At 34.6% G+C, this 144,179-nt stretch overlaps 3 pseudogenes; 1 reads left to right on the top strand and 2 right to left on the bottom strand.

The window, feature by feature from the left end:
• Positions 1-45,463: 45,463 nt before the first annotated feature.
• On the bottom strand, positions 45,464-46,316 carry LOC110217983 (elongator complex protein 5 pseudogene; annotated as a pseudogene).
• A 26,361-nt stretch (positions 46,317-72,677) lies between these two features.
• LOC110217968 (LON peptidase N-terminal domain and RING finger protein 2 pseudogene) lies at positions 72,678-112,001 on the bottom strand (annotated as a pseudogene).
• Positions 112,002-113,743: 1,742 nt separating this feature from the next.
• LOC110217969 (S-formylglutathione hydrolase pseudogene) lies at positions 113,744-121,173 on the top strand (annotated as a pseudogene).
• Positions 121,174-144,179: the final 23,006 nt, after the last annotated feature.

Raw genomic sequence — 144,179 nt, 5'->3', positions numbered from 1 at the left:
ATCTATGGTTCTGTGACAACCATTTGGAAAACGTACATCAAATTTTAAAAAGCCTAATTACTTGGCAAGCATGATTTAGGCCAGGTCTGTTTTGTGTTTTTACGTTTATTTAAAAGTAGAAGAAAAAACAAATCGGGTTACAATTTCACCACTAGAGGGTAGAATATCACCTATTACATTATATTTTTTATCTTCCTTTATTTTCATTTTTCTATCAGATGAAAATCCTAGAATAAGGAAGAATAAGAATAGGTATAAACTATTTTTAAATAACATTTCTTTTTTTTTTTGGTGAAATGGAAGAAACAAATATGTGATAACATTTACATTCAGGAAAACAACACAGGTAAAGAGGGGGTTTATAGGAAAGGGAGAATTTTCTAAATAATTGTAACATTAATGACAGGATTGAAGCTGAGCCCATGATTTCCTTGGTGCAGGTAATTCCCAAACGTCCATAATTAAGAAAAAAATTGATAAACCGCAGCACGTCAGCAGGAGGGTAGCCAGAAAAGTGAAGGGTCTCTGAATAAGGGACATACCATATGCAGGTAATTCTCAAATTTACAAAAAAAACCAAAAGTATGTTACGATAGTTATTGACTTTGGAATAGTAACCAAAATTAAATTAAAAATGTGACACACTTTCAAAATCCTTCACAAAGGTGAAATAAAAAAGCCACTAATCAGGAAACATTTCTATCATGAAACATTTTTACTTGAATGAGCTATAACTCACAGTTTGAAGATATGAATTCAATGATCTTTATTACTTATATGAAATATATACAAGCTCCACTATTTTTATTTTGTATGTCTTAGTATTCTTCTACATTTTTTCCTGCCAAAAATTTCGTAGTATATTAGCAATAGTTCAGGAAAAAAGCCTAAATTCAAATGCAGCCTCAAAGATTGCTTAGTAATTCACTAGTCTCTTTTAACTTCTTTGAGATTCACTTTCTTCAATGTTAGAAATAGAGATGATAATACTTGTTCTTAATTCTATGAACTGTTTGAAGATATAAATGAGGTAATGTGTGCAAAATATTTTGCACATTTTAAATACAAGTTATTATTTTCCTTTTGATCCCCTTTTAATATCACCTAATGACACATTTTAATGCTTAATAATACTTAAGAATTAATACTTAATAATATTAATCCAATAATACATATGAAGTGTTCTTTTTAATGTTTGTGTTTACAAAATGGAGAATGAAGCACAGATTATTCCCCAACTGCTTTCATGATATCTTTAGTGTGACCATATGAGTACGAAAGCAAAAGTAACTTTTCCTATTGAGTAGAGAGCTGGCTTTGGAGCCAGGCACACCTGGATTCAAGACCGTACTCTGACACAAACTGAGTATGCAACCCTAGGAAACTCATTTAGCTTTTAAGTCCTCTAGGCAATTCTCTACTTCTTAAATTTATATATATATGTATATATATATATATATATATATATATATACACATATATATACGTATATATTTCCTGCATTGGACAGAAGAATTTCCTCATTTTGGTAAATACCTGCACCAAGGAAATCATGATTGTAGGCTCAATCCTGTCACTAAATAGATAAGCATATAATAGACTGTCTGAAGAGGGAGAAAGTACTAAGGTAGTAGGAATTGGAAGCGGTTTTTGGTAAGAGGTAACAAGTGAGCTGAGCCTTGAATGGAACTAGGGATAATAAGAAGTAAGGAGAGAGGTCATTCAGGTTTCAGAGGTAGGAGATTCCAGATTAATGTCAGTTTAGTTGAATAGGGTATATAATAGGGAGTGACCTGAAATGTCAGGAAAGGTAAGCTAAGGAGAGCTTGTAAAGGGTCTCAGATATCAAAATGTCATGTCTGCTTCTGATCCTCAAGACAGTAGGGAGCCACTGAACTTTCTTGATTAGGTCAAGTAACATGGTTGGACTTATTTTTAAAAGATTACAATACAAACTGCAGGGAAAATTGATTGTAGAGTATGAGAATGGGAAACAAAAATCCAATCAGGAGCTGATGCATCAGTCTAGGTAAGAGGTGATAAAGGTGATGAACACTAGAGTGGAGAGCTGTCAAATCAATCAGCTTATCAGCAATCATTTTTTAAACTGCCTTCCATATACCAGATACTATGTTAGGCACTGCGGCTACTGAGACCAAAAACAACAAAAAACTATTTCTGACTTCAAAAAGCTTGAATTTTATTGTGATACATATATCTGGCATATAATCAGATATATAGATATATAGAGACACAGAGAAAGACAGAGAGACAGAGAGAGACAGAGACCAGAGAGACTGAGAGACACAGAAAGACAGAGACACACAGAGACAAAGAGGCGATAGAGAAAAAGAGCCAAGTATATGTGTAAGGACATATGCATGTGCATCTATATATATACATATTTACATATCTACACACACACACACACACATATATATGTATATAGATGTAGATATAGATATAGATATAGATATAGATATAGATATAGATATAGATATAGATATAGATATAGATATAGATATAGATATAGATATAGATATAGATATAGATATAGATATAGATATAGATATAGATATAGATATAGATATAGATATACAGAGAGAGAGAGAGAGAAAACGCACACAATGTGAGAGCTGAGGAAGAAAAATATCACAAGAATGGGCAACTGATTACACATGGGGAATATATTACAGTGAAGGAAGGCTATAACTACTTACCTTCCCTTTTAAATACTACTCACTTTCTGTCCTCCATTTAGCCCTAGGCTGCTTTTCTAGGCTTATTTCAAATGGTTCCTCTTCACTCTGTATTCTTGGGAACACAGGTAACTAAAAGAATTATTGTGACCTTTAGAAAAATAATAAAGTTTGAAGAAGATTGGGGAGCAAGGGGTGAGAAGAGTTTTGTTTTGTAATACTCTGACATGCCTATTAACATGCATTTTCAACAGTTAATCCAGTAATTCTATAAAACTTTCATTGTCATGAATCTGTAAATCATGACTTACAACTGGAGCCCTGGGCTTATACAGATTGAGTTCATTACGCATGCACAAATATTTATTAAATATCTGTTTTGTGCAAGGCACTACACTGAACAATGTGAGCATAAGGGACAAATATAGCAGTTCTTGCCTTCAAGGAGTTCCATTTTACTTTTGCTACATCAGACACATGCACACATGCACAAACATACACACATAAATAAAGATAAAGTATTTTTTTTGCCTCTCCATCTTGATTCTTCACCATCTCCGTCACCCCATTCACTCTCTCCTCTCTGAACCCAGGACTTAGACCTTGTGAACATCTGAATTTGAAATTTCCAGCTCTCTGCTAGAGGCCTTCAGGCATTCTGCAAGAATCAGACCAGCATCAAACTTTCACACATAGACTACGATTATTAAAAAGCATGTAAATAATAGAAAAGGCATTCATATACAAATCTATTTAACAAGTACATATCAGGAATCCATAATCATGGATGGAGATTCTTGCCACCAACATATTGATTGGAAGCAAAGCCTCAGCCAAAGGAAAGGATCAATAAACTCCAACTACTCATTGTCAGTAAGCCAAGCTAGACACGGTTGTTGTGAAAACTGGAAAAAAAAAAAATGAACAGTTCTTGAAACCTTCATAACCATAGTAGGGCCCAGACATCAGAATGTCAGCTGCAATGATTCAGATATAGGACAAGAGCTTCAGATACCAGTACATATGCCACCAGATCATCTTCAAAGAACAGGGACTCAGTCACCAGGATCAGCCAAGAATCAAGACAGAAATGAATGCATGAGATATGACTGTGTGTCAAGTTAGGAAAATATTTTCTTGGGACTTCATGAAGGCTAATGTCCTAAACCAGTGGGATTCAAGGAAGAAAGCCAAAACTTTTCTACATAACTCAATAAAGAATTTTTTTTTGGTTATTCATAACTAATGAAATTGACTACCCCTGTTAGAATGTGTTATTAGTATTACTTAGAAGTGGAACTTTTCAAAAGTAATTTTGTTTTGTTCCTTTTGGATTTTGCTGGGTATTTAATTTTGATCTCAATAGACTAAAGCATTAAATAATCTGACATTCCTTCCCTTAAAAAATCTTTCAATCATAACTGTAAAAATGTTCTCTAGATACAGGGGGAAATCAGATGAATAAATATCAAAAGAGACAGCTGTGTTTTCAAAGAGCAAAATTGTTATTCTAAATTAAACCCTTTGAAAGACAATTAGAAGTTGAGAGTAATACTTTTTTTTTTTGGTAAAAGAAAAAAATATTACAAAACACACCAAACTATGAGTTTAAATAACTTTAATATAAAGGAATTAAAAATATTTTTTCTCTAAAGACATTTTAAATTACACTGCAAATATGATTATTACTACATTAGGCATGCTTGTAATCATTGGCATCCCTGTAGTGTCACACCTTCTCCTAGTTTGGCCCCCTCCTCGATCTCAACAGCACTGAGCTAGATTTAGACACACACAACCCAGTTTTACCCAACTAACGACATAAATCCAACTGATAAGTATACAGACTAAAAATAAAAAGTTGATTGGATCTCTGTTGCACCTATACAGTTTTAAGTCATTGTGTTGAAGATAAAGCATTCTGGGCTCTTGCAATAACCTCCATTTCTGGGCAGGTTAATAGACCAATTTCATAGGTCCAAATCTTTCCCATGGTTATGAATTACTTTCTTAGGCTGACACAGACTCAAAACACAGCTGAATTCTATATTTACCAGCAGCAAGTTTGTGTGTTTCAATACACATTAATGCAGTGGAAAGAGTCCAGTACTACAAGAGATTCTCATTTCAGTCCAGGCCCTGCCATGGACAACCTCACTAGCTGTGAAGTAGTTCAAGATCAGCCCCTATTTGCTGCGTCTTTGAGTCCCTTTCCATTTCTAGAAAAGTGTTTCAGAATAATTAAGATAAGGCTATTGATTAGACTAAATTTTTAAACAAGTATCTATCAATTCTTTCATTCTATGATGCTATATTTTGAGATCATTCCTTCAGATCATTCCTTTTTGGATAGCTATAATTGTTAGGATATTTTCTTTAACATCAAACCTATTTTCTTTCATCTTGGAAACTTAAAATATTTGGAGTGAACTATAAGGATATATGTAATAGATTAATATCTTTCCCCACCCTGGGTCCATGTCTTAATATTGTTCCTGTAATTGTTCAGGACCCTTTAACACAGCTCTCAGGTTATTGCACTATCTCAATGTGTTCAAAATGTCCCTAGTTTGTATGGTGAACTTGTCTAGCTGATTGAATAATAGAAAAAGCTTTCCTTGTTACTCTGTAACATATTCTGATCCTCCAGCCAAACCATATTTCTTCTCTGTCTCTCCTGCCTCAATGTATTTTACAGTACATTCTAGAAAAACAAAACCAAACAATTTTGTTTTCTAGCCCAAATAATTTTATCTAATTACTATCTTTTGGGGAAAAAATACCAGAGTGATGATGGGTTATGACAGATCAGTTTAAGCATTGGTAACCAACTAATCAAATTCATGTAGTAAGCTGACATAACATTATTATTGTTAACAGTAATATAACAATACATTATTTAGTGGTAATGCCATTCCTACTCCCATAGACAAGTATATAGCTATCAAAGCCAGAAATCACCCATCCCACAACATCCCAAGAGTTTTTGAGGTTATTGAGAATATAGGAACATTATCTCATATTACATAAGAATATAGAAATAATTGATCTTTATAAAGGGCTTGTTTCTGCCAAGTGGTATACTGTTGTACTCATAGGAATTTTAGGGAGAAATTAATAGGAGCTGATTTAGTATACTTTAGTATAAGGCCATAGTTAAAGTTACTAGGACAAAAGAAAGATCAAAACACAAGTTTCTGTGTTGTTATTGTTTCTGCTTACATCAAAGGGTTTTTTTGTTTGTTTGTTTGTTTTGTTATTACTTTAAATAAACCCTTAACACTTTTATCTGAATTCTTAGCATATAAGTGTTAGGGGAAACTTAGTTTCCTTTATGAAATGAGGGGAACAGGAAGGTGATAAGCATTTATCTAATACATACTATGAGCCATTTACTATGCTAAATGTTTTACAAATACTATCTCAGTTGATCCCCACAACAACCCTGAGGTAGGTGCTGTTACGCAAGATGTTAGATATGTTTTCTGAATTAAGAGAGCTTTAAGAAATTTAGGCATATAGTCAATTCTAAGTGAAAAAAATACTATTGGGAGGAGAAAAAAATCATAACGTAACTTCATGGAAAATATCCATAGAGAAAAATCAATAGTTTAAATTTATCTTAATTGGTGTAAATTTACATCAAAGCTACTGGAATCAGTAATTATAACATTCATATGTAACTTCATTTTGCACTTTTATAGTCATGTAAACTCAAATGAATGTTTGTGTTTTCAATTATTTTATTTTTAAAGTAATGCCTGCAATAATTTTTTTTTAAAAATGCTGCTAATATTGATGTACGTTACAACATACCAGCCCAAAGAGATGAATGATAAGAACAAAACATGAACTGACTATGAATATTAATGCAGGATTTTCTCAAGACATTTAATCATTGGTTTGAAATATTGATGTTTTACTTGCATAAACTAACTTTTCCATAATCACTAATAAAACTGATATGTTGTAATTAGGGAATGAGAATAAGTAATGGGTGTTTTTCTCTTCAAATAAGTAAGCCCCTCAATTTGATAGATACAAAAATTATGTTCCTTGTCTTATGGGGGACAAAAGACATAATTTATACCAATACATTTTCAGTTGCCCTTTCTCCTAAGTATGAAAAGAGGTATTTTTAATATTTCCACATATATGTAAAGTGGATAATTTTCTTTCTATTTAATGAAGTGATCAAATTTTAAAGAAACTCATTAATGTAGTGTTAAGTTTATTAATTGAAAAATGCAGAGGCTTAGAGATATAAAAAAGAAATGATTATTTTTAAAAAGTTAGCTCACCCACTCTACATATGTTATGCATGAGGACCTCCTTCACATCCTAAAATAAATGGGAGTATTTGCTCCAAAAGAGATGTTGGGCCACAGTCTAAGGAAGCCTTTTGAAGAAACCACCCTGTGAATTAATTCAGGTGGTTCCTGGTTTTTGTATTTTAATATTTTTAACATACTACAGAGCTTTATATATCCCTTCTCTCATCCAAGATACAGTTATTTGAGGGTAGTTCACCAATGGTAATTTCTACTCTTCTCTCTGTTCACTGTATGATAGTACTAATTATATTATGCCACTTCATCTTTTGTCTCTTTAGAGCTATAAATAGATTTCAAATTTGGAGTGAGTAGGTATGCTTATTGTGCTAAATAGGTACTATCTTCCTACCTCAGATAGTTTTTATCTATTGAAGTATTCAAGGATATTTCAAGTGAAATACTCAAATGACATTTCATTTTTTATAGTTCACTTTTATGTATACATATATAAAACTGTTTTAGAAAATAGCTCAGAATCTAATAAGAATTGTGCTCAACAAATGATAATTAATATTATGATTTATACCTAAATTTGTTAGTTGAACTTAATTCTCTTTATACTTTCCCCTTCCTTTCCTTGGAGAAATTAACCAATAGAATAATATTTTGCAAATATTTTCCAGCTAATAAAGTATAAGGTTGTTTTCTTATTGAAACAGCTTTCAAATTAATTCAAAAAGAATATAATCTCAATGTTATCTGTGTATGGTTTCAAAACAAACAAGGGGGCATTATCTAGCTGGAATTTGATAGTGGAGATATTTCAATTAAACATAATTATTTTCCTCTATTAAGCATATTTTCTTCACAGTCATGTAACTTGAAAACAACTAAGACATATTATTTTCATAATTTTTATTCTATCAAAAGCAAAATCACCTTTGATCTGAGACCCTTTGAACAGCATGAAAAAGTGTCAGTCAATAAAGATAAAAGATACGCTGAAAGAAAGATATGGGTAACTGAAAAGAGGTTTATTATAGAAGTCACTATGTAACCTTAATCATTGTGTGTTGTATATGCATGCCAGCACAAACACTGCAGTAATCTTTATGTGAAACTTCTGAAAGTAATTTGTGCTGCAACTTAATTTTCTTTTAGATATCTGTGGGACTTCTTTTAAGGTAGATTTGCATTTTATTTTGATTCCTTAACCTTAAAAGAGACCTTTTTAAAATGCAGAAAAATAAAAAAGAAAAAATTAAGAACTTCTAACATATGAAAATAATTAGGAATATTTCACTTTTTAAAAAGTAAATGATATGTGAGCTGATGGATTCCTAAGCCACTAAGACAGTTTGGGGACCTGAGTCTATATGAATAAGGAACTTAAATTAATTTGGGAATAATTAAAATATTTGTTACATTTTCAATGCAACAAAAGGTCTTGATTTCTCCATAGTATGAAAGAAAAATCAGATGATATGGAAATGCTACCATGGAACAGTGTTACATAGTTTTGTATAATTTGTAACATTTACCTTTCATATACTCTACAAGTGAAAAAGTAATGATATAATAAAGTACTGGTATTGAGTCAGCAAAACTTTAGTTCAAATCCTGCCTTTAATACTTACTGGTTATGGCTTTGTTAGGTGAATCTGCATAAGGCAATTAATTTCATGTGTTTTATCACTATTCACCATATCTAAGTCTTTAACTTTTGATGAAGGTAGACCTCTAAAGCTCTAATATGATGACGTAGTCACAAGAATTTCTCACAGCTGATTTGCTCACATAACCATTTGTCTTTTATCCTTTGAATCTCCAGTTTGCCCCTTGTAAACCAATGAACATGTTATTCACTTAAGCCAATCATCCTATTCCATATTTTAGCATTTTCTAACACTAAAACTCTTGAAAAAAATTGTTTTATCACTTTGTTCATTACATATGATATATCACAGAAATTAATTAGGAAAGATGTATTTAAGGCTCTATTTAACCAATTCACAGAATACCTAAAATAGCAAGAAATGTTATCAGTTTTCAAAGTGTTTTGTTTTGGTTTTTTTGCAGAATTAAAGAGTTTTAGAAATGGAATATAACTTAATGGTCAATCTATCCCAACCTATGACTAAGAATGATTTTTTCTAAAAGGTGTATGTTATGAATTTGATTTGTAAACCATGTGTAACTTTATGTCTTTTGTCCATTAGACTCCATATTTTAGACATATCACAAAATTCAACCATGTCAAGATTTTTTTTCTGGACATTTAAAAAATTTTAATTTTAATTTGATATTTATTTTTTTCCTAATTACATGTAAAAGCAATTTTAATATTAATATTATTTTTTATATCCCTGTCTCTCATTGGTAATGCAAGCAATTTCATATAAGTTATACAGGTGCATTCATGAAAAACATATTTCCATACTAGTTATGTTATAAAAGAAAACATAGACTAAAACAAAGAAAAATAAGATAAAGAAAAATCATGCTTCAATCTGCATTCAGACTGCATCACTCCTGTCTCTGGAAATGGTTAGCATTGTTCATCAAAAGTCCTTTGGAATTTTCTTAGAATGTTGAATTGCTGAGAATAGTCAGTCATTCATAAGTCATCGTCATACAGTATTGCTGATACTGTATGCAATGTTCTACTGGTTCTGCTAATTTTGCTTCACATCAATTCATTTAAGTTTTCTAGGTTTTTCTGAGAGAATCCTGCTCATCATTTATTTTACCATAACAATATTCCATCACAATCATAATAAAGAACTTGATCAGTCAATCCGCAATTGATAGACATCCCCTGAATTTCTAATTCTTTGTCACCACTAAAAGAGATGTTATGCATATTTTTGTACAAATGTGTGAGGAAACTGGATTAATTGACTTGCCCAGAGTCACACAGCTACCAAGTATTATGTGTCTGAGTCTGGATTTGAACTCAGATCCTCTTGACTTCAGGGCCAGTGCTCTAGCTGCCCTTTTAATCTCTTTTGGATACAGACCTAGCAGTGGTATTGCTTGGTCAAAGGGTATGTACAGTTCTATAGTCCTTTGGGCATAGTTTCAAGTTGCTCTCCAGAATGGCTGAATCATTATACAACTTCACCAACAGTGCCTTAGTGCATCAAGTTTTCCACATACCCTCTAACATTTGCCATTTTCTATCATATTATCCAATTTGATAGGTGTAGGGTAGCAGTACAGAGTTGTTCTATTTTTCAGTTCTTTAATCAATAGCGATTTAGAGCATTTTTAAAATCTAACTATAGATAACTTTGATTACTTTGTCTGAAAACTACTTACTCATATGTTTTGACCATTTATCAATTGAAGAATGGCTCTTTTTCTATAAATTCAACTCAGTTATTTATATATTTGAGAAATGAGGTCTTCATTAGAGAAACTTGCTATAAAAGTTTATTCCACAGTTATAATTACTATTTCTCAACATTCTATTTTTCCCCTGTTCATCTTACTCTTTCCTTTCACCCTGTGCATTCTCAAAAGTGTTTTGCTTCTGACTTTTACCTCCCACAACACACCATCCCTTCTCCAACTTTCCCCAGATGCTTCTTTTATTCCCTTTCCCTCATACATTCCTGAGTAGCAAGATACATTTCTATACCCAACTGAGTGTGCATGTTATTCCATCTTTGAGCCAATTCTAATGAGAGTAAGGTTCACATCACACACACACACACACACACACACACACACACACATATACACACACACTTTATCCGTCTTCCCCTCCACTGTACAATCTCTTTTGGGACTTTTTTATGTTAGATAAATCACCCCATGCTACTTCTATCTTTCCCCTTCTCCCAGCACATTCTTCTTTCTCACCCCTTAATTTCATAGTTTTTAAAATAAGCATCCCATCATATTAAACTCACAGCCATGCCCTGTATGTATTCTCCTAATGCCTCTAATGAAGAGAAAGTTTTTAGAATTTACAAGTATCATTTTCCTATGCAGGAATGTAAACAGTTTAACATCATTGAATCCTTCATGATTTCTCTTCCCTGTTTTAACTTTTTGTGTTTCTCTTGAGTCTTCTATATGAAAGTCAATTTTTCTATTCACCTCTGGACTTTCAATCAGGAATACTTGAATGTCCTCTTTTTTCACTGAATGTACACTTTTCCCCTGAAGAATTATAATCAGTTTTGCTGGGTAGGTGATCCTTCCTTGTAATCCTAGCTCTTTTGCCCTCTGGAATATCATATTTCAAGTCCTCTAATTCTTTAATATAGAAATTGCTAAATCTTGTGTTATACAGACTATAGTTTCATGATACTGTAATTTTTTGGGGGGAGGTGCTTATAATTTTTTTTCCTTGACCTGGCAGCTCTGGAATTTGGCTATAATATTCCTGGAAGTTTTCATTTTGGGATCACTTTCAAGAGGTGATTGATGGATCCTTTCAATGTTTGTTTCACTCTTTGATTCTAGAATATCAGGTTAGTTTTCATTGGTAATTTCTTGAAAGATTATATTTAGTTGTTTTTTTTTTGATCATGGTTTTCATGTAGGCTAATAATTCTTACAGTATTTCTTCTGAATCTGTTTTTCCAGGTCAGTTTGTTTTTCTAATGAGAGAGTTCATATTATCTTCTATTTTTTTTATTCTTTTGATTTTATTTTATTATTTGTTGATTTCTCATAAGTTCATTAGCTTTCATTTGCCCAATTCTGTTTTTTTAAGGAATTATTTTCTTCAGTAAGCTTTTTACTTCCTTTTCCATTCAGATAATTCTATTTTTTAAGGTGTTCTTTTCTTCAGTGAATTTTTTCACCTCTTTTTCCATTTAGCCAATTCTGCTTTTTAAGGCATTCTTCTCTGTTAAATTTTTGTGCCTCTTTGACCATTTGGCCTATTCTGCTTTTTAAAGTATTATTTTCTTTAGTATATTTTTTGTGCCTCCTTCATCAAGCTGTTGACTCTTTTTTCATGATTTTCTTGGATTACTCTCATTTCTCTTCCCAATTTTTCCTGTAATTCTCTTGGTTTTTAAAATCCTTTTTGAACTCTTCCAAGGCCTGAGAACAATTGATATTTTTCTTTGAGGCTTTAGATATAGTAGTTTTGACTTTGTTTTCTGAGTTTGTGTTTTGATATTCCCTGTCATCATTTGATATCAACTTTCTATACTCAGGTTCTTTTTCTGCTATTTGCTCACTTTTCCAGCCTATTTCTTCACTTTAACTCTATGCTAAAGAGAGACTCTGCTTAAAGAGTATATGGGGAATTGCCCCAAGCTTCAGGTTTTTATGCAACTGTTTTGAAAGATAATTCTGGGGACCTGTAAGTTTTCTATTCTTCCAAGGTGGTATGATCTTGGGATAGGTGTATTTATTACTCTCCTGGAATGTCCTCTGACCCGAAAGTTACAGCAAGCACTCTCTTCTGCCCTGGAAGTGTGACAAGGGTCTCAGTTACCCTGTGGCCACAAGCTCTGGTATGCTAGCTCTCTTCCTCACCTGGGACTATTTCCCGACATTGTGACCCAGATCCAAGTATGGGCAATGCAACAGATTCCTGCCCCCAGTGCCAGCAAAAGGATCTCTGTGATCTTTCTAACCATTTGTCTGACACCCTTACTTAACTTCTACGGGTGAAAGGGTCCCAAAACTGCCATGGTAGCCACTGATTCAGTCACCTTGAAAGCCTACTGCTGGTTTGCTGGGGTATGGCTTGCTCTAGAATGCCCTCCTCTCTCAACTCTGTGCAATATGCCTTTCCTGCTGAATTTCTAAGTTGTCTTGGGCTACAAAATTGTGTGCTGTACTACTCCACAATTTGGTTGAGGCAACTCTTTTGGTGACTGAGGATATTAATGTTGCTTTAAGCCACCTGGTAATTCAAAGTTACTGAGGAAAGGTAAGTACCTTATTAATGTTACATATTTCAATATCACTTCCATCCAAACAATTTCTATTAGGAGACTTGTAGTCTGAGGTTCATTTTTCTTGACAGGGAAATTCTAAGTAAATTTTGAATTGAACACTTTTGCTTTTGGATTTCTACCTGTTATTTAAATTCTATCTGCTATTAATTCTGGTCTTATCTCTTCTTTGATCCACTTTTGGCCAACATAGCTTAAAAGAATGTGTTCTCTTAGCTTTCCTTGCCAAATTTCAACACTTAAAACTATTATTATAGGACTTCGCCATCGCCTTATCATCATCTTCTATTACTTGTCCTTGCTTACAGATTTTGTATGCCTTTGAATGCAATTTTTGTTGCACTATAATTCAAAAAAGTGTGAATTTAATATTTCCCTCAGCATTTGTCTGGGAATGCTTTTATCCTTTAATACATAGTCAATTTTTGTGACGTTATCATGAAGAGCTGAGAAAATGGTATACTCTTTTCCTATTTAATATTTTCCAGAGGTGTATATCTATTTTTTTCAACTGTTATATTCATCTTCTAACCTTTCTTGTCTTTATTTTAGGGTTACATTTTTTAGGCCTGAGAGTGATAAATTAAATTTGCCACTAGAAAAGTTTATATGTAGATATATCTATTTCTATATATCTATATCTTTCTATCTATCTATTCCTATGATTTCTTTCAATATTCCTAAAAAATTGCATTCTTTGTATTTGGTGCATATATGTTCCCAATGATGTGAATTCATTATATATGGTTCCCTTTAGCAAATGTTATTTCTGTGAATATATCTTTTAATTAGGTCTATTTTTTATTTTCTTTTGTTTGAGATCATGATTGCTATTCCTTCCTTTTTTAAATTAAACTGAAACATAAAAATTCTGCTTTAGACTATTTAAAAAAAAGTGTGTCTTTATCCTTCAAAGCCTCCTGCTGGTTTGCTGGAGTATGGCTTGTTGTATTATTCTGGCTTCTAATACATTTTGCTATCCTCTGCAGTTTTAGGTGTTAGTTCACCCTGTTTACATTCACAATTTTGACTAACTGTGTATTTTCCTCCATCTTATTATCTTCTATTTATCCCTTCCTATTTCTTTTTACCCTATTCTCTAATCAAAAGTATGTTTTGCTTCTAACTACTGTCTCCCTTAATCTACATTCCCTCAAATTACTCTCTCTTTTCACTTAGCTATTTCCCCTTCTATTTTGGTGTTGGGTAAAATGAATTTCTATATCCATTCTATATGTATACATACACAGAGAGAGACAGAGAGATAGAGAGAGAGAAACCCAGACAGAGACTGAAAAGAGACAGAGAAAGTGAGAGAGACTCTTCCTTCTTTGAAGAGTTCTATTGTTGCTTTTCCTCCTTCTCCTCCCATTTTCCCCTCCATTCTCAAATCTCTTCCTTGTGTGTCTCTTTAATGTAAGATAATTTCCTCTTCTTTTACCTTCCCCCTTCTCCCAGTGAATCCCTCAATCTCACCTTTCCATTTTTTTGAGATCATCTTAACATAATAGACTCACATACATGTCCGTACATGTCTTTTAAAAATTCAAATTTGTTGGTAAGTTACCTGTGCATTCACATTCATCTCTTGAGACAACTTTCCCTTTCTCTATTCAGAATTTCTTTTTCAGAATTTAATTCTTGAGAGTTTTTAATCTCTGTTTAGATGATTTCTTGCCATTTTCTGAAATATTAGAATCCTCCTTTTTTCCAAATGCAAGATGCATGACAGACTCTGTGCTTCCTCATCCATATCACAAACTTAAGAAGTCAGTGGTCATTTCCCCAAAAAGTTTCCATCATTTGCAAATCCAACAACTAACTTCTTCCTATTAGTGAGAATCAGATTTGAAATCAATTTTATCTACTCTTTCACTGATGAAAATATAATTAAGGAAATTCAAGAAATTGTTACCTAATGTGCAGACTGTTCAAGTCACCATAACTTCTATATCATCCCTTGCTGCCAAGCTAGTGATTTATTTTATTAACACTTCATCTCTCCCCTCTTTCCTACCAAGGAAGTGTAGTATACTCATGACAGTAGCACCTCTGGTTCTTTCTACATTCATTTTCATTAAAATACTCTCCCATTTTTATATTGTTGGTTATTATATTTCCTCAAATGAAAAATAAGGAATCCATAATATGGAGTACTACTCTGCCATCATTATTTTTTCTATGTCTTTTGCATAACACATCCTTCTAGAGATACAACACCATTACAGTTCTAAATCCTGGGTTCAAGGAAAATCATTTAAATTTACCTGGGATTCAGTTTCCTAAGTTGTGAAATGAGCAGTTTGGACAACTTTTTGGTCCCTTCTAGTTCTATGGTTTTAGGCTATAACATCGTCAAATTCTTTTTCTTGAATTAGGATATCCAATTTTCATAGCTCATTAACATTATTTTGTACAAAACTGAGACAATATATTTAATTATTTACATTTTTGTCTTCTATGTAGTTCTGGGTATGTGAACAGCTATTCTTTTGACTATATTGCAACTACTTTATATTGTGAATTGCATAATATACTTTGCTTCTCTCTCTGTGTCTCTCTGTTTGTCTGTCTGTCTGTCTGTCTCTCTCTCTCTCTCTCTCTCTCTCTATATATATATATATATATATATATACACACACACATAATATATGTATGTATATCTATATATATGTGCATATGTATAGATATACATACATATATAAACACTTCTGATGAGATTTGCAAAAGTCCAAGTAAATGCACTCTTATTAGCTCTTGTTAATATACCCCATCTTTATCCTGGTGCTTGCAATTCATATTTTTAAGCTGTGGTCTAGAAACCCAAATCACATTTTATGTCACCATCTCCCTAATTAGGTTTTCACTTCCCTAATCTGATTTTCTATTCTGAATCTTTTGCATTTGAAGGGCAGGAGTGATGAAAACAAATTTATATTCCTAAGATCTTTAGTTTCTTGCTCGAATCTTCATAATCTTTCTCCATGCCTTCTAATTTTCTTATGTATGTGTTATTTCTTTGCAACTGAATCAGCAAAAGTTGGTAATAGTCATTAATTCTGAAAAAAAAGCTTCTAGAGATTCTGTCAACTCTTTGACATGTTTCTCAAATAAAGATAAAACTATTTTTTAATCAGATGGATGATTAAATTTTCAGTAGCATTCAGCAGGGAGTCAGAAACCAAGAATGTTCTTCTTTTCTTCCTCACATCCTTGTTGGTCAGTTTTCCAACATCATCGGTTGAGCTTTAGCATCATTACTTGAAATGGAAGCACCTGTTTCCTCTTCTGAGCATCCAGCTTCCTCCTCTTCAGAGTCACATTTATTTCTTTTTTTCCCATGTGTTTGATTTTACTCATTCATATTTCCCTAAGCCAATGAAATTTGAGGTCTCATCACATTCTATCGGCATATACAAGTATTCAGTCATCTTTTTTTATCTTTATCTGCTGCATGAAATTCTTCCCATCTTCATTCTGAAAGGTCAGGATTCTCCTTGTCCTCATCAGATCTTTTTTTTTCTCTTTGTTTCCATTCTGAAATCTGTCTTCCATCTCATTTTTAAGAGTAGAACATCATTAAAAACAAACCAAAAAGAAGAAGAAGAAGAAGAAGAAAGAAGAAGAAGAAGAAGAAGAAGAAAAAGAAGGAGGAGGAGGAGGAGAAGGAGGAGGAGAAGGAGGAGAAGAAGAAGAAGAAGAAGAGAAGAAGAGGAAGAAGAAGAGGAAGAGAAGAAGAAAAAGAAGAAGGAGGAGGAAGGAGGAGAGGAGAAGGAAGGAGAAGAAGAAGAGAAGAAGGAGGAGAGAAGGAGAGAGGAGGAGAAGAAGAAGAAGAAGAAGAAGAAGAAGAAGAAGGAGGAGGAGGAGAAGAAGAAGAAGAAGAAGAAGAAGAAGAAGAAGAAGAAGAAGAAGAAGAAGAAGAAGAAGAAGAAGAAGAAGAAGAAGAAGACATTAACTCTGATAATCTAGACAAATGTCAGGCATTCCTCAAATCCCCTCATTTTCTCTTCTGAGAGGGAGAAAAGCCCGAAATCTGAGCATATTGTTTGTCTTGATTGCCAGAGATCAATAGCTTTACAGTCAAGATGATGTAGATATAACAACAGTCAACATTTTCTCTATTACTAAAGATTAAGCTAGAAAAATTGTGTTTACAGAATAAACTGGAAGCCAGAAATGTATATCCTAGTAGATCATAAGTTGTTGGGAGGTGCACAGAAAGTGTTCTTGTGACCAGAATTGCTTCCTAATTGACTAGAGTCCAGCAGTCAGTATACAGAGAGTGAATTTCCAACCAGTTTTGTTTTCTAGCAGAAAAAGGAGAGGAGCTGTATCCAGAGACTGATGCTTGCTTGTAAATTTGAACCATAGGAGGACAAAAATGTATATAAGAAGGAGTATCATAAATTATTGCTTGAGAGCTGACTGTCAGACTTTCAAATGGACAACTCAGAAACGAGCAAACTCTACAAATCAGGGCTTGTTTTATTTTGTCAATTATCTGTATTTAAGAAAGTAAAATAGAAAATGTTGCTAAAATAGATAAAATTTTAAATTTGGTTACATGCTTTCCAAGAGCCATTTGTTAAACATTTCCCAACATGTCATGGGATATAAAGCTTACCAGAATGATCAAAAGAATTTACCTAATGAAGCAGCACTTCATATGATATATTTATGGATAAGAATTTGTATCATAACTTCAACGTCTTGTATATAACAAAGCTATTGACTTCTTATTTCACTTCTGAATTCTCTGACATAGGGAATTCTCTTTATCCTGAAATACTAGAACAAATGATTAATATGGAATTAACACCCCACAAAATTAAGAACATATTGTAAGAGAGCTTATTAGTCTTCTTTGATTAGTTCATACTATTTGGCCTGTCCTCAAGGTACTGAAGGAATTGGTGGATGTGATTCCTGGTCCAAATCCCCTAAAATGGTGGTCTTGAAAATAATATGGATAATGAGAGAGGTACCACTGGACAGAAAAATATCAAGTGTTTAATTTTTAGAAAAGTAAGAAGATGGAATTTGAAAAGGGAAATTTGAATTTTATTTCTGGTCAATAGATAGAAGGTACTACTAAACAGATTGTTCTTGCACATAGAGCAATGGAATCAGTGATCACAAAGCCCCATGATTTCATTAAGTATAGATAATGTCAAACTAAACTTATTTACTGTTTTGATAGGAAAACTAAACTGATATATCAAAAAAAGTTATTAACATAGCATTAATTAGTATTGTCTAGTATTATGTAACATTTTCAAGCATTTGCTAAAAACTTTCATTTTGTGGGGGGAGATGGAGAGATGTGGGTTAGGTGATAGTACAATCAGGGGATTTGAATTGAATTAAATTTTCAATTGAAATAAGACCAAAACACTAGCCATTAATGGTTATGGCAGGAAGGAAGGAAGGAGGGAAGGAAGGAAAGGAGGCAAAAAGGAAGGGAAAGGAGAGAGGAAAGGAAAGAAAAAGGATGGAAAGGATTACTGGATTGCTCTGGGAATACAGCTTGGTTCTATTTTCTTGCTCTTTGGTTGTTTGTATGTTTTATTTTTTTCATTACTTTTTTATCAGTGCCTCAGATAAAGACATAGTTACCATGTTTATAAAATTTGCAGATAACACAAAACTTTCAGGGATAGCTAATACATTATATAACAGTCAGTTCTAAAAAGATCTTAACTGATTAAAATGTTGAGCCAAATGTAATGTGATGAAATCTAATAGGAACAAAAGTGCTATCTTTTTTTTCCTAGAGTTCAAAATAAATTAACTTCCCAAGATTAAGGGGAGGAGGCATGACTAGTCAGCAGTTTTTCTTGGGGAAAAGTGTATTTTAGAGTATTAAGGAAATGAAATCAATCAACAAACATTTATTAAGTGACTACTGTGTTCCATGAATTGTACCAGGACTTGGGGATCAGCGTACAAAGATTGAAAAAATCCCTCCTTGCAACATTCTCTCATTAAGGTAAATTCCAAGCATTACTTTGATGCGACCGGGGGAGGGGGAACTAATATGAGCCGTTTTGAAGTCATAGCTTACAGATATAAATTGATTGTTTTCAGCCATTTCTGGTGCCTGATTTTTGGAATGACATCAATAAGCTGGAGAACATCCAGAGGAGGCTGTCTGAAATCGAAGTAGCTGAAGTTAATGCCATAGAAGGATTAGTTGGAAGTGATGGGGTGCTTGGGTGCTTGTGCTTGGACCCCAATTTCTCCCTAGCCTCAGAAACACTGTCCCTGACAATTTCTCCCCAGCGCAAGGACACTGTGCCTAGCAATTACTCATGAATGGGCCCCAGCAAGACCCTTATCTCTCTCCCTGGTGCAGTTACAAACAGCACCTGAAGGAATTATTAGTTTGAACTGGCTTCGCACTGGGTCATAAAGACATTCTTGCCCACTATCTATACTATTGCCCCATCTCATTATCTACATCCTGGACTCCTTATTAACTGTATTCTAGACTTAAGACATATGTATACTCCCTACATTTATGTTGTCAAAAGACATTGATTGGTGGCATACTGGACAACTCTCAGTTGTCCCTGACCATTAGTTCACTTAGCGATGTAGCAGACCTAAAACCACACCTCCATGTGGCCCCCTTGTGGGCTTTTCCTAGTGAACTCTGGGTAAAATGCCTGCATAGTAGGTACAAGAAGTGCATGTTCTTTTAAGAACTGACCACTCCTTGACCACTCCCCAATCCCATCCTGAATCACCTAGTTAGCATATTTGGCACATGTTTTATGGTATTTTATCCTTTACAAACTTTAATTGTACCACTCTAAGGTTGAAGGATCCTTAAGAATCCTTGCCAGCTGAAAAATGTAAAAATGAATCTTCACCACCTTGACTTAAAGAATGCTTGAGTCTGTGAATTCATTCCAGACAACCCCATCATGTACTTCAGTCTTCGAGGGGTCACAACCTCTCAACCTCTCATACTGCAACAGAAACACTGGGTATATTCATGGATAAGATAAGACACAGAGAGGATAGAGTTTCTGCCTTTAAATATGTTATAGGTATTCATGTGAATACTTTATTTTGCTTCTGAGGGCAGAACTAGGACCAATGGGTAGAAGTTAAATTCTGACAAATTTAAGACTACTGGAAAGGGGAAAAAAAGCACTTCCTCATAATTAGAGCTAATCTGTGATAGTCTTTTCCTCCTGTTGCTGTTGTTCATCCTTTGTTCTCCAAGGGACCATGACATCAGGAAGATGATGCCATGACTTGAAAGTGAATTGGATTTGAGTGAGGGAAGGCTGTGCAAGGTCACCAGCTTCTCTTTCTCCTCTGGAGCCATCTGGTTCCAATGACAACATATAAATCTGGACAACTGAAGATGGTCCCTGATGCAGCAGGAAACCTTGGCCTTTTTAAACTAAGGTCATTAAATTTCTCACTTTGACTGAGGCAAAGCCTATTCAGTGATTAAGGCCAGTTAAGAAGTGAGACAAGGAATGGCCTCTTTTACCTAATCAAAGAAAAAAATCCATCTGGGAGAGGAAGACCCTCAGGGTTTCTGGGCAAAACAGAAACAATTACTTATTTACATTCACTGAGCCATCAGGGCCTAAACCGTGATCACTAAGTGGCTAAACAATGATCACTAAGGCTGAGACCTGTTGTTGGTCAGTCAATGAGAGCCAGAGTGAACTGGATTCAAGGTATCATCTTTAAGAAAGAACTTTAGACAGCAAAACACAAGATAAATAGCTAGATTTCAGCCATCAAAATTTACATTCCTTTGGGCAAAACACCTGCAGGTGAGGGCATGGTAGCCCATGTGGAAAGAGAGAGGGGAAGTTAAGGGAAAGGAACAGAACGGAAGAGAAGAAATGAGAAGGAAAGGGAAGGAAGGAAGAAAGGAAGACTTTTATACCTGATGTGTGTTGTCACTTTGAATGTTAAGTGTCAACAACCTCAGCTAATAAGAGCCTATTATGTGAAAAGCAATATAATAAATGTTGAGAATATAAAAAAAAAGAAAAGTGAAAGAATGGGTGTGATAGAGTAGGAAAAATCTCCCGGAAAACAGAGGATTGAATGAGATTGCTTGTAAATGTCTAAGGGTTTGTCTTGGCAAGGAGAAAGTACTATCTGTTCATGTGAGACAGATTTGAAGGAAGAGTTAGTGGTGGAATATATTTAAGTGATGTGAGATGAGAAGGGAGAAAAAGAGAACTGTTGGTTAATAGACTCAATATTTTCAGTGCCAAGGTTCTCAGCTGAGAAGGTAAAAGGGGATGGAGCCATGGGAAGTCTGAATTAAAAGGTTGCCAACCTAAGATTACGTAATATAGATTTTTAGGGGATCATACCAGTACAATTTTGTGAATTTCTAAAAATTAGTTCAGTAGCATGTAAGTGGGAGCAAACAGAGGATGATGGGAGGGGGAAAAAAGTCAAGGTAAAACAGGCAACAGAATAAGGGAGCAAGTGACCTAAAAGGAGAGGCCAATGTAGAATTGAACTAGTTCACCAAAGGTTGAAGTTTGGAAATGTGGGAGAGTATAGTACATGTAGGCAAGATATCTTGGGAAAGAACTGAGGGGTGGTAGTAGAGGGATTGGAGGACGTGATGAGGAGGAAGAAAAGAGGTCGCGATTGCAAGACAGAGGGAGAGGTGGAAATGACAACATACTGTGATATTTTTATCACATAAAAGAATTTCAGAATTCATGAACACGTAAGTGATAAATTTGTGGGTGATGGCAAGATCAAAAGTATGACCATGTTGGTGTGTAGCTGAGGTGGGGTCTAAGAGTAGGTGATGGGAAATAAGTTGAGAGCATGAAAGTTTCATGCAATTGAGGAAATATCAATAAGTATGTTGGAGTCTCCTTGTATGAAGGAGTAGAATTGGGGAGGAGAAAAAGACTATGAGCCAGGCATAGGCCTCATTGAAAGGTAAGGAAGTATCCTGGGGTCTGACAGACCATAGCTATCAGAATCTGATTGGGTGGTGGATATAGATTGCATCAACTTCAGTGGAAGAGAGGTTATTGAATGATTGTGGTAGTAGAAGAGAAGAATGTAGCTTGAGGAGCAAGGAATATACCAAATCCCCACCTCAACCAGGGATTCAAAGGAGAGAGCTGTGAGGGAAAGTGAAACCAGTATTAGAAAAAATGATCAGAGGGGCTATGTTATCAGGAGAGAGCCAGGTCTTAGTGAGAGTCAGAAGATGGAAGGAATAGTAAAGGGAAAGATTCAAGATAAAGTCTTTTACCAGTGAATTAGGGATGGATAGCTTAAGATTGGGACATTAGTGGTACCAAAATTGAGTTGAGGGGAAAAGGAATAAAGGAGTGTGGAGTGTGGTGGTGGAGAATTAGGGACTGGATGATGACAGCCTGGGGTGCAGAAACACTGGAATAAGAAGATATGATGGCATGTAAATTTTTCCTAGGAGGTTAGCTTCAAGTTGGGCACCTCTAATGTTGTTAGATAGTATTATAGCGTAGAAGTCAGGGAGGGAATTACACATGTTAGGGCAGTTTCAAGTGAAGTGAGCAGAAAAGAAAGCTCAACAGAAAAATATCTCCAATAAGATAGTTCAGACCAGACAGGTACATGGGTACATGGAGGGATCATGATGAAATAGCATTTCTCTCCTCTATCAGCCAGTCCAGGCAAGGAGTCAAGTGGAAGGATTATGTTGAAATGGTGTTTCTTTACTTCTAGTGAATAGACTTCAATGGAATGGTGTGTCTGCCCTTGCCAGGCATGAAGACAGGCCAGGCCAGGAGACCAGTGGAGGGACAGTATGAAATGGTGTTTCTGTCTTTCCCCAGAAAGTAGGACAAGTCAGGCCAGGCAATCAGGCAAGAGAAAAATGTTTTTATCCTTTGAGCGGAGGGAGTTTGATGGAATAGTGTTTGTCCTTCATGGGCAAGCAGGCCAGACTAAAAGGCTAGCTTGGAAGTGGGGTGGAATATATATTTGCTTCTTCCCAGAAAGACCATGCAGGAGACTAACTGGAATAAGCAGGATGGAATGGCATGTCTGTCTTCAGGAAGGTCAGGCCCGGAGAGTAGACAGAATAAACTTCATAGAATGTTTTTTGTTTGTTTGTTTCTTCCTAGGTAGGGAAGACCAGGAAACTAGATGGAGCGAACAAAATTGAATGGTGTTTATGATAGGATATTGGCCAAAGCTGAGACCTTTGCCCTTACCCCAAAAAGAATTTGGGTCTTATTTGTCTAAGGGATTCTCCTTGAATTTTCCCACTTGATCAAGGAGGTCTCTTGCTTTCCCAGAGGCTATAATCCTATCAATTGACCTTTCATTATCTCCTAAACCCAATCTCCCAATTCTCTGTTACCTTTAACCTAGCCTAGCCCTCCATTGTCTTACCTCCCTCTGGCCCCTGGGTACTTCCTAGCCTTGACCCTATCTAGACTTCATTCTCCCTTGGTCATGTGGTCTAGGTCCATGGCATTCTGTTTACCCCAACTTACTGGCCACTCCCATCTAGATCCTTCCTAGATCCCTCTCAGAGTCTTTCTGTACATAAGGTCCATCTTGTCTCCATTAAGGTGCTCAGATTCCTTAAGAACCTAGACAATAACATACAAATAATCAAATTCCTTAGGAGTTTGGCCAGTATGGCAGATCTTTAATAAAGCTTTTCTCTAACTGAAAGGTTGGGTTGGATTCATTCAGCAGGACCGTGTGTTGTGATATTGGGTCGGAGCACCCCTAAACCTCTGGATCTCACCATTTATATCCTTCTCAGGGAAGCAGGCAGGCAAACCAGGCCAACCCAGGCCAGAGACTTATGGAAGAAGCATGATAGAAGATTTTTCTCCTTCCCTGGTAGGCAAGTCCAATTGTAAGTGGGGAACTAGATATGTGCTATATTCCTAGATTCCCCAAGGAAAGTCCATGTAAAGGCAAAATGAAAGAGAACACTATCATTTGGAGGCATAAGTTAAAGATTGAGCCTGGTTTGTGAAAGCCCAGAACTCAGGGGCTAGTAAGCCAAGTGATAAATCTGTACTTCTCACTCCATGTATTTAAAGCTTCTCTCTCACAGAGGACAATACTGTTCATGAAGTGTCCATGGTATTAATATGAAGAGCACTCTAGCAGTTCCCAAGAAATTCAGCAGGTTTCCTAGAGAAAGCCTAAGTGGCTCAGGTCTAAAATGGAGCAGGTCAAAGCCTCCTACCCACCAATTGTGAAAATAGACCCTTGAGGAACCCCAGCAATTTCAGCATAGATATGATGGTAAGACCTTGTCTTAAAATATGAAAGTAAGATGTAAGTTTATATTGACCAATTTTATAACACAGTTACAATAGGAATTCTTTTTATGCTTGATACTTCCAGTAGAAATTTGGGTGGACAGTTCTGAATAGTTATGAATCTCATTGAAGATGTTTAGCAATGTTCAATGGCCTGATCAAATCAGGAAAATATCATCCCCAAGCAGAAGCTCTCTGGGACTCTGTTGGACCTCCTTTTCTGTCAGTGCTGAACACCCAGATTGTCAGCAAGTCACCTCACCTCTTTGAGCCAAAATGCCTTCCTTTCTTAAATGAGAGAATTGGACAAGACAGCTTTAGAACCCTTAGAGATTTATTTCCATCACCTTTGTGGAGTGTACCTCCCCCTCGTTTTGTACCTCACTTTATGTTACTCAGAAAAAAATGACATCAAAGAACATTATTTTTGCTGTTACGTCCATCAAGGAATCTTGCATGAATTTAACACATGTGAAACACTTGAGCAAAGCCTTCAAGGTAAAATTTTGCTTGACTGAAGTTAATGCTTATTCTTACAGTCAATGAACAATAAGCAAACTGGGAACTTGTCACCTCTGTACCTTTCATTCAGCTATGTAACTAGAGGCATAAACTCATTCACCTGAAAACATAAACTTACCTTTATCTTACATTTGAGAGTTTTTCCACCATGAAGAGAAGAGTGAAATAGCCATTTAGACTCAACTTTTTCTTACTACAAATAATAACAAATCAATTTTTCCAAATCAGAAACAAAGAATCCTGGAGTTGGAAGACACGTAGTAAATTATCTTTCAATAGTTAAAAGGCAGTACATTATAGTGCAAAGAGTTCTGAATCTCAAATGAAAAGCCCTTGGTTCAAATTCTTTGAGTCATCTCAGGTACCCCCCCCCAGTTCTTCCTCATTGGGAGATGGGAGTAATCTCCAGGTGATAGGATTAGTCCACAGACTGGGTGTATTCCACAAGGGCTTTGATTGAATTAAGTTGAATTTGAATTAAGTGGGTAATGGTTGAGGTTACAAAGGTGTTTGTTGTTGTCCTTTGATCTTCATTCTTGAAGAGGACCAGGACTTTAGAAAGGTGATGCCATGACTTGCAAGTGAATTAGATTTAAGTGGGAGGGCTGGGCAAAGTCACCAGCTCACTTTCTCCTCTGGAGTCACATGGGTCCAGGGGCAAGATATAGATCAGGATAACTGGAGATGGCCCTGGATGCAGCGAGAAACCTTGCTCTTTTTAAGCTAAAGTCTTTCCCAAGTCTTGGTTTGAATGAGGCAATGCCCATTCAGTGATTAAGTCTAGGTAAGAAGTGAGGCAAAGAGTGTGGCCTCTTCTACCTTGCCAAAGGAAAAAAAAAACAATCTACAGGGGGAAGACCTCGAGGGTTTCTGGGAAAAATAAAAACAATTACTATTTATATTCACTCTGAGCCATCTAGGTGCAAACAATGACCAAGTGAGGATTGAGCTGGACCTATTGTTGGCAAATCAATGAAAGCCAGAATGATTTGGGTTTAAGGCATGTTCCTTAAGAAAGTAATCTAGCTAGTAAATCCCAAGATAAATTGCTAGGTTTCAGCCATTAAAATTTACATTCCTTTGGGTAGAGCACCCATGGGTTACAAAGGTAGATAATAGAAGGCTGGAGATTCAATTCACAATAGATTTGAGTACTGAATTGAGATAATTCCAAGACAAAAGCTTGACCTTTGTTCAAGTTTTCTCTAGAATAGGTGAAGCTAAAGTTACAAAGGTAAGGAGTTTGCACGTGCTAGTTTAAGTAGTTAAAATTGAATTAAAATAAAATTTTGATTTTACATCCAAATAGAATGAGTGTTTGTAGGCAGTTAAGAAATGTATATTGAATCAATCAATGAGATAGTGTTTTTAGCTGCCACATTAGCTAGGAAATTTTAACACAAACTACTATAAAACCATGCATCTTTTATTGTACTTTGAAAGCTATTGTTCCTGCTATTGTTGTTCTCCTCTACCTGTAATACTTTGTATTTATATAAATCCTTCCAATTAATATCTGATCTACAATTGCATTTGTTTTTTGTACTCTGGTTACCAGAATACATCATATTCTTTCTACAACTTAGTTATCTTTCTAAGGTGTTGTCACAATTAATACTAGGCCAAGCACAAATCTTTGAGTGTACCATCACTAAAGATATTCCTCCAAGAGACTGGAAGAAAACAAATGTAGTAGTAACCTGTTAATAGAACTGTGAATTAGTCCAGCCTTTCTGGGAAGAAAGGTAAAAATATGACCAAAAGTTAATAAATCATGTATTATCTTTGACTCAGCAGTATCAATACAAGGCCTATACCCCAAAGACATCAAAAAGGAAATGGACCTATATGTATAACATTATAGTTATTCTTTTCATAGTGGCCAAAAGCAGGAAAGTCAGGAACTGGCCGATACTGGGAAATGGTAAAAATTAAAATCTACTATATATGAATATGATAAATTATTATTTTTCCATAAGAAATATTGAATTAACAGTTTGAAAGAATACTAGGGAGAACTTTATGAACTATTGCAGAAAGAACTGACCAGAGCTAGAACATTTTTTTATTTTAGTAGCAATAACATTATAGAAAAAAAATCTTTGAAAGATTTTAGTACTCTGATCACAGTGATAAATCATGAATGAATCCAAAAGATTAAAGGTGAAATATACCATTCACCTCATGCCAAAGAAGTGTTGATCTTAAAAGGCAGAGAGAGATATATATCTTTCAGCATCTTAATGTGCACATGTTGGATGACATGAATTTCACATAAGGGGTTTCTTTTTCTATTTTTGTTGTTAAATGGAGGAGCAATGTAAGGACCACATAATAAATACATGTAATATAAACTTATTAGAAATAAAAAAGATTATTTATGTCCACGCTTGCCCATATACATATTTTTTTAATCATTTGAGCAACCTATTTGACTGATTTGTCAAGAGAGGCCAGGATATATGTATAAGTATAATTTCCTGAAACTACAACCTCATAATTTGCTATCACAATGTTGTTTTGTTACTACTGTCACTTATTAACATAACACATGGTGGGAGGGGTATAGATTGAATGGTGCCTATTTAAATAGCATGCAAATATATTATGTAATATTTCATGTATGAAACTATCTAAAGCATTTAAAGCCATTGCCTGCAATGAAATATTTTAGCTGTTATCATTTTTACTTTATAGAAAATCAGATAATAATTATTATTTTGTAATATGTTATGCCATATTATGTGGTCATGTTATAATTAACTATAATTTCTGAAAATAGCTATTTAAGATGATAAAAAGACCTATGCTTCAGCCTGTATACTCATACCTCACCATCCCTCTTTCTGTATGATTAGAGTGATGTGGGGCTGTAGGGCACAGAAAAGGACTCCTCCCAAAGCCTTCTTATAAAAAAGATGTCTAGCTAACCATGTCTTGATTTCCTACCAGCTACACAAATTGGAGCCAGATTCCATCATGCTCCTGTTCAATGTATCTTCCCTTCCCTTTCCCTTGCTACAGTCTCCATTTCTGTGTTGTCTTTTCCCATTATGTCAAAAGCTCCCTGAGGCCAGACACTGCTTTTCATTTTCATGTTTGTATTATTAGCATTTAGCATAATGACTGACATATAGTAGGCACTTAATAAATGCTTATTGACTAACTGGCTAACCCACCTTTATTCTTGCTTTAATATTTCTTTATTTTAAAGTCTATGATTCAATTGGTGTGTCCCTCTACAATTTGGTAGATGATCTTTAAGAATTGTTGTGGTTAAAAAATCTATCACATTGTTTCCTGTGGTGTAGGGCGGAGGTGTCCTTCCTTTTAAAAGAGGAACAAGTGATGTCTAGATTCATGTGTGAAGTGGATTTAAGTGAGCAGAGAGTACAAAGTCATCAACTTCATTCTCTCTTGCAGAATCATTGAAGTCCAGTATCAAGACAAAAGTCAAGATGACTGGCAATGGCCTGGAATGAGTTTCTTCATTATATGAACAAACTTTCAGTGTTTCATAGCTCCTACTTCAGTCTACTTCATGGATGTTGACACAAACTGTTCACATTCAACCATTTCATCAGGCAAATTATTCATATGCTTGGGATAAACACCCAACACATCACCAATGCATTTGAGAACCATCAATTACCCTCAACCTGGTTGAGCCCGTCTGTAATTTTAGTGGGGTGTCACTGATGCACAAGTGATATAAATGACAGGTGGACACCAAAGATGATGAGACAGCTATGAAATGAGTACCACAAGCTATGATAACAATGGTGCTAGTTCCAAGCCTTTTTTTTTTTAGGCAATTGGGATTAAGTGACTTGCCCAGGGTCACATAGCTAGACAGCTAGTAAGTATCAAGTGTGTGGTCTGAGGCTGGATTTGTACTCAGGTCCTCCTCACTTCAGGGCCAGTGCTGTATCCACTGTGCAACCTAGCTGCCCCCTCAACCCATTTAAAATGAACTATCTGGTCCTAGATCCACAGCCATACAGGTTATGTTATGTGCTCCATTGACACAACCCTGATGTCATCCTTATCGCATGATGAAACATTTGAATGAAACTGTAGTAAAGGGTAGAATTATGCCTATACAGAAAATGATCCTTTGATTTTAAAAGCTTTTCTCAGTGTCTGTGCTGTGCCTAAGATCTAAGTCATTAAAGAAGCCAACTTAGGCATTTAAACAGTAGGAAAGCAATGTCATATGAATACTGATTATAACTGAAAATTGGAAAGATATACCAGCTAAGTCTGTGTAGTGACATAATAACTAGTGCTCTGTGTTCTGATCATGACACCATGGTAAAAAATCATAGTAGACTCACTACTGAAATATGTTGTTGGAAGAAATCAGGAAACATTCTTCTATGACACTTAGAAACAGCTTTAGTACAAAAAATACCCCATGTTTATCTTCGTAAACCAAAATTTAACTCTCATGTCTCATGATAGCATTGAGTTGAATAGATGGTTTTAATAGTTGTTCCAATACTGGCAAAGCTCTGGGAGCCCTCACAACACAGGGAAGCATCAAATATCTTTGAATTCATGATATGTCATTTTCTGAAAATGGCAGAACTGGCATATGAGCCAACATTGTTGGAAACCAAAATCTGCACTTATTCTGATTACAGCACAGGAACATTTGAAATTTGGAAATGTGTTCATTCTAAACTTGGATGGCAAAATTTATGGACTGGAGTGCTTTCTTATTACCTTTGTAACTAATCATAATTTCTTGGCAACATCTATGAAATGTGCTTCTCATCTGACACCTGTGCCTCTGTTAATTCCTCAGAAGTGAACATCTTCAACCTATCAATAAAACAGGAAGCAAATGAGGGAGCAATTGATGACTTTCGTGAGATAAAACATTACTTTATTCTGCTGTCAAAGCCTAACAAGGGAATTGTTTTCCATGCAATATTGTGAATTGAAAGTCATCATAAATTTTGAGTGCTTTTGTGGCAAAGTGACATCTTTGCTTTTAAATAATTAAAATTTGATCTGAATATGTAAAATATGTAAAAATATACTGTGACTGGTATAATCTCTGTTTAATCTCTAGATATATTTAACATGAAGTATTTGTGTTTGCATTGTTCCTTTATCAAATATGTTAAATATTCACATTAGAAATCTTCCCTGATATTTATAATGAGTAGCACCAGCTAACTGGCTAAAAAGCTCATCAACATGAATTTTGGTATCTTATTTCTAAGATTCATTTAAATAGAATAAATCATATGTAATATCAATCTGAATTAGCAGACATTCTGCTGGGGCACAGAAGTTTAAAATAAAAAGGAAATAAAATGAATGGTTTAACTGGAAAGAAATGAAAGATGGAGTAGAAAAGGAGCCCTTAAGCAGCAGAATCATTTTGTCTCCCATAATTAACAAAGGATAATTATGATCCCAACACTAGTTTTATGTAACTTTTGTCTTCTTTCTTCAGATAAAATGAGATTTAGTTAGACTTTCAAAAGCTGTAAATTTGAGGAACCTACTTCAATAATCTCAGCTCATGGAGTAAATAGTGCTTTCATTTGTTTTCCTCAAAGAACAAGTGCCCTGAGTTAAAACCTACAGGAACATGTGTTGATGACATTTTTTCCCTAAAAAAGCTATTCAGTAAGTTTTGTTTTTCATTTTCTTACTTACTAATCTTTGACTGCTAGATAATCCAGGAAGCTCTCACACTAATGGAAAGAATTATTTTTGGCTCATAAGGTGACTGGCTTAGTTGGAATGCAGAAAATATCAAAATTTTCACATCATGAGATTCTCTGAGTTCATTTGCATAATGAGAAATTTTTAAATAGTGGGAAACAACTTGAAGAGAAAAGATTAAAACTATTTGAAATCAGTTATAGTTTATATGTTTTTATACTTATTTTGTTTATTTTGTAAAAAAATTACCAATTATATGTACAAATTTTAAACCTTTTTTTTTAATTTTGAATTCTAAATTGTGTCTACTTCTAGTCCCTTGATGTTTCCTGGAGAAGGCAAACAATCAGATATCTATTACATGTGTGAAGTAATGAAAAACGTATTTCCACATTAGCCATGATGGAAAAGAAAAAAAAGACAAAATAAAACAATATAAATAAAGTAAAAAAAGAAAAAAGTGCTTTGCTATGCATTCAGAGTTCATCAGTTCTTTCTCTGGAGTGGATAGAATTTTTCATCATGAGTCATTTAGAATTGTCTTGGATCATTGTCTTAATCAGAGTAGCTAGGTCTTTTACCATCGATTATCCTTAACAATATTGCTGTTATTATCTACAATGTTCTGGTTCTTCTCAATTCCTTTCTTATGAGATGATATAGATTTTATGAGGTTTTTCTGAAACCATGTTGCTTTTCTTATAGCACAAAATTATTCCATCAAAATCATATACCACAATTTGTTCAGCCATTCCCAACTTGTACAGCATCCCTCCAGTTTTTATCTCTTTGCCACCACAAAAAGAGCTGTTATAAATATGTTTGCACTAGTAGATCTTTTCTCCTTTTTTGATCTCTTTGGTATATAGACTTAGTAGTGGTAATCCTCAGTCAAATGTGCATAGCCTTTGGGCATGGTTCCAAATTGATCACCAGAACTGTTAGAGCAATTCACAACTTCAACAGTGCATTAGTGTCCCAATTTTTCTGCATCCGCTCCAGCACATCATGTTTCTTTTCTGTCACGTTAGCCAATCTGATAAATGTGAGGTAGTGTTTCAATGTTGTTTTAATTTGTATTTCTCTAGTAGTGAACTAAAACATTTTTCGTGTGACTATAGATAGCTTTGATTTCTTCTAAAATGTCTCTTCACATTCTTTAACATTTTATCAGTAGGGGAATGGCTTTGTTTTTTATAAATTTGGGTCAGTTCCTTGTTCATTATATATTGAGAACTGAGGCTTTTATCAGAGAAATTAGCTGTAAAATTTTTCCACTCAGTTTCCTCATTCTCTTCTAATTTTTTTCAGTATTATTTTTGTTTGTGCAAAAGCTTATTAATTTCATGTAAACAAAATTATCTGTTACTTCTCACAATATTCTCTATCTTTCCTTTGTTATAAATTCTTCCCTTATCCAGAGATCTTACAGATTTTTTTCCCCATTATCGCTCCCTTAACTTATTTATTATATTAGCCTTTATTTCTAAGTCATTTACCATTCTGACCTTAGAATACTGTGTGAGAAATTGGTTTACGTCTAGTTTCTGCCAAATTGCTTACAAGTTTTCCTGTTAATTTCTTCTCAAATGTTGAGTTTTTACCCCAAAGCTTGGCTTTTTAGTTATCAAACAGTACATTACTGTGGTCATTTACTACTGTGTATTACTCACTCTCTATTTCTTAGCCAGTACCAGATTATTTTGATAATTACCACTTTGTAATATACTTTGAAATCTGGAACTGCTAGATTTCATTCTTTTATTTTTTTTATTTATTCCCTTGATATTTTTGACCTTTAATTCTTCCAGATGAATTTTGTTACTAGCTTTTCTAGCTCTATATAATAACTATTTCATAGGTTGATTGGTATGTTACTGAATAAGTAAATACATTCAGGCATAATTGTCATTGTTATTATATTGTTTTTTTCTACATATGAGCAATTAATATTTCTCCAATTGTTCAGATGTGTCTATTTCTGTGAGAAGTGTTTGTAATTGTGTTCATGTAGTTCCTGGTTTTGTCTTTGCAGCTGGACTCCAAAGAATTTCATAGAGTCTGTTGTCATTTTATTTTTTATTAATTTATTTTATATTTAAACACATAATAAGAAAAGAAAAAGAAACATATAAACATAAACAATAAAACAAATACAAAATAAGAAAAGAAAAAAGCGTCAGGTGTACAACAGAATATAAGAGAGGATTCAAAATATACAGCAATAAATTTCCATTTCAAAAAAGTCTCTATGATAAATATTACACATTGTGTTCAGAGCTGTCCATCTTTTCTTTGTTTTCTTGTAAATTTTCTTTTCTTTGCTGTGAACTTTTACTTTGTTCTTTTTTTCTCCTTTTCTCCCCCAAGAAGTCTACATTTAAGCATAGATACATACATACAAATACACATATATTCACACAAACATATAGATGAATATGTACATACATGCATACATACACTTACATACACTTACATATACTTAGACATCTATAATCATATTCATATATAGACATATACATTCATATACATCTGTGGTACATATAGTTGTTTGTCCTCTGTTTCTCTAAGGGTAGATGACATCTTCCTTCGTAAGTTGTTATTTTAAATGGAATTTCTCTTCCTATCTCTTGCTGCTGTGTCAATCATTCCTTTTAGCATGATGTATTTCCCCGGTTATCCTATTTAATTAGGTATATTTTTGCTTTTTCTTTGAGATCATGATTGCTATACTTGCCTTTTTTACATCAGCCAAACCATAATAAATGCTGCCTCAGCCCCTTATTTTAACTCTTTGTGTGTGTCTCTCTGTTTCACATGTTTTTCTTATAAAGAACATATAGAATTCTGTTTTCTGATCCACTATGCTATTTGCTTCCATTTTATGGGTGAGTTCATTCCATTCACATGTGGAGTTATGATTGCTAACTGAAATTCTCTCTACCCTATTCTCTTCTATTTATCCTTCTCTCCCTTTTTTTCTCCTATCCCTTCTGTAAAGTCTGTTTTGCTTTGGACCACTGACTTCTTTTATTTGTTCTCCATTTTTTATTAAACAATTTATTGATTGATTTTTATTTTTCAACATTTATTTCCGTAAGATTTTGAGGTTCAAATTTTTTCTCTCCCCTCTCCTCCTCCCTCCCCAAGATGGTGTGCAATCTGATATAGGCTCTATGTTTACATTCATAATGAGCATATTTTCATATTAGTCATGCTTTAAAAAAGAATTAGAACAATGGGAGGAACCACGAGAAGAAGAATCAAAACAAAACAATAGGAAAGGAAAGCAAATCGTATACTTTCATCTTCATTCAGATTTCATAGTTCTGTCTTTGAATGTGGAAAGCTTTTTCCATCATGAGTCTTTTGGAGTTGTCTTAGATCCTTGCATTGCTGAGAAGAGTTAAGTCTATCAAAGTCAGTCATCATACAGTGTGGCTGTTACTGTATACAATGTTCTGCTGGGTCTGCTCACTTCACTCAACATCAGTACATATAAGTCTTTCCAGGTTTTTCTGAAGTCTGCTTGTTCATCATTTCTTATAGCACAATAGTATTCCATTACATTTATATACCACAGCTGGTTCAGCCATTCCCTAATTGATGGGCATCCCTTCAGTTTCCCATTTTGGACCACCACAAAAAGGGCTGCTATAAATACACACACATACACACACACACACACACACACACACACACACACACACACACACACATATATATATATATATATATATATATATATATATATAGGTCCTTTTCCCATTTTTATGATCTCTTTGGGATATAGATCTAAAAGTGCTGTTGCTGGGTCAAAGTGTATGCACATTTTTATAGCCCTTCAAGCATAGTTCCAAATTGCTGTCTGGAAGGGTTGGATTATTTCATAACTCCACTAACAATGCATTAGTTTCCAATTTTCCCATATCTTCTCCAACATTTATCATTTTCTTGTTTTGTCATATTGGCTAATCTGATGGGTGTGATGTGGTACCTCAGAGTCGATTTGATTTACATTTCTCCAATCAATAGTGATTTAGAGCAATTTTTTCATATGACTACAGATATTTTTAATCTATTCCTCTGAAAACTCCCTGTTAATATCATTTGACCATTATCAATTGGGGAATGACTTGTATTCTAATAAATTTGAGTTAATTCTCTATATATTTTGGAAATGAGGTCTTTATTAGAGACCCTGGATGTAAAAATTGTTTACAAGCTTTCTGTTTCCCTTCTAATCTTAGTTGCATTGGCTTTGTCTGTGCAAAAGCTTCTCAATTTAATGTAATCAAAATTGTCCATTTTGAATTTCATAATGTTCTCTATCTCTTTTGGCCATAAATTCTTCCCTTCTCCATAGATCTGATAGGTAAACCATTTCTTGCTCTCCCAGTTTGCTCATAGTATCTGTCTTTATATCTAAATCATGTACCCATTTTGATTTTATCTTGGTATAGAGTATAAGATTTTGGTCTATGCCTAGTTTCTCCCATACTATTTTCCACTTTTCCCAGCAGTTTTTATTAAATAGTGAGTCTTATTCCAGAAGCTTGATTCTTTGGGTGTAGCAAACAGTAGGTTACTATAATCATTGACTGCTGTGTCTTGTGTACCTGACCTATTCCATTGATCCACCACTCTTTTTCTTAGCCACTACCAATAGTTTTGATGATTGTTGCTTTATAATACAATTTAAGATTTGGTACAGTTAAGCTACCTTCCTTTGCATTTCTTTTAATTAGTTCCCTTCACAATCTGGACTTTTCATTCTTCTGGATGAATTTCATTATTGTTTTTTCCTAGCTCAATAAAATAATTTTTTGTTAATTTGATTGGTATGGCACTGAATAAGTAAATTAATTTAGGTAGAATTGTCATTTTTATTGTGTTAGTTTGGCTTACCCATGAGCAACTGATATTTTTCCTATTATTTATATATGATTTTCTTTGTGTGAAAAGTGTTTCATAATTGTGTTCATATAGTTCTGGTTGACAGGTAGACTCCTAAATATTTTATAATGTCTACAGTAAGCTTAAATGGAATTTCTCTATCTCTTGCTGTTAGGCTTTGTTGTTAACATGTAGAAATGCTGATGTTTTATATGGGTTTATTTACAGCCTGCAATTTTGCTAAATTTGTTTATTATTTCAAGTATTTTTTACTTAATTCTCTAGGATTATCTAAGTATGACATCATATCATCTGCAGAGAATGATAGCTTTGTTTCTTCTTTGCCTATTCCAATTCCTTCAATGTCTTTTTCTTCTTAGCAATTCTTAGTTGCTAACACTAAGATTTCTAGTACCATATTGAACAACAGTGGTGATAGTGGACATACTTGTTTCATCCCTGATCTTATTTGCAATGCTTCTAGCTTATCCCCATTACATATAATGTTTTCTGATGGTTTCAGATAGATACTACCTATCATTTTAAGGAATACTCCATTTATTCCTATGCTTTCTAGTGTTTTTAAAAGGAATAGGTGTTGTATTTTGTCAAAAGTTGTTTTTTGTGTTATCTATTGAGATAATCATATGGTTTCTGTTAGTTTTGTTGTTGATATGTTCAAATATGCTGATAATTTTCCTAATATTAAACCAATCTTGCATTCCTGGTATAAATCCTACCTGGTCATAGTGTATTACCTTCTAGATAAGTTGCTGTAATCTCTTTGCTAATATTTTATTTAGAATTTTTGCATCTATATTCAATAGGGAAATTGGTCTATAGTTTTTCTCTGTTTTGCTCTCCATTTTTATCACCTTGTTTTCTGTTATCCCCTTCACTTTCTACTTCCCTCTTGGGTAAAATACATTTCTTTTACCAAGTACACATACATTCCCTCTTTGAAGCAATTTAGATAAGTGACCTTCAAGCAGTGCTTGCTTCCCTCCCCCCTTTCCCTCTCCATTGTAAAAGCTTTTCCTAGTACACCTCTTTTATGTGAGATATTTTCTCACTATTTTCTCCCTTCCTTCTTTTTCTAGGGTATCTCTCTTTCTTGCTTATCCATTTTAATACACCATCCAAACATAATCATAATACATCAGTCCTATACCCTCTTTCCATGAAGAATCATTATAACTGCACTAATAATGATAAAGTTCTTAAAATATCTAAGTATCATCCTCATATGTTGAAAGGTAAACAGTTTAACTTTATTGCATCACTTGTGATTTCTCTTTCGTGATTACCTTTTTATGCTTCTCTTGAGTCTTACATTTGAAAATAAAAATTTATATTCCTCCATATTTTTCTTTTATTTAGGTAAATTAAAAGTCCTCTATTTCATTAAATATCCATTCTCCCCCAAATATTTATACTCAGTTTAGCTGAGTATGTTATTTTTGTCTGTAATGCCAGATGTTTTGTCTTCCACAATACCATATTTCAAACCTTATGCTTCTTTAATACAGTAGCTGCTAAATCTTATTTGATTTTCAAAGTGGCTCCTCAGCATTTGAATAGTTTCTTTCTGGTTGCTTAAAGTATTTTTTGTTTTGCTGTGAATTCTAGAATTTAGTTTATAGTATTCCTGGGAGCTTGCATTTTAAGATCTCTTTCAGAAGATGATTGGTAGATTTTTTTTTCAATTTCTATTTTACTCTCTGCTACTAAGATATTGGAGAAGTTTTCCTTGATAATTTCTTGAAATTTGATGTCAAGGCCTTTTATTTTTATTATTTTTCAGGTAGTCCAGTAAGTCTTAAATTATTTCTTCTATTTTCTAGGTCAATTACTTTTCCATTGAGATATTTCACATTTTCTTCTCTTTCCCATTTTCATGTGTTTAGCTGTTGTCTCCTGTTTTTTGTTGTTTTCTGGAGTCATTAGTTTCCACTTGCCCAATTCTAATTTTTAAGGAAGTATTTTCTCAATGAATTTTTGTATTTAGGGAGTTGTTTTCATCAGTGAATTTTTGTATTCCTTTTTCTATTTGACCAATTATGTTTTTTTAAGGTTTTATTTTATTCATTGCTTTATATGACCTTCATCAGGCTGTTAATTGTATCTTTCTTTCATAATTTTTTCTTTTGTTTTATTTCTTTATTCAATCTTTCCTTTACCACTCTTGCTTGATTTTAAAAATTATATTTTAGATCTTCTAGGAATTCTTGTTTGTGTTGTGTCCAACTCACATTTTTCTTTGAGGCTTTGCTTGTAGTTGTTTTAGCTTCATTGTCGTCTTCTGAGTTTGTGTCTTGATTTCTCCTGTTACCATAGTAGTTTTTTGTGGTTGTTTTTTTTTTCCTATTGCTGTTGTGTGGTGGTAGTTGTGACTATTTGCTCATTTTTCCACCCTATTATTATTTATTTATTTTATTTAGGACTGCATGTTAATGTTAGGCTATGTTCCTGGTAGAGGTGGGATAAACTCTTCTTTGAACTGCTGTTTTCAAAGATATTTCTGGGAGTTTGTAAGTTTTCAGTGATTTCAAGATGGTGTGATCTGGGGAGAGGTGTGATCACTGCTCTCTGGGCCTTTACTCTTTTCCTTAACAAGTATAGATCCCTGATTCCTTTGGGATTGTAATAAATATGGTCCCTCCTCCCCTGGGACCAGAAACAATACTGTTGATCTGGGTCCCTGATGCCTTTGGACCAGAAGTGATACTGTTCCTCAGTGTTTCCACTCCCCCTTGACTAACAGTGTTCTTTCTGCCCTTGAACTATGACCCACAAGTGTGCATAGGCAATGGAGTTGCTAAAAAATCATCTGGTCCTGCATCCAGTGGTAGCACAGAGGTCCTCTTTTATCTCTTTCTGACCATTTGCCAGATCAGATCTTAAGCCACCTCTGGCTTAAAAGCTATCAAAGCTACTGTTGCCACACTCACCACTAACCACCACTGGTATTTCATCCGCATGAACTCCTAGGTAGCCTCCTTCCCTGTTTCACAGATCTAATTTTCTGATTTCCTATGTTGTTTTGGGCTGAAAGAATGTATAGCTCTGATATTTTCTTGGCTTTGCCATTCTAGAATCTGATTTGAGATGTTATTTTAAAGTCGCTTATTTAAAGTTGCTCAGCTATGAGCTTTTTCTACTCTACCATCTTGACTCTGGAACTGAATGTACTTCATCAGCTAGATTTTAAATCAGCATTTAAATACCCTGGGAATGTTGCAAGCATGCCCCTGAAGTACTATGGGGGAAAATAATTTAACTTTAATTCTAAAGTTACTTTTGTTTGTCAAGTAGACTAATAAAAATAAGTAAGACTAACTATTGTGAAGGGTCAACTAGCAAAGAAAAGTGCTGGAAACAGGCAATATTAAGAAACAGACATTTTTAATTCCATGCCTAAGTTAGAGGTTTCTAATATTCCACATTGCATCATATTTCGCATTCCAGTTGTAGAAATGTACGTAGACCAGATTTTTAACTTCTTATTTCAAATAGCTTAGAATAAGTCCCTCACATATATGATTTATAGGAAATAATACCTATGGAGCTAAATTAAAGTATAGATCACCTTGTAGGCAAATGAGGACTTTCATTTATAGACTCTTGTATAAACTCAAAATGATAGATCCCTGCTTCCCAGTTCCCTGGACTCTAAGTGGAACAATCTGGGAGTCATTAGGTTTAAGTATAAATACTGCATTCACATAGGTATAAACTTCTTTTTCAAAGAACATAATGTATATAAGGTTTGTCTTTATTAGACGCCTGCCAGTTGGATAACCAGTACAAAAGCTTTGACAGGAGAATGGAAAAATTATTTCATCTGTCTCATTATAGCTTATTTTAATGTTGGAAAACATGGTGAGTGGACATGCCCAGGGGTGTATGCATAGTTGGCCTTTTCACAGTAAGAGCTTCCTGCATTTGTTTGTCCTTACACTAACCTACCCCCAAATATTTTCAGAATGTATTAGAACTATTGATTACTTAGTTGTTTTCAGGGAAAATCATCAAACAGTTCTTGGAGTATAGATAGTTTCAGTTAAACCTTTAGTATGTAATTCTGATTATGTAACACTTAAAAGACTCAAAAAGGAGATAGCACTGTGAACTGAACAGGCACTCAGTAAAGAATGAGCAAATAAGTATTTTGGTCTCTGAACTATTATTTTCTGTGTGACCTTGAGACATGACAACCTTTGGGTTTTTGCTTCCTTATCTTCAAAATAAGGCAGATAGCTAGATGATCTATAAGGCCTCTGCCACCAGTATGATAGTTCTAGTAAAATATGAGCTCTCCATTTAATGTATGTATGTGTGTATGTGTGCTTGTATGTATGTATTTTATTCTATTTAATTCAGTTATTGTGATGCCTTTCATTTATACCTTGTGGGCTACTAAAAAATCTGTCTTTCCTCCCCCTAAATGAACACTTGAGGCTATATTAAGATAATAAATGTTTAATTATTTTTTTTCAAAAAATTAAACCCGCTCCTTATCCTGGCAACTCATTCTCTCCCTCTCTCTCTCCCTCCCTCTTGTTGTGTCTAGGATAATAGGATATAGAAGCAAAGGGGTTGATTACAATAAACTGAATTTTTTTCCCCAGTCTTATGACAGGGGTGTGTGTGTGAGTGTATGTGTGTGTGTGTTACAGATATTGTGTAGAGGATTGCTGATTTGCAAATGCATAGAAGAACTACATGCAGGTGTCAACTAACTCTCTTTGACTTCCTTTTATATCATGTTAGTTTTACAGGGTGAAACAAGTGGAACTATTGCTTGCTTTTTTAAATGTTTGGGTTTTTTTAAATTATCAAAGTTTTAGAGAGCATTTACTTTTTGCTCCAGGTGAAAGTTTGTTGGAGCAGGGAACTTGTCCTGGAAAAGTGGTCTTACTAAATTTTTGTAACTAGGTTGTGACAGTGAAATACATACACACTTCTAATTAAAGAAAGGAGAACAGATGTGGTACAAGTTATGTCCCCACATATAAGAACCACCTGTCTTAGCAGCCTGCAATTGCCATGTTGAATCCTAGTTTGGAAAAGTGAGTGCTTTCGTTTTTGTTTTTTTGTTTCTTTGTTTGTTGGTTGGTTTGTTTGTTTTTATTGAAAAAATCCACAAATGGAAATGGTAATAACAGTAAAAGCAGAGGGATGACTTCTAGAATACTTTAGTTCTATGTACTAAAAAGAGGGAGGAGGAGAGATCATAATATAAATGGATATAATTTATACAAAATGAGTATCTTATAGATCAACTAACAAATATGTCATTTTCCAAGAATGTCTGAAGCATTTGGTATCTATATTTTTAACTAAGAGAAAATATACTTTGATTTTGGGAGTATTTAGTCTTTAGTTTATTTCACATTTATTATGCAGAAAAATCTTGAAAATTATGTGCATTTTCCCTCGACCTAATAATTATATTAGTTTACACATGTCATTTCTTTTAATCTTCTACTCTTTCAGCAAATATGTAATCATAGCCTACTATGATCAAGGCAGCAATATTAATGTTTTTCAATATCATGTGATAACCAAGGATTTTAAAACAGAACTTATTTTTCTAAATTTCTATAATTTCTGAATTTTTCTCTACCACTAGTTAGGTTGGGATAAAGATTATTTATCTCCCTCTAATTATTCTACTCAGTTAAAATAATGAAAGATATATTTGATTTTGAGTTTTAAGAGTCCTTGTTAGAAAGAGTATCGTCAATGCTTAATGACTAAATTGAAGATTTTTTGATTGTAAAAATAAATATATAGTCAATTTGTGCTTTTTTGAAAAATGGATGCAGAAATAGATTAATAGAGAGACAGACACAACTTTTATTAAGCACTTAATATGTTACAGGCATTAGATATGAATAAAAGAAAGAAACGAGCTTACATCCTAAGAGGGGAGAAATAATATAAAGGAGACTTGGAAGGGGGAAGGATTTCATTTTGATGGTATGGTGTGGAGATGGCTGAAAAGTGGCACAAAGGGCTGGTATCTGGTGAGATAAGATGAGAGCTTAGCTATCAGAGCCCAGGTACCAGGAAGAGAAGTCCTTTTTTTTGTTTTGTTTTGTTTTGGGTATTTCTAATTTAGTATTTAATTGGGGATTTTTATTTTTTTTCTAATTTCTTTAGCTGCATGCCCAATTAATTGATCTTCTCTTTCTCTATTTTATTCATGTAAGCATTTACAGATATAAAGCTTCCTGTAAGAACTGCTTTTGCTGTATCCCATAAGTTTTGGTATGTTTTCTCATTATTGTCATTCTCGTGAAAATTATTGATTGTTTCTATGATTTGTTGTTTGACACACTCATTCCTTTTTTTTCTTTCCCCCATGTATTTTTATTTTTTTAACAATATTTTCTCCAATTACATTGTAAAAACAGTTTTTTTAACATTCACTGTTCTTATGTTTTGAGTTTCAAATTCTATCCCTTCCTCCCCTCCTCCCTGAGATGGTAAGCAATCTGATATGTTATAGATGTGCAATCATGTAAAACATTTCCATATAAGTCATTTTGTGCAAGAAAACATGAAAAACAACAAAAAAAGTAAAAATACTATCATTTGGTCTGTATTCAGATGACATCAGTTCTTTTTCTAGAGGCGGATAGTATTTTTCATCATAAGTCCTTTGAGACTATCTTGGATCACTACATTGCTGAGAATAACTAAGTCATTCACAGTTCTCCATCATACAGTATTGCTGTTACTTTGTACAATGTTCTCCTGGTTCTGTTTACTTCACTTTGGATTAGTTCATGTAAGTCTTTCCAGGTTTTTCTGAAAGCATCCTGCTTGTCATTCCTTATAGCATAATAATATTCTGTTATAATTACGTACCATAACTTGTTCAGCCATTCCTCATTTGATGAGTATCCCCTCAATTTCCAATTCTTAGTTACCACAAAAAGAACTGCTATAAATATTTTTGTACAGATAGGTTCTTTTCCCTTTTTTAGTGGACCTTTTTAGGATACAGACATAATAGTGGTATGGCTGGATCAAATGGTTTTATAGTTTGTAGTTTTACAGCCCTTTGGGCCTAGTTCCAAATTCCTCTCCAGAATAGTTGGATCAGTTCACAACTACTATGAACAAGGCTGCAACATTAATGTTTTTCAATGTCATGTGATAACCAAATATTTTATCTTCAACAACGCATTAGTGTCCCAATTTTCCCTCATCCCCTCCCACATTTACCATTTTTCTTTTGTGTCATACATGCCAATCTGATGGGTAAGGTGGTACCTTGTTTTAATTTGCATTTCTTTAATCAATACCACACATACATATTCTTTAGTACTCCTGCTCAGATGTTGTCTTTCAACACAAAATTTTTCAAGTTTGTTAGTATCTTTCCCTTCCTCCATAATCTTTATTTATTTTTAAAAATTTTGTTAATATCTTTTGTTTTAGAATTTAGACATTTCCTGTTCCTCCCCTGTTTCACTATGCCTTGTGAAGAAATATAAACAATTAAGTAAAAATGATTGACAAAATAATGACATTGAATAATGCACATAACAACCTGCTATCAAATGACTCAATGCTTAGCACAGTGCCTGACACAGAGTAGGTACTTAATAAATGTTTGTTGGTTGTTTATAAATGGGGAAGATCCTTTAAAATCTTTAAAAGATAATTGATATCAGTTAACTAATGAGATCTGGCAGTCATTAAATCCAAGAATGCAGTTCGTCTTGGTCTGGTGCCTCAAATACACCAAACAGCTACATGCTCTCATTTCACTACCTACACAAGGAGCAACAGCAGAAGTGCATGAATCTTTCCAGTAATGGAACCCAGTCTCTCTTGCACTCTCTGGCTCATTACACCTTCATTCCAAGGCCCTGGGGACACATCTCTCAAATCTTTGGTTTGACTAATGTGTAGGGGCTGCCCAAAAATAATTAATAAGATTCCTTACAGAAAGATACTCAGTGTTTCAAGTAGATCTTATAATAAATACCATATGTGTGTGTGTTATGTATATTATAACATGTACATAATATATTAAAAAATGGGATGGGTATTTCCTTTTCTGCAAAATAAATGTTTAAAACAAGACTCAAAAGCACACCTTCACAAATATTTGAGCATGATGTAGCAACTCATAGTTTTTATTGTATTTTCCCAAAAGGTAAAGGCTCCTCAGAAACTTGTGGGATTGCTGAGCAGACAATCTTGAACAATTTCACTTCAGATCTACACTGTCTGCTCAGCTCACTCAAGATCCATATTTTCTAACAAGCCAGGCTCACCTTGTCACCGGTTATCTTTTCTTCTAAGAAATAGTGTCCGAACAGGAACTACTTTCCACTGGGCAAATTGTACTTGATTCTAGAAATCACAGGTTGTTGAGCTTACAAAGTTGCCACCAAGGCTAGGAATATTTGTCTCAGGATTGTTTGGTGACCTCTGCTCAGGTAAGAAATATTAAGAAAACCTTGGGCATTTTGATTTAATCTCATTCTTTCCTAGACAGTACATGCTCTCACTGCCATGTGTGAGCAGCTGCCAAAACTGCTGAGAGAAGGGGAGAGCAATCTTCTCTCCCATCATTGAAAGTTTGAGGTAACGCTTAAAGAGTCCTGACATATTTGACCATCAGGAAGTGAATGATCAAGGAGGTGGAGTCACTCCTCTTAAAGTCTACTAAGTGGGTTGGCTCAATGGCCCATCCTGTTTGGCACACCTAAGCCCCCTTCCCCATCACAGAGATTTATGGACCAACTACGAGCTTTTGTTCCAGCATATTCCTGAGCATGAGATGAAAGCTCATGTGTCATTAGAAGTGACTTAATATGGAGCATCTAGGTGGTGCTGTGGATAGAGCACTGACCCTGAAGTCAGGAGGACCTGAGTTCAAATCCAGCCTCAGACCAAACACTTGACATTTACTAGCTGTGTGACCCTGGGTAAGTCACTTAACCCCAATTGCCTTAAAAAAATGACATTATGGGGCCACTGGAAGAGGGCAGGAAGCATGTTCAGTTTCACAGGAAGTGACCTAGCCAGAGCACAGGTGTGACTGGCAGTGGCTAGGGTGTAACCCAACTCCATGGAAATGCTCTAGTCCATCACATCTAAAGGCTCCTCTGATAACCACCATTACACTTAACTTGGACAGAAACTCACTTCTGATACCTGCCCCTCTCCCTCCCCCCGCTTCACATTCCAGATTATTCTCTTTAGCAGAGAAAATGGATTCAAAATAAAAGTTGAACAACTCTGCCTTCTCTCCATTAATGATTTTAATCTTTCCATTCACAATGAACAGTGGACTTATCCCTCTTTTGATTCTCCTTTTCTTCCAAATTTAGTCAAACTCAGCCGCACCCTTTTATTTTTTAACCTAAAATTAACTCAATTGTACTTACTGGAGAATTATTAAAAAGGGAGAGAAAAATAATTCAAATAACACAAGTGAAACCTATTACTCCATTCAGTGGTAGAATGAGTATGTACATGATTTGGAGTGACTCTAGATTCTCCTAATTTTGACCAAAATCTTGAGGTTGGTAAACCCAATGAGAAGGTCAGCCTGACTAGTTACCCTTTCCAGAATTTCTGGTTAACTAGAATGCTCCTGATGAACTGTTCCCTTGCATTCCCTGGTGAAACAATTCATATCATGGTGCGGTCCATCTTTAATATCACTTTACACTGTATACTTATGGGTAAAGCCCCTTCAAAAGTTGTTTTTTCCCCCCCTAACCATTAGTTTTCTTTATTAAATGTTTATCTGTTTAGTTTTTGTTTGTTTGTTTGTTTGTTTTTCTGGACTTGAGAAGACCAGTTACTCTCCTATCTCTTGATCAATAGCTAAGCTGGGTATAGCATAAAATAAAATTTATATTCAATTATTTTTATAGCAACCACTTATGCACCATCTGCTCTCTGAAAGACTGCCTTTTAAAAAGATATCCTAATCCTTTGCCAGCTACAACTGTTTAAAGATAGTGTACTATATTTAATGGGGAACTTATGGATTTTCAAAGGCAATTCTGACTGTATCAATTTTTGGCTTACACACTGACTTAATTTAAACCATAACTTTCAAGCTGAGATATAAGTACAGTACAGCAACAGGATCTAGGTCAATACCACAGCTAGGTCTTCCAGAACGATCAGATATCCAGGTCATCGTCTGGATCTTCCTGGTCCAGACAGTCTTCAGCATCAGGCTCATAAAATATTTGGCTGGTGGAAGAGGCTAGAGCAGGATGAAGCAAGGACTGATGCTTTTCAGAGTTGAAATGGAAGGACAGGGCCAGGGTATCCCGGGCCTCTCTTTCCTTCTGGACAGGTGGAAGTTAAAAGTTAGGTCTGCCATGGCGTCCACCGTGGGGGAGGGGGTCTGCGGTGGAGATGGTCCTCCAAAGTGGGTTCCCCATGGAACTGCAGACTAAAGTTGGTCAGGATCGAGGGCCAATGAGTGTGCTTGATCGGTCGATGTCTGAGCTTGGAGTGGAGGACGCGCGCAGTAGTGCAGCACAAGCTCCCTCCCACAGGTCCCTCAATCTGGGCCAGACTCCTCAAGGAGCCCAGGAATCCTGGCCCATGCACGTCCTCGTGCAGCAGGCCAAGCACATGGACCTGTCCAGTGTGGGTGCTGCCACGGCCCAGGGCTCTCAGCGCCTGGCAGAGGGCACTGCAAGGGGGGTGGAGCAGCAGCCAGCTGAGGAAGTCCACCGCAAGGGTGCAGGGGCTGGGGTTTGCTCCCCTCAAGCATGCCCTCAGCGCTCCCAGTCCCCTCCCCCCTCCCGCCCTCCAAAGACATCGTGGTAAACGAGCCGGCGGTTGGCATCCGCATCCAAGCCTTCCCTGAAAGCCTTCTCTCTCCCCTCGCAGCCCAGGACTTGCACTCGCTCCCCTTTCAAGGCCACCTCCAGAATCAAACCTTCAGCAGGCTCTGGCCCTCCCAGTCCACCAGTTTCGGAGCAGCACCACGTCAGCAAGGCTGCCGAGCAGCTGCAGCATTTTCTATCCCACTCATTCTTCAGGATTACATTATTTAGTTTCCAATTACTTTTTAGTCTATCTTTCCATGGTCCTTTATTACATATAATTTTTATTGCATCATGACCTGAAGAGGATGATTTTAATATTTCTGCCTTTCTGCAATGGATTGTGCCCTAGTATATGGTCAATTTTTGTGTAGGTGCCATGTACCACTGAGGAAAAAAAGTGTATTCCTTTCTATCCTCATTCAATTTTCTCCAGAGGTTTACCATGTCTAACTTTTCTAAAATTCTGTTCAGCTCCTTAACTTCTTTCTTGTTTATTTTGTGCTTAGGTTTATCTAGTTCAGAGAGGGGGAAGTTGAGGTCCCTCATTAGTATGATTTTGCTGTTTATTTCTTCCTGTAAATCCTTGAAATTCTCCTCTAAGAATTTGGATGCTATACTACTTGGTGCATATATATTTAGTAATGATATTACTTCATTGTCTATGGTACCTTTTAGCAGGATGTAGTTTCCTTCCTTATCTCTTTTGAGAAGGTCTATTTTTGCTTTTGCTTTGTCTGAGATCAGGATTGCTACTCCTTTTTTTAGAGAGTTCCAAATTTCTGTTGGCAGGTTATTACTTGGACAGTCTCATTGTACAAATTAATACTAATTTAACTTGAAAATACAGTTATTTGAGGCATAAAGTTTTCTAAGTATTCCATTTATGCTGTTTGTGTTATACATATACCTATATTCTATACATATCCTTATGTGTGTGTGTCCTTAAAATAACCAGTTAAGAAGGAATTAAGTCAGGGAGCCTTAAGTAGCTTTTAGAAGTGGTACTTAAGATGTTATAAGTTGTGAATAATTGATACAAAATAACCTCTCCAAATTCTGACATAGTCTCCCACAAATACATATAGAAAAGGGAAAAGCTGGTTCAAGCTTAATGCCTGCATGTGGCAGAAGGCTAATACACATACAGCTCCTGTTTTCATAAATATATTGCTCCTATTTATGAATTGCTTAAAAAGATACTCTCAAATATCTTGTAGTTTCTTTGCAGGGCTTCTTATAGAGCCATTAGTGCAGTCTGTATTTGTTTCCTGATGTAGGCAATCCTATTAACTAATCCAGTGGTATAGCAGTCATTGATGAGAACATGGAAGTCTATGTTGTTCTAATACCTTCTATACTTTTTGAACCTTTAAAGGTCCTCTTCTGGACTAAACAGTTGAAGGAGACTGGTCAGGGGAGAAGCTTGAAGTTCTCCTCCTCACCCAGTTCTAAGTAGTATAAAACCCCACACTTGTTGCAATGTCTGGAATTTAATCCTTTCTCAAGCCATTTGATGATTTATAGATCCCTGAGAAATGACCAAGTTTCCATGGTCTATTCAAAAATTATTCTTGTTCAGCATTCTTTGACACGGAAGGTCTTTTAGAACTTAGTCTAAGGTCAATGTAGGGGAGGTAGGTGACATAGTGGATAGGATACCAACCCCATACTCCAGAGGACCTGAGTTCAAATCCAGTCTCAGACATTTACTAGCTCTGTGACACTAAACCCTGTTTGCCTCAGTTTCATCATCTGTAAAATTCACCAGAGAAAGAAATGTTAAACCTCTACAGTATCAACAGACACAAACATTCACTGAAGAAAAAAAAATCCTTAAAAAGTAGAATTGAGCAAATGGAAAAGGAAGTCCCCCAAAGGGGTCACAGAGAGTTGGCTATGCCTGAAACAACTGAACAACAGCTAAGGACAATGAGTGAATGATTGTTTAAGATATATTCCCAACTAATTAAGGTAGAAGGGCTCACACAGGAGTGGAGTGGTACATACAAACACATATGTATATTGTAGGAATTAAAAAAAAATGTAAGGTGTAACTTTTAGGAATCTGGATTCCTAAGTAGACTTTTTAATTAAAATGAGTAATGAGATGTTACAGCTATAATTAGAGCATCATGTAAAATGTGCTTAGTTTTTAGGGGCTGAATTTCTATAACTCGAAAGCTACCCACATTTTACACACACACACACACACACACACACACACACACACACATACAAACTGATTACATGCAGGACACTCATACACTGGTTTCCCTTGAATTTATTTCAATTAATTCACTTGTTAAAAATCCTCAAATATATATGCACATTCCTTCAAGTGATGTTATTAATTAGCACTTAATATCAAGAATGCTGATTAGCAGATGGTAACTTGCCCTAGTTTCCTAGTTTTTCTGTCAACAAAGTTATGGTTAGAGTTGGAATAGTATAGGAAAGTAGTCATCTAAGAGGTGACACCTGAACTGAGCCTTGAAGGAAGTTTGTGACTCTAAGAGATGAAGGAGGTAATACATTTCGGTCAAGCAGAACATCCTTCCCTAAGACATTTCTCTCCCACCATCTCACCTCACCACCAAATTTCTGTCATACCCAATCCAATTCAATGGAGTCCAACAAATATTGGATAAATTCCTACTATGTAATGGGAGGTAGTGACTGGGAGCACAATTAAGAAAAAAAAAGTCTCTACTATCAAAGAGCCTATGATTTAATGAGGGAAGACAACACTCAAAAGGAGTCATTAAGGGTGGAAGGAAATACTGGAACACTAAAGACACCTGGAGCAGGAGAAAGCACACATGGAAGCAAAGATAAGCTTCTGTTTGGGATATGGACAAACTCCTTAGCTTTGAACTGGAATAGACTGGCAGAAATTGAGAGAATTAATGGAATAAAAAGGTAGCTCAAAGAGATTACATAATAGGAATTGTTTAATGACATTTCAGGAGCTTGAAAAAGAATGAAAAAATATAAAGATTTACTCAATTGTTTGTTGTTATTTGTCCTTCCTTCTCAGAAAGGAACAATGATATCAGGAGTATGATGTCTTGACTTGCAAGTGAATTGAATTTAAGTGAGGCAGGATGTGAAAAGATATCAGCTTCAGTCTCTCCTTCGCAACATCTGAGTTCAGTTGCAAGACGTAGGTCAAGATGAATGGAGATGGCCCCAGATGCAGTGTGGAGACATTGCCTTTTTAAGCTAAGGTCTTTTCCAGGTCTGTTTGTATGAAGCAAAATCCATTCATGGTTTAATATTTAAGGCTAGGTAAAAAATGAGGCAAAAGATGGACTAGTTTGAATACTTTAAAAAAAAAAAAGCTCAAAAGGAGGAAAAACCAAAATGTCAGAGAGAAGCCAGAAAGTTGCCTGAGCTCTCCCTCATTTCCCTCAGGAAAAAAAAAAACTATTAAATTAGTCCTCTAAATGGATTCTGTAGAGACAGAACACACACAGAAAGAAGAAGTGAATTAATCTTGCAGTTTAAACTAACTGAGAAGGACTTCAGGGGAGGTTTTTCTCACTTGGGTAAAAGGGGAGCACAGACAGTGTCTGGTAAGTCAGTTGGAGGCTCTTAGCCACAGCACAGATCAGCAACCTAAACCACTTGGTCCTGGCTCTGCAAGCTAGTGGCACAGCAGGCCAGATGTGAGGCCTGCAGGAACAGCACAGAAGGCAAATTTCTAAACCCTGAATTATAGCAGAGCACACAGAGCTAGGCTGGGGTGCCCCAGATGAGTGGGTGAGCAACTGACACCTGAGGCACCTGCATGGAAAGGCAGTCACCAGTCCCCTCATCACCACTGCGATAAGCTTGGGACTGTGACCCTCCTGCCCCAAGAAGAGAGATCAACTCAAAAAAAAAAATAAGCAAAAAAAGAGAGCTACTATGGTGATGGTGAAGACCAAAACATAAACTCAGAAGAGGACAATGATATTACAATGTTAAAATGCCTATATGTGAAACCTCAAAGGGGAATATAAATTGGTCTTAACCCCAAAAATTCCTCTAAGAAGGGCTCAGAAAAGAGTTTTAAAAATAAAATGAGAAGTAGAAGAGAAACTGGGAAAATAACTGAGAGTTATTCAGGAGAATTATTAATAAAAAGAGTTAGTAGCTTGTAAAAGGGAAAAAAAAATTTGACTGAAAAATACAATTTTAAAAGTAGAATTGGACAAATGGAAAAGAAAGAACAAAAGCTAACTGCAGAAAATAATTCCCTAAAAAAATAGAATCAGGGAAGTGGTAGATAATGGCACTATGAGACATCAAGAATTAGTCCAACAAAATCAAAACATTGAAAAAAGAGGAGAAAATGTAAAATACCTCTTTGGAAAAACAACTGACATGTAAAATACACCAAAGAGAGATAACTTAAGAATTATTGGACTACCTAAAAGCAATGATTAAAATAAAAATCCTGGATGGCATCTTTCAAGAAGATATCAAACTGCCCTGATATCCTAGAACAAGAGGCAAAATAGTCATGGAAAGAATCCACCAATCACCTCCTGATAGAGATCCCAACTTGAAATGCCAAGGAATATTGTAGCCAAATTCCAGAATTATCAGATCAAGGAGAAAATGCTGCAAGCAGCCAGAAAGGAACAATTTAAATATCTTGGAACCACAGTCAGGACTATGCAGGACCATCCAGTTTTTACATTAAAAGATCAGAGGACTTGGAATATAATATTCTGTAAGGCAAAGGAGCTTGTATTACAACCAAGGGTCAACTACCCAGTGATAGTGAGCATAATCTTTCAGGGGAGGAGATGGCTATTCAATGAAGTAGGGGACTTCTAAACCTTCTTGATGAAAAGACAGGAGCTGAACAGAAAATGTGGTCTTCGAACATGAGACCAAAGAGAAGCATAAAAAGGTGAAAAGAAAAGGAAAAAAAAAGTTATTCAATAAGTTTAAACTTTTACATTCCTACAATGTAAAATAATACATGTAACTCTTAAGAAGTGCATCTCTATGAGGGCACTTAGAAGGAGTATATGCATTCAGAGGATGTGGGTAAAAGTTGACTTTGATGGGATGATATTAAAAAAAATTACAGGAGAAAAAAAGCATTGTAGTGGAAGAAAAGGAAAGAAGGAGGCAGAATAGGGTAAATTCCATCTCATGAAGAGGCACAGAAAGCCTATTACAATAGAGGGAAAGAAAGGAGGGGGTGAGTATTGTTTGAATCTTACTGTTATTGTATTCGGCTCAAAGAGGGAATAACATACATACTCAAATGGGTATAGAAATTTACTTACCCTGTAAGGAAATAGCAGGTCAAAACGGGAAGATTCGGGAAGAGGGGAGATTATAGAAGGTAGGTTAGAAGGGATGGCAGAAGTAATAGGGGAAAAGGGAAAGAAAAGTCAGGGGCTGATGCAAGAGAGGGCTGATTGAGGGAGTTAATGGTCAGAAATAGTGAGGACATACAGGGTCAAAGGAGAGAAGAAAGCATAAATGGGGTAAAGTAGGGTAGAGGGAAACACAGAGTTAGTTACTATAACTATGAATGTGATTGGGATGAACTCTTCCATAAAACGGAAGCAGATAGGACAGTGGATTAAAAACCAGAATCTTACATTATGTTGTTTACAAGAAACACATCTGAAGCACAGAGATACACACAGAGTAAAGGAAAAGGGCTGGAGCAGAATATATTATGCTTCAGGTGAAGTAAAGAACCAGGGTAGCAATCCTGATCTCAGACAAAGCAAAAGCAAAAATAGATCTAATTAAAGGAGATAAGGAAGGAAACTATGTGTGCTAAAAGGTACCATAGACAACAAAATATATAAGTACCAAGTGTATAATATCCACATTTCTTTTTTTTTAAGCAATTGGGATTAGGTGACTTGCCCAGGGTCACACAGCCAGTCAGTGTCAAGTGTTTGGTCTTGAGGCCAGCCCATAATATCCATATTCTTAAAGGACAAGTTAAATGAGTTGCAAGAAGAAATAGTAAAACCATACTAGTGGAGGACCTCAACCTAACGCTCTTGGAGCTAGACAAATCTAACCACAAAATAAACACAAACATATTAAGGAGCTGAATATAATTGTAGAAAAGTTCAGTATGATAGACTTCTGCAGAAAATTGAATGGAAATAGAAATGAATATATCTTTTTCTCTATGATATGCAGTACTTTCACAAAAATTTACAATACATTAAGGCATAAAACCCTCACAATCAACTGCAGAAAGGTAGAGATATTAAATTCTTCTTTTTCAGATCATTGTGCAAAAAAATTTAATTGTAATAATTGCCTATGAAAAGATAGACTGAAAATTAATTGGAAATTAAATATTCTAATTATAAAGAATGACTGAGTGAAATAGCAAATCATAGAAACAATCAATAATTTCATTAAAGAAAATTACAATAATGAGGCAACATACCAAAACTTATGGGATGCAGCCAAAGCAGATTATAGGGGAAATATTATCTCCTTACATACTTATGTGAATAAAATACAGAAAGATGAGATCAATAAATTGTGCATGCAATAAAAAAAGCTACAAAAAGAACAAATTTAAAATTCCAAATTAAATACCAAACTAGAAACTGTGAAAAGCACAGGGGAGATGAACATAATTGGAAGTAAATATATATATATAAATTAAACTATCAGTAGTTTTTTATGAAAAAAAGATAAAATTGATAAACCTTCGGTTAATTTATTTCATTTTTTTTTCTTTTAAAATACTTTAAGTTATTAGCTTTGGGGTATAGAAAAGAACTTCATCTAACATTCAGAATAACAGCCAAATTAATGTCATTACTGAAGTGTCTCACTTGTGTTTCTAACTCTCCGGTAAATATGCATATACTGATTTCAATCTTTAATAACGACATTCCAAGCATTCTTTGTAGCACTGCTTTTTAGCTCCATTTGTTCTTTTAGCTAATATTCCATCACATAATTTAAAGAGGTCACTGCCTATTTTCATGCAGCAATGATTCTGCATAAACTCAACATTTTTATTATTTTCATCCTGTAATGAGTACTACAGAATTAATTTTTTAAATTTACTATCTTCTTTAATAATAAAATGTACAAATAGTGTTATTTCATGTCCTTAAAAGTGAGCTTTGTTACATATCTTGCTCAAAAAAGGTACTCACTCATTCCTAGAATAATTAGCTACAAATTATAGCCTAAACCTGGTGGGGAGATGAAGAAGAATTTCTTAACCTAGGAGAGGTTATCATATAAATGCCACTGGAACATAATGAAATTTTATATGACATGAACATATTTTTGTGTGTTTAAATAATCTTATGTAGTCTACTAGGGAATTACAAAATGGCAAAAATTGTTCATTGCCTTTTCCTGGATAGGTCTTTTTCTTTTTTTGTTGTTGTTGGTTTTTTTTATATTTTAAATTTATTTCTTTTTAGTTTTCAACATTAACTTCCACAAGATTTTGAGTTTCAAATTTTCACCCCATCTCACCACTCCCCCAACCCAAGATGGCATGCATTCTGAATATCCCTTCCTCTAGTCTGCCCTCCCTTCTATCTCTCCCTCTCTTCTTTTATCCCCTTCCCCTTCTCCTTTCCGGTATGGCAGGATATATTTCTGTACCCCATTTCCTGTATTTCTTATTTCCAAGTTGCATGTGAAAATGTTTTTTTTTAAGCATGTGTTTTTAAAACTTTGGGTTCCAAAATTTCTCCCTTCCTCCATCCCCACCAACCCTCATTGAAAAGGCAAGCAATCCAATATAAGTTATACATTTGCAGTTATGCAAAACACTTCCATAGTAGTTATGTTGTGAAAAACTAACTATTTCCCTTAATCCTATCCTGCCCCATCCTCATTTATTCTATTCTTTCTTTTGACCCTGTCCCTCCTCAGAAGGGTTTGCTTCTGATTATCCTCTTTCCCTATCTGCCCTCCTCGCTATCATCCCTGCTCTCTTGTCCCCTTTCCCCCTATTTTACTGTAGGATAAGATAGATTTCCATACCCAACTGAGTGTGTATGTTATTCCTCCTAAGCCAAATCCTATGAAATAAGATTCACTCATTCCCTCTCACCTTCCCCCATTCCCCTCCACTGTAAGAGCTTTTCTTTTTTTTTTGTGAGATAATTTACCCATTCTACCTCTCCTTCTCTTCTCCAGTATAATCCTCTCTCACTCTTTAATTTTGTTCTCCAGATATGACCCCTTCATCTTCAACTCACCTTGTGCCCCTATCTATCTATCTATCTATCTATCTATCTATCTATCTATCTACATATATACATACATATAATTTTTTCCCTCCAACTACCTTAATACTGACAAATGTCTCATGAATTATAAATATCATCTTTCCATGCAGGAATGTAAACAGTTCAACTTAATAAGTCTCTTATGATTTCTCTTTCCTGTTTACCTCTTCATGTTCCACTTGAGTCTTGTATTTGAAAGTCAAATTTTCTATTCAGCTCTGGTCTTTTCATCAAGAATGCTTGAAAGTCCTCTATTTCACTGAATGACTGTTTTTTTCCCCTGACAGATTATACTCAGGTTTGCTGGTGATTCTTGATTGTAACCCTATCTCCTTTGCCCTCTCGAATATTATATTCCATGCCCTCTGGTTCCTTAATGTAGGAGCTGTTAAATCTTGTGTTATCCTGATTGTGTTTCCACAATACTTGAATTGTTTCTTTCTGGCTACTTGTAATATTTTCTCCTTGACCTGGGAACTCTGGAATTTGGCTACAATATTCCTAGGAGTTTTCCTTTGGGGATCTCTTTCAGGAGGTGATTGCTATATTCTTTCAATTTCTATTTTGCCTTCTGGTTCAAAAATATCAGGGCAATTTTCCTTGATAATTTCTTGAAAGATAATGGCTGGGCTCTTTTTTTGATCATGGCTTTCAGATAGTCTAATAATTTTTAAATTCTCTCTCCTGGATCTATTTTCCAGGTCAGTTGTTTTCACAATGAGATATTTCACATTGTTTTTTTTTATTCTTTTGGATTTGTTTTACAGTGTCTTGATTTCTCATAATGTCACTACATTCCAATTGCTCCATTATAATTTTTAAGGAACTATTTTCTTCAGTAATCTTTTGGACTTCCTTTTCCATTTGGCCAATTTTGCTTTTTAAGGCACTCTTCCCCTCTTTGGCTTTTTGGACATATTTTGCCATTTGGGTTAGGCTATTTTTAAGGTGTTATTTTCTTCAGTATTTTTTTGGGTCTCTAGCAAGCTGTTGACTTGTTTTTCATGATTTTCTTACATCACTCTCATTTCTCTTCCCAGTTTTTCCTCTACTTCTCTTACTTGCTTCTCAAAGTCCTTTTGAGCTTTACCAAGGCTTGAGACATTCATATTTTTCTTGGAGGCTTTGGATGTAGGAGTTTTGTTTTCTTCTGGTTGTATGTTTTGATCTTCTTTGTTACTAAAAAAAAGATTCTACACTCTGACACTTCTTGTAAGGTTTGCTCATGATCCCAGCCAATTACTTGAATTTTAAACTCTTTACTAAGGTAGAGGTCTACTTCCAATGTTGAGAATGTACTGCCCCAAGTTTCAGGGGTTTGTACAGCTGTTCTCAGAGATACTTCTAAGGACCTGTAAATTGTCAGTTCTTCCAAGTTTGTATGATAAGGGTGTTTACTCTTTCCTGGTCTACAAATGACCACAAGCGCTCTTTTATATCTTGAAACTGTGAGTAGGATTTTCTCTACACAACCACTACAAGCTCCACCAAATCAGCTCTCCTGCTTACCCCAGCACCACCCCTCAGAACTGTGACCCAGATCCAAGCACGGGCAAAGCAAGAGATTCCTGCCTTAGCATTGGCAAAGGATCCCTGCAATCCACCTCTGATCAGCCACCCAATTCCCTCTCAGTCTGTGTGCTAGAAACTCAGGAGGCAGCTGCTGCCCCAGGGCCATGCTTGGGAAGTGGGGCTGAGACCTAGCTTCTCTCTCACCACAGAAACAGACTTTTCCCACCAACCTTCTAAGTTGTCTTTGGCATTCTTGGGTTGAGATGTTTGGAAACTGCCACAGCTGCCTCTGATTCAGTCCTCTGAGGCTTGCTCCAGGTTCACTGCCTGCATGCCCATGCTGAACTGTGCTTCTCTCCCAGCCCAGTGCTATATATCTTTCTGATCAGTCATCCAGGTTGTCTTGGGCTGGAAAATTTATTTCACTGTCTTTTTTGTGGATTCTGCTGCTTTAGAATTTGTTTAGAGCCATTTTTTATATGTATTAGGAGGGGTTTGGAGGAGAGCTCAAGCAATTCACTGCTTTTATTCTGCCATCTTGGCTCTGCCCCCCACCCTCCATTAATTTGATTTTTAAAAAGAGAGAAGAAAACCAAATTAATAGTATAAGAAATGAAAAGGGTGAATTCACCACCAATGAAGATGAAATTAAAACAATAATTAAGACCTGTTTTTCCAACTGTATGTCAATAAATCTTGTAATATAAACGAAAAGGATGAATATTTGGGAAAAAATAGGTATTTTCTAGATTAACAGGAAAGTAAGTACATAAATAACCATGTTTTAGGGGGTGAAATGAAGAAGCCATCAAGGAACTCCCTATGAAAAAAATCTCAAGGGTCAGATGGATTTACAAGTGAATTCTACCGAATGGTTAAAGAATAATTAATTCCACTGTTATATAAACTATTTGGAAATAGAGATGAAGAAAAAGTCCTACCAAATTTCCTTTATGATACAAGTATAGTGCTGATAACTAAATCAGGAAGAGCCAAAATAGAGAAAGAAAATTATAGATCAATTTCCCTAATGAATATTGATGCAAAATTTAAAACAATATATTAGCCAGGAGATTGCAGCTATTTATGATGAGGATAATACACCATGACCAGGTGGGATTCAAACCAGGAATATAGGTCTGGCTCAACATTATGAAAATTATCATTATATTTGACATTATCAATAATAAAACTAATAGAAATCATGATTATATGAAAAAATGAAGAAAAGGCTTTTTAGAAAATACAGCAACTATACATATTAAAAACAGTAGAATAATGGAGTTTTCCTTAAAATGAAAAGCAGTATATATCTAAACCCACCAGCAAGCATAATAAAGTATGGAGATAAGGTAGACACTTTCCCAATAAGTTCAGGGGTAAAACAAGGATGATCATTATCACCACTGTTATTCCATATGGTACTAGAAATGTTAGCTATAACAATATAAGAAGAAAAATAAATTGAAGGAATTAGAAGAGGCAAAGAAGAAACAAAGCTATCACTCTTTGCAGATGATATGATGGTAATTTAGAGAATCCTAGAGAATCAAGTAAAAATTTACTCAAAATAACAACTTTAGCAAAGTTGCAGGATATAAAACAAACCCACATGAATCGTTAGCATTTTTATACCCAAGTAGTTCCATTTGAATCCCAATGAATTTTATCAAAGCCTGGTTTTCCAAAGCTTTATTTCAAGAAATCGTAAATGAAAATCACACAAGGCAAAAGAGATTATTGTCCTATTTTTGGGGGAAAACAGAATAAATAAGAAGAGAAAAGGAAAAAATCTAGCCCCCAAACCCCAAGATATTTTGCAAGGTTTAAGCAATCAAAATTTATATTCCTTCTGACAGACCACCCATATGTTAGGGTATGATTCCCCATAGGGACAGAGGGAGAGAAAGGGTGAAGGTAGGAAGGCAGAAAGGCAGGAAGGCAGAAAGGCAGGAAGGCAGGAAGGCAGGAAGGCAGGAAGGCAGAAAGGCAGGAAGGCAGGAAGGAAGGAAGGAAGGAAGGAAGATACAGCATTGTCCAAGTGGAACTGGCCAGTTTCTCCCCAGTAAGCCAGTTACTACTACTCACAAAGTGTTGTTCATCCTTCTTTCTTGAAGATGACCAATGACATCAGAAGAGTGATGTCTTTACTTGAAAGTGAATTTGATTTAAGTTTGGCAGGGCTGTGCAAAGTCATCAACCTCACTTCCTCCTCTAGCATCATCTGAGTCTAGTGGCAGGACATAGGTCAGGACAACTGGAGATGGCCCAAGATGCAGTGGGGAAACCTTGACCTTTTTAAGCTAAGATCTTTCCCAGGCCTCAGCTTCTCTGAGGCAACACCCATTCGGTGATTGCTAAAGATTTAGTCAATAACAGATGGCAAAAGGAGCTTTATTGTTGTTTTTATATCAGAAAAACTTAAGAATTTTCTTAAAAGACACCTCTGTTCTTAAATGTGTAGAGCAAAGAATCTGGTGTTGTGGGAGAAAATATATTTTATTTTGACTTTTAAATTCCTAATTGGAAAGGAAATTGAGTGAAATCAGGTAAAGATGTCTCATACAAAAGACGTACCATACAGTCAGCCACCTTCTCAAATAAAGAGAAAATAAACTTTGTTCCCAGCTGCTTTTGTTGTCAAAGCTATGCCACAAAGGCTTTGGAGTGAATAGCAGGCTAAGCTATAATCGTGGCTGGGGAAGTTTGGGTTCTGTGAGTGTTTGCTGTTCCCCATTGTGTTGTGACAGCTTTTTACTTACACTTAAGAAATACAGTAATGACTATAATTATTTTATGAACATTTTAAGTGGATAGAGAAGAAAAATATCATCCAGTTTGGCGAAGCAGGAGAATGAACTTAAATTTATTATTTTGTTGATCTATATTCTGATCTAACCATGTACAAAACCATAATACCCTCCAAATAGCTTTATGTGAGGACTGGGAAATCAATTCATTGCATCAATATTTATGAGTGCATGATACACTTATACCCTCAAATAAATTTCTATGGTTTACTAAGGGATGGAAATATGACATATTTTAATAACTTTATTTTCCTCTATACATTCCTGCATGTTCCATGCCTCAAATGAATGCCTTTTTTTGAAAGCATGCTAGATTTGTCTTTGTCAAATTCAAAACCAGATCATATTAGACTAAAAATATGACAGTTACTTACAATTGGAAAGCTTTTAATTAAAGTAAATTAATTCTAAAAATGACAACTCTTCCTTAATGTTATCAGATTTTGAATTGATTATTTAAATACTACATGCACACACACACACACACACACACACACACACACACACACACACACAAACTGGGCCATATACTTGTGGTGACTAATTTATTTCCAGATTGTAAATTAGACACATTGAAGTTTGAGCTATTAGGGGATGTTTTCTAAAGTACAATTTAGTTCATGTCTCTATACTTCCAATATACATGACTAAAACTTTTTTTTAATGATCTTTAGGATGCTTAAAGAAAGATTCTTATATCATACAGTGAAATCTTCATAAATGTGATATTGCAAACATACCTTCTATTTTGAGGTTACTTAGTTTCTTGTGCAGAAGACTGCCTTTGCTCTAAAGACAATCCTGCCTCAGAATTCTCTACATTTCTTAAGACTTGCTTCTTTTGTAGCCATCATTCTGGCAAGGCTTAGATTATCTCTCTTGAATGAGATGTCTTAGTTGCTAAAGACCCATTTTCTTTCTGGTTTGGGAAGATATGAAACTTGCAGATTGCAAATAAAGTGTGAGCTTCTGATGTACCAAGAACTTTGCATCTCTCTGTAGACATATGGAGTAGAGAGACGGTTTAAGAGATATGGAAAGAGAGAAGCGGAATAAGAAAAATTGTGGTTGACTCAAGAGCAGTAGTTATGTGAACCTCACTAAACCTGTTCAAGACTTAAACAATTGAACAGCAAATAACTAATATTGGCACATGGGGCAACAAGAACAAGGAGAAATTGAAAGGAGCATTGAGCTGCAGCAAAGAAGAGAGACATCAGGTAGAAACACTGATAAAATGGCAACAATAACAGAGCAACACCTACCTTGCAGAGTTGTTGTAAGGATCAAATGAGATAATATTTGTAAAACATTTAGCACAACGTCTGGAATATAATAGGTATATAAATGCTAATTCTCTTCTTCACCATTAAGTAAAAGTTCCCAGCTTCTGAGTTGCACATTGATTTCCGTATTGAAATCTATGAGCCATGCTGAAGCTCTCTTACCTTTTTTTAAGTAGGTGAGATTGAAGTGATGTCAATCACTCAAGTTCTTAGTTATCTGAGGTTATCAAATCCCAAAGATGATCTCTTTTTAGAAAAAATTGATTCAATCTGTATCAAGCTATAGGATCAGAATGTTGCTCCCACTCGGAGCAATAAGGGGAAATGACAGTTTCTTAAGTTCCCCTTGCCCTGCATATAGCTGCTTTGGTTTCATTCCTTCTGTGTTACTCTGGTTCTGGTGATCCTAACTGTTGTCCCTTTAAACCTTCTCTCAAATGAACTAAAGTGCACAGCAATGAGGGCTGATTGCTTCGACATTACTGGCTCTTTTTATTACTATTATTAATTACCATTTTATTGAAAGTTAATTTTACACCCATAATTGTAGCAATAGATTGGTACAAAGATACATGTTATAATGTTTTCAATTTCTCTGAAAATTTGGCGATCTATGTAAATACAGGTGCATAGTAAAGAATAATGGTAGCAATTAGAGCATCTTATTCACTAATCATTCTTGATAAACAGAAGTTTGCTATCAGTTAGGTCATGCAGTTGATAAAGTGGTGGTACTGGAGTGAGGAAGATAGGAGTTTAACTTTGACCTCAGACACTTACTAACCATGTGATCCTGGGAAACTAATTTAGTCTCTGCCTCAGTTTCCTCATCTTTAAAACAGTACCTACTCTCAAGAGTTGTTGTGAAGTTAAAATGAGATCACATTTGTAAGGCTCTTTACAAACCACAAAATGTTATGTAGATGCTAGTAATCAAATGTGTTTATGATTATGAAAATGTGATTCTGTAACTTATTAGGTTGATCATTGAATAGTTACAGTGAAAATATTGGATCAACTATAATCTCCTTGCAATATCTCTGCTTATGATGTATATCCCCGAGAGCAGAGAAGACATTAAAGAAAATTATAAAAACATCAATTTTAGTAACCAAGTTGACTTTTAAAAAGTGACCCTGCTTTGTTACTTTTTTAACTTACTGAAATATTGTACTCACTTCATTATCTCAACAGTTCAATCATTGGCCTTCAGTGGTTTCATTTTAATTCACTCTTTAGCTCCATATTATAATGTTATTACTTTCTCTTCTTTCTTTTGCCTATTTTACTTATCAACATTTGACCTTTTGATTCCAGGAACAATAGCTACATGTGTGTACATATTCATAAGCACAAACACACTTGATATGCAAATTCCATAATATAAACATACATACACAAATAGACACATGTTTATATATACATACATATGTATATATATATATATATATATGCACACACACACATATATATACATATATATATATATATATATACTAATATATGTATAAGATACATATCTGTCTTCTATATCTGTGCATACCTTGACCATGTAGATAGAATCATCTGACAAATTGGATACATTTTTCAAATTGGGACAAATAATTCTACTATCAAATTTTTCTAGTTTCTACAATAGAGTAGAAGTTCCTTAAGAGTAGGCAATATGGTTTTGATTTGTTTGTTTGTTTGTTACTAATTTTGTTCCTCACCATGTCAAGTGCAGAACTTTGAAGTGAGTAAAGAATTGGAAGATTTTTTGAAATCAGGAAAGAAGGAGCTCATGAACTGGGGTAGTCTGTTTTAGATGGGATATTTAAATAATCAATTTAAAAACTGACAATTTTCAGGTGAGATGCTCAGTATCTTGAAATTAATCTATTTCAAATTAATGCTTTCTCAGTAAACTGTCAGGGCCTTTCATTGATTTGAGCTTGTTTTTACCTTCAAAATGCCAAAACTCAATCTACTTCCATATGAAAAGTTGAATTAATTAGAAGCATAAGACACTGAGGAACAAACAGAATTATGTAAAATTATTTAAATGTGTCAGATTTCTGTCCTTTAATAAAGTATAAAATTTGTGAGGGGAAAGGTGTATTTTTTGCTCATAAATATTGATATAAGAAATTGATTTTCCACTTCACACATAAAACTGTTATAAGCCTTTTGGTTCAATATACCAGAGGAGTAATAAATTACATACCCTGGTTAATTGAAAGAGTTAATAGAGTTTCCAGAATGTGTCAGACTTATATTTTGAGAGCACCTTAGCCTCTAAGAGAATTTGATTCAATTTTTATTGTTTTTGAAAGCATTTTACAAATGTTACACTTGCATAGTTGATTCATGGAATTCCATTTCTTCTTTACATTAGATTTAAACTCTAATCTACTGCATTTGTATAGTTTTACATTTTTTTTTTGCAGAACATACATTCATGTTTGTGAAGTCCCATCAAACAATAAACATTTTTAGGTAAAGCTTTTTTTTTTTACCAAAATTCTTATTTCTTTATTAGTAGCATAGGTTAAAGAGGTAGGGATTAATATCTTCCTGTTTTAGTTGCAAACAGTTGTCAGAATTTCTACATTATTATTATAAAATGTTATACACACACACACACGTATGTATATATGCAATTCCACTGCATTCAAATCTACAGCCTTTTTAAATAAGAATAGGAGAATAAATTAAATCCATAAATTGGCAGGCATTCAATATTAATGTTGAGGTATTAGATGAACATATTTCTATTGAAAACCTATTGATGTAGAAAGTTAAGAGTTTATACCTCCAGACTATTATGAATTAACAGATAGATTCTTGACCTATTTCAACAGTGTGAGAACCTGAATAATTTCCCTAACATCCCTGAGAATCTGTTCTTATCCATAAAATAGGTATAATAACAATTGTGTTGCCTCCTTGAGAGCTTCAAAAGATCTAAATTATGTAAAACATTTTGTAAACTTAAAGTGTTATCTAAATGTTAAGTATTTTTATGTTATCTGAAAGTATTTAACTTTGATATTTTCTTGATCTTTTTTTAACTGGAATTTTGTAGATTACATAGACATTGAATATCTTTTTTCAAAAACTGTCCTAGCAAAACTAATACTTAGCTTTACATCATAAACTTAGTACTTAAAATTGTAATAAAATAATAATTACTTAAGCTATGTATGTTTATATAAATTCTGTGATATTTAGATACTTTGGGTCTCTTATTTCTTGCCTGCCTGCTTGTCAGTTGACCATTTGGCTTCTTGTTAAGTCCTTCTTGATTCAAAGAGTGAGTAAGAAAAAAAAAAAAAAGGAAGCAAAACCAAATTTTGTTTTGGAGTGGGAGGTATGGTTCAAACCTATGATTTCATCAAGGAGGAGCATTTCTGATGCAGATACCACCCAGGACAAATTGATCACACTTTTGTCTTTCATAGCCTCAGAAAATTGTTAGGGTCATTATCAAGTTAAATGACTTTTCTATGGTCATATAGCTAATTTGCAACAGAGGCAGAACTTGAAACCAAGCCTTCCTGACTCTAAGACTATTTCTCTTCTCTTCTCTTCTCTTCTCTTCTCTTCTCTTCTTCTCTTCTCTTCTCTTCTCTTCTCTTCTCTTCTCTTCTCTTCTCTTCTCTTCTCTTCTCTTCTCTTCTCTTCTCTTCTCTTCTCTTCTCTTCTCTTCATCTCTTTCAAATTTGTTGTAAAAATATGATGTGAGAGGGAAGTTTCCTGAGGTCATTATTTATGAGCAAGTCATTTAACTTTTCTCAGCATCAGTTTTCCTATCTGAAAAAAAAAAAGGTGATAACATCACCTACCTCATGGCTATTGTATGGTTCAGATGAGATAGGATATGTATGATATTTCATACACCTTAAAATTAGCTAGTTATTACTAATCCTACACTGAAGACAATAATGATACTTTTAGACTGTTTATGAATGTTTGATAATTATGTTATTCTTTTTCCTTTTTATAATGAATAATTCATGGTTGGCTAAATTATTGTCTTTGGACAAAAGACCTAACTAAATACTTTAGACTCTGGATATGGCTAACTGAATAATTCTGAAGCATAATTTCAGTGTCAAAGCGATAGCTTGCCAAATGATCAAGAGAAAATTCAGAGCATCCTTTAGAAAATAATTATGACATAAACACACATTTGCTATCTTATTCATTAATATTATATATCATCAAGTATATTTGTTAATTAAAAATACTCATAGGATGACCTCCAAATTCTCAAATGTCAATAGTTGAGCATTATGACATCACCTAAAAAGACAAAGGAATGTCTTGAAACCTGAATTTTGGATTTCCTCTTTCATTCATTTTGTGATTGGAAAATACTACTGTACTACAGAATTTATTAAAATCACATAAGTTGTTGTATTCTACCTAATTTCTTCCTCCCACATCACATCTCATACAATTTAGAAGAGAAGGGTAACCATCTCTAAGGTGAGGAGAAAAGAAAAAAAGGGGGAAAATTTTATATGATAATGTTATATATTTAAAAATAACAACAAGTTGTGCATAACTGATTTCCACTTTCATGTACAATCATCATTTTTGTCTATTCTACTATGTTATGGAAATGCTTGTTTTATTTCCTTTTGTTTATTTTTTTACTAATTTTTTTTGATTTATCAACAATCACTTCCATAAGATTTAGAGTTTTAGATTTTTCTTCATCTCCCTCCCTTCCTTCCTCCCCAAGACAGCATGCAATCTGATATAGGGTGTATATATATATATGTGTGTGTGTGTGTGTGTGTGTGTGTGTGTGTGTGTGTGTGTGTGTGTATACACACGCACAGACACATTCTTATTAAACATATTTTCACATTAGTGATGTCATAAGGAAGAATTCATATCAATAGGAGGAACCATTGGAAAGAGAAAACAAAACAAAACAGAAGAAAAAAATAGCAAATAGTATGCTTGTATTTGCATTCAAACTCCATAGTTTTTTCTTTGCATGTGGATAGCATTTTCGGTCATGAGTACTTTGGGGATGTCTTAAATCCTTGCATTGCTGAGAAGGGCTAAGTCTATCAATATTAGTCATCACATAACCTAGTTTTTAATGTGTACAATGTTCTCCTGGTTCTGCTCATTTCACTCAACATCAGTATTTCCAGGTTTTTCTGAAGTCTGCCACCTCAGCTTTTCTTATAGCACAATAGTATTCCATTACATTCATATATTACAACTTGTTCAGCCAATCCCCAATTGATGATTATCCCCTCAATTTCCAATTCTTTGCCACCACAAAAAGAGCTGCTATGAATATTTTTGCACATCTGGGTCTATTTCCCATCTGTATGATTTCTTTGGGATATAGCACCAGAAGTGCTATTGCTGGGTCAAAGGTCATGCACATTTTTATAGTCTTTTGGGCATAGTTCCAAATTGTTCTCCAAAACAGTTGGATCATTTCACAACTCCACCAACAATGCATTAGTGTTCCAATTTTCCCTCATCTTCTCCAACATTAATCATTTTCCTATTTTGTCATGTTGGCAAATCTGATAGGTGTGATGTGGTACCTCAGAGTTGTTTTGATTTGCATTTCTCTAATCAGTAGTGATTTAGAACATTTTTTCATATGACTATAGATGACAACCAGAAGAAGACAACAAAGTCAAAGCTCTACATTCAAAGTCTTCAAGAAAAAGATGGATTGGTCCCAAGTCATAGAACAGCTCAAAAGTATTTTGAGAAGAAAGTAAAAGAAGTAGAGGAAAAACTTGGAAGAGAAATGAGAGTGATACAAGGAAATCATGAAAAACAAATCAACAGCTTGCTAAAGGAGACCCAAAAAAATACTGAAGAAAATAACACCTTAAAAATTAGCCTAACCCAAATGGCAAAAGAGGTACAAAAACCCAATAAGGAGAAGAATGCCTTCAAAAACAAAATTGGCCAAATGTAAAAGGAAGTCCAAAAGCTTACTGAAGAAAATAGCTCCTTAAAAATTATAATGGAGCAATTGGAAGGTAGTGACATTATGAGAAATCAAGACACTGTAAAACAAATCCAAAAGAATAAAAAAAATAGAAAACAATGTGAAATATCTCATTACCAAAACAACTGACCTGGAAAATAGATCCATGAGAGAGAATTTAAAAATTATTGGACTATCTGAAAGTCATGATCAAAAAAAGAGCCCAGACATCATCTTTCAAGAAATTATCAAGGAAAACTGCCCTGCTATTTTAGAATCACAGGGCAAGATAGAAATTGAAAGAATCTACTGATCACCTCCTGGAAGAGATCCCCAAAGGAAAACTCCTAGGAATATTGTAGCCAAATTCCAGAGTTCTCAGGTCAAGGAAAAAATATTGCAAGCAGCCAGAAAGAAGCAATTCAAGTATTGTGGAATCACAATCAGGGTAACACAAGATTCGGCAGCTTCTGTATAGAGCAAAGGAGACAGGATTACAACCAAGAATCACCTACCCAGCAAAACTGAGTATAATCCTTCAGGGGATAAAATGATCAGTTAGTGGAATAGGGGACTTTCAAACATTCTTGATAAAAAGATCAGAGATGAATAGCAAATTTGACTTTCAAATGCAAGATTCAATGGAGCACAAAGAGATAAACAGGAAAGAGAAATCATTAGAGACTTATTAAGGTTGAACTGTTTACATTCCTGCATGGAAAGACGACATTTATAACTCATGACACCTTTGCCTGTATTAGAGTAATTGAAGGGTAAAAATTATATGTATGTATAGATAGATACATACATAGGTAGACAGAGGGCACAGCATGAGTTGAAGATGAAGGGGTCATATCTGGAGAATAAAATTAAGGGGTGATAGAGGATTATACTGGGAGAAGGAGAAAGGGAGAAGTAGAATGGGGTAAATTATATCACATGAAACAGAAAAGAAAAGGGTCTTGCAGTGGAGGAGAAATGGGAGAAGGTAAGAGGGAATGAGTGAATCTTATTCTCATAGGATTTAGCTTAAGGAGGGAATAACACACATGCTCAATTGGGTATGGAAATCTACCCTATAGGAAAATGGGGGGGAGGAAGGCAACAAGAGAGCAGGGAGATGAGAGAGGGGAGGGCAGTTTGGGGAAGGGGACATTAGAAGCAAACCCTTCTGAGGAGGGACCGGGTCAAAAGAGAGAATAGAATAAATGTGAGGCAGAATAGGATGAAGGGAAATATACTTAGTTTTTCACAACGTGACTACTATGGAAGTGTTTTGCATGACTACACATGTATAACCTAAAAAAAAAAAGAATTTGAATGCTATACCACTTGGTGCGTGTATGTTTAGTAATATTACTTCATTGTCTATGCTACCTTTTAGCAGGATGTAGTTTCCTTCCTTATCTCTTTTGATAAGGTCTATTTTTGCTTTTGTTTTGTCTGAGATAGGGATTGCTACCCCTGCTTTTTTTTTTACTTCAGCTGAAGCATAATATATTCTGCTCCAGTCTTTTACCTTTACCCTGTGTGTGTTCCTTTGTTTCAAATGCTTTTTTTTCTGTAAACAACACATTATATGACTATGGTTTTTAATCCATTTTGCTATCCCTTGTGTTTTCTGGGAGAGTTCATCCCATTCATAAGTTACGATTTTTCTCTCCATCCTATCCCCCCCATTTATGCCTTTCTTTCTCCTTTCTCTTTTGCTCCCCTCACTGATGTTTGGCTTTTGAAGACCTCCTCCCTCAGTCCTGCCTGCCTTCTATTAGCCCCTTCACTTTTTTTCCCCTTTATTCTTACTACTTCTTTCCTCCCTTCTATCCCCTCTCCCTTTTCTTTCCCTTTTTCCATCCTACTGACTGTAGGTCAAGTTAGATTTCTTTACCTAACCGATTGTTATTCCCTCCTTGAACCAAATCTGATGAGAATAAAGTTCAAACAATGCTCTTCTCCCTCCCTTCTTTCTCTCTACTTTAATAAGTTTTTGTGCCTTTTCCTGTAAGTTAATTTACCCTTCTCCATCTCCTTCTTTCCTTTTCTCCCTTAGTTAGACCAGATTAATCCACTTATTTAGATCCATTTAACCTACTTGACTAGATTTTTTTTCTTGTCATTGCATCAAATTCAACTTGTACCCATCCCCTGTATGTATACTCCTTTAAAATGATGCTGTAATACTACAGTTCTCAAGTGTTATAAGTATCATCTTCCCTTATAGGGATGTAAACAATTTCCCTTTATTAATATGTTGTTGTTGTTGTTGTTTGTTGTTTTCCTGTTACTGCTTACTTTTTTTTATGTCTTTTTTGAGTCTTGTATTTGAAGATCAAATTTTCTGTTGAGTTCTGGTCTTTTTATCAGAAAGGTTTGGAAGTCCCCTATTTCATTGAATATCCTTTTCTGCCCCTGAAAGATTATGCTCATTTTAGCTGGGTAGTTGATCCTTGGTTGTAAGCCAAGCTCCTTTGCCGATATCATATTCCATACCCTACAATCTTTTAATGTATAATTTGCAAGGTTCTGTGTAATCCTGACTATGGTTCCTTGGCATATTTTTTTCTGGCTACTTGCAGTATTTTTTTTTGACCTGTTAATTTTAGAATTGGCTACTGTGTTCCTTGGTGTTTTCAATTTGGGATCTCTTTCAGGAGGTGATTGGTGGATTCTTTATATGGTTATTTTACCCTCTGGTTCTAGGACCTCAGGGCAGTTTTCTTTGATGATTTACTGAAAGATGCTGACCACGCTGTTTTTTCCATCACTGTTTTCAGGTAGAACAATAACTTTTGAGTTGTCTCTCTAGGATTTATTTTCCAGGTCAGTTGTTTTAACAATGAGATATTTTATGTTTTTATCTATTTTTTCATCCTTTTATTTCTGTTTGACTGATTCTCACTCTCTCACAGAGTCATTAGCATCTACTTTCCCAATTCTAGTTTTTAACAAATTGCTTTTTTCTATTAGACTTTGTACCTCCTTTTCCATTTGTCCAATCCTGCTTTTTAAGGAGTTGTTTTCTTCAGTGTAGTTTTTTTTTCCAGTTGGACAATTGTATTTTTTTAAGGACTTGTTTTCTACAGTTAATTTTTGTCCTTCCTTTTCCACGCTATTGACTCGCTCTTGCATATCTCTCATTTCTTTTCCTAATTTTTCTCCTACCTCTCTCATTTCACTTTTAAAATCCTTCTTGAGCTCTTCCAAGACAGCTTTTTTGAGTTTCAGACCAGTTCATATTCCCTTTTGAGGTTCCAGATGTGGGGTTGTTAACATTGTTATCCTCTTCAGAATGTCTGCCTTAATCTTCACTATTCCCATAAAAAGAATCTATTGTACATTTTTTGTTTTTGCTCATGGCATTTGCTTATTTCCTAACCTTTAAAGAGACTGAGCTCTTCTGCTGGGGAGCAGAGGTCACTGACCCAAACTTCTTATGTTGGGAGCCTAGGGTCTGGTCACTGATTTTGTGTGCTGGGGCTTCTGATGCTGGCAGTTGGAGGTTGTAGGGTTTTGGCAGCTAACATGGTGTTGGGTTGGAACTTTAGGGGTAATAGTGTGTAGTCTGACCCCTGGAGGTTGCCTTTTACTTCCTTTAGCTTTCTTAGGCTCCTTTCAGATGATTATTTCTCTGCCTGGAGCTTTCCCTCTTGGGGCACTTCCTTAGTTTTGCTGAGGCACTGAGAGATTTGGTTGCTGTAGAAAGCAGAGGCACATGGTGGTTTTTTGAGCCAGTTTCCACTGGTTCCCCTGCCCTTACTGAGGCATTCAGGGGTCCTGGTGCTGGTGTTTGCCTGCTTCACCACCTGGGGTTAAGGATCTCCTCCTGGTATGCTGAGTGGGGCTTTCTTAGCTAGCTGGGTGGGAAACATCCTGTTCTGTACTTCTCCCCTTCCCCCAGTGCAAGAGGGGCCTTTCCCATTAATCCCTCACACTACCTGGGCTACTGGCCTCCTCTACCCTATCTTTCTTCTGATTCAGCTGTTCTAGGGTTTTTCCTGGGGTGATATTTTCTGGGCTTTCAGAGGTTAATGAGCAACAATAAGAGAGCAACTTACTTCTTACTCTTCCATCTTGGCTTCTAGAAGGGGAACCCCACTTGCTTTATTTCTTAAGTTCAGAATAAAATAAATGCTTTTAAAAGAAGTGCAGCATTTATGACTAAAATGGAAAGATTTAATTTGTGAATTTTTGAGAGTAGATTTGGTGCTATGTTTCTGAATTTGATTATCATTAAAGACAATATATAGAAGCTGGTTGGGAAAAAAAAAGACTCAATGTCAACAAAGGCCCATTTAGACATTTTGAAGAAAAGTACTCCTTATATAAATTAGAAGCAGCAGGGCAAGCTGTAGTAGATAAAATTTGGGACTAGAACTCAGGAAGAACTCATTCAAATCCTGCCTCTCTCATATTCTAACTTAATGACCATCAGCAAATTATCTTTTTCTTCATTTTTAAAAGAGGGATAAGATCGCATAAGGCTACTGTGAGGCTCAAATGCAAATAATAGCATATAAAGGGTTTTCAGATCATCAAAGCATGATGAACATGTCAGCTTTCTCCTTGAAGGCTGATAATTGAACAACCTCTAATTTGATCTCTAGCAAATGTGATTACTTAAGAGAATTCTTCAATGAGAAAAAGAAGGCAAAAGAATGAGAAAGCCATCAAATGGCCCACAGTCTTTTGAAAGATACTTGTAAGAATCTCTCTAGAAAGCCTTTTTTAATCATAGTCCATTGTTTGAGATCTACTTTTATTTATTTATTTTCATTAAAAATTAGGCAGGGATTTTGAAGAAGCTAACTTCACACAAGATATTATAATATATTAAAAGAAACCAAAGCTATTTAGAGTACAAAAGATAAAAGAGAAGAAGTATCCACTTTCTTTCAATGATAGTTATATTTTTGTGGCTCTAGAGTGCATCTCATCATTAATTCAAAATTTCAACTCCAGAATTTCTGCCCTCTTTGAAAACAAAGGACAAACCACAACATTTTCCAAGAACACTGTTTACACAAGAAATAAGAAAAAGTCTATAGAGGAAAGCGTGTTAACCTTCTCCTACATTTGAAAGGAAAACAGAAACGGCTTTAAAAAAAAAATTTCCTTGCCCCTCAAGGACAGAACTACTCATGAATGTTCTGTTTTTTTTTTTATCTTTGGTATTATGAAACATTTTTTTAAATTAAATACCGTATACATTGAATTAGGATTTAAAAAAACTTGGAGTAAAATTTGACTTTATTTACATAAAGTCCATACCTTCTTTCCTATCAAGAACATCAATATCATGGACCAAGAATCTGTCCACATGCACCAACTGATATGTAAATCAGAACAGTAATCAGTGCAGATTAAAATAGCCCTTTTAACCGATACTGTCCTAAACACAATATGTGTTTGGTTGACACATGCAGACATCCTTCTTTAATAGATAATACCTGGTCTGATCATTGTAGGCTGTCTGCTTCTAAAAACAAAAGTTAAGATTTTTAAGATGGTGTTATAGGGAAACTTGCAAAATGTTTACATACTCACACTAATCACACACAATTTTAAGCTTTCCATAGATCTGAACTGAAATGGAAAACTATTTTATAGCAGCCTTTAACATCTTCAGGTAGTGGTGAAGGGATGTCAAACTGAAATCTGCTAATGAAATAACTTTCTGCTTATGAAAATAAGGTTAGGGGGGTAGCTAGGTAGCATAGTAGATAAAGGACTGACCCTGGAGTTAGACACATGACTCTTACTAGCTATGTGACCCTGGGCAATGGGGTCACTTAACCCCATTGCCTAGCCAAAAAAAATAATAATGGTTGGCTAGAGCCATTACATTAATATTTCACAAAACATACATCATCCTTTGAATTAATGACAGGGTTGTTTATGTATATATATTTTTTTTATGTTCAGTGGACCACCTCCAGCCTATAGGTTATACAGTTGACATCCATGTAAATGTAGTAAACTACCTTTGTCTTATTGATTCCTTGTTGAATAGCTAGCTTCTGATCAGATACACTACTTTTATGGGGTTTTTTCTATTTTTAAAGTACACCTCTTTCAGATGTACTGATATTCATTTGATGACAACATGCAAATTACAATAATAGAGACTAGTACAACCTCTATTTAGCATTTATCACTTATGCAGACATTGCATAACTTTCATCAGACAATGCCTTAACTATTCAACTTTACAGAAAAGAATATTTCTTAAACAAAAACATGGTGGCAACATTATATGTAAGGAATGTGCTCTGGGAAACGTATTTCCGTATGAAAATTTAGTTTCCCTGTGGCAAATACACCTAATTTAGCAAGAGATTTTACTCTCAAGGGAGTTCTTTTTCTCTTTCAAATTCAAACTGCGCATAAGCTACTTGTGGTTTTCCAGTGCTTTGAGCACAATGTATTGCAAGCTAAAAGCATTTACTATGAAGAGTTTTTCTTAAATTGTTTCCACTTCTATGGACTCCGTTAAAATTGTAGAATTACATTATAGAGGTTCAGGTTCCAACAGGATGGCAGGCGCATATTCACTTCTGAGTACAGTTCAAAGTTTAATAAATTGTCCTTTTTGTGATCCTATAATTAGTGTGTCTCAAACACCAAAATGAATGGCTATTCATTTGTGCTTGACACTTAAAAGCATAAGGGTTTCCAACAATCTTGAAAGAGACAAATATCTCAGTTTGTCCTCTGGTTATAAGTTAGCCCTTGTCACCTGGGTCTTTTACATGTTACAAATGCTAATACACACCTGATGGCAATTGGACATCTTTAAAGGATGTTATAACAAGTATAGCAAGCTGAGCCTGGTTTCTAATGGCAACACTGCCAAGATCCACCAATACCATGATGGACCACTAGAATTAATCTGTGGCTCAGATTCCTTGCTTTCATGTTCTCCTGAAGAGAAGTGAACCAGGTAACAGCTTGATCACACACAGAATCATGAAGATGGACAAGTTTCTCATAGCCTGGTCCTTCCACATTTTTGTTTTCAAAGTATTCAATGTTTGCAGTATTATGCTCACCTCTCAAATCATGGCTCAAAACTCTATAGCAACCAATGACAACTATACCAAGGACAACTTCCATCAGAAAAAAAAATCTAACATTCCTAATTTCCAACATTCATCCAAACCCTTTAAGCTCATTAGCTAAACACATGCCAAACCATTTGGTGCCAGTTTTCATGTATCTTCCTATCATAAGACTATATTGAGGTTCAAAGACATATAGTGCATGAGGGATTGTAGGAAAGGCCATGTTGCACACAAGGATGGAAACATTTTCAGTTAAATTTGATAACTCCTTAATTTCATCATCATAATTTTTTTCCTGTCAGAAAACTTCCAGTAAATAGTGAAGAATTAATTCTTTATTCATTTCTTTTCTTTTTCTTTTTTTTTTTAATAATTTCTAGTTGCCAAAAATTCAGAAAGGTTTTTACCCAATGGATGATCTAGCATATGGTCAAGGAAGCACTCAAGACATTTTAGACAGAAAGTATATTGACATGGTTTGGTAACAGGCTCATAGAATAACTTCATACAAAGAGAACTTTCAAAGTCTGATGCTTCTACCAAGATTACTGGACCCTCTCCAATTCGGAACAATTAGAGGTATGGTCTCTCTGTCTTCTTTGGAAATTTTATTAGGCATGCTTAGATTCTGTACATCTTCCAAATCAGTGGGAAACACTCTCTATAAACTAGCAACAGATACATGGAAAGGGCTATTTTAAAAGTCTTTTTTTTAATCTTCAAAGATAGAGACAGAGCAACAGAAATAGACAAAAAAACAGAAATACACACAGAGACAGACAGGCAGGAAAACAGAGACAGAGAGAGACAGAGAACGAGAGAGAGAGAGAGAGAGAGAGAGAGAGAGAGAGAGAGAGAGAGAGAGAGAGAGAGAGAGAGAGAGACAGACAGGCACAGACACAGAGAAAAATAAGAATAAATTCTGAAAACAAAAATACTTAATTGGAAGAATAACTCAGAAGAAAAACAAAACTTGACAATTGGATTCTATATAAACTAAATTACCAGCCATTAAGCAAGATGTTTTGGTATAACTTAAGGATCATAGGACTCCCAGAAGAACATTACTCTCTTCGTCATTTAAAAAAAAATCTTGAGTACCATACTGTGTGAAACAATATAGTAAAAGAAAGAAAAATAATAATTGATAAAATCCACACAGCACTTCTAAGAAACACATTTCAAATTCATTAACTTGTAAAATATGCTGGTTAATTTGAAAATTTTAAAAACAACAACAGATACATTTTGTAAGCATTCAGAGCAATAATCCTAAAATATGAAGCAGAAAACTTTAATAACCGAGGATTTTGAATACAAAATTTTCTTTGAATTCACAAGAAACTAAAGAAAGATGTGAAAAAGCATCTTGCTATAGCAAAGGACTTAAACCTTGAAAGTAACATATCATGAAAAGCTGAGGTTAATAATTATTTTTTTTAAATTAACCTTCAACAAAGTGAAGTGCATAAGGTGTTCATCCAGACAGCAAATAAAACCAGACTCATACACTCTGAAAAACGGCAACACCCAAAAGGAAAAAAAACGTTAAATTATTGAAAAAAGACTAAGTAATCAAATTAGTTCATTTGTAGGATATTTGGTTTTTCTTTTAAGGAGATTAAATTGTGGGGCACAAGAAAGAAGACAAAAAATTATTTTCAAGTATAGAAAATGCCAAATAAGTGACACATTTAAGGGTAATTTAAAGAATTGAAAGAAAGGACAATAGAAGAGTCAGTTCATGGCCTAAATCCCTTGACATTTTATAAGTTAATAAATACATGTTATGAGAGAATAAACACATTGGGAAATTGAACAAGGGAATACACAGGAATTAAGAAACAAAGGGAAAGCCATTAAGTGTCATCACCAAGTCTATAAATGAACAGGAAGGAACAATAATTTCTTTAGTCTTTTGAAATACAGATTCCTGCCAAATTTTTTTAGGATACAAATATGGTGCTGATACCTAAACTAGATAGGGCTAAAACAGAGAAAGAAAATTATATGCCAATTTCTTTAAAGAATATAGATGTAAAATTTTAAATAAAATATTTACAAGAGATTATAGCAACTTAGCACAAGGATAATACACTGAACAAGTGGGATTTGTAACAGAAATACAGGGTTGGTTCAACAGTAGGAAAATTATAAACATAATTGACCATATCAATAATAAAATTAATAGAAATCATATAATTGTCTCAATACATTCAGAAAAAGCTTTTTCCTCCTTTTTGTTAATTAATTTTTAGCTTTCAATATTCACTTCAACAAGATTTTGAGTTCCAAAATTTTCTGCATCTCTGCTCTCCCCCCACCCTAAGATGGCATGAGTTCTGAATACCCCTTTCCCCAATCTGTCTTGCCTTCTATCATTGCCCCCTTCCCCTATTCCCTTCTCCTTCTATTTTCCTGTAAGGCAGGATAGATTTCTATACCCCATTGCCTGTATATCTTATTTCTCAGTTGCATGTAAAAACAATTTTTAACATTCATTTTTGAAACTTTGAGGTCCCAATTCTCTCCCTTCTTCCCTCCCTACTCACCTTCATTGAGAAGGCAAGCAGTTTGATATTGGTTATACATGTATAGTCATGCAAAATACTTCCATAATAGTCATGTTGCGAAAAACTAACTGTATTTCCCTTCATCCTATCCTGCTCCCCATTTTTCTATTCTTGTCTTTGACCCTGTCCATCCACAAAAATGTGTGCTTCTGATTGCCCCCTCCCCTATCTTCCCTCCCTTCTTTCATTCCCTCCTCCCTTATCCTCTTCCCCTATATTTTCCTATAGGATAAGATAAATTTCTGTACTCAATTAAGTATGTGTTATTCCCTCCTTAAGACAAATCCAATGAGAGTAAGATTCACTCATTCCTTCTTACCTTCCAGAAAAAGCTTTTGACAAAATACAATACCTATTCTTCTTAAAAATACTAGAAAGCTTAGGAATAATGGAGTTTTCCTTAAAATGGTAAGTACAATCTATCTAAAACCATTAGCAAGGATTATATGTAATTAGAATAAACTAGAAGCCTTTCAAATAAGACCAGGGATGAAACAAGTATGTCCATTATTACCACTGGTATTCAATATAATACTAGAAATGTTAGCTTTAGTAATAAGAAAAGAAAAAGAAATTAAAGGAATTAGAACAGGCAAAGAAGAAAGAAAGCTATCATGTTTTGCAGATAATGTGATATTATACTTGGAGAATCCCAGAGAATCCAATTTTAAAAAAAGCTACTTGAAATGATTAACAATTTTAGCAGTTGCAGGATATAAAATAAACCCACATAAATAATCAGCATTTTTATATATTACGAATAAAGCCCAGCAGCAAGAGATAGAAAGAGAAATTCCAATTAAAGTAACTGTAGGCAACATAAAGTGTTTGGGAGCGTACCTACCAAGACAAACCAGGAACTATATGAACATAATTACAAAACACTTTTCACACAAATGAAGTCAAATCTAAATAATAGGAAAAAAATCAACTGTTCATGGATAGGCTGAGCTAATATTATAAAGTGACAATTCTACCTCAATTGTATCTAAATTATTCAGTACCATACCAGTCAAACTACAAAACTACAAAAATATCTTACAGAGCTAGAAAAAAAATAACAAAATTCATCTGGAAGAACAAAAACTCCCGTATATCAAGGGAACTAATGAATACAAATGCAAGGAAAGTGACCTACCCATGAAAGATCTAAAACTGTATTATAAAACAGCAATCATCAAAACTACTTGGTATTGGCTAAGAAATGGAGTGATGTATTAATGGAATAGGTAACATACACAAGACACAGTAGTCAATGACTGTAGTAATCTGCTCTTTCATAAACTGAAATATTCCAGCTTCTTGGATAAGAACTCACTATTTGACCAAAAAAACAAAACCTTCTGGGAAAAGTGGAAAGTAGTAAGGCAGAAGCTAAGAATAGAATTGCACCATATACCAAGATAAGGTCAAAATTGATACAATATTTAGACATAAAGGGTAATACTATAAGCAAATTAAGAGAGCAAGGAAGAGTTCACCTGTCAGACCTATGGAGAAGGGAAAAATTTATGAAGAAAGATGTTCTCTATTAAGAAAAAGAAAATATCATGATATGCCAAATGGATAATTTTAATTACATTAAATTAAAAAAGTTTTGCACAAACAAAACCAATGCAACCAAGATTACCAGGGAAACTGGAAGCTGAGAAACAATTATTACAGCCATTGTTTTTCATAAAGGCCTCATTTCTAAAATATAAAGAAAACTGAGCAGGAGCCAAGATGGCGAAGTAAAAATCTAGTCACTCTCACCCTCCCCTATCAACCTCTGAAAACCCAGAAAATATCACCCCAGAAAAAACCCTGGAACAGCTGAACCAGAAGAAAGACAGGGAGCAGCAGTGCAGTAGCCCAAGTGCCTTGAGGGATTAACAGGAAAGGCCCCTCTTACCCTGAGGGAAGGGGAGCAGCACAAAATGGGAGGCACCCCACCTAGCTAGTGGAAAGCACACCAGGAGGAGTTCCTGGTGCCTCAGCATTCTACAGCAAATAGGTCTCCCAGTGCCTCAGAAAAAAAAAAGAGAGAAGAAGCACTACAAAGGGCCCCAGGCAGATAAACACCCTGCAGAATTTCAACTGAAAGGAGCTAAAGAAAGCAAACTAGAGTCGCCCTACATTTCCAGCCTTGCTGATTCCAGCTCAACACCAGGTAAGCTGTTAGAACCCTACAGCTTCCAAATGCCAACCAGGAGGAGATCTTGAAGCCCAGGTGGTAGAGCAAGCAAACACCAACACCTGGACCTGTGAATGCCTCAGTGAGGGTAGTGGAACTGGTGGAAACCATCTCAGAAAGCCACTAGGTGCCTTGGCATTCTACAGCAAAGGACTCTCCCAGTGCTTCAGCAGAACTAAGGGAGGCAGCACTGCAAGGGGCCTCAGGCGGATAAACACCCTGCAGCACCTATCTAAAAGGAACTAAAGAAAGCTAAAGGAAAGGAAAAGCAGACAACCTAGAATTTCCTGAAAGTTCAAGCCTTCCTGATTCCAGCCCAACAACGGGTAAGATACCAGAACCCTACAGCATCCAATTGCCAGCATAAGAAGCCCCAGCACACAAAGCTTGTGACCAAGACCTAGGCTCCCAACACAAGAAGCTTGGATCACTGCCCTTTGTTTCCCAGAAGGAGAGCTCAATCTCTCTGAAGGCCAGGGAATAAAGAAACACCATGAGTAAAAAGAAATGTACCATAGATTCATATTATGAGAAGATTGAAGATCAAGACAGAAACTCTGAAGAGGACAACATTGTCAACAAACCCACATCTGCAACCTCAAAAGTGAATATGAAGTGGTCTGAAGCCCAAAAAGCCTTCTTAGAATAGCTCAAGAAGGATTTTAAAAGTCAAATGAGAGAGGTAGAAGAGTCCTTAAAAAATACAATTGGTGAATTGGAAAAAAAAGTACACTGAAGAAAACGAGTCCCTAAAAAACACAATTGGCCAATTGGAGAAGGAAGTACTAACAGAAAGAAAACTAACAGAAGAAAACAATCTGTTAAAAAATAGAATTGAAAATAATGAGTCTATGAGAGAGCAAGAATCAGTCAAACAGAAACAAAAAAAAATGAAAAAATAGATGAAAACATAAAATATCTCATGGGTAAAACAACTGACCGGGAGAATTGATCTAGGAGCGACAGTTTAAAAATTATTGGAGTACTTGAAAATCATGATAAAAAAAGGGGGGGCGTTGACAATATCTTTCAGGGAATCATAAAGGAAAACTGCCCTGATGTCCTAGAACCAGAAGGTAAAATAACCATAGAAAGAATCCATCACTCCTCATCTGAAAGAGATCCCAAATTGAAAATGGAAAGGGGTATAATAGCCAAATTCCAAAATTACCAGATGAAAGAGAAAATACTTCAAGCAGCCAGAAAGAAACAATTTAAATATCATGGAACCACAGTCCGGATTACACAGGACCTTGCAGCTTCTACATTAAAAGATCGCAGGGCGTGAAACATGATATTCCGTAAGGCAAAGGAGCTTGGATTGCAGCCAAGGATCAACTACCCTGCAAAAATGAGCATGATCTGTCAGGGGAGGAGATGGATATTCAATGAAATAGGGGACTTCCAAAGCTTCCTGATAAAGGACCCAGAGCTCAACAAAAAATTTGATCTTCAAATACAATATTCAAGAAAGCCATGAAAAGGTAAATGGGACAGAAAGATACAGTATTTGTTAATGAGGGCAAACTGTTTACTTCTCTACAATGGAAGATGACACTTGCAAGTGTATTGTTATTACACCATGTTAAAGGAATATACATAAAGGGGGTGGATATTAGTTGACTTTGATGTAATGATTTTTAAAAAATCTAATCAAGTGGGTTAAATGGATCCAAGTAAGTGGATTAGTCTGATCTAAGAAAATGTGCTGAGAAAGGAGGAGGCAGACAAAAGTAAATCACATTACAGGAAAAGACACAAAATCTTATTATAGCAGAGGGAAGGAAGGGAGGGGGGTGAGCAGTGTTTGAAACTTACTCTCATCAGATTTGGCTCAAGAAGTGAATAACATAATCAGTTAGGTATAGAAATCTAACTTGCCCCATAGGCAGTAGGAGGGAAAAGGGGAAAGAAAAGGGAGGGGGGATAGAAGGGAGGGAAGAAGTAGTAAGAGTAAAGGGGAAGAAAAGGGAGGGGGGCTAATAGAAGGTGGGCAGGACTGAGGGAGGAGGTCTTCAAAAGTCAAACACTAGTGAGGGAAGAAAAGGAGAAAGGAGAAAGAAAGGCATAAACGGGGAAAATAGGACGGAGAGAAAAATACAGATAGTGATCATAACTTATGAATGGGATGAACTCTCCCACAAAACACAAATTATAGCAGAATGGATTAAAAACCATAATCCTACAATATGTTGCTTACAGGAAACACATTTGAAAAAGATTGACACACACAGGGTAAAGGTAAAAGGCTGGAGCAGAATATATTATGCTTCAGCTGAAGTTAAAAAAAAAGCAAGGGTAGCAATCTTGATCTCAGACAAAGCAAAAGCAAAAATAGATCTTGTCAAAAGAGATAAGGAAGGAAACTACAACCTGCTAAAAGGCACCATAGACAATGAAGTAATATCATTACTAAACATATATGCACCAATTAGCACAGCATCCAAATTCTTAGAGAAGTTCAGGGAGTTACAGGAAGAAATAGACAGCAAAACTATACTGGTGGGGGACCTCAAACTCCCCCTCTCTGAACTAGATAAATCTAACCACAAAATAAACAACAAAGAAGTTAAGGAGATGAATAGCACATTAGAAAAGTTAGGTATGATAGACCTCTGGAGAAAAGTGAATGGGGATAGAAAGGAATATACTTTTTTCATGGTGGTACATGGCACATACACAAAAATTGACCATGTGCTAAGGCATAAAAACCTCACAATCCAGTGAAGAAAAGACAGAAATACTAAATGCATCTTTTTCAGATCATGATGCAATAAAATTGCATGTAATAAAGGTTCATGGAAATATAGACTAAAAAATTATTGGGTCAAACAAGAAATCATAGAAACAATCAATAATTTCATTCAAGAGAATGACAATAATGAGACAACATGCCAAAACTTATGGAATACAGTGAAAGCAGTTTTTAGGGGAACTTCCATGTCTCTCAATGCTTACATAAATGAAATACAAAAAGGAGGGATCAATGAATTGGGCATACAACTAAAAAGGCTAGAAAAAGAACAAATTAAAAATCCTCAATTAAACACCAAATTAGAAATATTGAAAACTAAAGAAAAAATTAAGAAAATTGAAATTAAGAAAACTACTGAACTAGTAAATAAAACTAAGAGCGTTTTATGCAAAAGATAAACCTTTGGTTAACTTAATTTAAAAAAAAAGAAAGAAGTAAACCAAATTGCTAGTATCAAGAATGAAAAGAATGAAGCTACCACCAAGGAAGAAAATTAAAACAATAATTAGGAATTATTTTGCCCAACTATATGCCAACAAATTTGACAATCTTAGTGAAATGGATACATATTTAAAAATATAAATTGCCCAGATTAATGAAGAAAGTAAAATACTTAAATAACCCCATCTCAGAAAAAGAAATTGAACAAGCCATTGATGAACTCCCTAGGAAAAAATCTACAGGGCCAGATGGATTTACATGCAAATTCTATCAAACATTTAAAGAACAATAAATTCCAATATTATATAAACTATTGGGAAAATAGGTGAAAAAGGAGTCTTACCAAATTCTTTTTATACAAATATGGTGTTGATACCTAAACCAGGAAGAGTCAAAATAGAGAAAGAAAATTATAGACCAATTTCTCTAATGAATATAGATGCAAAAATTTTAAACAAAAACTAGCAAATAGATTACAGCAACTTATCCCAAGAATAATCCACTATGACCCAGTAGGATTTATACTAGGAATGCAGGGCTGGTTCAATATTAGAAAACTATCAGCATAATTGAGCATATCAACATTAAAACCAACAGAAATCTCATGATCATCTCAACAGATAAAGGAAAAGCTTTTGAAAATACAACACCCATTCCTATTAAAAACATTAGGAAGCATAGGTATAAATGGAGTCTTCCTTAAAATAATAAACATCTATCTAAAACCTTCAGCAAGCATATATGTAATGGGGACACTAGAAGCATTTCCAATAAGATTGGGGGTGAAACAAGGATGTCCATTTCACACTGTTATTCAATATTGTACTGGAAATGTTAGCTTTAGCAATAACAGAAGAAAAAGAAATTGAAGGTATTAGGATAGGCAAAGAAGAAAGCTATCACTCTTTGCAGATGACATGATGATATTCTTAGAGAATCCTAGAGAATCAAGTAAAAAACTACTTGAAAATAAACAACTTTAGCAAAGTTGCAGGCTATAAAATAAAGCCACGTAAATCATCAGCATTTCTATATATTACCAACAAAGCCTAACAGCAAGAGATAGAAAGAGAAATCCCATTTAAACTTACTGTAGACATTATAAAATATTTAGGAGTCTATCTCCCGAAACAAACCCAGGAACTCTGTGAACACAATTACAAAACACTTTTCACACAAATAAAATCAGATACAAATTTGGAAAAACATCAGTTGCTCACGAGTAGGCTGAACTAATATAATAAAAATGACAATTCTACCTAAGCTAATTTACTTATTCAGTGCCATACCAATCAAACTACCAAAAATTATTTCATAGAGTTAGAAAAAATAATAACAAGATTCATTTGGAAAAACAAAAGGTCCTGAACATCAAGGGAAGTAATGAAAAAAAATGCAGGGGAAGGTGGCCTAGCAATTCCAGATCTTAAATTTTATTATAAAGCAGCAATCATCAGAAATGCTTGGTACTGATTAAGAAATAGAGTGGTGGATCAGTGGAATAGGTTTAATATGCCAGATACAGTAGTCAATGACTATAGTAATCTATTATTTGATAAACGCAAAGACCCCAGATTCTGGGATAAGAACACACTCTTTGAAAAAAAAGTAATGAGAAAACTGGAAAAGAGTATGGCAGAAACTAGGCATAGAGCAAAATCTCACTATATACCAAAAGGTGAAGTCAAAAGGTGTTCATGATTTAGATATAAAGGCTGAAACTATAAGCAAAGTGGGAGAGTAAGGAATAGTTTACCTATAAGATCTACGAAGAGTAGAAGAACTCATGACCAAACAAGAGATAGAGAACATTACAAAAATCAAAATGGGTAATTTTGATTACATTAAATTGAAAAATTTTTGCACAAACAAAGCCAGTGCAACTAATATTAGAAGGAAGGTAGAAAATTTGGAAAGAATTTTTACAACCAATGTGTCTGATAAGGGCCTCATTTCTAAAATATATAGAGAATTAAGTCAAATTTATAGTAATACAAGCCATTCCCCAATTGATAAATGGTCAAAGGATATGAACAGATAGTTCTCAGATAAGAAATTAAAGTCATCTATAATTACATGAAAAAATGCTCTAAATCATTATTGATTAGAGAAATGCAAATCAACACAACTCTGAGGTACTGCATCACACCTATCAGATTGGCCAACATGAGAAAACAGGAAAAGGATAAATGTTGGAGAAGATATGGGAAAATTGGAATACCACTGCATTATTGGTGGAGTTGTGAAATGATCCAACCATTTTGGAGAACAATTTGGAATTATGCCCCTAAGGGCTATAAAAATGTGCATACCCTTTGACCCAGCAATAGCACTTCTAGGGCTGTATTCCAAAGAGATCATACAAATGGGAAAAGGACCCACATGTACAAAAATATTCATAGTAGCTCTTTTTGTGGTGGCAAAGAATTGGAAATTGAGAGGATGCCCATCAATTGGGGAATGGCTGAGGAAGTTGTGGTATATGAATGTAATGGAATACTGATGTGCTGTAAGAAATGATGAACAGGCTGACTTCAGAAAAACCTGGCAAGACTTGTACGGTCTAATGCTAAGTGAAATGAGCAGAACCAAGAGAATGTTGTACACGATAACAGCCATGTTGTGAGATGACTAACATTAATATACTTAGCCCTTCTCAGCAATACAAGGATCTAAGAGATCTCCATAGGCCACATGATGGAAAATGCTACCCACATCCAAAGAAAGAACTATGCAATTTGAATTGCTATATTTTTTTTCTCTTCTGTTGAGTTTTGTTTCCTCTTTCTGATGGTTCCTCCTCTTGGTTTTAATTTTTAGTTATGACATCACTAATGTGAAAATGTGTTTAACAGGAATATAAACGTATAGCCTATATCAGATTGTGCGCCATCTTGGGGAGGGTGATTGGGAGGAAGGGGGAGAAAAATTTGAAACTCAAAAGCATATGGAAGTGATTGTTGATAAATCAAAATAAATTAATAAAATAAATTTAAAAAAAGAAAACTGAGTCAAATTTATAAGAATATACATTATTCTCCAGTTGATAAATGGTCAAAGGATATGAACAGGCAGTTTTCAGATGAAGAAATTAAAGCTATCTATCATCCCATGAAAAAATGCTCTAAATCATTATCGATTAGAGAGATGCAAATCAAAACAACTCTGAGGTACGCCATCACACCTATCAGATTGGCTAACGTGACAAAACAGGAAAATGATAAATTATGTAGATGTGGGAAAATTGGAACAATGAATTGTTAGTGGAGTTGTGAACCGATCCAACTTTCTGGAGAACAATTTGGAACTATGTCCAAGGAGCTATAAAACTGTGCATACTTTTTATCCAGGAATACCACTACTAGGTCTTTATCCCAAGGAGATCGTAAAAAACGAAAAAGGACCCACATGTACAAAAATATGTACAACAGCTTTTTTTTGTGGTAGCAAAGAATTGGAAATTGAGGTGATGTCCATCAATTAAGGAATGGCTGAACAAGTTGTGGTGTATGAATGTAATGTAATACTATTGTTACATAAAAATATTGAGCATGCAAACTTCAGAAAAAACTGGAAAGACTTGCATGAACTGATGCTGAGTGAAGTGAGCAGAACCAGGAGAACATTGCAACAGCAACATTGTGTGATGACCATCTTTGATAGAGTTATCTCTTCACAGTAATGCAATTATCTAAGACAATTCCAAAAGATTCGTTATAGAAAATGCTATCCATATACAGAGAAAAAACTTTGGATTCTGAATGTAGATTGAAGCATATTATTTTCACCTTTTTTTTCTTTCTCTTGTTTTTTTTTCCTTTTGTACTGATTCTTCTTTCACAACGTGACTAATGTGGGAATATATTTAATGCGATTGTACATGTATAGCCTGTATCAGATTGCATGCCATTTTGGGGAGGAGAAAGGGGAGAGAGAAATAAAAATGTAGAACTCAAAACCTCATAAAAGTGAATATTGAAAATTAAAAATATTTTTTAAATTTGTTTATTTTTTGTTTTTAACATTCATTTCCATAAGATTTTGAGTTTTAAATTTTCTCCCCCTCTTATATCCCCCCCTAAGACTGCATATAATATGATATAGGCTCTACATACACATTCATGTTAAGCATTTTTTCCCATTAATTGTGATATAAAGAACAATTATAACTAATGGGAGGAACCATGAGAATGAAGCAATAAAACAAAACAACAAAGCAAAAGGAGAGCAAATAGCATGCTTCCATCTGCATTCGGACTCCATACTTCTTTCTCTTCATGTGGATAGCAATTTCCATCATGAATCTTTTGTAGTTGTCTTAGATTCTTGCATTGCTGTGAAGAGGTAAGTCTATCAAAGTCAGTCATCCTATAATGTGGCTGTTACTGTGTACAATGTTCTCTTGGTTCTGCTCATTTTATTCTGCATCAGTTCATTTAAGTCTTCCCAAATTCTTTTTTTTTTTTGATTCTGCCTGCTCATCATTTCTTATAGCACAATAGTATGCCACAACTTGTTCAGCCATTCCTCAGTTGATGGGTATCCCCTCAATTTCCAATTCTTTGCCACCACAAAAAGAACTGCTATAAATATTTTTTAAATGTGGGTCTTTTTTGCATTTTTATGATCTCTTTGGGAAACAGACCTAGAAGTATTATTTCTGGGTCAAAGGGTATGCACAGTTTTATAACCCCTTGAACACAACCCCAAATTGCTCTGCAAAATTTTTGGATCATTTTGCAACTCCAATAACAACATATCAGTGTTTCAATTTTCCCACATCTTTTCCAACATTTATCATTGTCCTATTTTGTTATGTTAGCCAATTTGATAGGTGTGAGTTGTTACCTCAGAGTCGTTTCATTTGCACTTCTCTAATCAATAGTAATTTATAAATTTTTTATACGACTATAGGTAGCTTTAGTTTCTTCCTCTGAGAACTGCCTATTCATATCCTTTGATCATTTATCAATTGGGAATGATGTGTATTCTTGTAAATTTGACTTAGTTCTCTATGTATTTTAGAAATGAGGCCTTTATCAGAGACACTGGTTGTAAAAATTCTTTCCGAGTTTTGTGCTTCCCTCCTAACCTTGGATGCATTGGCTTTATTTGTGCAAAAACTTTTCAATTTAATGTAATTCAAAATTTTTTTTTGCATTTCATAATGTTCCATATCTCTTGTGTGGTCATAAACTCTTCCCTTCTCCATAGATCTGAAAGGTAAACTATTCCTTGCTCTTCTAGTTTGCTTATAATATCAGATTTTTTTATATAAATCATGTACCCATTTTGACTTTACATTGGTGTAGAGTGTAAGGCAAAAGAAATAATTAATTAAATAAAAGAAACTCATAGTCTAAAGGAGACTACATATAACCAGTTATGCACAAATAAAACATATATAGGATAAACTGTGAATAATTAACCAAGGGAACACAGTAGCATTATGAGGGATTGAGAAAGGCCCTTGTTGAAGCTGGGGTTAATCTGCAACTTCATACTGCCCTTGTTCTTCTACAATTTGCCTTGCTAAAATTGCTATAGGGGCAGAGAGGGAGTACAGTAGATAGAGCTGCAGGCATGGAATTAGCACGACCTGACTTCAAATCCAGCCTCACACATTTACTAGCTGTATGACCTCGAGCAAGTCACTTAAATTTGTTTGCCACAATTTTTTCATCTGTAAAATGAACTGGAGAAGAAAATGACAAACTGCTCCAATATCTTTGCCAAGAAAATACCTTGTGGTCATGAAAGAGTCAGACTCAACTGAAACAACACTATAAATATTTTTTTTTAATATGCTTATATTACCAACTAGTTTTGGTATTAATTATTATATCAGCTCCCTTAGCACCAAAATTAGGTATTCTTTTGGCTAATGTAATTTCTGGGATGTTTAGTCTTTAGTTGTTGTTGTTGTTTGGGAGGATTTAGTTATAAAAGTCACAATTGCTTTAAGTCACAAGTTAAGAAAAATGTCTTAACAATTGTGCAAAGCTTGAAGTAACTGCCAAACTTTACATGTACACACACACATACTGTTAACATGGGCTCTGTAATGACTATACTATATGTATACACTTCCCTTCTTTGTAGAGAAGCAGGACAATGGAGTTACCCAACAATCGACCAATAAGAAGGGTTTCTGAGGTTCAGAGCTGCTTGATATACCAGTGATCCTATGCAAGTTAACTCTAACCAAATTTAGAGATGCCTGTAGCTGCCAGAAACCACAGAACCATCTTTGACCAGCTCAAATGTAACCTTGTGCAGAAGCTACAGACTCAAGACTTTGCTTGGGACTTTCTAACATCCTGTCTTATTTTGTCCTACAGACAAACCCCTCCCCTTTAACCCCTGTTTCTTGTTCCAAAGAATTCTCAAATCAGTAAATAGAAGTTGTCAAAGTATAATCAGTTTCATTAATTAAAGGTTGTTGGTGGTCAACAGAGGATTTCTTTCAGATTTTCCTAGCTTTTTTCTTGAAAATGTACCTAATTCCCCACTTTGACACTTACCATTTATATGATTTAGAGCCAATCATTTAAATGCAGTAGCCTCAGTTTCCTCAACTATAAAATGTGAGTGTTTTTACCAACTGGATTCTGATGTCCCTTCCAGATAGAAATCTTTTAGGTACAGAGAAAGAGAGAGAGAGAGAGAGAGATGAATACATACATAAAATATAGCTATAGATGGCTATATAGTATGTATATATCTCCAGCTCCAGATATAGATAAAAATAGAAAATCTCTTCAGGCTCCAACATAGTGTATATGACTATCGGACCTCTCTCATTATTTATTTTTGAATGAAGTTACTGAATATTCTGATTATATTTGGTTGTAACTAAGAGGATTGTACTGGGTTCTTTGTAGAACATCTTTACTTTCTTATACTCTGAACAAATGTTTTTACATAGGCTACAGGTATCTTCATAGAAGTCTTTTTAAAAAATCATAAAAAACAGTCAAAGGTGAGATGATCAAGTATCCCATGAAACAATGTTTCTTATTGCTGTGGGCTAGAAGACAAAACTAATTCTGTTAGCTCAAAGAGATGTTATTTACCTGTGCAAGGAGAATTTGTGAAATAACCTTTGTTTTTAGCAGCTATTTCCTTGTGTCTTATGGTTTCATTTATAGAAAGAATGTCAAGAGGTACATCAGTCGGTTCCTACAAGTATAACCTGAAGTAATTAATGTTTAGTCAAGTATACTTGTGGAATATAAAGAGTTAAGTTGGTGGTGGTAGCTTAGCATAATGAATAGACAGCGAATATTTGAGTTACTAACTATGTTAAAAACGAAAATGACTGTTATTCTGAATAAGTCATTCTATCTCTCAACATCCTAGGAAACTCAGTATAAGTTGCAAGGAAAATATTTTGGCAGAGCAAGTTCCTTACTGAGAGTTACCTATAACACATATCCAGTCAAAAGATAAACACTTAAATTAATGGATTTTGTTTGCCTAAGACCTGTGTAATTTGGAGGCTCCCTGTTCTGCCACTCTTCCATCATTGCAGCAGAAACATAAATTGTCTGTTCAGGGATGGAAACAATTTAATATTTTTTCCTTGCTCCTTTCAGTAGCCATGGTCCAAATTTTCATCACCTAGTTAGCTAATATGCTGATAACAAGCAGGTTTTCTGTGCATAGTTGGGCTGGTCTGTAGAGAAGCAGTGCCTATTATTGGGTCCAAAAAGGTAGGACCACCAGAGCTCTATTATCATTTACTTTAAGACAGAAGGGTTGTTTCCACACCATAATGAGGTATTAGAGCAGGACTTGATGCATTTTGTTCTCCAAAAAATATGGCAAAATAACACTTTTGTTGATTTCAACCTTTGTATTTCTTTTTGTTATTGTTGTTTTGAATCATAACTTTAATGAATGGATGCAACCTGCACTTTGTAGCATACAAGGCTTCTAATTTATTTTTCACTGCATTACTTGTTTAGAACTGCTAAATTATAGAGCACAATGTTGACATCTAATGTAATCAGAAACAATGTTAAATGACAATGCAAGAATAGATGTTACAAAGAGTCTAGTGCTATGGGAATGTAAGACATTCACTCTCCCAGGGTGCCCTCTTTGACTGTGCTTACACCCCACTGTGCCTTAAATCTTCTATTCTCTTCTAGGCTTCTTAAAATGTCTTTGAGCCATCTCTTTTAATTCACATCCAGCATAACTCAGCATAACGCCAAAGATTTCTAGGCTACAAAGTATTTTGGGGTTTATAAAAAGTCTGTTTAGCTTTCCTTTTAAATCAATTTAAGATAAAATTTGGAGTGGTATGAAAAGTTGTGTGATGCCTACTTAAAATATTTCATTGTGTAAAGCCTGGAAATGATTTTCAAATATGCAAATGAAGGAATACATTTAAAGACATCTGGTTTACCTTTTTTAAAATGATAAGTTTATAATTCTTATTTTTGATAGCTTCATAGATTTATGAGCCAGTTCCTTTCTTGGATACTGTTTGTTGTTGCTGTTATTGTTGGTTTTTTAGGCTGACTGTTCAATCCTTGAGTTAGAAGTTGAAAGTTAAACTATGGCAATATCTTCAAGTGACTTAAACAAACTTAGATTATGGCAGCTATATGGAAGCATAGTTGAAGGGAAAAAAAAGACCTTAAACAATTAAATGCTATAGTATTACAAGTAACTTTAGAAATCTTTTCATATACATGCATATTAAAATGGCATCAAGGAAAAAATGCAAATGTGATAGCTGAGCTGAAATAAAATGATGGTTGCTTCTAACAGAATAAGCTTAAGGGTAGAGGAAAAGTCATTGGCTGGGTTAATTTTATACCTAAAACTGTGTGACCTAAATCAACTGATTTATCTTCTTGGAATGTCAGTAAATTACCAGTAAATGGGAGTAGTAATGTTTATACTATCTGCCTTAAAGGATGCATTTAAGAAAAACACTTTGCAAACCTTAAAGAGCTATTTAAGGAGAAAATTTCTTATTATATTCAGTAGCCTCTATATATTTGACCCTATTGTCATCTTCAGTATGTGCATGTTTATCTATCTATCTTTCTATCTATCTTTCTATCTATCTATCTATCTATCTATCTATCTATCTATCTATCTATCTATCTATCTGTCTGTCTGTCTGTCTGTCTATCTTTGTATCTTTCTATCTACCTGTCTTTCTCTCTGTCTAGATATCTATTTAATACACATATATTCACACATTTATGTATACATGTAAATATGGAGAGATAGATAAATAGATAGATTTCATTCTCTACTCTTTTATTTGTCTTTTTTATCTCCATTATGTAGTAGGAGTTCAATAAACGCTTGTTGATTAAGATGAATTCATTCATTTAAACTTTCTGTAAAGTGTCAATTTGTCCAATTAGATAACTGTAAATAAGTTAAATGTATTGACAAAATTTTTTTGAGAAAATAATATGATATCTTGGACTCTAAGTCAGGTAAATGTAAAATGTTCCTTCACTCAAAAGGTTTCAAAATATATCCGGAGCTTGTAATAGTATAGGCATTATGTCCCACCCCTGTATGTACTTGGCTAGTTACACTATGGATATACATTTTTTCCCTTCTCAACTATATCAAAATGGCTTTTTTATTGTTCATATTCTTATTAATTCATAATCAACAATGATAATGATATTATTATTCATATATCTTTCAAACCAGTAACTTTAGCTGTTATATAATTTTAATATAAGAAAAGACTGATAAATGATATATTATAGACTGCAATAACCATAAAACATATGTGTGCTTGTTAATTTTAATTCATAATGCTATGATCTTAGTCATAATGATTCAAACTGTATTTTTTTTTTACTTTTCCTCATGTCTGTAATACTCTCCTTCTTCTCTACTTACTGGTTTTCTTGGATCAAGTTTCAGCTAAAATTCTACACTCTACAGGAACTATTTCTTATTAATGGAAGGATTTGTGATCAACTCCCATTTCATCTTTTAAAACTCACTTCAAAAAAATTCCACACATGTGATTGTGTACTCAATGAGTTTAAGATGCAAATGGGTATGGATTAATTCTGTGGTGCTTGTAGTAATTTTGGCCTGACAATTAACTCCAAGAAAACAGTTCTCCATCAGCCAGTGCTGCATGCTCTATTAATGGAACCATTTGTTACAGCTAAGGGGAAAATTTTGAATGATGTTGGTAAGTTCACTTACCTTCTCAATATACTTTCCAGTGATGCCTACATATATGTTGAGGTAACTGTGCACATTGCCAGAGCTAGATCAATATTTGGGAAGCTCTGAAAGAAAGTGGGAGAGAGAAGAGGTATTAGGCTATATACCAAACTAAAGGTCTACTGAGCTATTTTGCTGATTTGACTGTTGTATGCCTATGAAACCTGTACATTATACCAGTACTATGGTAGAAAATTGAACTGCTTCCATTTGAATTTTCTTGGGAAGATTCTGAAGATTACCTTGCAGGATAAGGTACCAGACAATGAAGCCCTCTCTTTAGTTGAATTGCCAAGCATTTAACTTTACTGAAGACAGCTCATCTCCAATAGGCTGTCCACGTATCCAGAATACTAAATTTACATTTATCTAAAAAACTATTTTACAGAGAATTCTTAAAAGGCAAGAACTCATGGAGGTCAGAAGAAGTGGTATGATGCAAATATCAAAGTCTCTGAAGAACTTTAGTATTGATTGTGAAACATGGGAGACTCTGGCACAGTACCATCCAGCATGACATGCCTGCATCAAAAAAAAGTACTGTGTTCCATAAGCAAAGCAGAATCACAGCAGCACAAAGAAAACATGAAATGCACAGATCTAGAGACATCTGCATCCCAAATGTTCAAATGAACTATTTGTGCTGACCTGTGGTAGAGCCTTCTAAACTTTTGTTGGACTGATCAGCCACAGTTAAACCCACTCTACCTTGACCCTAACTTCATGATGTCATTGATCCTTTTCAGGTGTGAAGGACAAATAACAACTATACAGAGATCTATTATCTATCCATGTATAGCTATAGATCTATATGCAGAAAGTATATACATATATATATAATATATATATACACATATATATATTATACACACACACAAACACACATACACACACACATATATAGTACAAAGTTGTTTGCATTGGGTCTCCTACATTAGACTGAGAGCTCTTAAGGACAGACGCTGCTCTTTGTTTCTCCCTTTTCTTTGTAATCTTAAGTCTTAGCACAGTACCTGGCACATACTTAGTACACAATAAATGTGAATAAAAAGCTTACATCAATTGAAGTACATGCCAAAAGTGTATTATTTGACTAAAAATATTTCTCCTTTTACACTTTATTTATCTACATGTCATGCAAATAAATGGATAATTCAAATGCATGCTTTAACCAATTCCCATGAATTGGTTCATCTTAATTAAAATGCACTTATTAAGCCACTACTATATGGCAAACAATATATTTGGTGCTGGGAATCAGAGACACAATTGACAAATTTCTTGGTCCCTTGGGCCTACATTTTATATAGAGAGGGCAAGAACTCAAAGCTTAAATATTAAATGGCACATGGGATAAACATGTTAGTTTTACCTCAGCTTATATCTGTGACATCAATGAAAATTCTCAGTCCTCAAACGTGAGTGAAACATGTCCTAAATTACCATTGCTCTCCAAAACTTTATCTCCTTGAAGCAGCCAGATCTTGAAAACTGGTGCTATCTGTTATCTAAAATTAATAGAATTAATTCACCAATCTAGAACAAAGAACATAAGAATAGTAGCAAAGGCTATAGTCAAGACATTGAGTGGCAAGCTATTTAACAGTCTGAACTGCATGCTAATAGATGATTAGTTTGGAAAACTAATCATGTTAGGTTAGAACAGATAAGTTGGAAGTACACTAATCAATGGAAATAATTTCTGAGGATGATATGGTCACATTAGAAGAAAATAATAACATGCACACATAATCATTAGAGAGTTTTCTTTTGAAACACTTGTTTATGTTCTTAAAAAGCATAGTTAAGAGAACTTATACTCTCTTCTTACTTATACTGTACTTATACTGTGAATATTTTTTTCTTTGCAACCATATCAATATGACTTATTATTCACATATATCTCAAAATAGATACTCTAGCTTCTATATACTTTTAATATAAGAAATAATAGATCATATACTGTATATATACTTAAAATGAATTAAAATTAAATACTAGTTTAATCAAAAGCAAGTGGATAGTCAAAAAAATTAAAATATTAATGGATTGTCTGTACTAAACTAATTTAATTCTCTTTGATATTAACTGGACATGCAATGTCAGTTAATTTTGAGTGGAACCCTCCTCTGAGCTTCACAACAACATTTATTACCATCTACATAGCCCATAATCACTTTAGAATCAACATAGCATCATAGATATTAGATCTGGAATGGCCATTTTTGAGGCCATTAAGTCTAATCACTTTATTTTACAGAAGAGAAAACAGACCCAGAAAAGATGAATGAACTTCCCAGTGTCACAATGATAATAAGTGGCAAAGATAGAAGTTGAATGCAGACCCTCTGAATCCATATTCAGCACTCATTTCACTGCCTGTGATGTAATTCCAACCTTTATACATTCTCCCTAAACCTCTTCCTCCTACTACACTATTTCTGCCAATATTGACATTATTCCCCTAGTATAAACATAAATATTGAAACTTACATACAAAATAATAAAAGAAAAAAGCATTGCCATGTGCACAGCAGAACATGAGAGAATTCAAAATATACATCAATAAATTTGCATCTCAAAAAAACGTACACAATAAATACTACACATTGTGTTGACAACAGTCCATCTTTTGCTTCCATGTAAATTTTCTTTTGTTTTCTGCAATGCACTTTTTATTTTGTCCTTTTTCCCCCTCCCCACCTTGAAGGCTAAAACTAAGCATGCACGCACATGCACGTGTGTGTGTGTGTGTGTGTATACATACATATATACATATACACATATGCACATACATACACACATATATACATATACAAACATATACATATACCCTTACATATATACACTTACTTATACATACATATACTTAGATATCTATAATACACTCATATATAGACATATACATTCATATTCACCTATGTAAGAACATACTATACTTATTTGTCCTCTGTTTCTCTGAGGGTAGATAACCTTTCCTTCATAAATCCAAGTCTTTCCATATTTTACCAAGTACACCAACTGGTCATTCCTACACCACAGCAATATTCCAACCTTATACTGTTTAGTTATTTGAAATAGTGCAAAACAATGTTAATGAATATGGCTGACACATAGTATAGTTTCCCTATTTTTCTCTTTTGATTAAATCTATTTTAGCCTTAACTTTCCCCAAAATTGTGATTACCACCCCTGCTCCTTTTTCCTTAATCAATTCCAATCCTAATCTTTATTTTATATTTGTGCCTCTCTCTTATTTCTTATCCTTCCTGACTTCTCTCCATTATTTCTACCCATTCCTTTGCCCTCCTATTACTGAGCCTATCCTCCCTCCACAGATTCCACCCTAACCCTCCCATTCCCATTAATCTAAAAACCTTTCTATATCCTCCTTGAACCTCTTCCCTCACCCTCTTTATCCTGTCCTACCTCACTATCCCCTTACAATTTTATTTCTTTCTGAATTTAGAAGACTTTTATACTCTTCTAGATGTATATGTATCATTCCCTTTTGAACCCATTCCCAATGAAAGTAGATTTCCATAACTACCAGCCTTCCTCCCCCATCTAATTCCTCTGTATCAATTCTTCTCACTCCTCATTTGTATAAGAAAATTACTCTTTTAACTGTTCCTAAATGGCTTTACTTTTTAAATCATGTCATACTCAAGTCTATCTCAATCTTTCTTACAAGCTACCCAACTATTAATAGCAATCTTAGACATATTTTTTACATTTCCACATATAAAAGGTAAACAGTCTGTGCTTATTGAGGCCCTTGTAAGTAGTCTTTGGTATGCACCTTATATTTCTCTTGTCTCTTGAATGTCAAAACTTCTACTAAACTCAGGTGTTTTTTTTTTGTCTTAGCAAAATTCTGAAAGTCTGACAATTCATTAAATATCTTTTTTTTTCTAAAATCAGATTTTTGCTCAGATTTTTTTTTAGACAGAACTCCAGTTCTTCTGCTCTTCGGTATATAGTGTTTCAAGGCCTGTGGTTTTCCAGTGTTGCCACTCCTGGGTCTTGTATGATTCTAATTGTGCCACTGCCATATTTAAATTGTGGGGTTTTTTTCCTTGTTGCTCTTGCTTTTTGAGCTGGGGGTTTCAGAATTTGACTGTGATATCCCTGTGGGTTTTCCTTGTAGGATCTCTTGCAGATGGTGATTGGCGAATTTTTTTTTCTACTTTCCTTTCTTGTTCAAATGCTTCAGAACAGTATTCCTTAATTATTTCTTGTATCATTTTATCAGAATTCTTTTTTTGATCATAGCTTTCAGGTAATCCAAACATTCTTTCTTTTTTTCTTTTCTTGATCCGTTCTCCAGATCAATTGCTTTTCTCATAAGATGCTTCACAGTCTCTTCTATTATCTCATTCTTTACATTTCGTGTTATTATTTCTTAGTCTCTTATGATTTCACTGGCTTCCCCTTGCCAAATTCTGATTTTTAAGGAGTGGCTTTCTTCCTCAAGATTCTGGATCTCTTTTTCTAATTGGTTGGATTTCTTTTCATTTTCTTATTTTTCTTGGATTGTTCTTTTTCTTTTTAGTTTTTTTTTTCCCTCTTAATATCTCTCCTTTGATTTTTAAAGTCTTTTTTATGTTCTTCTATGAATTCTTTTGGGGTGGGTGATCATTTGACATTGCTCTTTGAGGTAGAAGGGGGTTTTTTGCTTCATTATCCTTCTCTGAAGGTGAACCTCAATCTTCTCTATTCTCATAGTAGCTTTGTATGGTTGGATTATTTCTCCTTTGCCTGCTCATTTTTTTTTTAATTTGTAGTGGAGTAGGGACAGCAAGGTCCTATTTTCCCTCAGAGCAGTGAGGCCCTATCCTTTCCCTGTATCCTGATTAGGCAATCCTCCCCCCTATATTCTTATCCTATATGCTGAGCAGACAACTACTTTCCCCATATGCTAAATAAGCAACCTCAGACTACCCTACCACCCTCGAGCTTGTGGTCAAGGGACTTTTCCAAGACCGCGCAAATGCAATAAGACCCCTCAACACCCAATAGTAACTTATGCGATGTCAAAGTCTCCATTAACATCTTATAAATATGGCAATGAAGGGACTCTCTAGAGTGAAAATACAGTTATTTTATGATAGCCACCTGGAAGACCCAGTAAAGCATGGGCTCAAGTCTTTTTCTGTTTTCACAGCACAAAGATTATGTCATTGCAAATTTCCATAAGTTACTCTCCATTTAGCTCCCATATAAGCAAATCCCCATTCCCCTCCTACCCAAACAACCAGCTTCCCGATACTGCTTGTTTCCGTTTGCTTTTGCAACAATAAAGTTTCACCCACTGAGAAATAAGTCAGGCTCTTGGGTAACTTTTAGCCCTCCAACTCGCTCTCCCACTGCACTATCAGCTTATTTTTTGTAATCACCTCTAGTTCTGGGGTATCAGAGATGGTGCACACAGCCAGTAGCTTCCTGCACCACTGTTTCTGCACTGGGTGTTTGCTATTATCTTCTCACCCAGGACCATGTCTCCACAGCACAGCTGGTTCTGGCTTTCCTTGACAGCAGAGGTTCCCTCAATCTTCCCTAGTACAAATGCTCAACTCCTCTCACTGTCCATGGGGTGAAAGTTCCTGTGGCTGGGGCTGAGGCTGCCTCCCAATGCAGATAACCCCAAGGCTCACAGCTTTTCGTTTAAGCAAATCTAGACTGGAGGCATTTACTCTTCACTGGGAGCAAATCTTGTCCTGGGATCTTTCTTCAGATCTTCTCTGATTGTCCCAGGAGGACCCCTGTTCTTTCCCTACTCTTATTTATTTTTACCACTCTCTGATCAACCTGAGGTGCTATTTTATCTCTTTTGCAGGGAAAACCTAGAGAGCTTGGAATTTTCTCATCTACTCCACCATCTTCCCAGAATTCTCTCATTTTATACATTTTTAAATGCCTAGCCCCTCACATTCAATTTCATTCTTGCCAGTAATCTCTATTAATTTACAAAGAATTTTTTTTACATTAGCTCTCTCAATGTTCCTTTAAAACATTTAAATATTATCAATTTAGAATGGACCTATGTGTCTACTCCAACTACCTCATTGTAGACATGAAAGAGAACCAAAAAGGGTAAGTGAATTGTTCCAGATCACACCGTTGGTAAGTAACAAAAATGGGATTTGAAACCGGGTCCTATGACTTCAAACCAGTGTTTTGTTTTGTTTTTTTTTCCATCATTCTATGCATCATCCTCATTTTATGTAGGGAAAAAAAAGTGCCCAGAGAAATTATAGAACTTTCCCTAATTCATATACTTTGTATGCAGAGTCAGACTTTGAATCCAATTCCTTTATTTCCAAACACAGCATTCTTTCCATTACATTGTGCTGTCCCCCATATTAATTTGAGTAATATTACTTTCTCCTACCAGAATGCAATGTGGTTGAGTTGATAGCCACAATCCTGTTCTTTTTTCAATTCACATATGAGTGGATGAATGTTGTTAATCTAGAATGATTATTATTTGCAAATGCTTTCTAGGCTTTTTTCTATTGCTGAGAAAGACTGGGCTTCCTCCCCATTCATTCTATATTTGTTTGGATATGTCTGCTTTTCTATCACTTTCTATTAACAAATTCATCATTTCATTTGCTGTTAATTTACTTTAGGTTACACTCTAAGTGAATATGCATACTGACACTGGAAAGTAAGGAAGTTAACATTAGAATCTCTTTCCACTGAAACAGATAACAATGTCTATGACTTAGTGGGGGGGGAAAGGTTAAACAATGGAATAAAGGTTAATGCTGGACTTAGGATGAGAAAAGTCTGAGTTCAAATCATGCTTTAACACTTACTAGATTCATGATCCCAGGAAAATCATTTGAATTCTTTCAGCCTTTGTTTCCTCATCTGTAAAAGAGGGTTGAGAATAGCACTTACCTCATAGGGCTGTTGTGAGGATAAAACTATATAAATATAAAGTGCTTTGTGAACTTCAAAACTTTGCAAAGATATCATTCTTCCTATTATTATCTCTGCTCATATAGATATTATTTGTTAGAAACAGGATTTGAAGTCAGGTCCTCTAACATGCTTCCTTTTTAGCTACAATAACTCTGATTCTCATATTTCTAAAAACTTGTAAATGAAGGCAGGTGTCCTTACTTTGCATTTTAGCATACATTCCATCCTTCCTAGTTTCTCTCATAACAAGATACCAATCTCAGATTTCCTTATGTTTGCAGAAATCAAAGAGTAAGAGTTTGACGTGGTGGTGAAAAGGAAGTAGAATCTTAAGGAAAGAAACAAAAGAAACAGAGATTGGCAAAAAGACAAGTTAGGATTTTCTTTATCAAAATCATTAGATTTCTTTTTCCAGGAAGAGATTCAATCACAAGTCAAAACCACTCAAAAATATGCTTTTCAAGATGCATCTTTTCTGCTTCTATTTGTAGAATGCCTCCTGTCTCCATATGTATTTTATTATGTGATATGCGTGGTGTGGCACCAATTTACCTTTAAGTATTTCTTTAAAAACCACTGCACAAAAGAATAAGGCAGAATTAAAGTGTGACAGCCTTCTTTAGCAATGAAAATAGATTAAGAAGAATAAATATTTTTCAATAGAAGTTGTTTATTGGTGATTTTTTTAAATGGAAGACTAATTAACTAAATTATGATAGTGAGGAAGATTAATATACTGTTTGATTGCCTGCTTTATATGCAATGTGCTCTACAAACTTGAAAGCATGATCTAAATATTGGTATCACCTATAATGCCTACATATAATGATGGATATGTGATTTCTGCAGTGGGAGAATTCACTCTCCTTTTGCATATTGGTTCTTCCACACTATTTAATCTTATCTAGTAATTTTTTTTTGACACACCCATAGAAGATCGTGTTAGATTATGGAGTTCTTACAACAATAACAACAACAACTATTATTATTTATAAAATATTTAAAGATTTCTTAAGCACTTCAAATGTATGACTTCATTTGAGTTTCCAACCACCCTGAGAGCTAGATGCTTTTATTATTTCCATTTCACAGATGAAGAAGTTAAGACTTAGAGAGATTAAGTGACGTGCCCAGAATTAACCAACTATTAGCTTTCTGAGGCAAGATTCAAACTCATTTATTCCTGAATCTAAGTCCAGCACTATATGCATTATGGCATCTATATGCCTCTTTTAATATCTCAAGTCTACCAAATGTTAAAAACTTGCATGCTCAGCCATGATCAGCAATATAATAAGTTATGAGCAGTCATTATTATCTCTGTTTGGAATGCAGGGAAAGGACATAATATCACAGGCTTTCCCTCAAATATGTCCAGGGAGAACAAAGCTAGGATCCAATGAATTACGTTAATTGAATTGGAAAGGAAATGTTTTATTTCCTAATAGAATGGAATTTCAACAATAATAACAACTCTCGCTTTGGCAAAAAAAAAGGGGGGGGTATAGAATCTTTTCAGGTTATTGGAATCCATAATGCACAATGTAAGGGGCAGCTATGTGGTGCAGTGAATAGATCTCCAGGCCTGAAGTCAGAAAAACCTGAATTCAGACACTGAGTTCAAACCTGAAGTCTCCGATTTTTACTAGCTGTGTGATCCTGGGCAAGTTACTTTACCCTGTTTGCCTCAGTTTCTTCATCTATAAAATGAACTGGAGAAGAAAATGTCAAACCACTCTAATATCTTTGCCAAGAAAACTGCAAATGGGATAATGAAGAGTCAGACATGACTAAAATGATTCAACAACAGCAATAATTCATGAGCTTTGGTGCTGGTATTTTCTTCAACCATCTTAAGTTTGGGGCTTAATGATAGGGGTCTTATTAAAAACCCATCATTCTCTCTCTTTACCTGTTAAACGGTACAAAAGAATCTTCAAGGTTCTACTGCCTTTTTTTTTCTTTTCCTATCAACTAGAAGAGAAGCCAGAGGCTTTTCACTATTCTTTCATGGCTTTGTGCCTTCTTCCAAGCAGACCACAGGGGAGGTATTACCTCCTCTTCTGGAAAAAAAAAATAACAAGGATTTTTCTCTTACTGTTTTTGACTGCTTTCAATTATGATCCTTCTAAGGTCATTGTGTTCCACTATTCACAGAGAGATAACATCATGAGGAGGAAATTAATGTTAAAAATATAGGCTTTTGAGACAAAGAATAGAACATGGTACCCAAAAATATTGGACAAATTCCTAATTACTTTCATCCTCCTTTCCTCATTCACTCAACTTGGAGCCCCACTCACTGTCCATCTCTTATGCATATTTGATGTACATTTTCTCAGATCTTTCATTCATCTCACTGAAGAGAACTTGTGAGATACCTAATCATATAGTTTCAATATTTTTTTGTCTGAGTTATAGGAAAAATATAAATATGAATGTATATGTTATTCCAAGTCACTGATTAATGACCAAAGTCCTCACATTAAGAGATGCATATTAGTTAAATTAATGTTTGTGATTGGTATAAGAATTTGGTTATTCTTAACTACCTCTCCTATCCACCTGCTCGCCTCCTCAATTAACAACCCTCAATAGTGAAGTACAAGTAGGGTACAGCGTGAAAGCTATTTTATATTTCATTCTGTTACATGAATCTCTACATCCAAAAGAAACAACATTATCAACTCATAGTCAACCCTGTAGTGAATGATTGCTTTAGTAAGTTGAGCTCAAGATAGCAGAACTAATCTTGTTGGGCAGATTTTTTTCCAGGGCTTATATTCTGCTAGTTTATCTTTATATAAGAGAGAAGATGGTGCTCTGGAAAGATTGCTGAACTGTGAGTGCTGAATTTGATGTCACAGGATCTAAGTTTAAATCCCAGATCTGCCATTTACTACCTGGGTGAACCTGGACAAGTCATATCACCTCTTTGGGCCTCAGTTTGCTTATCTGTAAAATAAGTATGTCAGACTAGATTTGCCTAGGCTAACTATTAGCCACAGACCTATCACCTTCAAAAATCATGGGTGACCTCTCAATCTCATGAGATTTTAAAGTACAGTTTTTTGGAGGAAAAGAATACAGTTATGATTAGGAGAAAAAAGCAGGAAAAGGCCATATATTTCATTCCTCAATGTATTACAGATTTTATTATAATTTCTATAAAATAGTAGGCATGTACAATCTTACAAGACAAATTTAATTTGATATCACATGTACATCATTATAAGAAGCTTTCATTATGCTGATGATATTCAATCATTATAATTTTGACTCATTTTATCACATAATCTTCAGCATTATCACTGCATGAAATATTAAATGTTTACAATGCATCTTCTTACAAAAAAGCCTTTTAACCATTATATAGTTGTACTTATGTGTAAACTATATACACATATTGTGTGCATATGATTTACATGTTATAGGCATATATGTTTATGTTAAACAATTCATACTAGTATAAATAAGGAAGAGGCAACAACTAAGGTGAGTTTTTAGTGCATCATTAAAGTATTTTATTTCAGCAGCTTGAAAGTGATTCTAATTTTATCCTGCAAAAACTATGAGTACTTCAGACATAATAATGAGCATATAAAGTAATAACAATGTTTTAAGTTTATATATAAAAGTGAAAAGAAAGGGAGGATGATAACTATGTGTTTACACCGTAGTAGAAGTCATAATAAATACTTTATGACATAGGAAAAAGACCAGCAGTAGAGATACTAGAAATTCATGGGAGATAAAATCCAAGAAAGAAGTGAGCAGTAAAATTGAATGGCCTCAACTGCCTATACCCAAATTCAGAAAGCCTGAGTAACATATAAGTGAATTAAACATCCTAATTCAAGGAAGCAACTCTAACCATAGATAACATATTTTGTTGAATGAAGTCCATTACAACTAGAAAATAATTATGAAATTAAGTCCTGTATTAGAAGAGAACATAATAGATATAGGGTAGGGAAGAGGGTAAAATAGATTTGTGTATAAAAAAAACTTATTAATGTATGGAAATTCTGGAAACAGAGTGATAAATGCCCTTTAGGTAAAGATTAATGAAGGTCGAAAAAGAAGCAATATTATCATTATAATACAGTAAGGAATGGACTTCTTGTGACCCCATGTGACCAAGAAAATAGAGGACAAGACATTTTCTCTGCCCCTTATAACCACTTAATCCTTTCTAAAATCAGAATTACGTTCACTAGTTAAGACAACTGAAGCTGTCTCCACAGACTAAAATCCCTAAAAAAAAAGTAGCAATCGGATGAATTTATATCAGAGAAGGGTAATCCTTAATCCTTAACTCACTAACTCAGCATCATTCTCTGGCAGGACACATGACTCTATCATGTTTTTCCTGTGGGATCTATGCAACAGTTCCCCTTCTGATATTGCATTATCTACCAACAAAACACACACACACACACACACACACACACACACACACACACAAATATACATATGCATCACTGCCTTTTCTTTCCTTCTACCATTTAGTGGCAACAAGCAGAACTCAATTTTTCATCCATTCCCCATCCCTTGCCAGCATTCTGCAAACATGGAAGTATAGGAAAGTAGAAGCTCGATCTTCCGCGGCTGGTATCTTTCCTAGTGAAATACAAAAAATGCTTAGCCAAAGAACTAAGGAACAAAGGGAACTGAGTCAAAGCACTGAGGTTTTCGTAGATGTCTTCCAGCAATGATGAAAAGATGATTGGAATCAAACTGAGGCTATTTCTTTCCCCAAAAGGCACTCAGGAAAGAAACTGAGACCATTAAAAACAGAATTAGAAATTTTAGACAGCTTTGAGACCAGCCGTTGGGGAAATTTTCATGAAAGGGGAGGGAGTGAAAAGTAGGCTTTATGATGCTAAGAGGAGGAAAAAGACAACTAACCAAAGATCTCTACAGAAAGAACACTCAGTCAAAAACAAACAAACAAACCTTAGCACAAGTACATAAGCAAGCAGAAACGATATGAATTAACAGGGGGAAGTTGGCCTCCATACCCTCTAAATAATTTCAAACATCTCTGAATAAATAGAAAATGAACAAACGTCTGGAGAAATACAGTACTTATGGATTTCTGAAAGAGTATGGAACTACAGCAGGAATTTTGGATGTTTGAAAAGAGAAATAAGACTTATGAAAGCAGAATTTATCAGCAGCAAAGGAAAAGTAATTGGCAGAATAGAAAGAAAAAATATCAAAACAAACAAATCTTGAATTCACTGTTACAAGCCTCACCAAAAAATGAAAGAGAACAACTGATTAGAAGTGCAAATACACAAAATCAGAATTATTTAGAAGAGAAGCAAAAAAAATGACGTTAAAAGAAAACGATATCTATGCAGCAAAAATTATATTCTTAAAAATAAGACATGTAAAGAAAAATTTCAGGATTATTGGTGTCTCTGAAGAACACAAATCAAAAGACCTCAGCAACATGACGTAAGAAACAAAATCAGAAAACTTCAGAATTTATGAACATAAAACAAAACAATGTTGAAATAAAATCAAGATATTGACATCAGATAAACAAACAAGAGTACCACCAGCTACAGCAGCAGGAACAAGACGCTATGCTAAAACTCCAAGAAATATATTTGTTAAAATCAGTAATTCTGATCACCAAGACAAAAATCTGCAAGAAATCAGGAGAAATACTTTCAAATACAAAGAAAAGAAAATTTGGGTTAAAAAAATTTGTATTCAGGAGGTAATAGGGTAACATATTTCAAAGTGTAAAGATCCACAAGATGTAGCCTAAAGTCATATATGCTACATACCTGAACCTACTTAGCAATAAAAAAGAAAAGATGATTGCTCCATTCCATATTAGGAAAGGATCATGCTGAATAATATTTCCCTGGAGGGGAAAAACATTCTGTAAGACAACTTAACAATGGGTATAGTATGTCAGTATTTAGTGCTTAGAGATACCACTATCTACAAGGTTGTGCCTTAATGAAGAACATGCTACTTTAGGAGAAGAGTAAAGAGAACTCCTGTGGGGCAAGTGATATCCAGAAGGTTGGAAGGGCATGTATCAAGGAGGAGACATCGTGGCAATCTAATGGAAATCTGATATTCCTCAATGTTAAAGTAGAAATGAAGTGCACAGTCAGGGAAACAGAAAAAAAAATTCTTGGGGCAATATTTCTATTATCTACTTCTATTCCAGTAACTGATATTTCTTAAAGTAAAACAGAAAAAAAAAAGAGCATGGGAGATATATGAAGCAATACCACTTAAAATATTTAGAAGAGACTCAAAGGGAGTTTGAAGGAACCTCAAAATAGGTGCCAAAGGAACTTTAACTCCATGAGAAATATAGAAACTAAAGGGGAAAGAAATGAATATAAAATCCATGAATAAACAATAAGAATCTCAGAAAGAGAAGAGAAACAATGGATAGAATGAGGAAAAGAAATCATTTTTTTCAGAAAAATATTCTGACAAAATAAAAAAACGTAAGAAACAAAATAAGTTCAAGAGAAGACTTAAAATTAAAAGAGATTTTACTTAACTACTTAACATGTCAGATTAGGTAACCTAAAAAAGAAATTAATAAATTAAGCCAAACTCTTAAGCTTGTGAAATGGGTGACAAATTAAAAGGGGCAGAACCTAAGGTTGCAGAGTAGAGAACTTCTTTGAATAAAGTTACCTTGAAGTAGATTTAACCAAAAAAACTAACTAAAGAAAAATATGTATGATATTTAAAGAGAAGAAGCACAATAACAAACCAAATCCAAAAAAAAAATCTGTTAGAGATAAATGGAGGAAAATATATGTCTAAATCTTATAATTGGAGCATCCTTTCAAATGTTTAAAGAACAATTACTATCACCACTACACAAATTATTCCCGTAAATCAAGAAAATTTACTCTACCAGATACATTTTGTGACACAAATATAGTCCTAATATGAAAACCAGGGAAGGATAAAGAAAAGAAGGAAGTCTGCAGACCAGTATCAATGAATATCAATTAAAAAATAAAATTGTCTCACACTACAACAATTTATAAAATAAATCTTTCATGATCACCAATTTGAATTTCAACCAGTGTTTCAGGAATGGCTCAACTTTAGAAAAAAATTATCAATATATTAAATTATATTAAGTACAAAAATATTCAAAGCCATATGTTTATTTCAACAAATGCAGCAAAATCTTAAGTACAATATTAATTTATGTTTTAAAAAACTCCAAAATATAGGAATAGAGGGACTTTTTGATTTAGAAGTTTCAGTAGCCTTAAACCTCAAGACAAAATAGATTTAAAAAAATCACCATGAACAGCAATATATTTGTAGGTTTATATTTTGTGATAGCAAAGATTTGGAGACAAAACAGATGCCTAGAGATTGAGGAAAGATTAAATAAATTGTGGTGACTGGATGTAATGAATTAGTATCATGCTGTAAAAAATTATGAATGTGATGAATTCAGAGAAACATAGAAAGATGTACACACTCTGATGAAGAGTGAAGTAAACAGAGCCTAGAAAACAATAGACACAATGATGGCAACAATGTAAAAGGAAATAACCAGAAAACAATTGTTAAAAATTGATGTTGCAAAATTAAAAACAACAACCATGCATCCAAAGAATCTATATGAGAAGACACTCCACCCCCACCCCTTTGCAGAGATGGGAGGTTCATGAATGTAGTGTTGCAAATATTTTCAGACTTTTGATGTATTGATTTTTTTTTAATTGATCTGTTTCAATATTTTTCCCTTACTGTTTCTCTTTCCTTGTTTTTAAAGATACTGACTATTAAAAGGGATATCTCTCTGGCAGGGTGAGAGTGAGGGATATTAGGAGAAATTTTGGTGATGTGAAAAATATATGAATAAAGTGTAAAAATAATACACTATGAACCAAATGAATAGAAAGAGGAAATATACAAGGAACTAGGGAAACAAAGCACGAACTTGGAATGAAGTTATGATAAAGTACTGACGGGGGAGTTCAGACTACACCCAAAGGGCATCTTAATACTTTTCTAAAGGATAATTTCATCCTATAAAACATAGTCAGACCGAATAATAGGAAGGAGTATTCTGAATCTGATTTTCAATAACTTTCTTCTGGGTGAAATTCATGTGAACCCTGTGGGTAAATGGCCTTTTTTTTCTTACATTTGATAGAGAAGAGTTAAGAATGAAAACAGAAAATTTAAGAATATTCTGTCATGCCTTATAAATTTTGATAGAACACATTTCAAAGTTTTCAGAGAAAGGTTATTAGGATCCTAAGATTCTATTGAGAAAGTCAACCCAAGAAGAATAAGAAGATCCCAAGAGTAAAATTCTCAAGTCACAAAGAGAAAGAACTCCAATAAGGAGGCAAAGGGGGCTTTCCTAAAGAGAAGGACATTAACTATAGATATCTTATCAACCAATTTTGTTTTTTAAGGCTCATGAAGAAGATAAAAGCAAAATTAGGTAATAGAGGACCTTTAAAAAAGCACAGCATGGTCCTATAAGAACTCATCAGGGAAGCTAAAGCTCAGAATGCAGACAATGAAAAACACTGAGGGTAGCATTTTTTGAACAAGCTAAATTTGGTAAAAAGTAAGACAAGTGTTGCTCTGGAGGCAACTCTAAGTCAATTGTTAAATTTTTAATTGTAATGATTTAAATAAGAGAAATTGACGACAGATACAAAACAAGACTGGCTTATTCTTTCATTGATTGCTAGAGTTAAGAAACTGTTAATAATGCAAAGTAAACTTAAAAGTGTGAGAGCACACTTTTTTTCTTTTATTCCCCCAGAGTGTTAGTTTCTTAGACATTTACCAGCATACCTCTGCACTGCCTTGTAAACACTGCAGCTTGAGCAAAAGTAAGATAAAAGGCTCAGGGAAAGAAGTCATCAGTAAGCTGGAATCCAGCAACTAAAGTGTGACAACAACAGGCATTTGTACAGTGCTTCACAGTTTACAAAGTGCTTTAGATCCGTTATTTCATTTGAGCCTCAGAACACCCCAAGAAGGGAATGGATCCCTGCTCATTGTGGATGAGAGAATTTATAATAGAAATTAGAAGGAAGACAGCTATTTATGATTTTTATTTTGCTTCTATGTTCTTCACCAAGGAGGGAAATCTTGAAATTGGTAAAGACTGAACAAAAAAGCCTCCTTGAAAGTTAATATCCAAAATAAGTAGTGAAGTCATAAAAGAGGAGTTTAAGTCATCAATCATAAATGAGGAGTTTAAACGATTTGACCCGGTTGTCCCTTACCAAAGGCAGTAAGCTTGAGATTTTATATATGCATGTATTTATGCATATATATATATATATATATATATATATATATATATATATATATATATACACACATACACACACACATACACATATACCTATATATGTATATGTACACACACACAGAGGAGTGTCAGGAAAGGAGCCACCTAAGAAGTGACACCTGCAATACGTTTTGAAGGCAACTATTTCTAAAAATGGAATACCACTGGTGCACAGGTTTACAAGCAAAATGGTAAACATTGTATGTAGTGAGCTGCATAGTTTGAATGATAATTCAAATAGCTTCATTAAGTGTAAAAAAATCTTATGTGAGTGGTCACTTTGTGTGTGTGTTTGTTTATTTTTGTCCTGAACTTCCCACCTGATGAAGGAACTCTTTACAGATCAGAAGCTGTTCTTCGAAAGATGCTCATGGAAATAAGCTGACAGGAATGAGAGGGTAAATGCTTTGCCCAGGCAAAGCATAGGCAGTATGTCAGAGGTAAAACTGACAACCAGGTGGTAAAAATTCCTTAGCCCTTGATGCCAGGCTTCCTCAATGATAAGCTATAATTTAGTTTCAGGCTTCAGATACACAAAAAATAGCAAGGTCATTAATTTTCTTTCTGATTATCTATATGATAGCACAGATGCTCAAGGGCAAATAAGGTGAATTTCATTTTCCATAGTTATTTTTGACTAATAAAAATGTGTGTGAAAGAGAAGCTAAGCATTTCTACCTTTACCACAAAACACACACACACACACACACACACACACACACACACACACACACAGAGGGAGATTCACCTGAGCTGATAAGTTTTTCAGTCATTACATTTGTGAATAAGAGAGTATGTCCACTGATGACACATGGTAGAATGATTCAGAGTTTTAACTGCATCAGATGTATACCATATTAACCTATATGTAGAAAATGGGTGTTGGATTAGTCGATATGAGAATTACAGTCAGCATTTTAAGCAATTCAGAAACTTTGGGTCTTTAATTTATAATAGCTTGTTCCTCATCAGGCTCAGTGCTTCACAGAACTGCTTGGAATGTAGAGCTCTCATTGACATAAAAAGTAATTCTTTTCCTGTATCAGGCATATGAAGAGGAGAGCAGCAATGTGATTCATACAAGGAGAAACTTTTAATTAAAACCTAAAATTCCATTTTCTTTGTGATCTATTTCTGCTTTTACATATGCATGATATTACAAATGAGCCATTGATTTTTGTTGCATTTAGATGACTAACCTCTTCTGTAGATTGAATTTGGGGGCAAATCAAGTCACAGAATTCTTGGTGAGAGTGATTTTTGTTTTGTTTTTTTTCCAATATGTTTAGTCACATCTTTTCATAGCTTATTTTCAAGAAACTGAATATTCTGTTTATAAAAGCCACCAGTGAAGGATGGTGAAGTTGATCTGTCAAATAAATGAACAGATAATTTAATGTGGTTTTAAATTTTAAAATGATGAAAGCAGGTAATTATCATAAGAGCTATAATTTTCAGACATTTAAGCCCTTAAATTGCTGTACATATTTAAGATGTTGGGCATATAAACTATTTAGATCGTTGCGAAAATTACTAGACATAAATTATCATTTTTAAATGCTATGGTATCTTTTATTGCTAACAGACATACTATTTTTAAAGTTGTACTCCACTAAAATTTTCTCCCGATTCCTCATTCTGTCACGAAGAAAATGAGTTTTTTAAAAATTCTGTTATCAGCTCATAAGCTCTGGAATGTTCTGCCAAGGTGAAAAGATTTGAGTATAGGCCCAGCAATAAATAGACAATGTATTTGTCATCAAAAATTAACTAGACAAGATTTTAGGAAGTTATCACCTGAGAGTTGGGCACTGAGTCATCTGTCTGTCTATCTATCTGTCTATCTATCTGTCTATCTATCTATCTATCTATCTATCTATCTATCTATCTATCTATCTACTATCGTAATGCCTAATCTATATATTTTATGTATATATGTGATAAAAATGAGTATATATGTATGTACATATGTACACACAAAAACCTCTCTCTCCATACAAATATGTGTGTGTGCATGCGTGCGTTCATTATATTGTAAACTCTTTGAGTACAGAGAATGTCTTTTGCCTCTTTTTCTATCCCCAGTGCTTAGCATACTGCATGATACATAGTAGTCAGTTAATAGATGTTTATTGATTGATTAGCATCTGCATATATACATATGGATATATATACATATATACATATATACATATATGTACATATATATGTATATACATATGTATCAGAAAATGTCTAATAAAATAAAGAGGGAGAGGGCTAGTGATTTACACAGGAGAAAAGAACTACTATTTAAGCTGATGAAATCACGGGCACTTGAATTGTTATAGAAATAACACCCTAGAAGTTTATAAACATATCTTGGTTTTACTCTAATGTGAACTATATCACCTCTATATTATACTGGGTCTATAAATTAATCAATTTGAATTGTTAACTCAATAATATAAATGATAACTCATCTATGATTTCTTATACTCTGTGACGTTTGTCCATGTCTTCTCCTATAATTTCATCATCATATAATCTACATAACAAGTAAAAAGCCTTCCTTTAGACATCTTGACAGTATTTGGATAAAAGTGAAACATACTGATTATCTGTTATTTATCTCCTGCTTTAGTTATATAACCAATCTTCTTCCTTTTCCAGACAAGCATCTCTATCATGATACCTTTTATCATACAGTCACTGTAATTTGTTGTTGTTAATATGTTACAGTCTAAAACTCTGTCTATTAATATCAAGTGAGGCATGATACAGGGAGATCTATATTCAACAAATGTGTTTGCAGCTGTCACAGAGGAGGCCTAGCACAGAGAACACAGTGTAATAGTGTGGTCTTCCAGATATTTTTATTTGTGGATAATATTTTTCTAATTGTGTCAGAACATTTTGAAGAGCTGCTTAGCTGGGGTATATATTCACTCAAAAGGCATGCACCAACTTTATTATCTACTCAAGGAAAAAAAAATAAATGAAGATTATTTATTGTGCAGCCTATACAAACAGGCAACCTAGAAGTCTAGTCCACTTGCATGTAAACAAATATTCCTGTTATTGTCTGTCCTTCATGCTCAGAAAGGATCAAAATGACATTGCGATGTCAATGTCAATGTACAGTGTGTCAGGCTGTGGCTGATCATACCTACACAAGTTTAGAAGGCTTTATAACAGGTCAGGCAGAAGTAGTCTGTATGACCATTAGAGAAGGAGATAGCTCTAAATTTGCACATCTCAGGTTTCTTTTGAGCTACTGCAGTTCTGTTTTGCTTATAGAAAACAGTGCCTTCTTTGATGCTGGAATGCCATGATGAATGATTCTGTGATAGTATCTCCTATGTCTCATAAATGATATCAAAATTCTTCAGAGAGATCTTAAGACTGTCTTCATATCGCTTCTTCTAAATATCATGTGTACCTGCCTTGTGTGAGTTCTCTATAAAATAGTCTTTTAGGCAAACTTACATTTGGCATTCAAGCAAAGGGGCCAGCCCATTGAAGTTGTACTCTCTGCAGTGGGATTTGAATGCTTGGCAGTTCATCTCAAGAGAGTACCTCAGTGTCCAGTACCTTATCTTGCCACATGGTTTTCAGAATCTTCCTAAGACAACTTAAAGGAAAGCAATTCAGTTTCCTGCCATGGCATTGATATACTGTCCTGGTTTCACAGGCTTACAACAATGAGGTCAGCATAATAGCTCTGTAGACATTCAGTTGGGTAAGTAACCTAATTCCTCTTCTCTCCCACATTTTCCTTTGGAGCCACCCAAACAGTAAGCCATCTATGGTAGTGTGTTGCACCAACCTCATCATGTATGTTTACATTCTTAAGGTAAGTGAATTTATCTACAGCATTCAAAATTTCTCCTTTTGTTGTAACTGGTGTTTCCATGTGTAGATGGTGTGGTGCTGGTTGGTGGAAAACCTCTATTTTCTTGGTGTTAATTGTTAGGCTAAAATTAGCAAAAAGGGCAGAGAATCAATTCATGTTTTATTGCATTTCAGCCTCAGAGGTTGCAATGAGTACACAATCATCTGCAAACAAAAAGTCATGTACCAACTCTCCTTTTACTTTAGTGTACTTCTTTGGGCAGCCAAATTTTACCATGATCTTCTGCAGGCCCTCACAACTGACAGCATCAAAGGCTTTGGATAGTTGAAGGAATGCTGTGTTCAGACTTCAGTTCTGTTCCTGGCACATCTCCTGGAGTTCTTGGGCAGCAAACATCATATCAACGATTCATCAGACTTTACTAAAGCCACGCTGGCTCTCAGGTAGATGACCATCTTCCAAGTGAAGGATCAGTTGATTAAGGGGGACTCTGGCAAGAATCTTGTTGTCAATGACTAAGAAAGAGACCCCTCCATCATTGTCACTAGACAATCTATTTTTTTTTACATAGATGAATAATAGAGGCAACCTTGATCTGCTGGGGGAAAACCTCCTCTTGCTATATAACCTGGAGGATTTCCAAAAGTTTTTGTATAAGCTGTGAACCCGCTGCATTGTAGATCTCTGATGAAATGGAATCAGCACCAGGCATTTTGCTATAGGAGAAGAGCCAAATGACATTCAAAATCTCTTCTTCATTTGGAAGCATAGCTACAGAGAGATTGACTTTAAATGGTCATTTGTATCAGCATTGGTTGATGATGGTCTGTTCATAATATTATGGCAGAATTCAGCCTATCCCTCCAGTATCAGGTCCTTATCATTAATCAGTGGTTCTATCATGGCTGAGTAGTTGACATGTACCAAAAGTATTTACCCATCAATAACCTTAGGGCATCATAAAAATGCTTTGGATTGTTATTGTAAGTATAAAACTGAATTTCCTCTGCCTTCTTACTAAGCCAATAATCTTTCATGTCTCTAAGCTTTGCTTGAACTTTTTCTTTCTTAAGGACTAGTCTTAAACTCAAATTACTCAGGCTGTCATTGATTGGCCAACAGGTCCCAGCCCAAGCCTTACTTAGTCATTATTCCAGCCCTGATGGCTCATAGTGATTTAAATAGCAATTGTTTCTGTTTTGAACAGAAACCCTGAAGGTATTCCTCTCCCAGAATGAATTTTTTAACTAGGTAAAAGAAGTCATTCTTTACTTCATTTCTTACCTAGCCTTAATTACTGAATGGGCATTGCTTCAGCCAAACTGAGACCTGGGAAAGACCTTAACTTAAAAAGGCCAAGGTCCTCCTCTGCATCCTGAGCCATCTCCAGTCTTCCTGATCTATATCGTGCCACTGGACCCAGATGACTAGAGGAGAGAATGAGGCTGGTAACATTGCACAACCCTCCCTCACTTAAATCCAATTCACTTACAAGTCATGGCATCACCTTCCTTATGTCACGGTCACCTTTGAGAACAAAGGACAAACAGCAACAAGCATGCACTTTACTTTTGATGGAGTTAAATGTTGTCTTTTTTAGAGATGCAGGAACTATTTTGTTGGTAGGCCTTCTGATTCTCATTTTCAACTTATTAGCTTCTGAATTTCCCCATCACTTTCATCATACCAGTGCTGATGTTTGCAAGTGTTCTGGTCCAGATGAGTAAATGCAATGCTGTATACCAAATCTCTGAAACCTTCCCACTTCTTTTTTGATCTACTATTACCAGCAGTGTTTTGGCTCAGATTTCCCTCCAGGTCAGTAATAAACTGTTCACACATAAAGAAGAATTCTAATCTCTTGATGTTGAGTCATCTGATAGCTGTCATGAGTTGGGGTCACCGCTTTTGTTGAATGTGAATGTTTAGCTTGGAAAGTTTAAGCCTATGATACAAAAAGCATTCTGTACCACACGTCATGCCCTTTGTGACTCTCACATGCTATCTGTCTCTTCTCCTTATAATGAAATAGTCTATTAGATGCCTATTTATTTAAATTTGTTTAAATAAATTCATTTAAAATTTATATAATTTAATTTATACTTCATTTAATTAATAATAAATACTTAAATTTATTTGCATATTTATTTAAAATATGGGTGTACATCCATGAAATTTTATTGGATTTTGGTAAACAAAAGGTTGTATTAATAATGAAATAGCATGAAATAGATAAGCCTTCAACAGTAAGGGATTATTGTTTTTGTTTCTGACTCCATTCCTTTTAAAGACTCCGTGTTATGTCTGCTAGTCTATTCCCACTTTGGCATGAAAGTTACCTAGAATTACAAGCTCATCCTCTTTTGACACATTAATCATGAGGGTCTCCTTCATATATATATTTTTAACCACATCATGGTTCATTATGGTGGAAGCATATATACTGATGGCGGTATGGTGCTTTCATGTAAGTGACAATCATATTGTTATGAGTCTGTCACTCTTTCTCAAAGGCTTACAAGCTTATTGACTAGATTAGATTTGATTGCAAAACCTATGGCAGCTTCACAGTGCTTCCCAATACTGCAGTCACTCTGAAAAATCATGTATCCAGGTCCAGCTTCAGGAAGCTGTCCTCTGGTTCATTCAGGGTTACTATATAGATGTAATACCTGTTAAGTTTTTTTTTCTCACAAGAACAATCCATCTTTCAAGTTTACTGGATTTCTTGTCCACAAATGTGTGCACATTTCATGTACCAATGATGAATTGAATCATTGTTGCAAAAATTTTTGTATGTGCTTTTGTGTTTCAACCAGGGGTAGGGGCGAAGGTGGAGAATCTCTGCCTGTAATGGTAAGCATTACAGGGCTAGGTGAATCAGACAATTTGCAGGGCACCTTTCCTACCTCAGTACAGTCTTTAAGAAAGCTACTCATACACCTAAAGGACTGCTGAATCCCACTGCTGCTTCAGTCCAGTGAGAAGATGATCTCATTCATTGCCTGAGCTGTCTGTGTACAGGGTTGTCGCTACAACTATCAGTGTATCTGCATCTCCTGTTTTGCCACTATCCTGTTGCCACAACATTTTGATGTAAGTAAAATAGTAAAGTAATAAAAATAGTGAAATGATGAAATGACAAAATTATAAAATTATTGAGTAGTAAAGTAATAAAATAATGAAATAGTAAAATAGTAAAATGGTATAGTGATTCCTTTTGACTCATGCATAAATTGGATTTGAGTGAGACTGTTGTGTGAAGTCACCCTCACTATCTCTTTCAGAATCATCAGAGTTCATTAGCAAGGGAAAAGTCAAAACACTTGGTGATGGCTCTGGGTGCAGTAGATGACCTTGCCATCTCTGGGGTCTGACCAAGCACTAAGTACTTTATAGTTCCATCTTTCATAGCCTTCATGGCTCATTGAAACAAAATAGTCATATCTGCCTATTTCCCTGGGGAAATCTTCACATGCTTGAGGTAGTCACTCTCCTAATTCACCAATCGGACTGAGGCCCATTGGTCACCTTCAACCTGGTGGAGCCCCTCTGAGGAGATGGTTTAGTGGAGTGTGGGTGGACATGCTATCACTTCTTGCAGCCATAAATTAGAGCTGGGTGATTTTGGTGAACACTGAAAGTGAATCAGCAGCCTTAATGCCAGACTTACTAGTCTTCCCTTGAATACCCCATACATCCCAAGTTTCTGAAGAATTAATGTTGTGAGTGACTCAAAGGGCAATGAGGAAGAACATTTTGGGTGTTAGAAGGCTACGGTGGAAAATATGAAATCAATAATAATGAAAAAATCTGACGTATTCTTGAATTACTTCAATAAACACCTTAAAAATTAATTGAATCTGATTTTTAGAATTTGAAGTTATAATGTTGCCTATTCTTTCTTTATGCAGTCAGTTAATAAAGTATTTATTAAGAACTTAACATGAGCCTTGGAAATGGAGGTCCAGACAGTGTAAGAACCTTGTCTAGCCTGCAGGTATATTGATTCCAAGGTCAATACTATCTCCACTACCATGTGAAAACAAATTCATTCATATCCTTGATGCCCTATCATTAGATTGTTACCCTTTCTCCCTCGCACATGAATAATGCAGAAGTCTAGCTCCTATAATCTATAATCAGATAGCTTATGGGAAAGTAAGCCTATGGAGATATATCCAATCACCACAATGATAACTTCAATTTGAAGTGAGTGCATTCTGTAAGACCTCCACAAATGTTGAAATCTACTTCTGTTTGCACTGGCTTTCTAGTTATGGTCCTGCAGTCTCAATATCTTATGAGAAAATAATATGTTCATATTTACTTCACTTCACTTCAAATCAATTCAACTTAATAAACATTTATAAAGTACCTTCTAGCAGCAAGACATTGGTGTTTAGAGAGAACATATTCTATTGGGGATAGAAAAAATAATAAATTTAAGAGGATCTGAGGAAGGGCAGATCAGTTTTAGTCAAATGGTGTGGTGGAAAATGATTCTCAGGGGATCAAGTAGAATGTGAGAAAGTGGAAGCAAGGAGTATAATTATCATTTTTTTTTCTTTTTGTCTTTATTTTCTTTTGAATTATGTTCTTTCTCCTTAAAAAAAAATCTCTATCTATACAAGAAAGGAGAGCAATATGGAGCTATCTTAAAGGGATGCAGTCAATTTTAGTTTCTTATTTAAAATTAGCAAAAAGTATTGTTATTTTTAACATCACCTTAATTTCTCAACATATCCCTTCTCTTTATTTCCACCTCCCAGAAAGGAATTCCTTACAATAATGAAATACTAGAGGGGCAGATAAAACAGTTCAATAAAACTAACACATTGTCTATGTTCATTATTTTGTGCAGGGTATCACAACCACAATCCTTTACCTTTTTGAAGAATAAAGATAAGCATATTTGCATATTTCATCTTTAGGATCATGCTTAGTCTTTAGAGTTTCCTAGTATTCAGTTTATAATTTTTACTATGGCTGTCCTTTTCATTTACAATGCTTTAGTCATTGTATATGCTGTTTTCCTTATTTGGTTTATTTCACTCTACATGTTTACATGACACTTCCAAGCTTCTCTGTACTTTTTTATTTTAATTGGATTTTACTGTGTAATTCTATTTTATTAAAGTTATCTATCATAGTTCATTTAGCCATCCACACAGGGGGAAATACAGACTGTTTTCACTAATATTTTAATATATTTCATGTGGTATATTTCTTGTTGGCATTTACTCCCTTAAGGTAGAAGAATAGTAGTAGGTTTTCAGAGTCATAAGTTGTGGACATTTTAGTCCAAGTAAGACTTTTTTTTTAAATGAGAGGAATGGCTTGATATAAAGGACACACTGTCCCTTCCTTATAACTTCCCAGTTATTGTTATCCACTCCTTTTTTTATATATATATGACTGCAGAAGAGCAGACACCCTCAAATCTTGCTAAAGTTCATCTCTAGACATTTGCATCCTTTAGGAGTTTAATACAATATCATTTCCTTTTTTATGCATTTTCAAATTTTAAATCTTTTCTTTGACACCAACATTTGCCCATCTATATACAAACTTAATTTCTCCTTAATCCAAACTAAAAATCTCTTGATTCATCTAACACATCTACATTCTGCCCCACTTCTCTTCTCATTTTTTGCTGAACTACTTGAAGAAGTAGCCTATACTTGAGGTTCATTCTTCCACCTTATCTCCTCAACCCCTTGTAATTAGACTTTTGCTCCCTACTGAATCTACTTTCTCAATGATCTTCAATGACATCCTAATCAATCAATCAAGATTTATTAAAGATATTACATTCCAGGCACTGTGCTAAGTTGTGGGTATATAAAAAAGGCGGGGGGGGGATTTCTGCTCTCAAGTACCTCACAATTTAATGGGGGAGAGGGGCAGCTAGGGTGTGCAGTGGTTGGAGCTCTGGCCTTGGAGTCAGGAAGACCTGAGTTCAAATCCGATTTCAGACACTTGACACTTACTAGCTGTGTGACCTTGGACAAATCACTTAACCCCAATTGCCTCACCAAAAAGAAAAAAAAACAATTTAATGGGGAAGACAGCAAGCAAATAGATATGTACAATCTATACACAGAATAAATAGGAAATAATTAGGAGAGGGAGTGCATTAGAATTAACAGGGATTGGGAAAAGCTTCCTACAGAAGATGAGATATTAGTTGGGACTTAAAGAAGTAAGAGAAACCAGTAGCCAGATATAAAGTGAGAGAGCATTCCAAACATGGGAAACAACTAGAGGAAATGCTCATAGCTGAAAGATGGGCTGTCTTATTTGTGAAACAACAAGGAGGCTGGTATCATTGAAGTATGTGGTAAGGACTAAGGTGCAAGAAGATTGGAAAGATAAGAAGGGACTGTGAAGAACTTTGAATGCTAAACAGAAGGTTTTAAATTTGGTCCTGGAAGCAATAGGGAATCATTCCTTGAGGAGGGCAGTGACATGGGTGGGACTATGCTTTAGGAAAATCACTCCGGTGGCTGAATGGAGGATGTAGAAGAGTGGGGAGAGACTTGAGGTAGGCAGATCACTTCAGACAAGAAGTGATATGGGCTTGCACTAGAGTGTTGGCAATGTTAGAGGAGAGAATGAAATGGATACAAGAGATATTGTGAAGGCAAAATAAATAGGTCTGAACAACAGATTGGTTATGGGAAAGGGAGGTGAGAGATAATAGTTGAAGACAACTCCCAAGTTGTAACACTGAGAGACAGGGAAAATGATGTTGCCTTTGACAGTAATAGGGAAAGTAAGGAGTTAGGGAGGGCTTAAGGGAAAAAAAAAATAATGAGTTCTGTTTAGGATATGTTTATTTAAGATATCTACTGCTACTACTAATCACCAAATCTATTGCCAATATTTTAATTCTTCTTGATATTTCTGGCATTGTGTTACTGTTCAAACAGTAACAGGCCCTCCACCTTAGGACCTATCACTGCAGCAATTTAGATGAATGTTCCTTTGTTTAAGGGAGTTTAAAAATGAGAAGATATAATCACTTTGATCTAATGCCAAGTATTTTTCCAAATTAGGTTATGTGGTAACCTTGAGATTTAAATAAGGAAGGGGGCAAAAAGCCTATACCAAGAAAATTTCCAAAGGATATTTGCCAAAGGATATTCATATCTGGCTGAAGATATCAGTGGGATGTGAGGAGACCCCAAATGTTCATCCAACTTTGGGTGACAGTATGAAAGCTTCCCAAATCACGATAGTATTGCAGTTCTATTGATAGCTTCTTAGCTTTCCCTTTTTGTAAAGTGAAAATATACTCTCTAACGTATGTTAGAAATTCTCCCTCCATTTCAAGAATTTCAGATATTAATGTGAGACATCCATAATGCTATGTTCTACTCCCAATTCAAAATCTATGTTTTGGGAAATTGAGATCACAACCAGGCTTATGGCGATGACAATTATTTCCTGATTTACTCAAGTTAAGCTTAAATGAGAAGTACAAAAAATTTTAGTGTCCTTCAGATGCTGGTTTGGCTTAATAGAGAATGATGATGTAGGAAAGAAAACAAAAATCTTGGATCTCCTCAACAATTGGTTATTTAATGTTTATTTTTCTCAGTTATCTATAAAATCTGAAGAATAATAAATGTACCTCATTTCACACAGTTTTTATATGTTAATTTATTGTATTAAATAGGTCCTACTTACACGTACAATTTTATCATTCATATTTGTTTTAATTTCAGTTTACAGATTCTTTCTCTCCCTTCTACCCCTTGATCCTTCCTTGAGAAGATAAGTGATTTGAAATTAATGATGTGTGTAAAGTCATGATAAGCATATTTACATATAAGCCATGTTGCAAAGGAAAAGATAGACAAGAAAAAGAAGAATAAAGTTAAAAAAAAGTATGCTTCAATCTTCATTCAGTATTCATTATTTCTCTCTCTGGAGGTGGGTAGTGTTTTTCATCATGGATCTTTGGAATTATCTTGGTTCATTTTCTTGATCAAAGCAGCTGTTTCTCACAACTGATCATCCTTAAACTATTGCTTTACTGTGTATAATTTTCTCTTGGTTCTGCTCACTTCACTTTGCATGAATTTATGTAAGTCTTCCCAGGTTTTTCTAAAATATCTGGCTCATTATTTCTTATACCACAATAGTATTCAATCAAAGTCAAGCACAACTTGTTCAGCCATTCCCCAATTAAGGGGTATCACCTTGCTTTCTAATTTTTGCCAACACAAAAAGAACTATTAAAAATATGTTTATACAAATAGATCATTTTCCTTTTCTTTGATCTCTTTGGCATGCAGAATTTGTAATGATATTACTGGGTCAAAGAGCATGCAAAGATTTATATCCCTTTAGTCATAGTTCCAAATTGATCTCTAGACGGGTAACAATGGTTTAGGGTACCAATTTTTCCACATCTCCTCTAACATTTGTTACTTTCTTTTTCTGTCATTTTAGCCAATCCAATAAGTGTGAAGCAATGTCTCAGAGTAGTTTTAATGTCTCAAATAAATAGTTATTTAGAGCATTTTGTCATATGACTTTAGCTTTAATTTCTTCTGAAAACTGCCTTTTTATATCCTTTGACCATTTATCAACTGGGGAATGACTCTTTTTTTTTTATAAATTTGATTCAGTTCCTAACATAGGAGGAAAGAGGACATTATTAGAAAAAAATTACTTTCAATTTTGTCCTAGATACATTTTTCCCTCTAATTATGGATGCATTAGTTTTGTTTGTGCAAAAGCTTTCATGTAATCAAAATTATCCATTTTAGTTCTGTTGATCCTCACTGTCTCTTTGCTTATAAATTCTTCCCTTATCCATAGATCTAACAGGTGCATTTTTCTATGCTCACTGATTTTTCTTATGATGTCACCATTTATGTCTAAATAATTTATCCATTTTGATGTTACCTTGGTCCTGCTATATCTATCACCACCTACACCTACCCAGGATCGTACACCTTCTGTCAGTCACCTTGTGTCAGTGAATGAGAAAACAGTAGCAACTAAATAGCAAAGAAACTATGGCCTTTGAAACAGATTTCCAGCAATAAGTCCTTTGAAAGGTTTCAGAAAGTATATGAGCATAATAATATGGAACTAAAATGAAAAATGAAATTTGAAATCTACTTACCACCAAAGGCAGGAGCTGGAAAATACCCTGTACTTTACTGGCTGTCTGGTTTAACTTGCACAGAATAAAATTTCAATACAAAACCTGGTTATCATCAAACAGTAGCAGAACATGGCCTCATTGTAGTTGCACCAAACACCAGACCATGTGGCTGCAATGTTAAAGGAGAAGATGACACCTGAGATTTTGATACTAGTGCTGGTTTTTCCATGAATGACACTGAAAAACCTTGGGAAACCAGCTATAGATTACACTGTTATATAATAGATGATCTGCCCAAACTATTAATTGCAAATTTTCCAGCTGACCTAGAGAAGATGTCTATTTTTGGCCATTCTATGAGAGGCCATGGAGCTCTGATTTGCATTTTGAAGAATCCTGGAAAATACAATTCTGTGTCGGCATTCTCTCCAATCTGCAATCCAATGCTCTGTCCTTGGCGAGAAAAGGCCTTCGGGGGATATTAGGATCAGATCAGAGTAAATGGGAGGCATATTCTGCTTCTCATCTTGTGAAGTCTTATCTAGATTCTCAGTTGGACATATTAATCAATCAAGACAAAAATGATCAATTCCTTAAATATGGGCAATTACTTCCTGAAAACTTTATAGATAGCCATGCAAAATGGAAAATTCCAGTTGTTTTTAAATTGCAAGAGGGATATGATCATGACTACTACTTCACTGCAACTTTTGTTAATGATCACATCAGACAACATGGAAAATACTTGAATGCATAAAACTTCATATACAGGTAATCTCACAATTATAAAAGCTACTATGTAAATTGAACTTTCAAAAGACAGAATTATGAATGAAAAATTACTGCCCTTGAACATTCACTCCTAATTTTTATTAAAGTCTTACACATAAATGAATAAATATATAAAATCTTCTGAATAAATACATAAAATCAAGTAATCTGATTCATTTTTGTTCCCTATAAGTACTCTGATAAAAGATAGGTCATAATCTAGGGACAGTTTGAAATCCTTGCAAAATTAAGTTTAAAAAATCAGAGAATATATAAATGATCACAGTTGACTATAAAAATAATACAGTCATTCAGATGTTCTCTGTGATGTAATAAGAGGTTGTTGGTCATTGAGTGTATCAGTTCTTAGAGAATTAAATTATGGAATTGTATCTCAGTAACTGAATAAAGAAACTTAATGCATTGATGTTAATTTGGTATGTGGTGTGAGATGTTGGTATATACCTAGTTTCTACCAAATTGCTTTCCAGTTTTCTCAACAATTTTTCTAAAATGTTGAGTTTCTACCAAAAAAGTTTGGCTCTTTGGCTTTCTCAAACACTGGATTACTATGGTCATTTACTACTATGTATCATACAATTAATCTATGCCACTGATCGACCACTTCATTTCTTAGGCAGTACCATATTGTTTTAATTACCATTTTATAATACAGTTTGAGATCTGGTATTACTAAGCCACTTTCCTTCATATTTCTTTTCATTGATTTTTCTTGATTATCTTGATTTTTTTGTTCTTCCAGATGAATTTTGTTGTGATTTTTTTTCTAGCACTACTTTTTTTTGTGGTAATTTGATTGGGAGGCCACTAAAAAAGTAAAATAATTTAGGTAGAATTGTCATTTTATGATATTGGCTCAGCCTTCAATGAACAAGTAATATATCTTCATTTATTTAGGTCTGACTTTATTTGCATGGAAAGTGTTTTTTTAATTGTATTTAGAAAGTCCCAGGGGTTATCTTGGCAGGTAGACTCACAAGAGTTTTATATAGTATACAATTATTTCAGTTGGAATTTCTCTTCATCTCTTCCTCTTGGATTTTGTTGGCAAAAGAAATACTGATTATCTATATCTGTTTATTTTATATACTGCAATTTTGCTGAAGTTGTTAATTGTTTAAACAAGTATTCTAGTTAACTTGGTAAGATTCACTAAGTATACTATCATATCATCTACAAAGAATGATATTTCATTTTCCTCATTACCTATCCTAATTCTTCATCTTATTTTTTTCTTATTGTTATAGCTAGCATTACTAGAATAATAGTGAATATTAGTGTGGATAGTGGGTGTCCTTGCTTCACAACTGATCTTATTGAAAAGCTTTTAGTTTATCCTCATTACAGATAATGTTTACTGATGGTGTTAGATAGATACCAATCATTTTAAGAAAAGCTTCATTTTTTTCCTGTGCTTCCTAGTGTTTTTAATAGGAATGAGTGTTTCATTTTGCCAAAAAGCTTTTTCTGAATCTATTGAGATAATACATGATTTCAATTGTTTTATTATTGACATGGTCAATTATGCTCATCATTTTCCTTAATAATGAATCAGTATTCCTGGCATAAATCCTACCTGGTCAAAAAACAGGCTAGAAAATAAACAAACAGCAGGAAAAAAAAATCTTACCATAGAAAGTTATGATCATGACAAGGAAGATCAAAACACACACTCAGAAGAGACAATAGTCAAAATTCTTGCATCCAAAATCTCAAAGAAAAATATGAATTGGTTACAGGCCATGGAAGAGCTCAAAAAAGATTTTTTAAATCAAATAAGAGAGATGTAAGAAAAATTGGGAAAATAAATGAAACTGACACAAGAAAATCATGAAAAATGAATCATCACCTTTGTAAAGGAGGCACAAAAACTAATGAAGAAAAATATACCTTAAAAAATAGAATAGCCTAAATGAAAAAAAAAAAAAAGATACACAAAAAAGGTACATAAGTTCACTGAAGAAAATAATTCCTTAAGAATGAGAATTGGAGAAGTGGAAGCTAATAACTTTGTGAGACATCAAGAACCAAACTAAATCAAAAGAATGAAAAACAGAAGAAAATTTGCAATATCTAATTGAAAAAACAAACAAACAAAACTGATCAGGAAAATAGATTCAGTAGCAATAATTTAAGAATTATTGGACCACCTAAAAGTCATAATAAAGAAGAGCTTAGACACCATATTTCAAGGAATTGTGAAGGAAAAACTGTCCTGATATTCTAGAACCAAAGGTTAACATAGGAATTGAAATAATCAACCGATCACCTCCTGAAAAAGATCCCAAAAAGAAGACTCCAAGCAACATTGTAGCCAAATTCAAGAATTATCATATCAAGGAGAAAAGATTGCAAGCGTCCAGAAAGAATCAATTCAAATATCAAGGACCCACAGTCAGGATAACACAAGATTTAGCAGCTTCTAAATTAAAGGATCAGGTGGCTTAGAATATGATATTCCAGAGGGCAAAAGGGCTAGGATTACAACCAAGAATCATCTACCCAACAAAACTGAGTATAATCCTTCAGGGAAAATGGATATTCAATGGCATAGAGGACACTCAAAAATTCCTGATGAAAAGAATGAAAATGAATAGAAAATTTGATTTTCAGATGCACAATATAATAAAAGTATGAAAAAATAAACAGGAAACAGAAATCATAAGGGATTCGACAAAGTTAAACTGCTTGTTTATATTCCTACTGGGAAAATTGTATTTATAACTTCTAAAATCTTTCTCATTATTAGGCAGTTAGTAGGACTATACATAGACAAAAAGCAGAGGTGTGAGTTGAATGTGATTGTCTGATTATCTTAAAAAAATTAAAGGATGAGAAAGAAGAATGTACTTAGAGAAGGGGGAAATGGGATAAATTATCTGACATAAAAGAGGCCTGAAAGATATTTTGCAGTGGAGTGGAAAATGAGGTAAGCAGGGAGGGGAGCACAGGAACTTTATTCTCATGAGAATTGGTTCAAAGAGGGAATAATATATACTCACAATTGAGTGTAGAAATCTATCTTAACATAGAGGAAAGTAAAAAGGGAAAAAGATAAGAGAAAGGGGGGAGCTAATAGAAGAAAGAGAAGTTTGGGGGAGGCAAAAGTCAGAAGGAAAACACTTTTGAGAATGGACAGGATAAATGGAGAGAGAGAGTAGGGATAAAGGGGGAAATAAGATGGAGGGAAATACATAGTTGGTAATCATCACTGAGGAAGAAAATACGGTGAGATTCTCTGATAAAGACTTCATTGTTCAAACATATGGAAAAGTGAGTCAAATTTATACAAATAAGAGCCATTCTTCAATTGATAAATGGTCAAAAGATATGAACAGGCAGTTTTCAGAGAAAGTAATCAGAGCTACCTATAGCTATATAAAAAAATGCACTAAATTACTATTGACAAAAGAAATGTAAATTAAAACAACCCTGAGCTACTACCTCATACCTGTCAGACTGATTAATTTGACAGAAAAGGAAAATGACAAATGTTGCAAGGTATGTGGGGAAACTAATGTACTACTAATGTACCATTGCTAAAGTTGTGAACTGATCCAACCGTTCTTTAGAGAAATTTGGAACCATGACCAAAGGACTATAAATCTATGCATATACTTTGACCAAGCAATACCACAAGAGACAAAAAAAAGGACCTATTTCTATAAAATATTTACAACAGCTCTTTTAGTGTTGACAAACAATTGGAAATTGAGGGGATGCCAATCAATTGGGGAAATGGATGAACAAGTTGTTGCATGTGATTGTGATAGAATACTATTTTGCTTTAAGAAATGATGAGCACCTTGACACTTGCTATCTGTGTTATCCTGGGCAAGTCACTTAACCCTGATTGCCTCACCAAAAAGCAAAAAAAAAAATGATGAGCAGGATGCTTTTGAAAAAAACATGGAAAAATTTTCATGAACTGATGCAAAGTGAAATGAATAGAAACAGGAGAATATCATACACAGTAATAGCAATATTATACAATGAACTACCATGAATAACTTAGCTCTGTTCAGCAATAGAATGATCCAATATAGTTCTCCAGGACTTATGATGAAAAGTGCTTTCTATTTCCAGAGAAAGAACTGGTAGTGCCTGAATGCACATGGAAAATACTTTTCCTTTACATTTTTTCTCACTTTTTTTTTTGTTTTCTTTCACAGAATGACTTACATGGAAATGTGTTTTGCATGACTACACATTTATAACCTATGTCAAATTGCTTGCCTTGGGTAGGATGGGGAGAGGAGAGAATTTGAAACTTTGAAGAAAAAACAGAAAGTTAAATTTGGTTTTATATGTAATTGGGAAAAATAAAGTATTAAATAAGATTCAAAAGAAATTAATCCTACGGTCAATTTGTATGATTTTTGTGACATATTGTTGTAATCTCCTTGCTAGTACTTTACTTAAATTTTTTACATCAATATTAATCATCGAAATTGGTCTATAGTTAGTGGCAGCTAGGTGGTACAGTGAATAGAGCACTGGCCCTGAAGTCAGGAGGACCTGAGTTCAAATCTGTCCTCACACAGAACACTTGACACTTACTAGCTGTGTGACCCTAGGCAAGTCACTTAACCCCAATTGCCTAAAAACAATGGTCTATAGTTTTCTTTCTCTGTTTCTGTTCTTCCTGGTTTAGGTATCAATGTCGCATTTGTGTCTTTCCTTAAAAGTGTGTTTTGCTTCTGACCGCTACTTTTCTTAATACACTTTCTCTTCTATAAGCCCTCATCCTCTTTTCTTATTCCTTTCCCCTCCTATTTACCTACAGGGTAAAACAGATTTTTATATGCAACTGAGTGTATATCATTCCTTCTTTGAGTCAGTTCCAATGAAAGTGAGATTCAAGTTATCACAATCATTCCCATCTTCACCTTCTGAGTGAAATTCAACAAAGATAGCCATTTTTTTTTCTCTGAGCAAGATAATATTTTATCAACAGGTGTCCTATTTGCCAATAGAATTGGTCAATCACTGTCTCAGTTTAGCCAAAGACCCCAGATGAACACTCAGCTCCATTTTATAAAATTTGACCAATTAATATAACAGGATAAATTAAGAAATTATGTAATTGCTTATAGGGTTTACGACATCATGGATTTGAAGACAACATGATTTGTTATATACTTAGGCATGGGGAATAACATGATTAGAAGTTGGAGATGAGGGGCTAACTCCTCTTTTCCTTCTGTGACTAAGTAGTATTGATTTTTTGAGTCCAATTGCAAGGTTAAAAATAATGACCTAGATGTCTGTTCTTTGGATAGCAAACCAAACAATCTTGAAGTATAGCTTGATGGTTTAAAAATATTAGACTTTATTTGACCATCTATATTCCCCAAAGATGGCAGAGTTCCTTGAGCCAAGAATAGAATAGTGATTATGAAATGAAGTGGATTTCTAAACTTAACTCATTACAGGCCAGCTGAATTTCTGCCTGAAGTTCAGAGACAAGGAACCATGATTTAGGCAGTTACAGGAACAATAATGACACAGAATCAATATAATCTTCTCATGTTTCCCTATAAAAGCACTTCCTTTTGCTCCTCTTTTAGATGAGAAAATTTTACCTCATTCTTTCTCTCTATTCCCTTTTCTCCCAGTACACCTGTTTTTATCCCACATTAATTTATTGTTTTCAATTGTCATAGCAGAGTTATCTCATACTCATACCTTCTGTCTAAGTATAATCATTCTAACTGCCCTCATAATGATAAAATTCTTAGGAGTTTTAATTGTTATCTTCTCATATAGGAATGTAAAAATTTCAAACTTACGCTTATGGTTTTTCTTTATCACTTTCCTTTTTGCACTTTTCTTGAGTGTTGTATTTGAAAGTCAAATTTTCTATTCACTCCAGTATTTTCATTAAGAATGCTTGAAATTCCTTTATTTCATTAAATATCCATTGTTTCTTTTGAATAATTATTCTCAGCTTTGCTGGGTGGGAGATTCTTGGTTGTAATATTAGCTCATTTGTCTTCCAAAATATATCCCAAGCCTTCTCATCTTTTAATGTAGAAGTTACTAAACTTTATGTAATCTTTACTGTCGTCCAAGATATTTGAATTGTTTTTGTCTAGATCCTGCAATATTTTATCCTTGACATGAGAAATCTGGAATTTAGCTATAATGTTCTTGGGAGTTTTCAGTTTGGAATCTCAGGAAGTGATCAGTGGATTCTTTTAATTTCTATTTTACCATCTGTTTCTAGGATATTGGGTCAGTTTTACTCAATAATTTCTTGAAATAGTATGTCTAAGCATTTTTTTTTCCTGGCTTTCAGGTGCTCCAATAATTCTTAAATTATCTCTCCTCAATCTATTTTTCAGGTCAGTTATTTTTCCAATGAGATATTTCATATTTTCTTCTATTTTTTCCTTCTTTCAGTTTTGTTTTATTGTTTCTCAGTGTCTCATGAATTCATTAGCTTCCATTTGGCAATTTTCAATTTATAAAGAATTATTTTCTTCAATGAGCTTTTGTAACCCCCCCCACACCTAATTTCACCAATTTTGCTTTTAAAGACATTCTCTACAGTAGATTTTTTGCCTCTTTTATCAATTTGTTGACTCTCTTTTCGTGATTTTCTTGCATCACTCTGAATTCTTTTCCCAATATTTTTTTTTACTTCTCTTAGTCTGTTTTTAGAAACCTTTTTAAACTCTTCCAGGAATTGTTGTTGGATTTCTATCCAATTCACAATTTTATTCGCGTCTTTGCTTGTAGCTGTTTTGATACCATTATCTTCTTCTGAGTTTGTATATTCATCTTCTGCAGCACCAGAGTACCTTGTTATGGCCAAGTTCTTTTTTTTTTTTTTTGTTAGCTCATTTTTCAAACATATCTTTACTGTTAATTTTATGTCAAAGTTAGGCACTGCTCCTGGAGTTTATGGGGCACTGTCCCAAGCTTCAGGCGCTTTTTGTTACTTTGTTTTTGTTTGTTTGTTTTGCTGTTGTTGTTTTGTGAACTAGCTCTGGCAATATATAACATTTTAGTGCTTTCAAGGTCATATGATCTAAAGTGAAACATGCCCATTGCTATCATGGCCTGTGTTCTAGTGACCTTGTTCCACCATAGCCACCACTGCTAGCATATTTCTTGACCCTGAAACTGTGACTAGGTCTCCCACACTCTGACAACAATAAATGCTAGCACTAACCTCTGTTTTGAAATTGAGAGTAGCACTCCTACTTGCTCTGAGTGACTAAAAGAAACTGTTCTTCACCCCAGAACTGTGACCTGAACCCCTGTACCTTTATGCCACAAGTACCATAACTACTTTTGCCCTTGTGACTGGGGCCCAGTTATGCATTGCAATAAGCAAATTGTTCTTTTCAATCTCAGTTATTTGACCTCAGTCTTCCCTGTTCAGTCCATGAGCTAAGAGTTCTTGAAGCTGCTGTTGCTGCCAATGCAGTTTCCCCCAGGCACAGTGTGTATTGCCTGTAATGCACAGCAAACCTTAGTGAGACAGAAATTCCCTGCCAAACTCTAAAGTTGTCTGGGGATAAAAAAAAAAAAATTGTTTCACCTAATCTTTTTTTGGTTCTACCCCTTCAGACCACTTGAGGCATTATTTTGGAATTGTTGAGAGATAAATTTGGGAGAGCTCTACGGAATGCTCCTCTACTCTGTCGTCTTGGCTCTGCCTTCTCCTTGTTAATTGATTTTTCATAATTTCCTTCCTCTCATTTATTTACCCAGATTTTTCTCTGCCACTTTTATTTGATTTGAAAAAAATATTTTTTTCTTTTTTTTGGGGGGGGGTGTTCAAGGAATTCTTGTTGGGCTTGAGTCCAATTTACATTTTTCTTTGAGGTTTTACTTGTGGCTGTTTTTATTTCATTATATTCTTCTGGTTATTTGTATTACTCTTCACTGTCATCATAACAGCATTTTATGCCCAGGTTCTTTGTTATTTTTATTATTTTCTCACATTTCCATATTATTTCTATTTTTAATAAATTTATGTATTTATTTTTATTTTTCAACATTCATTTCCAAAAGATTTTGAGTTCCAAAATTTCTGCCCATCTCTCCCCTTCCTCAATCTCAAGACAGCATGTAAATTGATATAGGCTTAACATATGCTTTCATATTAAACCTATTTTCACATTAGTCATGTTGTAAAGAATTAGAGCCAATGGGAAAAAATATGAGAAAGAAAAAACGACAAAAAAAGACAGAGAGAACAAATAATATGTTTCAAACTGCATTCAGACTCCATAATTCTTTTTCTAGATGTGGATGCATTTTCCATCTTGAGTCTTTTAAAGTTGTCTTAAATCCTTTCATTGCTAAGAGATAAGTCTATCAAAGATAGGCATTGTATAATGTGGTTGTTAATATGTGCGGTGTCCTCCTGGGTCTGCTCACTTCACTCAGCATCAGTCAATATAATCAAATTTTCAATTTTGCATTTTGTAATGCTCTCTATCTCTTGTTTCATCATAAATTCTTCCATTATCCATAAATCTGAGAGTTAAACTACTCCTTACTCTCCCAGTTTGCTTCTAGTATCAGCCTTTATACATAAATTGTGTACCCATCTTGATTTTATATTGATATAGGTATAAGATATTGGTCTGTTCCTAGTTTCTACAATACTATTTTCCAGTTTTCCCGGCAGTTTTTATCAAATGTGAGTTCTTATTCAAGAATAGATTACAATAGTCAATAACTATTGTGTCTTGTATACCTAACCTTATCCATTGATCCACCACTCTACTTTTTTAGCCACTACCAAGTAGTTTTGATGATTGCTGCTTTATAATACAGTTTTAGATTTTGTGTGGCTAAGCCACCTTCCCTTGCATTTCTTTTCATTAATCCCTTGATTTTCTGGACCTCTTGTTCTTCCAGATGAATTTGATATTATTTTTTCTAGTCCTATAAAATAATTTTTGGTAGTTTGGTAAGACACTGATAAGTAAATTAATTTAGGTAGAATTGTCATTTTTATTATATTAGCTCAGCCTACCCATGAACAACTGATGTTTTTCCAATTATTTAGAGTTGACTTTATTAGTGTGAAAAGTGTTTTGTAATTGTGTCCATATTGTTCTTAGATTTGTCTTGGCAGGTAGACTCCCAAATATTTTATAATGTCTGTACTAACTTTAAATGGAATTTCTCTTTCTCTCTCTTGATGCTGGGCTTTGTCAGTAATAAATAGAAATGTCAATGATTTATGTGGGTTTATTACACATCTAGCAACTTTGCTAAAGTTGTTTATTATTTCAAATAGTTTTTTACTTGATTCTCTAAGCATATTATCATGTCATCTGGAAAAAGTGATAGCTTTATTTCTTCTTTGCCCATTCTAATTCCTCCAATTTCTTTTTCTTCTCATTGCTAAAGCTAATATTTCTAGTACCATACTGAATAACAGTGGTGATAATGGACATCCTTGTTTCACCCCTGATCTTATTGGAAATGCTTTTAGCTTATCCCCATTAATATAATGCTTGCTGATGGTTTTACTTATCATTTAAAAAAAAAAACATTATATTGATTCCTATGTTCTCTAACTTTTTTTTTAATAGAAATGGGTGTTGTATTTTGTCAAAAGCTTTTTTGCATCTATTGAAATAATTATATTGTTTCTGTTCATTTTGTTGTTGATATGGACAATTATGCTGATAGACTTTCTAATATTGAACCAACCCTGCATTTGTGGTATAAATCTTGCTAGGCCATAGTGTACTATTCTTGTAATAAGTTGTTGCAATCTTTTTGCTTATATCTTATTTAAATATTTTGCATCTATATTCATGAGGGAAATTGGTCTATAATTTTCTTTCTCTATTTTGGCTCTTCCTGGTTTAGGTATAAGTTCCATATTTTTATCATAAAAAGAATTTGGTAGTTCTCCTTTTATTTTCCCAAATCATCTATATAGTACTGGAATTAATTCTTCTTTAAATGTTTGATAGAATTCCCTTGTAAATCAATCCAGCACTGGAGATATTGTCCTAGGGAGTTCATTGATGGATTGTTCAATTTCTTTTTCTGAAATGGGGTTACGTATTTTATTTCCTCTTCTGTTAATCTGAGCAATTTATTTTTTGTAATATTCATTCATTTTACTAAGATTGTCAAATATGGTGGCATATAGTTGGGCAAAATAGCCCTTCATTTTTATTTTGACTTTCTCTTCATTGGTGGTGAGTTCACCCTTTTCACTTTTACAATAGTAATTTGGTTTTATTCTTTTTTTTTTTAAATACAATTAACCAAAGGTTTATCTATTTTATTGTTTTTTTCTTCATAAAACCAGCTCTTAGTTTCACTTATTAATTCAATAGTTTTCTTGATTTCAATTTTATTAATCTCTCCTTTGGTTTTCAGAATTTCTAATTTGATTCTAGTTAATTCAAACTGGGAATTTTAAATTTCTTCTTTTTCTAGCTTTTTTTAGTTGCTTGCCCAATTTATTGATCTCCTATTTCTCTATTTTATTCCTGTAAGCATTTAAATATATAAAACTTTCCCTAAACACCACTTTCACTACATCCTATAAATTTTGGTATGTTGTCTCATTATGGTCATTCTCTTGTGTGAAGGTATTGATTTTTTCCATGATTTGTTATATGACTCACTTATTCTTTAGATTTAGATTATTCAGTTTCCAATTAATTTTTAGTCTATCTCTCCATGGCCTTTTATTACATGTAACTTTTATTGCATCATGATCTGAAAAGGATGCATTTCATATTTCTGCCTTTCTGCATTGGATTATAAAGTTTTTATGTCCTAGTACATGGTTAATTTTTGTGTAGGTTTCATGTACCCTTGAGAAAAAGGTATATTCCTTTCTAACCTCATTCAGTTTTCTCCAGAGGTCTATTGTATATAACTTTTCTTAAATTCTATTCACCTCCTTAAGTTCTTTTTTATCTTGTGGTTAGATTTATGTAGTTCAGAAAGGGGGATGTTGGGGCCTCTCGCTGGTATGGTTTTGCTGTCTACTTCTTCCCGTAACTCCCTTAACTTCTCCCCTAATAATTTGTATGCTATACCATGTGGCTTCATATATATTTAGTAATGATATCACTTCATTGTCTATGATGCCTTTTAGCAGGATGCAGTTTCCTTCCTTAACTCTTTTAATTAAATCCATTTTTGCTTTTGCTTTCTCTGAGATCTGGATTGATACTCGTGCTTTTTTATTTCAGCTGAAGTATAACATATAACACACACACACACATACACACACACACACACATATATAATGTGTGTGTATATGTATATTCTACTTCACTCTTTTACCTTTACTGTGTGTGTTTCCCTCTGTTTCAAATGTGTTTCTTGTAAACAACATATTGTAGGAGTATAGTTTTTAATCCATTCTGCTATCTGCTTCCATTTTATGGGAGAGTTCATCGCATTCACATTAAGAGTTATGATTACTGTCTGTGTCTTTCTCTCCACCCCATTCCCACCATTTATCCTTTCATTTCTCATTTCTCTCTTTCCCTCCTCCCTAGAGTTTTGTTTTTGCCAATTGCCTCCTTCAATCTTCCCTCCTTCTAACCATCCCCTCTATTTTCTTTCCCCTTTCCTCTCATACTGCCTATAGGGCAAGATATATTTCTATACCTGAGTATTTTATTCTTCCTTGAGCCAAATCCAAAGACAATAAGATTCAAAAAAATCCTCATCTCCCTCCCTTCTTTCCCTCTACTGTAATATGTCTTTGTGTTTCTTCATGTCATATAATTTACCCTTCATGTGATATAAATAATTCCTCATCTCCCATTACAATCCCTTTTTACCACTTAATTAGGTTTTTTGGCATCTCATCAAAGTCAGTTTATTCCCATACCCTCAGTTTATGTGTATTACTTCTAAATGTACTCATAAGGGTACTGTTCTCAAGAGTTAAAATATCCCATGTTTTTCTTTTTTTGCTTTTTCTCACGGTGTTTGCTTTTTTCCTGGTTTTTAAAGTCGATCTCTGCTTCTAGGGCACAGGAGGCATTGTCCCATGCTTCTGGTGCTAGAGGCTAGGGGCCTGGCTCCTGGCTTTGTGTTCTGTATCTTCAGATGCTGGCAGCTGGAGGCTGTATGGGCCTGGTAGTTTACCTGGTGCTGAGCTGGAGTTGATGCCCACCCTGGTAGGGTCCTTTTGTGTTTCCCCAGTGTTACTCTTAAGCTTGTGGGGATGGGGGTGGTCCAGCTGCTGCAGGTGGTCTCCTCACCCAGTGCCATGCTAAAGCATGGGTAGGGTCAGCCTCTGGTGTATGCCTGTCCCCTGGTGCTGGGGTCCTCTGTGCTGGCATCTACCAGTTTCCTCGACTGTGCCAAGGTCTGCGGGAGTCCTGGTGTTGCCATTTGTGAGCTCCACCATCTTGGAGCTCTGGATATCCCACTGGTCTGCTGAGGAGGGGCTTGTCATGATGCCTCCCATCCTTTACTGGTCCCCTTCAGCTACAGTAAGAGGGATCCCTCCCATCAATCTCCCCAGCCTCATGAGCCAAAAGACTGTTGCATCCCATTTCTCTTCTGACTCCACTGTTCCAGGATTTCTCCTGGGATGGTATTTTCTAGATCCTTCAAGGTCAACAAGGAAGGGTGAGAGTGACCCACTGCTTACTCCACCATCTTGTCTCCCTGAAATATTCTTCACACTATTTCTAGATTTCAAACTTCATGTCAAAGTTGGTATCTGTTCCTGTGTGTGGTTGATGGGCATTTTCCCAAGCTTCAGGCTTTTCTCAATTACTGTTTTCATAACTAGTTCTGGGAGTTAGAAAATTTTCAGTGCTTGTAACATACTGTGATTTGGAGATAAGTGTGGTCACCGCTCCCCTTATCTTCACTCTGATGTTTACCCAGGAAGGGCCCTTTATCCCTTTGGATTGCAATTGATACTCTTCTTGAAGGTGCTTGTTCCCTTGGGATGGGAAATAATGCTATTCCTCAATGTTCCTGATGTCTTTTGACCAAAAGTGTTACTGCTCATTGGGGTTTTAACTCCCTCTTAATTGAAAGTGCTCCTCTCTGCCCTTGAAGTATGACTCCCAAATACGTACAGACAACATATTTGCCAAACAGTATCTAGTCCTGCATCCAGTGCATACAGGAGTCCCTTGTGATCTCTTTCTTACCAGTTGTTAGGTACCATTACTGTCTCTGGTTTGAGAACTCCCAAAGCTGTTGCTTCTTTTGTCACCATCACCTACTCCCTCAATTGACAATTTATCCATGTGGGCTCCAGGTCAGTCTTAACACATACATGCACACACACACACACCCCTCTCTGAACCTCCTAATTTTGATGCTTCACCATGACTTTTTGTTGGCTCTACCATTATTATATGAAGTATTATTTTAAAGTTTTTTGGAAGGGAATGTTGGGAGTGTTCATCTCTACTGCCATCTTGTCCTCAGAAGTAATTCCAGGGTTATTTTTAAGAAAGCACTTTGCAAACCTTAAGTAACCATAGAAATGAATTATTAAAAATCTACCATTCAAAAAAAAAAGTTATTTCATTAACCTGATACTTTATTCACACTACACTCCCTTGTCAAAGCCATTTACTCTCTGATTTACTCATCTTTCCTTTGGACCTTGAATTAGAGTCTTTTGTCAAGACTGGGCCCTACCTTTTGCTCCATTTTTGTATAGGATTATCAGCCCTGCTAATGATCTCACTGTTGGATAGCTTAGTGACTTGTGACTTCTACCTACCTGATTTAGTGCTGCTCTCCTTCCCCCCCCCACTACCACTGGGACCATCTTTGGGATTCTCTATGGCATCTTAAAACAGACTATGAAGTACTTCAGAATTCCCAGATTCCTGGGCTCCAAATTTAATTGCTGTCTCTTCCTGCCGCTTACCAGGTCCCTTTCCTGGTATTTTGTATAAACAATGGAGCTCTCTGACATCCTGGATCTCTCTTCAAATGGGAGAAGGGTGATCCACCCTTATTGTCTAGCAGGCTACAAATATGTCTGGCCTATTGTTACCCATGTAAGGAAACTGGATTCATTTCATTCTACTAGTTGTGATTTTATTTCTACATCTTTTTCCTTTTCTGTGAAGGCTCCTGGCTGATTTCTTTTGCTATTCAGGATTAAAAGATTTTGCCATATTTTCTCATTGAATACATTGATTATTATTCAACCTGATATAAATCTGAGGGTTTGGGTTAGAGTATGTGGCAGCAAGCTATGAGGTTTTCCTCCTATTCAGATAGCCATCTTTGCTAGTATGGAAAGATTATTTCATGGCTTCAACTACCACTTCCATTCAGTTATCTCCTATAATTGTTTCTCTGATTTGACTTCTCTTTTCAAATTCAGGCAAGAGTATATGAAAGAGCACTGGGTTTGGAGGGAGAGGACCTGAGTTCAAATCTTTGTTTTGCCAGTTAGTAGATAAGTGAACTTTGGCTGGTCGTTTAACAATTAACAATCCATTTCTTTGCTTATAAGATGAGAATATTGGACTAAATGACTTTGGAGGTTTCTTCTATCATATCTATAATTCTAGGAAGTCCTAGTATAGAAACAGGCTAGATTTTTTTCTTTTGTATTTCAAGTGTCTCTCATTACTGCAAATGGATATGAGTATTACATATCACTACTCTGGAGGATTGTGGGAGATTGCCTATGAACTAGTAAACATTTTTTATTTAGGAAAAACAAAAGAAAGATCAAACTGATGTAACCATTCCATCTCTTATAATATTAATTTATTCTTGGATTGTTCCAACTGCTCCGCTCTCTATAACTTTCATTCATTTTTTTTCTTTTCCAAATCTTTTATGAAAGATGATAAAATGTTCAAAATTTGTCAAATTTGAAGAAGAGCAAACTTTGGCATCTGTTTGTATGTCTGTTATCTGGCTTTTTCTTTGTAGCTACAAAAGGAAATAATAATTTGATTAACTTATTGCAAAGTATAATATTAATTCTTCAATACTGTGATCCTTTGATCTAAACCAGGTTTTCTACTTGCATTTCAAATTCAACATGTCTAAAGCTGTCATCGTTGTGATGTCTCTGCATCTTACTTATATTGCTTCACTGCAGGAACATATTATAGTATCTAATATTGTCCTTCATATTAAATGAAAAGTCAATTATTCTTTTAACCATATGATCATATGAGTGCGGCTGTGTCTGAAAATATGGATGCACAATCAAAAAGTATATTTTCTGAACTGTTGATATATAGTTTTTGACAAAAGGTCCAGATTTCCAATTCATCTTACAGATTAATGGTCACACAAACTATTTTACATAAAAAGTACCACCTCCTTTGTCATCGGTAAGTGATGAAAGACAATTGGCTTAATTTTTATTCATCTAGCCTTCCGTATTTGTAAGATGAAGGTGTCAGGCTAGTTGATTTCAATGATTTTTTAATTCTATTTTAAATGTTTACTAACATTCCAGAACACATTTTTAGTTACCACCGCAATCTTTTAATAATTTACAATTATGCAACCCTGATTAGACTGCAAACATATGTGAGGCTAATTAGCTTCTTCTGTGGACCATTTTGCACAATAATAGACAGTTTATTTGATGGTATTTTACATATTTGGCTTAACATACATAGGTAAGCATTTCTGACTATTGAGAACTTTACTAATCAGTAGACTGAGAATATCATATCTAGCATGTATAAAGGGCAAGGTGAATATTGCAATAACCTTCAAAAAATGGCCATCATTGCTTTTCTACCATGGTAAAGAAAATTCTAGGAAAGCTCAAAGAGCAGGCTAGTCTGTCACATAGAAAAGAAGGTAAAGGGACCTGAAAAATATTTCATGTAACTATAAATTAATTATTTTTTTAAAACATTGAAGAAGAGATTCAATGTAAAAAAAGCAAAGCAAAACAAAACAAAAACAAGATGAAGCAGCTGAAGTGGCGGAGGAGATACATAACCTGTGGCCTGAAAAGGGAAGAATGCTGCAGAGAAAATGATGAAGAAGGACAACTGAGCAACTACCCATAGATGGGGAAGACCCTGTAAATTCTAAGGAAGCAAGAGTTTATTATCTAAGAGATAATGATGTTGTTGAACAATTGCCATTAGGATAGTGACAATCCAGGGTCAAAGAAAGAAAAGGTAAGTAGAGATTCTTGGTTACTCCCTGGTGATGAATACTGTAGAGGATTTTTTTAGACTCAGCATGGACAATATAATGCTCAGCAGCCTTCCTGAAATAATTCGTCAACCAAGGAGAATTTTCCAACTCTTTTCCAACTTGCTGATTACCAGCTATCTCTAGTAATTTCACAGGACGAATGAAAATGCCAGTGGAAATTTTAAAAAGTGGCTAAGGATAGTGAAACAATGATCAATAAACTAAATACATTGGGAACCCAATAAAACTGATAAATGACATTTACTTTTTTTACTTACTAATATAATTGTAAATTTTGTATTTATTTTATTTTTAATTTATGGAATAAAAGAAGCATTTCCATAATCTAGCATACTTAAAAAAAGATGATTCCACATAAAATGGCAAATCTATTATGTAAAATTTGCTATTCATTTTAAATATATAATAAAGTTATCATATAAATTTTATTTTTTCCATTTTTTCCCTCCCCCACCCTACAGATAGCTAGCATTAAACACAAATCTATAGATATAGAAATAGATATAAATATAAGTAGGTATAAATATATGTAAAATCATTCTATACATTCTTCTATTTAGCAATTCTTTCTCTGGATGCAGTCTTCCTTTATATGACCTTTGTAGTTAATTTGAGCATCCATAATAGTTAAAATAATTTATTTGCTCAAAATTGTTCTTAAAACAATATTGCAGTTACTGTGTATAACATTCTCTTTTTTTCTGCTCATTTTGCTCCCCATTATTTTGTGCAAGTCTGTTTTTTTTCTAAAATCATCTACAAATACATTTAAATGGGCTAAAACTTGAAAAAGAATGGGACACAGAAGTAAATGAACATAGTAATCTAGTACTTGATAAAAGCAAAGGCCCAATCTTTGGGGACATAACTCACTATTTGACAAAAATTTCTAGAAAAATTGAAAAGCAGTTTAGCAGAAACTAGGTATAGGCAGCATCTTACACAGTATGCCAAGATAAGATAAAAGGCAGTACATGAATTAGACATAAAGACTGAATCCAAAAGTAAATGACTGGAGCATGGACTAATTTACCTGTCAAATCCATAGATAAAGGAAGAATTTATGACCAAAGAGGTTATAGAGAGAATTACAGGATGTCAAATGGATAATTTTGATTACATTATATTAAAGAAAGGTTTTGCACAAACAAAACCAATGTAGCCAAGATTAGAAGGAAAGCAGGATTAAAGAAAAAAAAATCACAGTAAGTTTTTTTTTTTCTGATAAAGGGCTCTTTTCTTAAATATATAAAGAACCAAGCCTGTATTTCTTCAATATGTAGAGAACAGAGGTGTGTATACAATGTTTGTAGCTATGACCAAGGCCTTTGATACTGTCAATCATGAGGGTTTATGGAAAATTATGTCAAAATTTGATTGCCCAGAGAAGTTCATCAGCATTGTATGTCAATTTCATGACAGCATGCTTGCCTGGGTTCTGGATAATGGACAATGCTCTTGTGCTTTCCCTGTCACCAATGGCATAAAACAAGGCTTGTACCCATGCTTTTTAGCATGATATTTTCAGCCATGTTGTCAAATGCTTTCAATTAGGATGAATATGGTGTCAAGGTCAGCTATCACACACAACTTGAAAAGACTACAAGCCAGAACCAAAGTGGGGGGAGTGTTGGTGCATGATTTTCTGTTTGCAAATGATTGTGCACTCAACGCAACCTCTGAAGCTGAGATAAAACATAGTATGGATTGATTGTTCCATGTGCTAATTTTGGCCTGACAATTAACACCAAGAAAACATAGATGCTCCATCAGCCACCAGCACACCATCCAAATGTGGAACCATTAGTTACAGCAAATGGAGAAGTTATGAATTCTGTGGATAAGTTCACTTACCTTGGTGGTATACTTTCCAGAGATGTACACACTGGTAATGAGGTTGATGCATACATTGCCAGAACTAGCTCAGTGTTTTGGAGGCTTTGAAGGAAAGTGTGGAAAAGAAGAGGCATTAGACTAACTACCAAACTGAAGGTCTATAGAGCCATTATGCTAACTTCATTGTTGTATGCCTGTGAAACCTGGCCAGTATATCAGCTTCATGCCAGGAAACTGAATTGCTTCCATTTGAATTGTCCTAGGAATATTCTGAAGATTACCTTGCAGGATAAGATACCAGACACTGAGGTGCTCTCTCTCAAACTAAACTGCCAACTATTCAAACTCTGCTTCAGAGAGCACAACTCTGATGGCTTGCCACATTTTTCAAATACAAAATGTATACTTGCCAAAAAGACTATTTTATGGAGAACTCACACAGGGCAAGCATTCATGTGGTGATAGAAGAAGGGATACAAGGACACTCTGAAGATCTCTCTTAAAAACTTTGGAATTGATTATGTAGCACAGGAGACACTGGCACAGGACTGCACAGCATAGCATGCCCACAACAGAAAAGGTGCTGTGCTCATAGTGCACAGCTGAATTGAAATAACTCAAGAGAAACACAAGATACACAAACTTAGAGAATCCACCCCAAAGGTTCCCAAGAAATATTTGTGCCCAACCTGTGGTAGAACATTCTGAACTTGTATTGGTCTGATCAGCCACAGTTGGACACACTAAAACTTAACTCTAGCTTAGTGATGTCATTTTGGTCCTCCTCAAAAATGAAGAACAACAACAACAAGAGAACCAAGTCAAATGTCTAAAACTATGAGTCATTCCCCAGTTGACAAATAATCAAAGGACATTAACAGGGTGTTTTTAGAAGAAAAATTAAAGCTATCTGTATTCATATTTAAAATGCTCTAAATCACTATTGATTAGAGAAATTCAAATTAAAACAACTCTGAGGTATTATCTCACACCTATCAGATTGGTTAATAAGACAGAAAAGAAAAATGAAAAATGTTGTAGGGGATATGGAAAAATTGGATCACTAATGATCTTTTGGTGTAGCTGTGAACTGATCCAACCATTTGGGAGAGCAATTTTGGAAGTATACCCAAAGTGTTATAAAACTGTGCATACGTTTTGATCCAGCTATACCACTACTGGGTCTATACCACAGAGATAAAATAAAAGGGAAAAGGACTTATCTGTAAAAAATATTTATAGCAGCTCTTTTAGTGGTGGCAAAGAATTGGAAATTGGGGAGATGTCCAACAATTGGAGAAATGGGTAAACAAGTTGTGGTATGTGATTGTATTACAAAACTACTGTGCTATAAGAAATTAGGAGAAGGATAGTTTCAGAAACACCTAGGAAGACTTATATGAACTGATGCAAAGTGAAGTGAGCAGAACCCCGAGGGCATTGTATACAGTAATAGCAATGTTGTACAATGATCTCCTTGTGAATTACTTAGCTATTCTCCGCAATACAATTATCCAAGATAATTCCAAAGGACTTATGATGAAAAATGTTATTCATTTAAAGAGAAAGAACTGATGGAGACAGAATGGAAATCAAAGATTTTTTAAACTTTTTTGTTTTCTATTCTGTTTCCTTTTACAACATTGGTAATATAGAAGTATGTTTTGTATGACTGCACATGTATAATCTATATAAAATTGCTTTTGAGGGAGAGGAGAAGGCAGAAGAAAGGAAAGCAGAGAGTTTGGAACTAAGAATTTTAAAAAATGAATGCTAAAAATTGTTTTACAGGAAATTGAAAAAAAATAAAAGAAAAAAAGAAAAATAACAGAGGGAGAATAAAATCTTCCTATGTATCCCTTCCATGGTAAATTTAATGGACAATAGGAGGTATGATTATACAAGAAGAAAATTGATAGTTCACAGAAGGTAAAACCTAAGGAAGAAAGAAGTAAGATTTATGACTTCAGATATCTGTATACGATTGCACAAAAGATGTATCAAAAATAAGCTCATATTGCATGGAGAGAAATTGGAATTCATAATTATCACCAAGAATCTTTGGTATTGGATAACTGACTAAACTTATGGCTCTGAAAATACGTACTTTATCCAAAAGGAACAGAGACGATAAAGAGAAAAGATAGAAATGCTTATTAGGAAGAAATACTGCTGTAAGGTGAAGTCATACTGTCTACAAAACTGTTTGAAAGTGTAATTTTCTCATGCATCAGTGTCTTTTACCTACCTGATGTTGTCTTCCACTACTCACAGTTCCTTCTCTGAGGAGTTTCAAATTTTCCTGAGTTCTCTCTATCTTGCTCTAGATCTCTTCATCCTTCACTGTGATTTTGTTTGGGAAAATGCACTTCTTATCAGCCCATGTAACTGATAAGAATACGCTGTCCAGAACAATTGGACACCGTAGAGGAGATAAGAAGGTAAGCAAGCATACCATATGCTGGGCACAGAAAAATGATAAAGAAGAGACAAAATTTCAGTTATCTGGTTTTCCTGACACACTCTTTCTCTGCACAAAGAAGGAAGGCTAATTTTAGCTTGTTTGAATGACCATTTTATCATTCAGAATGGTGATGATGTCATGGAATCTTCATGTTCTGAAGATGATTCTTGCCTGTATAGAGAAGGTAGTTTCTAAAATAGAAATTACAAGGACTTTTAAAGAATATGACCACTTGTTTGCCATACAAGAATGAAGAGGAAAAAACTGGTACAACCTGATCCTATATAAATCATATGTTTGGGTAAAGTAGACTTCAAACAGTTCAATGAAAGGAGAAAGGAATATGCTATGCCTTCAAATTCTAAATGACAAGTCGTATCAGGAAAGATTTTTTTTAATTCCTCAAACAAAATTATTACAACACAAGTAAAAATAATGAAGACAAAAAGGGGATTATGTCTAAAGAGAAAGATGTAGAGGTTAAGGTAATTAATTGACAAACTTGGGATATATGTTTATCTTATTTTATTATAATTTTTTTTTAGTTTAATTGTTCAATACATCTTTTCTTCCTAATCTATCAAACTCTTGTTACAATGAAGCAACATCAACAGGGAAAAAAATTAAAAAGAGCAATTAAGGTAAAACAACACATAAATCTTATCTGATGATATATGTAATATTCTATATACTTACACCCCAACTCTGCAAATAAGTTAAGGAATTGCATTCTCTTATCTCTTCTCCATAAGAAAATTTAGTAATTTTAATTACATATTGTTCAATTTTATGTATGCATTTTGTCCATGATTTTGAATACTGTTTTTCTTATTCTGTTTGTTTCAGTCTGTATCAATTCATATCAAATTTTTTTTTGCATCTCTGAAACTATCACAATCATCATTTGTTATAATGTAGTAATACTCTGTATTTTATATTGTAAACCAAATAATCTTCATCAATCATTTTACCTTATAAAGAAAATCGGCAAAACATTCTATAATAAACTTATAAATTCCATTTCTGCAATTTTTAGTTTCCTTTCTGAATTAAAAAAAAATTGTTTTATTGATGCTCTTTTTTAGATCAATCACTGTCTTCTAATCTATTTCTGTCTGGCAGAATAGAAGCACTAACTTCTAAAGCATATGTGTAGTCCATCAAAACAGATCAACACGTTGGCCACATATGAGCACAACTCTCATTCTGTATCTTCTTGCCGAGGGGCAGAAGTTATATTTCAGTATCGGGATTTTGAAGCCATTATTAGGTGATACTTTGGTCAGAGATTAGGGTTCTTTCAAAATTTTTTTCTTGATAGTTATCTCATATGTATGTATAAATACATACATACATACATGCATTTATATATTTACACATGCATGTGTATCTGTGTATTTTTTTGCTCCTCCTGCTAACTTCACTTTGCCTATAAATTCATGTAAGAGTTTTTATATTCATCTGAATTCAGCACATTTCTCATGTCTTATAATGAAGTGACATTATGTTACATTTACATGCCACATACCACATACCACAATTTATTTACCCATTTCCCTATTTGAGGACATTCAATTTTCTTTTCAAATTTCTTGCCAAAACAAAGAGTACTGCCCTAAATATTCTTATATGTTGAAATCCTTTCCCTTTGTTACTGACCTACTTGTTTGCCTCTGATAATTCTACAATATATTTATCAAGTAATACTATGTATTCTAGTCATCTGTACTAAGATAGGACCTTATATGATCATTATTTGGATATGCAGAGTTCATCACTTTTTTAAAGGTAGTTATTTAAATGTTTATTACTTTTATTTAAGGTATTTATTTAAAAGTTGATTTTAATTATCATTTAATATTTTTTTAGATATAGTTCTATACTTTATTCCAGAATGTTTACACCTATTCATAGCTCCATCAAATTTGTATTAGTGTGTCTATACTACCTTAATTTCTTGGATAATTATTGCTCAAAGTTCTAAAGATACCCTGTGGGATTTGGAAATGTCTGTAGTTCCATTTAACCACTTAACATCAGTTAACTTTTATAAAAGAATATTTACCTCAAACGAGTGACAAGAAAAGAATTATAAACATTTTCCCTATAACTTGGAAGCACACTGTTTCCTACCTCACCACACTCTTTTAGGAGAATGGGCATAAACTTAGCTCAACTACTACATAACATTAATTTAATGAATTCAAGTCCAGATGCAGTACTATCATGGGATGAATCTTAGTCTCACCTGCCACTGGCTGTGTTCTGAATGTTTTCCTTGATCTTTAGGGCATCAGTAGTGAACAGGCTAAAATACTCAGATGATGGAATGGTTGGAAATAACACCAGGACTTATGAAATGTATGAGATTGGAATTTCCAATCCCTCCACCTAAAAAGGAAAAAAATTACAAGGCATGCAAAAAAAATCATGGAATTAGAACCTTGCAGGGGACATGTAGTAGGCCTTGATTAGAGAAAGTCAGTTTTGAGCATACTTGGTACAATTAATAAAAGCTA

The sequence above is a fragment of the Phascolarctos cinereus genome, unplaced genomic scaffold, assembly GCF_003287225.1.
Source record: "Phascolarctos cinereus isolate Bilbo 61053 unplaced genomic scaffold, phaCin_HiC Scaffold_4;HRSCAF=312, whole genome shotgun sequence".
Classification (NCBI taxonomy): domain Eukaryota; kingdom Metazoa; phylum Chordata; class Mammalia; order Diprotodontia; family Phascolarctidae; genus Phascolarctos; species Phascolarctos cinereus.
This window is presented reverse-complemented; position numbering and strand designations above follow the sequence as displayed.